At 39.4% G+C, this 106,097-nt stretch overlaps 3 protein-coding genes across 8 annotated transcripts; 1 reads left to right on the forward strand and 2 right to left on the reverse strand.

The window, feature by feature from the left end:
- Positions 1-218: 218 nt before the first annotated feature.
- Positions 219-49,043, reverse strand: XRCC5 (X-ray repair cross complementing 5). Its single transcript, XM_039701189.1, has 21 exons — positions 49,004-49,043; positions 47,074-47,187; positions 46,361-46,544; positions 44,682-44,730; positions 42,952-43,074; positions 40,110-40,298; positions 37,083-37,197; positions 35,339-35,477; positions 32,818-32,930; positions 29,381-29,443; positions 28,580-28,717; positions 27,857-27,947; positions 26,495-26,622; positions 22,294-22,490; positions 17,842-17,932; positions 16,349-16,418; positions 8,985-9,094; positions 8,398-8,494; positions 6,312-6,379; positions 1,522-1,593; positions 219-723 (listed from the first exon to the last, which is right to left on the reverse strand). The coding sequence occupies exons 1-21, from the start codon at positions 49,019-49,021 to the stop codon at positions 709-711; spliced, it is 2,184 nt and encodes a 727-aa protein (XP_039557123.1). The 5' UTR covers positions 49,022-49,043; the 3' UTR covers positions 219-708.
- Positions 49,044-60,318: 11,275 nt separating this feature from the next.
- On the reverse strand, positions 60,319-77,143 carry TMEM169 (transmembrane protein 169). Of its 6 annotated transcripts, XM_039715143.1 has the most exons (5): positions 77,082-77,143; positions 76,312-76,503; positions 65,691-66,129; positions 63,913-64,201; positions 60,319-63,796 (listed from the first exon to the last, which is right to left on the reverse strand). In XM_039715143.1, exons 3-5 carry the CDS (start codon positions 65,992-65,994, stop codon positions 63,649-63,651), a joined length of 741 nt encoding a protein of 246 aa, XP_039571077.1. In that variant the 5' UTR covers positions 65,995-66,129; positions 76,312-76,503; positions 77,082-77,143; the 3' UTR covers positions 60,319-63,648. The 6 variants fall into 6 exon arrangements, with proteins under 6 accessions (XP_039571077.1, XP_039570809.1, XP_039570646.1 ...); XM_039714875.1 differs by having other exon boundaries at positions 60,319-64,201; positions 76,402-76,503; XM_039714712.1 differs by having other exon boundaries at positions 60,319-64,201.
- Positions 77,144-77,145: 2 nt separating this feature from the next.
- Positions 77,146-95,089, forward strand: PECR (peroxisomal trans-2-enoyl-CoA reductase). The gene is made up of 8 exons (XM_039715283.1): positions 77,146-77,288; positions 80,359-80,492; positions 88,079-88,244; positions 88,908-88,989; positions 90,583-90,679; positions 92,877-92,987; positions 93,608-93,719; positions 93,846-95,089. Exons 1-8 carry the CDS (start codon positions 77,171-77,173, stop codon positions 93,932-93,934), a joined length of 909 nt encoding a protein of 302 aa, XP_039571217.1. The 5' UTR covers positions 77,146-77,170; the 3' UTR covers positions 93,935-95,089.
- The last annotated feature ends 11,008 nt before the right edge of the window (positions 95,090-106,097 follow it).

Raw genomic sequence — 106,097 nt, forward strand, 5'->3', positions numbered from 1 at the left:
AACCTGTAGTACAGAGATGACCATAATTACAGATCTGGGGTCAGTGTGGCAAAATCAGCACACCTGGCTCTGCTACGTGCTTTAGAATCTGTTGTATTAATAGTTTGTATTTCAAACTATTAACTTGTGAGTCCCTGGCCTAGAATTTTTTCCCACAAGCCTCTGTGGTGATTTTCATGATGCTTTGTTGGACTTTTTTTGCTCTATCTTGTTTTTTGTTTGAGTTGGTTGGTTGGTTTTTTTAAAGCATGAAAATAACAGACTTTTCCCCTTCTGTAACAATAAACCTATAGGGTTATCTCCACTAAATATTCAGTATTACCTGGTAACCTTGCTGTTACATTTCTGTCTTCCTTCCCAGGCAATATAACAAGAATTTCAGGCATCAGAACAGATTCTCATTAAATTTAGTAGTGTTCAGCTTAAAGCAATACAAAGGATAAGCTAAATTCAGTTCTAAAGGAAAAAAAAAAAAGATGCCTTAAAGGTATCATTACTTCCCAAATACTTCAGACAATTTCAATCTTCTGTTCTAGTTTTGAAAGTCAGGTGCCATTTATACCAGCTGGAAATGTTTCTGGGATTTCTGTTCTCATTTGAGAAAATAAAGATGGATGTACTGTCTTCTCATAGCATCTTTTTTTGGGCCCCATCTCCCAGAGACATCTCTTCCAAAACTTTGCTTTTATAGTCACCATGTATCACTGGTCACATCATGTCCAGCTGCAAACAGAAGAAACAGATTTGAAAGAAGCAGCATTGAAGTTATTTCTTACATGTGTTTAGTGCTGAGAAAACCAAGCAAATTTGGGAATCCTTATCATCTAACATAAATAGATTGCACAGAATTCAGTACTAATCTTCTATAAAGTCCAAAAACAAACCTAAAAATCTCATCTCCACATAATCATCTGTGAATTTATAGATTTTTTAAAAGTACAGTCCAAATGTAGAAATCTGTCTGTTATTAAAGCTTCTTTAAAACCATCTACACCATCAGCTTAAGCCTTGGAGACAGATTTGTAATGAGTCAGCCTGTAAAAGATGGCTAAAATATTTATTAAAAAGCCTGGTATCCTTGAATTTCAGCAAGCCTATATAGAGAAGTTTAATTCGAAAAATCAAAACATCTTTTAAAAAATGTTTTTGAGTTTTCAACCCACATAACTAGCTGTTCAAGAGCTATAAAGCTTTTAAAATGCTATTATAGTAAATTATACCAATCCACTGTTAAATGAATGGCTCACTGGCTCTTTTGAAGCATATTAGAGGACACATTTCACCCCTGTAAACACCTATGTTGCTACATCACACAGTATTTGCCATTATGAAATTACACACCTGGCTAAGTTTTACAATAGCAAGTAAGTAATTTCATGTGGCTCTTCTGATTGAATTCCTTGGGTGTTTGCTAAGTCATGAACCCTAATATCTACTGCTTTAAGAAGCATTTGGCTCTCTTGTTGCACCTTTCATTCAGAGCTTAATTCTAAAGCTACACCACATCTTTATGGTACTCACCAAATCATCAACATCACCACCTTCATCTGTAGGAGGCAGAGTTTCATTTTTCTGTTCTTTTGGAGCCAAGAACTAAAAAAAAAAAAAAAAAAAAAGGTATTTATGTGATACTGACAAAACTGAGAGCCTTCAATGTTAAATTGACAGAATGTCTCTTCTGTATATCAAAACAAAGCCACCTGAAATTAAACACCAGGAAGGAAGTGTTTTCTGGCTTCCACCCTCCAAAACCATATTAAACTACAAAAAACTTTGTAAGACTTGCTTTTAAAGTGTTTTATGGTGAAGTGTGTCAAAAACCAGACATAAGGATACAGTTCTTGAGACAACACATTGTTAGGCTGTAGAACACCCTGTGATAAGGATGCTACAAATATTATTCCCTAGACTCGGGGGGAGATAAAGATGCATAGAAGAGAAATCATTTGACGTCTACTAAGCCCACAGAAACAACCTCAGGCACTAGAAGTTTTTGAGGCATCAGTGGCTGCAGCCTGGGACTGTACATTTTTCTCTACCCATCCCTTTTTGTCCACTGTCAGATGGGATTCTGGATTAGATGGAAATTTTATCCATTTCAGTTTGACCACGTTTATGTTCTTCAGAAATATTGTGTGTAGCTACAAAATGCTCAGGGATAACAAAATGCCCCCAATTATACGAGTACATACATGAGGGTGACCAAGGGCTTCTTTGAGACATTTCCTACACCCAGCATTCTAGTCCTGTGTTGAATTTATAAGTTCCCCATTTAATTCAATTAACATTTACCACATGAACAAAGATATGAATTTAAAAAAAAAAACCCTATAACATGCAAGATGGTTGGAATGCCAGTCTTAAAAATGGAAAATTCATTATGTAAAATTACATTGCCGTAGCTGCTGATACAACTCACCATATGCCCTTCACTTAAAGCATGACATTCATAAACAGAAGAGAAAGGTAAGTTGCTCAGATACTATAAAAACTGAAATCAAACATACAGACAATATCTGGAGTACAACCACCTCCAAATTATTTCACAGATTTTCTCTTAGCCTAAAAAAACCCAAAACACTAAAATAGTAGGGAAAAAATGGCAATACTTAACTCCTACTTTAAAAAGCATCCAGTTGTCTACAAATCCTAGTTACTACCTTTTTATCAATGTCCTTAATATAAAATCTTTTTTTTTTTTTCTTATTATTAAAATGCACCAGAAGAAGTATACACAGCCAGAAACAACCCTGGAAACATAGGTATGAAGCTAAGGAGGAAAAGCCACATTCCCAGACTTTGAGTCCTGTCATCCTTAAGTCAGAAACAACTTCACTATTACTCCAGATGATGAAAGAGAACAGCTAAGTAGAAAATAGCCACATTAAACAGGCTATAAATACCTGCTTAGATAACTCTTTTGTGCTCCTAAAAGGGAGCTGCTGTTCAGCTGGGGACTTCAGCTGTATCAGCCAGAGAGGTTGTAAGAGGCCATGGGATTAACATCACCAATCTCTGAGACCATACATTTGTAGTGTGAAAAACTTCAGCATTATTTGAAATAAATAAAATATTCTGATCCTTCTCTAGAACCCCAGTGACAGCTTTAGACATGGGGTAGAACTCTAACTCTCCTGTTGCATCCTCTAGGATGCAAAGCCAATACATCATGTTTGGGTAACACCAAAGACAGAGGATGGGCAACCTCTGCCTCACTGTCCCAGTGACCAGTGGTCAGACCTTTCCTGCATCCTAAGCAGCAACATCCAAGAGAAATAGAGAAATCTCACTGCACAAACAACATTCATATTCTAACAAGCTGAGTTTAACTTATTGTAGAGATTCTGTAGCTGATGAAAAAGAAAAGGCAAGGAATGTGACAGAAGGAATTGAATTAGAATTTCAGGATGCTGTACGTCTGCTTATCTTTTTTGTTGGAAGAGTTCTTAATCTAGTAGTAATATAAAGCACATACTATGAAACTAAAAGCTCATGACATTTGTCAGCTCTGAAAGGCTTTTTGTGCCAAATCAAATTTCCTTTTTTCACGTTTAATTAAGAGTCAATTGGTATTTCTGGAAGCAGCATATTTTTCAAAATTTTTACAAGCAGCTTTCTCATACTAAATTATGCAAAGAAAGCTAAAAGCTAGAGAAATGTACAATGAAGATTTGCAGTAAATTGAAACCTGAAGTTTCTATCAAATGCTGAACATCTGAAGTTGGGGTTTTTTTCTGAAAACCTGTTTTACATTTATGCAAAAGCAAATTACATATAATAGCTATGCTGAAATCCATTATCTTCCCTAAAGCAACCAGAAAAAGCACTTGACATTCCTGCTCTTTTAACCTACCATTCTCAGGCTCTAAAAAGAGTATCTCCACTATTACAGGGAAAAAAATTCTCTGTGATAGGAAAATATGCATGTATAACCTACCTCAAGCAAAAAGAAAAAGGAAAGTTTGACCTGTCTAATAAGCAGCCTGGTAGGTTCTTCCTTTTTCCTGCAGACAGCAAGCCTATAAAACCTGTAATCCTACAGACAAAACAGTCTTGCAACTACTAGCAGCTAGTAAACAGCACATAAGAGAAAGGGCTTTTGTGTCACAAAGGACAACACTGACAGACAACCCCATGACCTACAGGCTTGCACACAACCTGTACAGAGGTGAAGAAAACTTGCATCTTACTCTACTGGGAGATATTTGAAAAAATCTAATATAACCCTTAAGCAAAGGGTATCACCTTCAGTACAGAAACTAAATTAACCACTTTTGCAATCTGCTGTAGACCTAGGAAAATGCTGGCTTTGTATCACACAGGAAAACTGTGGCAGGGTTTAATTGGACCAAAGAGGACGAGACTTTATAGCAGCCTCACAATACCAAGATAAAATATTCTATCCCTGCAGATTTCACTCCAAGAATACACAATCTTGCAGTTTCTTAATGAAAAAGTCATATGAGCCCTTAAGAGCCAATGGGAATTAGGGTTCTGGGATTGGATTTGGACAGTGTGTGGGGAGATGCTTATCTAGTCAATATCTGGAATTGCTAACTGCTTAGTTAGCAAAGAGATGCAATCCAATTACTCTGGAAGTTCAGGTAACTGCCAGATTAGAGAACTGAGGTGCTAAACTGATTTCATGTGATATCTCGTATTTCTCCAGTTTAATGGGAAGACATAGCTATTGTATGACCTTCAATCAATCACAAAATGATCCTCAGTCACAAAATAGTTTCCTGTATTGCAATATACGGTGATTGCAGGATGAAGGTAAACAAAAATGCAAATTGGCAGTCAGCCTATAAATGCCTTCTCCAGCTTAGCCTGACAGCTGTGAATCCAGTCCTCAGTACTCTATCATTTGTGATGCATTCCTGTACAGGCACAGTATTTTTTAGCCACCACAAGCTCACAGTGAAGACAATGGTATGCTGCAAGGTCTTTGTGGTTAGCAGAGATTTTCTTAAGGAACAGTGGCTATTTCACAGCATTAGCACATTTTTTGAACATTAGTGGTAGTTTCAGACTAGAAAGTATAGTTCTCAATAACAATATTGTCTTAGGAAGTTTCCACATAAATTCATAGCACTTAAAATAGATTAAAAGACTGATACTCTTTAAAACCACCACTGGGGGAAAAGTTGCTCTATACCTTTATGTGTAATGATAAATAGCCAGTAGGTCCTTCATGTCCAGAAAAATCACCATACTCTGTCATTTGTATCCTGCATGTGTGCTCAGCTTTCTGGACTCCTAGTTTGTTAGCTTTTCATTTTCATGACATTTCTGTGCCTCCTTCACCTTGAGGTAAATTGTTACAGATGAAAAAAGCAGTTTCTAAAATACAAGCTTTTTCTACTCATTTACTAAATCATAGAGAACCTACTTCTACTCACTCTTGGCTATTGCTTATGGAAGGCCTGGAAGCTGCAAAATCAATGTGGCATCTTTTATAAAAACTACTTCTCTGCAAAATGGTGATTTTAGACACAGTCTTAACTTCAGAGGGGGTATGTGATACAAGGACCTTTTTCCTAAACTAGCAGCCTGGTACAGAAACATCTGTCTTATCCTCTCCACACAAATATAATTTTTGACAGCAGCTCTGAATTCTGCTTCCTTCCAAAGAGAAGGCACCATTCTGCCTGTTACAATTCAGTCCTTTGTAACTGGGACATCCTTCATTGATCTCTGTAGTTATTAAAATGCTACATATCTATAGAAATTATGCCTGTAAATAGTCCAAAACTCCCATTTCCAGAAGGATCTAATATAGCCACCAATAATACCCCCAGCATCACCTATGATGTTCACCAATCCACAAGAGCTGCACAAAGTTAAAATATTGGTATCACTGCATGTATGGTGAAAACTAGCCTCAACAACTTGAATTGCTGGAGTTCACAAAACCTTTTAAAACAAGTGTCAGATTTTTGAACTTGTGCTACCAGTGAGAACATATTTCTTTCTGTGAAGAAATAGTATTCTGCTGTTATCTTACATATGTAAAGAGTTCTCTGCTGTTCCACTGCACTGAGTTGCTGAAGTTCCTATTCTTTGTAGAGGATATTTTCACACCATTTGAATACATGCTACTTTTAAAAGACCAATTACAGTAAAACTTGTAGTACATGCTAACGTGTTTTTGCTCTGAAATGCAGAAGTTTCAATTGCGTGGCAAATGAACATTCTTATTTCTTCATATGGATCTTATTTCACTCAGCTGAAGATTTATCCATGTGAGAAAGTCTTCAGTTCCACAGCAAGGGCTCTATACAAACAGATGCTCATTAAAAAAATGATACCTTCTCAGCCTCTTCACCTGTCACCAAACTTCCTTCCGCTTCATCTTTAGTGATCAAAGAAATTCTTTCTGAAAAAAAAATTACATAAAAATATCATTAGAAGGCTTCCTAAAAATTCACCTAATGTTAGAAGTGAAAAAAATGTTCCACATTCCAACTTCTGGATGTGTCATCATCACCAGTAAAAAAAAAGGAGTATCACTCAAAGGAAAATGTGACTCGCATAAATGAGTCAACTATGATATAAAATACGATACAAAAATAAATTAATGAGCATATTCATAAGCTTGTGGAAGTATCCATTTAGGAAACTGCTAATATTGTGACAATCAAACTAATGAGACACTGAAAGCATAGATCACAGATGAAATGCTGAAAATCTATTAGAAACTGCACTTTTAGTCATTCACAGCATGCTCTCAGGTCCTCAGAAAAAATTAACTCCTAGCATTCAGACACTTGTGCTGTGATTACCTAGTCTGACTACCAAAGTGCTGGTCCTGCCCCACTTTGTTCCTTGGTTGTGCCAACAGCAGCACCCTGTGTAGTGATGTCCCACCTCCCTAACAAAACTTCAAAATAAAATCTCCATTTATTTTGACCCCAATATTTTTTCCAGTCTAGTTCATCACTGGCCATACAAATACTTGTGCCTGAACAAGCAGCTGTGGGTGTGAGAGCAAAGAATAGGAGATTCATAAAAATTTCAGCAGCAGTGTAAGTGTAGCATCACCTTCACAGAACTACATGGCAGAGTTTGATAAAACAAAGGAATTCGTCAAACAGATCTGCCTTTCTTCTGAACCACCAACTCATTAACTTATATCCATCTTCTTTTGGGGATGGCAGCCACTCATGACAAGACCCAATGCACATCACATTTGGTAGAAAAGAGGGGATGGGTCATGTGGCAAGAATGAGAGAAAACAGAACTTTTGTTCTTGCTAGCAGCAAGTAAAAAGGCAATTTCAACTGCCTACTGAGAGCAGCCAGATTACATTTTAACCATCAAGATTTCATTTCACCATGTTCTCAAAGGAAGATAACCTATGCTGTCTGAAATTATAATTTCTCTCTGTATTTGTTTGTTTGGTTGATTATTTCCTAAAAAACATAATGCAGTTTGTCAAAAACTCTGATTTACACTAACTAAAACTTATTCATGGCTTTGAAAGAGCCAAGTTCATGTCTTTCAAAGTTTATTGGTTTCTTTTTCCAAATTTATACAGAGAAGGTCCCCTACAGCACTACTCAATATAATGTTCATGTCAGTGCTGCCCTGTGCTGTTTTTTTCACATTGCTAAGCAAATTCCCATCCTGTTATTCAAAGTTAGACAAAGTAGACATTACAGCATGTCTGGAGTTTATCACTTTGAATGATACTACACAAAAATCACATCACTGCATTTTATAGCATGCACCCTTAAGAGATACAGCTGGGCATTTAACAGATTTTCTTAGCATTGGTTCCAATTAAAAACTAGAGTATGAGGTAAAAGATTTTTTTTTTTTAGTCCACTACATTTTCTATTTGTGAAAATGTTCCTTTATTTATCACTTGTGTAGTCTCTAAATGTCTTTTAGAATGGCACTGCCTTGTATCTCCCAGTTTAATCATAGGTAGGTGTCATATTACCACATATTCTGTCCTTCAGGTTACTTAAATACAACATGATCAGTGACACATTTCAACGCTATCTATGACTTTTTGGAAGCTTAAACTGCAAGAATCTTTTTATAGCTCTACTGCATGAGTTTTTCCATTTATTCTGAAATTCAGCTGAAATTGTGTCTTCTTCTCCTTACCCTATAACATTTAATTTGTCTCTTCCACAATTAATTTACCATTTCAACAAGACTTGGCAATGCTTTATGAATAATGCTGATATGAAACTATTAGTGCAGAAAAAGAAAGGAAGCTGCAACATGAAAGGTTTTTTTTTTTAAACAGCTGCAGGAATGAAGCATATCAAAATGATGCAGTGGGGTTAATCTAAGTGTCCCACTGCTAATGCAGTTTTCTTACTTAATGGATAAATGCAATACAGCTAGAAATTGTCTAGTTTTTTTAAAATGCCATCCTACCTTGTACCATAATCTCCCAGAAATCAGATAAGGCTTTATCTTCCAACTTTGATTTCAGTTCCTGCAGAAAGTCATTAAAGCACTGCACCTTGGACAGCTGAAAAAAATGTAACAGCAATTGTAAGCAAGAAATATTGAAACTACTAAAGAGCACTGCAAGCTTATTTCTTCAGGAAGTTATTTAACATGGTGAACACAAAAGTCTCTACAGAATGTGGGTTTTATTTCTATTAAAACTGAGTTCTAAGGAAAGGTGAGCCACAAAAAGTGCCTCTCAGAATGCTAGAAAGACTTTCTTGTAACTAGCTTTGCTGAAGAAGAAAATTGTAGGATTGTACTTTTAGCTAGCACAAGCATCAGGTCATGGGCTTTCTGTTTCATGTTTAAACAAAAACAAACAACAGCAAGTAATACCAGAGAGGCCAGTCCCCATTTCAGTAACAATAAAAACCCCCATAAAATGCAACTCTATTTCTAAAATTTGAAACATATTTAAATTCTTTTTGCAGCAGCAATAAATTATCAAGCAAATAGGCCCATCATGCTTTTAATTTAAAGAGGTATGAGTATTCACACATTAACATTACCTTCATGGCCTCCTCTCTAAAAACTCTGATACAGTCAATCCCTTTCATGTAGTACTGGGAACCTTTATTTTCCAAGAACTGATCAATGCGGTTTATCAACTGCTGACTCACTGGAAGACAAGGAGAAATAAACTGATAAATAAATAAAAGAATACACACTTTCAAGGAAAAACCCCCAACTTTTCTTTTATATCTCTCTTTTTCTACTCCACAGGCGTCTAAGTAGTTAATCATACCCACACTGCCTGAAGCTATGCAAGTTGATAATTGTTATATAAGCTAGCGACAATAATTTCAGCATGTCTGGAAAAGCCAGATACACTAGGAAGAACCTCAAGCATGTCCAAGGCATACTTTTCCCTGAAAGCCCAGAAAAAAAAGCAGTGGCCCGACTTGCTTGATAAAAATTTGGATTCCTAAAGCTTAAGGAGGTTAATGTTCTACAACACAAGTGTATCCCCTAAACATCCTTTGCAATTGATGCATATTTCAATAAAAGCATTGAATTTATGAGAAAGGTGTAATCATGTCAAACCAACATGTGTGGGGTTAAAAGACCTTGCTGTTATTGACATCAGAGTATGTCTTGTCTCTCGTACAGGTAGTTTAATAATTTTTCATCAGAGCAAGGAGGTTTATAATTATAGATATTATAAACTGTGTGTGCCTGACAGAAAGAAGCAGAGGTAAACAGTGAGACCTGTACCAACAAGAAGGGGAACACCAGTTTTACCCTTACTGTTGAGCTCCTAAAAGGTAGGTAGCTGTAAACCACTGCAAACAGACAAGAGAAAACATCACCCAAGTGCTCTGCAAATCCCAACTAATTTCTGCTAGATTTTAGTAATTTACTTTCTTTTCATGTTTACTTACAGTCAAGGAACTGTCCAATTTTACCCTCTGGCAAACACATCAGCCAGGGAAAAAACAAGTGTGAAGAGGATACAACAGTATCTATAAACTCAGAAGCATTGTGAAAAGAATGAATAGGGAGCTGATAGTGCCCTGCCTCTCTCAAAATAAGAGCCAAGACTTGGGTTAAGAACAAACAATAAAACAGGATCTTTTGGAACATATATCAGCAATTAACCCCTTCACCAAAGGCTGATTTAAGTTTAAACAACTTAAAAAAATGTTTGAAGAAATTTTTAGAATTCTTAAAAGAGGATGTCTGTCAAGGGAGTGTTGTTACCATTGAGGAAGAAGATTCAGGAACACTTTCTGACCAAGTCACAGCATCTGCCTGCCCTGTTCTTGCACTGTTAAAGACCAGTCAGTGGATTAGCAGAACCCTTCCCCTGATCTATAGCCCTTCTCAGCTCCAGATGTTATGGGCATAGACATCACTTCAAGAATCTCAGCTATGGAAGCATCAACAAAGAAAAGTACCTGCCAGAGTGGTGGAAGAAACAAGCAGTAAACACACGAAGAAGGAAACATTGTTTAAGTATGGTGTTCCTCTCTGCTCTTGTGAGTATGCACAGCACCAGCTGTTACATAATTTTCTATAAAATGCCTAATTGAACTGAATCTGAAGGACAATATCTCTGCATAGTGTGAAACAAGACATGTTTGATATTCTCCCACTAGGTTTTGACAGTTTCTAGAAAAGGAGGCAGATAATGGTTCAGCCCAACAGCAGCTACAGCACAAGAAAGTGTGCTGAAGTGCCTACTGTGCCAGAGGTAATCAGCTCACTCTCTATTTATTTCACCAGTAGCTGACAAACTAAATTGAAGTCTAACTACTTAAGCTTCCCAAGTTAAGTCAGTCCATTTTTTTCATGGTTAATGATTTTCTCATTAAATGTTCTAATTTCTTATGAATTGCACTAATAAAAGCAAGTCCTGCTGGTGTTTTCAGTGGTGGTGGTGTTTTTTTTAAACACTGCCTTCTCATTGATGTGTTAAATTAAAGCCCCAGGCACTATAAGGGTGCAATAAAAGTCTTTATTGTCAGAAAGATTCCAGCATACTGTTTGAAATTATCAGACACTCTAGTACTTCTTTTGCATTTATTTTTTTAAAAATCCCTTTCCATTTGATTGCCCTGGCAGCCGTCAGAAGGAAAGACATTCTTGTTACTGACTGTGAGATACCTCCATTTGAAATCTGTTGTAAGGAACCAAAGGAAACCTGCAATGTTTTACCAGGCACTGAGAGTCCATAATACAGGCAGCAAACAGGTTACATGCCAACAGCATTTAAAGTCTCATTCTAACATCCTGAAGTAGCCACGCTAAAAAGTTGGTTCTGTCTATTGGGTTTCCCTCAAATGATAGGGCAATGATGGGTGAATCTTAAATAGACAAAAACTCCTATGTTCTGATTAGACTACCAAATTACTTCAGGGAACCAAAAGTAATATTAAAGACAGTAGATAAGGATTATAGCAGGAAATTCTTGAAGTGGTTGCTGTTCCTTTACATTTCTAATCTGAGAAATTCGTTGATTTCCTGCTGCCTTTTCATTAGTCTGAATCTTTGGTCTGGATGCTGCAAAAAATAGACGTCCCTGTTTTTGCAGCAAGGCATGTTCTGCATAAAGATGTTTTTTTAACTAAGCTGTGATAAGCATTAACTCTGATGTGTCCCAGACAAATCTCAGGCATTGAGGTTTTGAGGAGTAGGCCCTTGAGTTACAAACTGATAGCCTATACAGGCCACTCCTGTGTAATTGTAACTTTTTTCTTCTTTCCCAGCTTCCCCCATTCCACACACATTTAAGGAAGAGAACTAACAACAGACTTCTACATTTTACATTAACTGCAATTTCCAGTAGTCCTAATAACCACAACATTCTGTAGAACATCCCAAGAAATTTTAATCTCCTCTTTACTCTTTTTACTGTACCTGACTGGTTAGATAACAAATATAGTTATTAAGGGTTGGAGAACTGCAGGGGAAAAAAAATCCCAGAATAGAAGATCTTTAGTTCTAGCAGAATTTAATCCCTTCCCCTCTGGCATTCAGATACGTTTGCTACTCCAAAATACATTCACTAGTGCTGTCATTTTTTGTGAAATATGCCATGAACAATTATATTCACTTGTTATCTCTGAACAGCTACGCTACAGAAGTGCAGTTATACTTTCATGTTTCTTCAGTTCAGTTCTTGGTCTTGATTACTATATCAATCAGATTACACATTAATAAGAGCCAAAGCTGTCTATTATTACAGTCCAAGCTCGACTCCTTGGGGATTTTCCCCCTCTAAAAAAATTAATCATGCTAAAAAAAAAATTTCTTCTTTTAGACAAAAGACTCTCATTGTTAATCTTCTGATTTTCATGCTGCTGGTGGTAATGACTTGTATTCATGGGCAGTGCTTAAAGTGTGATTCACTGACAAATCAGTTAAATCACCTGATAATTCATTTTAAAATACTGCTCTGTATCATTTTTCTAGAATTGAAAAGAAGAAAGAAATTCTGAACTGAAAACTGTACTAATTTTTAAGGACCTCCTTCACCTTTAAGCCAAGAAATAAGAATTTTAAAACCAAGAGCTGTTGGCTGTTGAATTGATCCAGTACCCTCTGAGGGTCTGTTCAGTTTTGAAATGGTGTCCCTAAAGCTCTGTGAGTACGGATCGGAATGACTGAGGCTGGATGTCTGAAGGACACACGACCAAAATCCCTGCTAAAAACAGGTTTCACTGTGGAACGGGTGCCTCAGTGCTCCACAGATTTGAGTTCCATGTAGCTCCAAAGATGGAGAGTCTCCAAGTTCTTGTGGGTCCCTTTTTCTGTGTGAGCTCCATCATTGTGATCTTTATTATATTTTTCCCCATAACATCTAATTCAAATTCTGTTTGCTGAAACTCAGAGCTTTGAGTCTCACCCAATCACTGTGCCCTTCAAAGACAAACCTGGCTTCATCTTCTCTGTGAAGCAGATATACAGAAAACTTCAAAGTGATTCTATATACTCAAGTATTTGGTTTGCAAAAACCCTTCTAATGAGTGAATCATTTTCATCAAACCAGTCATTGCATTTGGCCTGTGTAGCAGTAGAGCATGAATAGTCTCTGAAATATACAAAAACATCCAGCAAGATAAAAATGCAGACAAACTGCAGAAACATGCCAACAAAGAATGAAATTAAGTATTAGCATTAAAAAAAATTATATTAGCTCCAGAAAGGTAATTAACTATACTTATTTCTACAGAAACTCTTGCAATAAAATCTCATCCTTGTTCAAATGCAGTCACTGATTCTTTCAGCTATATTTTTCTAGAAATGCCTAGGGAAAAAATAAATTAACTAATTTACTATAAATATAGAAATGAGAGCTTAGTGCTATTTGTCTCTGGACATGAAGATTTCTCTCCCAACTGAAAATCAGTAAATAAAAAAAGCTTTTTCAACATCATGTTTCAGACAGGAGTACTGTAAGATGCAATGAAATGTGGCCTATAAACTCACACAGAACATTTACAAATCAAAGAAAATATTATGCATGCGTCAATACCTTTTTCTATACTTTTTGTCAATACCTTTCCCCTGATTCTTATACAGAAGCCTATGAAAACACAACACACCAGAGATGATGTACTCTCCAGAGATGCAGATCATGGATGGGAACCTTCAAATAGGAGGATTAACTGGAATTATGTGGCTACTCCCTTGGCATTACAAAGATGGCAAGCACTGACTGCATTTTCTGAAGCCTGCTCTGAAGCCACAGCAATGAAGAAACTCACTGCACACCCTTGGGAGCAACAATTAATTCTACTCAGGTAAACTAATCTATTTTATGTGCAGTCATTGACAAAAACGTCAGAAGCTGTTATCAGGAGACATCTCTTTGTGATGACTCTACACTTGTGACTTGCTCAAAATAAGACCTGCATAACATGACATTTCTCTGGCCATGAATGCAAATAAGAAAGGATGTCTAGAGGGGAACACAATTCTAGTTACATGAGCATCAGCGTTAACCAGTAAGCTGAAACCATCAAACACATCTCACCATGTACCCTTTAAGCAGCTCCCTACTGTAATAAAGGACACAGTTTTCAGGTAAAACCAAAGTCGATTATTGTTTCAGGAATTGAGCTGCCAGTCCAGAAAACCTATCTCTAAGATCCTTACCAATCTGAAAATCTTTGATTTTCTGCAGATATGTATTTAGGCATTAGTGGCAAAGTTGTCACACAACATCACACACAGACTAGCTTTCACTTAAGACTTCTGCTATGAAAGGAATAACCCTGATTAACACATCCCAGTGAGGGCACTGCAGGAAATATACTGGTTCCTATTTTCAGTGATAAATACACCATCAGGACTTCCTACAAGCTGTTTCAGAAGAAAAAGAAAAATAAGCACCTTGCCATCCTCTGGTACTGCTAACTTTATAATTTTGGTGTGGGTGTGCCATTAACCTGCAGCTGAATTAAGAAGCAACTGTAGTGTCAGTATTTAAAGTACAACTCTTCCAACTGCTACAACTTCTCTAACTACTAAAAAACAACCCACCTTCAATCAAATAGTTGAAAGGTCTTTCTCTTCCCAATGAAAGGACTGCTGTTATTTTAAAAGGTGAATGTAAGCTCTATTCAGTTACGAAGACTGTAGTAGATTTTTTTTTTAAATACAAGAAAGAAAAACAGAATGCAACTTAGCAGTTCTCCTGTCTGCATCCTGACACATAAAATGCTACCTTTTTTACAAATAAGTACTTGAATGCCACAGATTATCCTTTTCTGCAATGAAATTTTATATTTCTTATGTTCTAGCAGAGGGAAAAAAAAATTCATCATTAAATGACAAAATTATACCAAAAACCCCTTAGAACCACTAAATAATTTTAAGGCAGAATTTACTATTTACATAACCAAAGTGCAATACAGCAAGCCATTAAAAACATGCCTGCAATGTTCAATATATTAAGCTACCTAAAAGGCTCTAAAGCACAAAAAGGATTATCCAGAAGAAAAAGATAATATGCAAAGTATGTTTTTATTTATAGTGGCTTCTACCTCTCCTTTAAATGGGTGACTGCACTACATTCTGTTTAACTACAGAGCAGATCACAAAGAATAAAAGCAAATTGCTCAAAATTTCAGGACCTTCCAACCATGTACTGCAGTTATCTCCAGCACAGCTACCAAGTGGACATATTTAAGCACTCTTTCTATTTAAACCATCTTCAAGGGTAATCACTATACTTATTTTTGCCTTAAAGCTTTCCTACATGGTAAAATTTAACACCATAACAAAGCAGTCAAATGTTTCACAGTTTCTGTATTATAATGTATTGTACAATTGTACAATTTTTTTACTGCATCTTAATACATCTTAATAGCTGAGATTTACCCTGCCAACTCAAAATATTTTTTCAATAAATAATTTCTTATGGGTCTAATGAATAATCCATGTAAAAAAGCTAGCTAGCTTAGAGGTCTGGAAATTCTGGAGAAAAACAGCTAAGCAGGCTTTAACAGGCCATATCACAATTCAGTATACTGCTAAACACACTCCTGAAATTACATCCAAAAGGACCAAAGGTCTTATGAATACCCAGTACCTCACTTAAGCACCTCTGCAAATCTTTCTTTGAAAAGGAATGTGACATTAGTGGCTATTTGGCAGATCAAGTTTACCCTGCCACAACCTTCAAATCATCCTTTAGGAGATAAAGGGCCCCGTCCATCTTGTGCTTTGTTTTTAAGACACCTTTGGATTACATATATCCCTGCATAGCTGTTCCAGGAGGGAAATACCATACAAACCAATGATAATTTCATTGCATTTTCAGACTTAGGCCATGCAAGACAGTGCTTGACCTGTGCCTGGAGTTCTTTTTCATCTCTGAGGAAAGTCAGTGCACACAGCCTTCTCTCAGCTTTCAGATTACAAATACTACCTGCTTATTCCACCCTGAATTCACCTGTACTTTCTTTCACAAGCAGTAAGAAATGACCTTTGGTCCACTTCAGTCTGAATTCACCTGTACTTTCTTTCACAAACAAGCAGTAAGAAATGACCTTTGGTCCACTTCAGGCCACAAAGATCCTGAGAGTGAGAAGCTGAGGTTCACTCTGAATGAGGCAGTCAGTGATTACCAAGGGGTCTTCTGTTAAAAACACCTGAGGAGTTGCTCAGGTCCTCAGTGTAGCTGTCTAGCACCTTCTCACCCAAACACAGCTACCTGAGACTTTTAATTGGGGAAGGCAAGTATTAACAGGGGAATTACAAATGACAGCTTCCTTGACTGAGTGGCACTACAAGCTAATGCGCAAATTCCAGAGCAACTAACATTGCACTAGAAATTTATTGCATTGCATTTACACAAATGGATTGCATTTACTGAACTCTGAAGGTGCTACTGATATAATTAAGATAGACAAAAGTCATTTACCATCTTTGAAGTCAGCATTTTTCTTCCTCACCAGAATTCGGAAATCTTCTGCTGGGTTAACACTGCCTACCTACAAAAAGCACAAAACCAATTCAATTGTCTTCCAATATCCACCTCTTTCTTCTTGTCAGGCAACAAGAATCTTTAAATTTTTTTTTATTTTAATGTGAAAACAAACTGTGTACTTCTCCACATTCAGACTCAAAAATGCAAGTCTTATAAAGTGTACTAATGCACAGTACTCCTGGCAAAGGCTGGCTATGACATGAGCAAGATGAACTCATTCTGCTGCACTGTTACAAGTTGGCCACTTCTCTGGTGCTGAGAGGACAGAAGCACAATAATTCAGGTTATCTGCTAGTTCAGCTTTGAGATCTTCTGTAGCACAGAACTCTTAGACCTCCCTAATCTCAGCAGATGCTCAGTAAGGAGTGTGAGCTCCCAGGCACATGGGTACAGAACCAGCACTTTGCCACTCCAATAGGACCTAAAAATTAAAAGCTTGCACTTAAATCATCTAGGCTTTCTGGCAGACTCTGACATCTTAAAGCCAAAGCTCTAAATGGGCATGCAAATGCAGAAACCTTTCAAAGGAACTAAAACCAGGTCAAATATAAATAAACACTGAAAAACGGATGCATTAACTTGAGGGGAAAAAAACCAACAACCTACATTGCTTAAAATTTCCCATCAGCAATCATAATTCTCCTACTTTTTTATGCTTTGTTGTTAAAATAATTCATGGACTTTACAATAAGTTTGCTTGGTCTCACTGTATTTCTCTAAGATCTCACAATGCCACATTTCAGGAAATACCAAAATTATATTAGAAGTGCAGAACACTGAAATATTTTTAGATTTGAAATATTTTTATAAGTATCAATAATACTTTTTTTCAAAATTAACCTCAACGAACAGCACATCTGAAAATAAGAGAAGTTAGTTAAATATTAATTATTTTTTATAATAGGAAAACATCAAATAAAGGAAGGTGCACAGTTACGATACAAGTTTCATCTAGCCACAAAATTGTAAGTTAGATCTAGTAGCAAGATGAAGGCAAATTTCTCATTTAGACCCCCAATTAATGCAGAGAACAATGTCTAAAATCACAGCACTACTTTTGATTAAATACAAAGAGGCAACTTCTATGTTGCCGAAGATATGAAAGACAGCAAGAACAAATTCAACCACTGAGCTCCAATTCTGTTTTCTTCAAATCCTCAGGCTTTTCTTTTAGTGTTCTAAACACCAGGAGAGAATTTTGTCCTAAAATATCCACGACTGATGGAAACTTGTGTTAACACATGCCTAAGGGCAGAGAAAGTTGTCTTCACAATCTCTAGCAGAGTCTCAAATGTACAAGTAGACAGTATTTCAGTCATGTTTCAGCTAGAAACTCTCCTTTTATGAGGAATTCTGTATATTCACTACAATACACTTATAGAATTAATCTTCCCCTTTGATAATCAGATTTGTAAAAACATGCTTACAGAGGTGATATTGCCTTCAGCAAGTTTCATAAGGCTAAAGCTCTCTTCCTCATCTTCAATTTTTGGTTTCTTAAGGCTGGGTTCATCTTCACTGCAAATGAGAAGGGTAAAAATGAATATAAACACTTGAAGACAATTGTCCTGCCTATTAACTAGGGAGTCAAATTAATGAAATCTACACTGAACTAAACTTGATTACATAACTGTTCCAAAATCAACACTTAACCATGCCTTATTTTCCCCTTAGGCTGCACAAACCAGACAGTATAAACAGATCAAACTTCATCTTCACATACAGCAAAGGCATCACTTGTTGAAGGTATGAGATTATTACTGCTTATTTCAGGTGTGAATTTCCTTATATAGACCTTCTTCATCTTTCTAAATACAGAATATCTCCAAGCACTTTCTTTGGAACCTCTGTGTTGAGTTAGCCTTGATAATTTACAGTATATAACATGACATTTGGTATTTTCACTAGAGTTTTTTTCTAAACATGAAATGTCAGTGAAAATGTACCATTTTAGTAAGACATTAATTTACTGTTCAATCACTACCTGCTAGAGCCTGTCTTGGAGTTTATAGCTAATACAAACATATTTACACAGTGGCTTTTGAGTCTAATGACCACTATTCTCCATCAGCACATGAGAGCTCTGTAAACTTCCACCTTGTATTTGTTAAAACCTGCTAGACAAACGCCAGTTAAGCAGATCAGAACTCTCTTAGGATGTTTTAAGCTACATCTCAAAATGTTTTCAAAAGACTAATTTTACTTTTTAAAAGCTAATTGTGATTTTGGGCTACTTTCTTGCTTTGTCCTTACAGGTAAGATAGAGCAAGGTGTACATTCAAACTAGGAACTTAATTCTAACATGTAACATGCTACACTTTAGAGCACATCTCAGCAACAGAGTAAAATCCAGACAATCACAAAAGGGGAGGAAAATCAGACGCTGTCAGGCTACTGACACAGACAAATTGATTTTCATTTAAGAATGACTGAAAGCTACTCAGCAACCCAAAGGACAGGATTTGTGTTCAAGGAATCCCAAAACAAAGTACCAAGTTTTTCTGAAAAATTCTATTACTGTGAAAAGAAGAAACTGCTTGATGATATAGGGACAATGTTAGAGATCCTGGACTAGGAGCCACTTTTCATTCTGCAAGATTAGAACTGATTGCAAAAACTGCATTGCACTTTACAGAAGCAATCAACTATTAGAAAGAACTTGTGGAGTCTTCCTTTTTGCTTTCTGTAGCACACTCCCTTCCCTACTTTACAACCATTGTCTATCTCACTTTGTTTCAGCAATCTTCTCTTTCCTTTACTTAATTTTGTCACTACCAAAATGAAATCCCTTCTCCTCAGCAACTCCTGTCATTCAGCATAACCTTACTTATCACTCCAGGAGAAATGATGACTTTAGCTATGCCTAAGGACAAGGATAGGATACCTCTGCTTCATTCTCAACTCTGATGACTTTCTGACTAACCTTGAACAAGTTGCTTGATTGTTTTGAACAACCAGTGTGTCTCACTGTAAAGGGAGAAACTGATACTTAGCAAAACCAGAGAGTTTAGAAGCTCCACTAGAACAAAAAAATCTTGTATATTAACATGGTTTGATGAAAGGTGTAAAGAACAACAAAAATTCTCTTTTAGAATATTTTCCTCCAGAAGTATATGGCAATCAATTTTCTTCTTTTTCTTCCTGCATTATTTTTACTGATTCAAAATTCTTTGGGATTGGAGGAAAGAGAAAATAAATGATGATGCTGCATTTAACAGCCTAGGACCAAATCTACACTTGTCATTAATCAGTGCAGCACAGCAGAAACTAATGAATCCATAGCCATTTATACCAGCCAAGGAGCTGACATTTAGAATATGCACTGATTAGCAGTATTTTTAAACTGCAAAACGTGCAATTACTATTTGAGAAAAATTAATAAAATACAAGATTAATTTAAAACACCCACTTCTACATTAATATAGAAGCCTTTCACATCCTACAAAGCTGGATGAGATAACAGCCTCTCCACAGCCAACTTAAGAAGGAAAAAGTAAAATGTTTTCTATATTACTGGATTTAAAAAAAAAAAAACTACACAGATCTTAAGCAAAAGTGATACAAGTGAATACTGAAATCTGTATTAAGATATCATGCCTACAATTATGCTGCTTTAGTCCCATTAGACCATAAAAAGTAACAGAGAAGAATGTGGTCAATATGATGACAGGAGATACAAATCAATTTTAGAAAACAAAAATAATGGTTAAGACCTCTTTTAAACAACTTTTTCCAAACACTGAAGTGCAAACTATATCTTAGTATCAATAAGTTGAATCTCATAGAACCATAGCATTTAGAATCACAGAGTGGTTTGTGTTAAAGATCACCCACTTCCTACACCCCTGCCATGGGCAGGGACACCTCCCACTGAACCAGGCTGCCCAAAGCCCCATCCAGCCTGGCCTTGGACACTGCCAGGAAGGAACACCCACAACCTCTCTGGGAAGCCTGTGCAAGTGCCTCTGTTATTTAATATTTTCCTTCATCATTGTTGCAGAGTGATGCACTTTTCTTTATCTAGTGACTAAATGATATCGTCTCAGCTTTTACCCAAACACAGAACAAAAACATACAGTTAAGACTGCTGTTGTAGCAATGATAAAATACTACCAGTCCCATTCATTATTACAGCAACACCATTTTTCTGCAATTTAAAAAAAATTTCAACTATCATTCATTCTTCTTTGCATAGTTGAGTCTGTATCCTTTCGCTTCCTTTACAGCTTTTTAAAAAAAATCATTTTAATGCCCAACATCAATTTCTATCTAAATTTCTTTTATAGCTTCTTTTATCACCCCTCTAAAGGAAACCAGTTTTTCAACAAAACAGATTTCCTTCTTGCTTGTCAGATGCTTTTGGGAAGATAGATTTTAAAGCAACTAACAGTAATGGGTCCCTGCTTTTTGTTTAAATTCTCTCTCTAGCTTGTTTGAGCCCAATTTTTTGTCTTTTATTTCTAAAATGGCTCTACCACTTTTTAAGATATACATATAAATATACATATGTACAAAAACCCAGAGAAACTGGGGCATGGAGTAAGGAAAGGAGAATTTCATCAGTATGAATTCACAGACACACCAAGGCAACAGGAACACACTGAAATCAGCAACAACAACAAAAAAGCCAGGTATTTTCCAGTCTGTAGAGAGGAATGCAGTCATTAGCCTCAAGCAGCAAAGTGAGGAGTCCTGTGCCATGTCTTCCCAAAGAGAAGATGCTGAGGAGGCTCTACCCAACCAAGAGTAAAGGACTGAGCTAAGCAAGAGCTCAAAACACATCAAAGACATCATTCCTAGTGCTGAAAGGTCTGAACCAAAAATGACAAAATGAAGGGAGAAGGAGCCAACTGAGAACACTCCAACATCTCAGGGACCCACTAGTTATATTGTAGATTTCAAGAAATTAATTTCTCAGAAGCAGATTTTGTTTATGCAAATTGATTTGGCTGGGGTGACAGTACAACTGCAGTATCAATTTAGCATTTATTCTTCCTATCTGCATCACAAATAAACTAAACACAGTATATTCTTTAACAACAAAAATACCCTGTCTTAAAACTGTTCAAACAATAGCTGTTCCAGGAATAGTCTATACCAGCTTGATTTTTTTGGAGACAACCACATTAATTGCACAGCAGATAATAATGAAACTGCTTTTCTTTTGATATTCAAAATGAAAGCTACACAATTACCTAAAGCAAGCATGCTGAGAAGGAAGGCTCAACTTTATGGCTAATTTAAAGCACCAAGGCATTTATTCTAAACTAAATTAGACCCCCTTTAGTGTTATTTGAGTTCCTTCATAACCACCTCTAGGACAAACTGTCTGACCAGGAGACAAGAAGCAATGCAACAGGTTGCCCAGAAAGGATGCACAAACCCTGAAGGTTTTCAAGGTCAGACTGTATGAATCCCTCCTGAGATCTCACAGGTGGTCTTTGAGCAACAGGTTAACCAAGAAGCCCCCAGTGGTCCATTCCAATCTGATGGATTTTGTGATTCTGTGACAGCAAATACAGATATGAGGAGCTTGCATGAGTAGGTACAGGCTCCCCAGACATGAGGAACTCACTGGTTCCTAGTGTATCTTACACTGCAACAGTATGACGGAACTGTCTCACTTGCAGTGTAAGATACACTAGGAACTCACTGGTTCCTAGTGTATCTTACACTGCAACAGTATGACCACCACTATTCACAAAACACTCCAGACATTCTGTGGCACCACAATATTCTTTATCCATCAGCATATTTTCCAGTGTGTAACTCATTGATTTTCTGTTCAAAAGATTCTGAGCCTGATTCATCCAGCAAAAACAACCTGAAGTGTAAAAAAAAAAAGTTTCAGAAAAATCCATAATACATCTCTAACGTACTTGTCTTTGAAGATGTCTTGTGCAGTCTTCTCTTCTTTTTTCTTGCCAACTTCCTTTAGGGGAAAAAGTGCTTTTACTCTTTCCAGAGGAGCCTGACACCTTTCTCTTACCACACAAGGCATATCCAGCATTTCTAAAAGGTGCTGCTCTATTGGTGGCAGTGGCTTATCAGAGTGAAAAGCCTTGTGCTGCAAACACTGCAAGAAACAAAACACTCTGAGCAAAGTAGAACTTTCAATTATATTAAAAACTTTTAATGTAATGCCTGTACACCATATGGTAACTGCAAAATATCTTCCATATTAAACATACTACCTTTGTGTTGCTGAAAAATATTCTGTCTCATAATGGACTGAAAGTTTATGATCAACTGTTTAAGGAGATTATTAATGATATTAAACAAGAATACTGGTGCAGATGAGTGTTCCCACACTCACTGGAATGAGTGCTATGAAAATTATTAGAAAAATCCCAGGAATGAAACACTCATCTGCAACTGTTCATATTTTTAGCTTCACTCTACCTTTAAAAAGCAGTTCTCTTATAAAACAGTCCCACAGGCAAGATTTCTATACACTTCAAAATTAAGTAAACGAGATCTATCCCAACCACACATTCCAGTTATTGTAACAGTTTAATGTCCCTCAAAGAAAATATTTCTTCTTGGTCAATTAAACTCAGTATAGATACAGGAGGAATGTTCACAAGCTTAAGAGAGAATGCAAATAGAAAGAGAGACTATTAAATGTGCACAGGTGAGGCACAGAATATATGTATGTTTGGAACCTAGCTTTGAAAGGAGAAGGCAATGAAGGGGCCTGACAGATGCACAAAGCTGGAACAGATGGTGAGAGCTACAGAGAAGGATTTCTCACCCAAGTGTAGAGTCAGTGCACACAGCCACAGAGTCAAGCAGACGGGGAGAGATGAGGTTAATGAGGCAGGCTACAGAAATTCCATGGAGGGTTTTGAAAACAAAGTAAGTATCTCTACAATTTTGTGAAGTGTGAGATAGCAATAAAGAGGTATGTGCATTTACAAATACACACACAGATACCAGTGCATGCACACAAACACATCAAAACATGTGATATACAAAGGAGACAATTTTTTTTCCATGCCCATTGTACTGAGTGCATTAGACACCCATGTGAAGGTACCTACTCTGTAAACTAGGAATACAGCAGAGATTTGCTCCCCTCTTGGCTGTCAGACATGACATTAATTTAAAATACAAAATCAAAGCAAATAAAAGCTCCTATTTGTACTGGAAATATGCCAAAACAGAAAATCTAGACAATATGTGACACATCAATACTGATATGTTTTCAGGCTGCCATTAAGATTCCAGTCCGTATTAGAACATATTGCCAAAGGAGGCAGTTGCACAAGGCTACTGATTTGGAAACACTTGTAATGATTTAAGGCACAATTATTTTGAAAGGGAGTAAAAATGTTGCTGGAAGCTGCAGCAATAGCTCTTGTGATACAAAAAAAAAAAAGAAAAAAGAAAAAAGAAAAGATAATTGAATTAAATTCACAAATCAAAAAAACCTAAGTCCCCTGTTATGCCTGTGTGTTTCAGGCTTTTGTAACTGACATCTTAATGTGTGCAGCTGCAGGAGCTGAGCAGACTGAGTGGCCACAGCATCCACTTGTACCTGTTTTTAAAGTAGATGACTACATCTGAAACTGAGATGGCAGATACTGTCAAAACTCACATGCTAAATGGACACTAAGTTAAACAGACAACCTGGAGTTTCTAAACCAACACCATCCCTCTTAACCTTGCTTCCCCCCTTCCTTCTGTGTCCAGCAAGAGTCACTCCTACCCTCACAGCTAGAAGAAACTCACACTGCCACTGCCTTGCAGTCACTGTTGTATTCATGCATGCTGTCACCAAGCTCCTCATTGCTCTTCCTAATTTCTTACATTTCCACTTCTAGAGACACAGCCAGCTTTCAGGAACAGGGGCCATACCAAGATAAGTCAATGGATACTGGTGGAACTGGGCTTCACACCACTAATTCTGTGATAAGCAGTGACATATATGCACCAACAGACCAACAGGTCCATCTCTCTAGAGAGCCACCATTGTTGAACAATTTGTTTATTTGGCTAACAAATAAAATGCACTGCATTCCCTGAATGTCTTAGGTGCTACAAATCCCTGAATTTAAGATGGACAACTTAAACAATAATATTGGAAGTCTACCACTACAAAAGCTACAGAAGTTCACCTAGTTTTTTTCTGGAAGCAAGGAATAAAAGTTGAAAGTCTGGATATAGGATATTCCTCATCTTCCACTCCAGCAAGCATTAACGACTACTTCTCACCCACTCTGTCATTTCCTGATGCCTACCACTACTTCCAGAGATATAATTTAGCTTGATGTTTTTGTTTAAATTCTGGCTCTTGTCACTTATCATTCTTCATGAAGCAACAAAGCAAGGAAATGAAGTAGGAGTTCATCCTTTTCTTCAGAGTTATTTTTCAAAACCATTTATAGGTTCTATTCAGCCTAATCCACTTACTGGGTACAGTCAAAAGATGATGCAGAATTTTTCTTCACAGTTCTTAAGGAACCAGCAGTGCCATTTTGCCTAAGAGCAAAATACTAAGAACCTGGAACATCTTTGCAGCAACAGTGGCCAAAAGAAAGTACTAAGGGGACTGACAGTTTAGGGCTTTCTGAACAGCAAGGACAGAAATTGTATCCTACTCCATACATTCACTCAAATGCTTTTTCTACCAGTAACACTCAACCTTACAAAATCCTATTATCCTCTATGGAAACTGGCAAGTTAGTCTCTTCCAGCAACAACTGACTCAAGTGCTGGAACCCTAGCATCACACTGTTTCAGAAGACAAATAGCACACCTGAAAAAAAAAAATAATCTTTCACCAGTAGGTGACATGCACTAAACTAAAAGAATGCAAAACTCTATCTAGCAATATAACAGAGGAAATTCTATCCCCCAAGTAATTCATTTACAAGTAATGCCCAAGTTTTGTACTATCCAAGCTTAACAGCCCTTCCTAAAATAAGAGTTGTGCAGAGGTCAGTTCATTTTAAGTTCCTGCCCTGCAATAACCTCCAACTGATCAAATCTTGCACTCAGTTACACACTGTCTTGTCAATATGACTGGCAGAACTTGATGAGACCTCTGAGTTCTTCAGGTGTCAATCAGAGTAGGGTTGAATACAGTGGGCTTACATGTGTTTCTGAAACACACACTGACCTTCAGATCCTTTGGTTATTTTAGCAACACTGAGGTAGCAAGGTTTGGGAAGCTAGGGTAAATTTTCTTAATTTAAAAAAACATCTTCTTCCTACTTGTAAACCGAAATAAATCATGTGGAATTGCTGAGATATGAACATGATTGCTACAATACCATTTTTGGTCAATTTTCAGAGCAGAGCCACACATTCAATGTATCTCCATGGATCTGTATACAGTACAATTCTGCAGTTGCTTAAATTGCAACATAATTTTCTTTATTTTTGAATTTGCTGCGTCGTTTTTTAAACACTTGAATTCCAATGTATAATTAAGTCTCTCATCCTCACAGTTGCAATGAAAGTCTTCGTGATATGAAAGGAATGCAAATCAAAATGGAGACAGCTTGATATAATAACTGCAGGAAGTGTGAACTGTTCTGCTGGCTCGTGAAGTGCATCAGCTTAGACACCCCAACAGAATATTTTAAATGTCAACAATGTTAATAACCATTTATTAGTGATCCAGTTCACCTCAGACTGACCTGGTTTGGAACACTGCTAGATGCAACACTGCACAGAAAAGTGATGGGACACAGAATGAGAAGCTGAAGATATCCCAATTTTCAGCCAATTTTTCTCTGTCCAAAAGCGGAAGACTGAATCTATGTCCACAATAGAGTGTTGAGAGGCAAGTTTTAACTTGCCTAGTATATGTGCCTGTGAATATCACTGATGCTGTTGTAGACACCTGAGCACAGGTGTAATTTCCCTTGCTTCCTGGAAACTCGAAATTTTTGAGATAAATCTATGTCAGGGACAACACAGAAATCATTGGTTACCACATACTTTAATGCCAGAGATTTATATCTGCATTTTCACAATGTAGATCTTTCCAATGTGAATCAAAGAAAGACAGAAAGGTGAAAAGTCTTAAGAAAAAAAACTTTTTAAAAAATACCATATAGTTCATCTCACCTGATATAATCTTTGAAAATGAGGGTTTGGAATTTTGCTGGGCTTAAATAGGTCCTCAAAAGTTTCTCCATCTTCTTGAACCAAATTCATCGAATCAATCAGTGAGTCAACAGCAGATAACTGATCCACTAAGGCAGCAATTACATACAAAGGAAGATTAAATACACTTGCAGACGGATGGATTTCTTGAAACCATTTATAAATGAAGATTGGCTTCACAATGCAAGATTTTCACTAAGTCATTACATGGCACAGAACACACTGCAGCTATGGATGTGCCAATAAAGAATAAGGATAATGGACACAATAATAAACCCCTGCTTTATTTAAGGACTACAGTGTAAAGTCATAAAGCCTTCTTCTTTTCCCCCAAGACCTCAATTATTGCTGCCTTTCTGCTTTAGCTTTTCTCCTTTTTCAAAATGTTTTCATTTGCAACAGAAGGTTTATAGGCCACTTAGAAAATAAGGAGAACAGTTGGTTTGCAAAACTAAATGGCATAATATAAATTTTTAAAGTTATGATTGCAAATTAACACAGTTCACAATAGCCAGCTACTGCTTTGGTAAGACAGGTTTTAGATTTGTTATCAAACTGCTGGTTACAGGCAAGAAAACAGAAACTGCTATAGAAACAAACCAGCATGCTAAATATACCCTGATGTGCAGGTGCCCATTCAATGCATCTCATAACAAATGAAAGAAGCGGGAGTGGATTTTTAAACTACAGCCACTTAAGACTCATTGCTGTGCAAAACTCTCAGAACAGCAAGTCAAGTTTTGTGTAGCTGCATGTTCTCCAAAGATGCCATCCATCTCAGCCTGGACACCAATAAGCACAAGCTTTAATAACACTCCACAGAAAATACTGTCTTTGCCTTTGTACATTATATTAACAGGCCATACTGCAAATGGCTACAGGACCAGCTTTGCACCAACAGAGCAGCTGCCTCTGTTCTAATTCTAGCTAGCTAATCACACACTGTAGATCCCACAAGGTTTGGCCATTTACGCCCACAAATGAGTTCAAAGATCAAAGGATGCAGAGGTCTAATCGTAGCTCTCCATCACAGGATCCTGTGAGACTCTCAGTGCTGTAACCTGAGCCAGAAGTCATTTAACAGACAGCTGAAACACTGCCTGCAAACTTAGTTCTGCTCAGCCTGCACCTGAAGTGCCAAAGCTTTAATACACATTTACACTTCAAGATGACATCACCATAATGGATGCCCAAATACCTGGGTGTTTTCCTAAGCCAAGATAACAACAGGACTTATGCTTTCATTGGTGAGCCAAATATTCTAACTATTTTAGAGCATCTTAGAAGACAACAAGCAGGTTACTTGACCAGCAAATGTCTTACCTGTAGGAAGGCATTTTTTACTGTTTTTCAAGGATGAAAATACATATTGTCTTAGGTCTTCCATATAGGGTAGCTGCACATAGATGAGACACTGTGCAAGAGGAAAGAAAAAACAACTGAGCCTGAAGAAAAAAAAAATCTGTATTCCCAGAGTGCCATATCAGAGCAATATGAAACCTAAGAAAAATATGAAGATGTAATGTTTGTGCACATCAACACACTTAAGAGATGTACAGAGCAACACAATTTAAATCAGAACAAAACACAGCATTATATCCTATAGTGATGGCTACACTCAATTTTTCTGCTCGTGGAATAAAGACCTCCCCACCCATTTTCTCATGCAGAGTTCCAATTATCCATGCTTTAAATATCCAATATATTGGCGCTTTTGGAGATTTTATCACAGCTTACTGTACTCCAAAGTCAAAAGATGGAATTGGTTTTTTTAACATTTCTCTGCCTCATTTTTTTTATTCCATTACCTCCTCCAGTTCATACCACCCTAAATAATTCCTCTCCATCTTTTGTGTTTATTCCCTTCAAAAGTCTGAAGATTGTTGTGTCCGCCCCCACCTCCGTCACTGCTCAGCCATGCTATACATATTTAGCTCTTTCAATAGTCTCTCGTAAGAAAGATCAGAGGAAACATACGCTGCTAAAGTTCTGACATACTGTGTTGCTTCTGGGTCTCTCTGCAGAAGGGTAGGAGAGAAGAATTACCTCATATGCATCCTTAATACACGGAAAAGCTACTCCAATTTGTGGATAGCATCTTCTATCATAAGCATAGCGCACTACAGCCACCACTTTCAACTCATCCAGGGCACGAACAAGTGCAGAAAAAGCAACTGCTGCATTCTGGAGGGAAAAAAGAAGTCTAAAAAATCATGCAAGTTCTTAATCATGAAATACATCTTTCACAGGGAATTCAACAGCATTGATTTAGTCAAGACTAGTCTCCATTTCAGCTATAACTTTAACACAAGCATTTTTTCATGTTCATAAATCAAAGAAGCAGAAAGGTCAAATCTCATCATGATGGTGGATCCACTCAAAGCTGAGCCAACTTTAGATTCAGCACATTCCACCTTTTTCACCAGGTGTGAAGAACTCTCAGAGATTTTGCATGAGATAGTGAAAGGGAGCAAAGCCCCTTAAAGGAACACATTAGAGCTCCACAGTGAGCTTTTTACCTCCAGTGCTTTGAAGGTCTGTTCTAAATAACACAGTGACAGGGCACACTGCTGCTCTGCATGAGAATCAATTTCAGCACCAATTTCGGGTTCCTCATAACCTTGCTCAAACACAGTATCTACCCGTTTTTCATTATTCATGAGATACTGTATTCATTTGGGTTTTAACGCAACCTCTTTTTAACCTACTGGGAAATAAGACATTTCTGTAAGCTGCATTAGAAATATTTATTAACACAGAAAGACAGGACAAACTCAAGCATCACTACTATTCTTTTTTTTGTTCTGCAGCAAAATATGTTCAGCATTAAACTGCAGTTTACCTTACCTCATCACCTTTTGCTGCAAAGACCTTCAGAGCTTGGTTGCCCATGTAGTAATGCCTCTGGATCTGCAGATTCAAATGGTCAAGAGTTAGCCTGACCTAAAGAAAAGGTCACTAATACAACTAGACCAATTAAATTACAAAACAACTAGCATTACTCAAGTCAGAAGTCACCAAATTTAATTACAGTGCATAGAGGTTAAAGCCCTGTATTTGTCTTATATCTCCATTTATCACCTAATGAATATGCAGTCATATTGGGTAGGATATTCTCATAGCTTCCTAATGATGGGCAGGAACAAAAGACAGTGCTACTGCCAGCTGTTACCAGTCTGAATTATACTTCAGTAATTCAAAAGTCATTGTGGAAAACTACAGTAGTTAATACAAGACCTAAACCTAACAGTTATTATATCTACATTATTAAATTTTCCTAGCAAAGATACATCAAAAAAGGAGCTGCAAAAAGTTGCATCCTTAATTAATAAAGCTACTGCAACATCAACCCAGCAAAGAAGCATTTCTGTTAGCAGAGTTTATTCTATTCATGAACATGGCTGATACCAAAACAAAAGGAAAAAATAGTTTCATCAAGGAGCATCACTGGAATAGTTGGAGCTACAGCAGCTCACACACACAGAAAGCTTCCAATCACAGACCTGTCACAAAGATCACACACTACTATGGACACTGATTGAAATAACCTCTCTTTGATAAAGAAAAAACTCTTTGAATTACAGTCTCAGAACTAAATTCATTATATCTTTGATTTTTCTTTCATTCATTTAATCTTTTTATTTTATCTGCTTTATTTAGCAAATTACCATAAGGCTGTTGAAGTCAGTGACATCCTGCACCAGAACAGATTTGTTTAGTGTATTCCAGAACAATTCTTCAGCTCAGATTATTCTACCTGCAATCTTTCTTTCCTGTTCCGTCTCTAAATGCTCAGGAAATTTTATGTTCAGTATAATATAAATAACTAGATGTGTGTATCACTACACATTTTTTTGTTTGCAAAAGGAATTGTTCCTTTGTAATATTTGCAGGTATTATTTCTTGATTTACATGGCATGGCTTATAAATTAAAAATCAAAGTTTAAGCGGCCTCTGATCTTCTTTCCTGAGGGATGCGAACAACTCAGGAAAAGAATATAAGATGCTTCTATTCCTTATTTAATTATGTATTTGGAGCTGTTCCAGATTTTTTAGTCAATAATGAATCATCTTTCCATCAAAGTTTTTTAAAGAAATAATTTAATATAAAACATTTAAATAGTGTCAGTTTTATCATTCCAAACAATAAAATTACGAGGCAAAAACTAAAATAACACACAGGTCTTGAAAATTCCAGCTGTTGTTAAAAATTCCTGATATCATTATCTAGTCACTGTAATTTTAATCCTGCAAGCACGCCTCAATAATTTTATTCCACTGAGGGGATGTGCAGCTACTACTGGGCATAACTACTCACACTCCCAGCTACAGGACCAGAGCACACTTTAAGATATAATTTCTGTTTGTTATGAAATCCAGAGACAAGAGAAGTACATAATAAAAACTAATTAAAAGCAATCAATATTTGGTACATTGAAAAATTTTAAAAACAACTTGTTAATTATTTAATGCATATTTTTGTGATTCAAAAAATATTCCTAAAATTAACTGTAACCCTACAATTATTAACTATGTATTTGAAGTATTACCACACTATCTGACCAATGACAGGAAAATAAAAATTCATCTGAAATAACAGTTTGCTCACAGGAACACTATATTCCTCATCTGCTTTCCTCTTAGACTGACTTTATTTGAAAATGGAAACTAAGTTGAAATAGGAAGCTAACCTCCAGCATAAGAAAACTCTGCACACAGTGAAATACATCTTGCAGAACTAAATGACAATAGTAAGACTCAGCTGGAAGCTAATAATGTATGGGGAGATCCAAGAAATTGTTCATTGGAACACAGGATTCAGACACATTTCACTTATTAGATCATTTCTGGCACAGGAGGTAGCACTCCCTAACACCTCTCTGGCCCTGGCCAATTTAGGGCACATAAGCTCAAGCACAAGATATTTCCTTGATCAATCACTTGCAGTGCACAAGCTCCCATATCACTCAACAACAAGTCTGAAAGTCCTCAGGGAGCAACCAGGTTACAGTTTCCAGTTGGGCTGGCTTCTCCTTTCAGTAAATGACATAACTTCCTTGCTCCTCAGAGCTTATGTTTTGGAACACTGCACTGTGGTAGTCTAATGACACATCTAACAATGTGCACAAGGTCTCTGTGACACCTGTATTGTAAAGTAAGAAGATGTTTAGTTACATCCATTTGGGAGTAAGCTCCCACAGATGCTTCCTATTTCAGTAGCATATTTCCTTCATTCTAAAGGTGATGATGTCTTAGCCTTTATCAAGAGTTCTTTGTTCAGACAGTGAGATATTTCTAATAGCAGGAGGGCTGGGAGCTGTCAGAAGTGAACGTGTAGAACTGCCCTATGATTTCATTTCAGTTTTGACTGGTGAAGAGGAATGGGTGTGGGTAACTCCAAGATGAGTAAAGTTTCAGTCAGAAACATTTTCAGAGAAAAAAGATGGGGAGCAGCTTAACGTTCAGAGCAATTATTTGGCACTCACATCTCTGTACTCTCTCCTCATGCGTCCTTCTTCAAGAACAGTTTTGTTAAGCCTGTGCCTAAGGCCTTACTAATGCTTAAGTCCTAGATTTTCTGAAGGAAATTGCCTTGTGCTGGGTAACTTTTTATTAAAGTACTTGCTCAAACTAAGTTTCTTACAACTGTCAGGGACAAAAAACACCAAATCAAATACTACAAGAGATAAGTGCATTACAAACACTGGGCATCTCATGGAAATACAGAGTGTTTTTTAATTATACTGCCTTTGTCCAAGAAATCTTCCCTACATTTAAGTTTTGTCACAATAGAAAGAAGAGACCAATCATGGTTCACAAACTAATCCTTATGGAATTGAGAATGAATGGAGTCAGTTCAGGTTTGCTTTAACATCACTTTAATGTTGAGGGAGAAGCTTCTTTTAAGAAGCAGCCATACTTTTGGCTGGACAAAGCCCAGAAAGGCTGCTGTCTGAGCTAAACAGAAGACAGACTATTAAAGTCTGTGAGATGAAATGAGACTACAATACCTCTGTCTCCTCTTAGCAGAGATCTGAGTTCACTGGCTCTGGCTTCACTTGAGGGACCAGTGGGCACATTTATGAGCTTCTCTCCTTCAAAAGACCATATATTGCTTACATGTCCTAGAATCAGCAAGTAAGTCACCCCTGCATACCTGAGTAGGGATGTCCCATTGCAAATACTGAAACCCAATACAACACCAGGACTTTACTGAATTCAAACCAAGATCAGTTGTCTTGAATAACCCAGGAAGCTGACTAGGAAGATATTTAGTATCGCACCTGAGAGGATCTAGTGAATCCCAAAACAGAAAAACACTTTCCTTCTGTTTTGTATTTCATTTGCTCTTCATCTTCCTTGGAAAAAGGAACTATATCACTCCCATACCGAAAACCTGGAGAACAAGAGAAGAGCATCTGGTAAGCATATGGGCCTACAATTTTAACACTGAAATTAGCTCTCTGAATATTTTAACAATGCATTCATGCCCCACAGCTACATTCCACACATGCTCATCAAATTACTTTCCCTGTTAGCAAAAAAAACCCAAGCACCCATAGACACATTTTGTACTTCATGAACAGCAGTTGCCCTCCTTGTACATCATTTTATGTAACACAAGTACTCTCAGAGAGCAGGAAAGAAAATAAGGGAACATCTTGCCTAACAAAGTTACGCTCACAGAATAGATTTAAGCAAATCAGAATAGATTTCAGCAAACAGATTGCAACACTCTCTGCAAACATAATACAGGCAACCTCAAACATACCACAAATCATACCACTCGAAATGACACCAGAAGAGATTCAGAAAATAAAATGTACTAACAGTAGAAGCAAGGTTTACAATGGAAAACCAAAACACTCTTGTAGGCATAACTGGTCTTTTTATATATTTCTGTATTTTACTTCCAATCCCATACATTACAGTATATATCCACAAAATAGGGAGCTGTAACTTCTTAGAGGTATTATCTGCTCCAACTGCTTATTCTCTTATCTCAGCTTCCAATATCTTCCCTGTAATGTCATCACTTTATTATGTTGCCACAGACTAAGGATGATATGCTCAGGTGTGAAGAAAGCAGAAGGTAACAGAGATAAATTCCTGTATATGAAAAACCTATAAGCAGATATATTTTTCTACAAACTGAAAAGCAAACACACAGAATGAAAGAAATTTCAGTGCGGGTGCTGCAAATACAAAATATTGTCTAATTATGACATTTCTCAAAAGATTCGCAAAAGTCCAGGAGGCATCAGTAGCTCTTTTAGCATTAGAAATACCACAGCATTGTCAGGGAAATCTTTTATCTCTTTTGTTCACATTGAACTGCTCACCACTTCTTTTTACTAGTATCCCAAAACTACTTACTAACTTAAGCAGTCAGAAGATTAGCTGACAATAGTCGCAAATCCTTCAAAATGCATTCTCTGTAAGAAGTGAATTTTTTTACACAGTTTTGAAGTTGTAAAACATAACTAGACCATCTTTTAACCACTTTTTTTCTTAAAGAAGGTTACATTGTCATTGGAACTTGATCTGATACTGCTATGAAACACCTATGAATGCTAAAATTGAAATAGATTAAATTAAAAAATACAGCTTATTCTAATTTTCAATTTCTGTTATTCATCTTACAGCACTCTTTATACTGTTATCTGAATAGTTCTGCTCTTTACAGTTAATACACTTGCCCTACTTGTGCGGGATTGAAACAGCAAAGGAAAGGAAAAAAACTAGTAACAAAATATATCTATACAATCACAAAAAAAATGAAACAGATTTGCTTAACTCAATTTTTAAAAATAAGTAGGCTATTTCCTGCTGTTTCTGGGGCCTGTAGTCTTCTAAGGAAATTAATCTCCTCAGAAAGAAGCTGCAGGTCATAAAAAGTATGTTGCGTACCACTACTTCAGATTGATCCTGTTATAGTACAGCAAAGCTAGTACTCCTGAACACTAAACCCTCCTTTGATGGCTTCATCTTTCCAAGTGCAGAATAACTAGAGCAGTTGCTCATCTACAAGAAAGCAGCACTAAAAGCATTGACGTTATCAGTACAACTGAAGATCTAAAAATGGAATAGTGGTAGCAGAACTACTCACTACAGAACTGAGGTATGGCCTTCCACAGCGTGCAGTTCAGAGAGCTGTAGTGCCTTCTAAGCTCCATCTGTTCTGCTTATTGTTGTTGTTAGTTCTATTATTATTATCATTCTCATTGTCATTATCATTCCTATTATTATTATTGCTACTACTGGCGAAGTAAGATTTTTCAAAATATGTGAAAACAAAGAGTCTCATGTAACAGTCTCCGTGTTCCACCAGCCTACAGGGCTCACATTCTAAGACCACAGTCAGGCTTCAAGGTATAAAACTAAGGGGCCCTTATGTGACCTAAGAGACCAAGCCATTATCTTCCCTTTGTCATCAGGGTGCACATAAAGATGTCGTACCTTGAATAGTATCATCTTTCTGAACCTCTGTCTCATCATCATCATTCAAGCAGTAAACAGTTTCTTTTTGCACATCCTCTTTTCTGAGGGTTTTAGCATCCACAATTGCCCAAAGTTTTTTCACCCTCTCTTCTGTGACCTTGGTATCAGAATTCAAAGAAAAGGAATGTTTAACATTTCAGTGGGATCCAGAGTACTTACCAGAACACACAAAAAATCCACAGGGCTCACATTCTAAGACCACAGCCAGGCTTCAAGGTATAAAACTAAGGGGCCCTTATGTGACCTAAGAGACCAAGCCATTATCTTCCCTTTGTCATCAGGGTGCACATAAAGATGTCGTACCTTGAATAGTATCATCTTTCTGAACCTCTGTCTCATCATCATCATTCAAGCAGTAAACAGTTTCTTTTTGCACATCCTCTTTTCTGAGGGTTTTAGCATCCACAATTGCCCAAAGTTTTTTCACCCTCTCTTCTGTGACCTTGGTATCAGAATTCAAAGAAAAGGAATGTTTAACATTTCAGTGGGATCCAGAGTACTTACCAGAACACACAAAAAATCCTTAGCCTGAGTGCAGCATTTTTTTGCCAATAAGGAACTAATAAAGACCACCAAATAATGCATCTTTGGCTGCCACCACAGTGCTTTCAGCACTGCTTCATCTGTATGAGACCTAACACATGGAATGTAGCATATTGACAGCATACCTGTACTTCTTATTCATTAAACCTGTAGGTTAAGCCATTTGTGGAAGTCTTTGAATCACAGGATACCATGTAACTTGCTTGCTATGCAATTTACTACCTCCAACTGTATAAATACTTTTGACAAAGCATTAAGGAATATGTTAAAGATACAGTAAGACTCAACGTTCACTCAGTTTGCTTGGCCAAGTTTTCCATCAGGCTTACTACACTGCAGGATAAAAATACTTTATATCACTGCAACTTCCCCAAAAGGCAAAAAGATCCCAGATGCATTATGGGACTTGGAAGGGAAAGAAGGAATAAGTATTTACATTGAGTGAGTATTTCCCAACTACAGAGAAATGAAACTGCTTTCTTTTCTCTCTGCTTAAGTGAAATTGATGGTATAGCTAATACATGAGAAGAAAAATGTAGAGCTGAGCAGAAAACAGTAAAGACAGAATAGTTTGTCAGTATGACTGCTGTATGACCTCAGGCCAGTCACTCAGTTCATGTCGCTTATTCTCCCAAACTTAGTTTATTTTGTGTGTAAACATCTTTGGGAAGGGACATTTTCTTTCTGGCTATTTGCACAATAGCCTAATAACAAAATTATTAATAACTATAAATAGAAAGTGGATGTCTTTCAAGGCTAGTATACCCAGCTCTCAGACTTCAGATATATTTCATCTTCATCATACCAGGCTCAGTCTCATGTTGAAATAACAAACCAATTAAACTCCATCTCACCAGATCCATCAACACTGCCACACTACACAGTTACCCATTAACTATTTTATAACTAGAAATTTGCACTTTTTCTGCCTTTAAACACACTTACTTGTTCCTAGCACTGATTAAAGGAACTATATAAATTGTAAGAAACAGACTGGGTCCAAGCTTTGTCAAACAGTACAAACAAGCTGAAAATCAGACCTTTTATTCCAAGTCTGAAATAACAACAGATGTGATTTGAAACAATGGCTGGTAAAACATTTACACCCACCATTTTACACACACATGTCCAAAATTCTTCTCATGCCTAGGGCTTAAAAATATATATAAGTCTCACATATCACTGATGCTGAATGTAAATCTTCAATCACAGCATTCTTAATCAGTGTCATCAACTTCAATACCACCAAGTGCCAGCACAGACAGCAATTACTCCTATTTCTGTACCTTAAGAATGTTAGTTATTTAACATGTATGGTGAAGTTAAAGTTGCTGTGGGAACCAGAATTTTAGATGTACTGGCTTCTAACCAAACAAAAATCTCTATTATAATTATCTCAATGTCGTTTTATCTTTATTTTCTTAGCTTTAAGGGAAAAAATAACATGTAGTTGCACCTAACTTGCTGCCAAATTACACGAGAACATATGACCTTACACACTTACTGATTTGTAGGCCACAATCCTTATAGACAAATTAGGACCAATAGTGAGCTGGCAGGGCCAAGGCATAGGCTTCCTTTCCATTTTCTTAAACATTGAAAGACGTTCCAGGCTCTCTCTAAATGAAGGAATCAGGAAAACAGCAATGAACTCTGGTGAACTGTAATAAAGTATTATAGACAATACACTCTCCTTAAGGAAATGCAGGAGTCCAAACTGTTCCAGCTAAGATCACATAAAGCAAATAAACTGTATCAATAATCTTACCATTACCCACTGTCAGAAAAGAGAATGACAAAAAGAGGTGGTACAGAAGATTATCCCTATCTTGAGCCTTTATGATGGTGTGACTTAAAGGCACTGTGTTAGGTCTAGTGATAAAGCCACACAATTGCTTCTTAAGCATTTTCCATTTTTCTGTGTTCATCCAATTAGGGCATGTAGCAAACTGAACAACATAAATTAGAAAAAGCTCTCTAAGTGGTAAAATGCTTTCTATAGTGAAGCTGAAGAAATAAAGAATCCAGTTTCAATTAACGGGATTTTGTTTATGTAGAAATTAACTTTTGACACTTTTTTTATACAGTACTAGTGAACTCATTAATTTAAGGGCATTCTGTCATAGTGAAAGAAGTTACTTCAACTATTTCTAGCCTAAACAGCACATATATCACATATACAAGTTCAAAAAAAAAGGAACTGTAATGAATTTATACTGAAAAGTGTTAACTTAATTGCACAACTTTTAGCAATGGAGTCCAAAATTAACAACTCACAGTAATTTATAATATGTAATTGTGAATTCAAATAGTCTTGCCCCCCAAAACAGCTTTCAGCTAATATAAACTGTATTGGCAATTTGGCTGTAAAATTGCAACACAGAGAAAGCTCATTTTTTTTTCTTTTATTGCATGATAAAGCAAAGAAAACAAAGTTGAACTACTCTTTTTTGCATTATGATAAAACCTGGAATTCACCATTCTCTTGATTAAAGAACTTGTCTGGCAGAAATCAAGATCAATTCCTAAAATGATCAGTAGAGAATTCCACTTGGCATTCTACTTTTCAGGTTTCCTAGTACAAACAGGGTTGGGTTGTTTTTAAATTCTAAAAGCACAATGAAAGGCAAAAAACCACTGGGATTTTAATATGAGATAAACAGTGGATTTCTCTTTTAGTTTTGTTGTGGGTTTTTTTCCTTAGGGAAAGGAAGATTTTTTTTTGCTAGCAATAAAGACATCAATACAGTATTCTAAAAAAGAACATGGTACTACCTCATTAGGAGTACTGCAACACATACATTCAGGGAGGAGTACAAAAATCAAATACAAGTGCCAAATGCCAAAAAATGTAATTTAAGCTCAATTTATTATCTCGGTCCTTTATATTTACAGAAGAAAAATGCTGCCTGTAATTAAAGATGACCCAGTCAATTAAACCTTGCAAACGTACATTTCAGCTTGTATTTTATGAACACAACCTTTCTCCTCTGCTCTGCAACCCCTTCCTCCAAAACCCAGAGGCAGCAGAAGTACCTCCTGTCTAATAGGCCAAGTATCATAACAAAAAAGAAAATCACAACAAAACCTCCTCAGTCACTCCTGGCATGGCTAATTTATTTTTACAAGAGTTGAAATATTTTTACCAGCAGGAATAATTAATCTAGGAAAATGGAGAGTGTATCTGCGTTGGCCAATTATCATGACAGATTTGCAAAGCTGACTTCTTAAAGCTTGATAAGCAACTTAATTGCATCTCAAACCTCACATACTCTTAAACAACTTTTCCAACTAAAGCTTTAATCTACTAGCCAAATGCCTATTTATCCTGAGATTTTGGATTTCCCCTGAAAGTATGGCACAAAGACAGCTTGTAAAGTAGCAAGAGTCTGTGATAAAAAAAGTATAAAGAGGCCAAGCCGCATGGTAGGTTCATGCATATGGATTATCCTAAAGGATAAATGGGCCAGGAAAGATTCTGCTTTTCTGTGCAGTCTTTGAAGCAGGGACAAAGCCTGCTTTTTTCTAGAGACTCAGACTGCTCTGTTGACTAGTACAGAACACAGACACAGTGACACATCTCTTTTCACTAATGCACAGTAATGCTCAAGGAGCAGCTCCTCTGGCTGCTGAGGTGCAAAGCTGACCAGCTGAGCTGGGGGGATGGAAGGAAGGAAATCCCACAAATAAACTGATGAATTACAGCATACAAACCTACAGGGACAACCCTCATCTAAAAATTACCTTTGATAATGACATTACAGCTGTAGTCTGCTAAGCTTCCTGAAAATCATATTGTCTAAAAGATCACTTTTTGTAATTGTAGAACAGAACTACTGAGACAGTAACTTCAGTCTATGATAAGGCACGCAGGTGCATTTTGCCTGTTTCCCAACTAAGACAACACCTATGTAGAAAAGTCTTGGACATATCATTAGGTACAGTTTTCAAGAGATACACAAACTTTTATTCTTTCATAGGGAAAACAAGAAGTGAAAAATCATCTTTAAATTCTTGCATTCCTAATGCAAGAAAAATAAAAAATAAAAAAATATATTGTTTGTCACAGTGGCACTGTAGACTGTGATTAAGGAGAAGGATTCAACAAACAACATTTACTCAAAGAATTCGTGGGAGTTTATCAAACTAGAGAGCTAAAAGTAGTCAGCAACCAAGGAGCAAAGGCTACCATTAAATGCAGATATTCAAGCTGAACTATGTCACAAATTACATCTCTTTGTAAAACGTTTTTGAAATTACATTTACAGAAATGTTCCCTCCAAAATCCTCCAACCCTAAAGATGGAAGAAAACTGTTTTTTTATTTAAATACAGATAATTAACTTTCCCCTCAAATCTCTACACTCTTTTACTTATTCTAAAGCCACTGAAGAAGCTGTATGAAGGGGATTGAGGGTACAGTAAGTCATAAAATTCACTGACTTCTGATTCCTGATTACTTAACTTCATCTTTTGCAGAAGAAATCAGTGAGTGCATCTATAGTACAATAACCAGGACTAGCCAAATTTACCTGAAAGTATAAATTTCTTCCAGCCCTCCTTCTTCATCCAAAGTATACATGAGCTTCCTCACCACGTCAACACCTTGCTTTTGTTGTTCAGTTAAACCCTTTATTGGAGAAGAGTTTCTGTGCATATGAGCATGTACACTGGCACTTGTATCTCCACTTCCATCATCAACACTCACTGGGAATGGCAGACTAAGAACAAAAGACGAAGCAGTTAGTTTGACTTTCTTCCTTATTAAAAGAACCAAGCAAAACAAAACAAAAATGTTCTCAGGATCAACGATTTCTATCTAGCTGCAGACAGATGTATAAAGAGCCAAAGGACTTGCAAAACAAATTAAGCAGTATTTCAAGTCTACTTGGCCCTGGTAACATCTTGACCAGAGCAATGCACCAGTTCTGGGTATTGTGCATCAATAAAGACATCCACATACAGGAATAGATTAGACAGTAAAGTCAATGCTGATTAAAAAGCAAGATCCATTAAAAGATTGAACAAAATAAAGCTCGTAGAGAAGGGAATTAGAGGGCAAGGCAGCCTTAAACAAAAAAAGCTGTTGCAGAGAAGTAGGAAACAATCAGTTCTTTGTATTCTACCTGCACTCCAACCACATCATGGAGTCAGGTCAGATAGTCAAAAACCTGATAAAGGCATTTCAAACTATAATCTCAAAAACCAACTGCCTGAGGAGAGAGAAGAGTCTCCATCACTGCAAATCTTTATCAGAAGGTTAGACAAACACTGCTCAGCAATGACAGACATCACCTGACCCAGTCTGAAGCAGAGGATTGCTCCAGATGACTTGTTAAAGGCTGTTCCAGGCCTGTGACTCTGTATCAGCTCCAAATGCCAGCAAGCAGGACATTCTCTGCATGGAGCTATTAGGTATTTCTGGAACAAATGTTATTCTTTGAGATTCTAATAGCTTACAATGCTGGGTGAATGTCTGACTGAAGATAACACATTTTTTCTGCACTTCATGATTCAGATTTTAAAATCTAGCCAGGGGTTATAGATAAAATGATTTTGCTGCTCTTCAAAATACAAGAGTGTTAACTAAGTATAACACAGTAGAGAAAGATGTGCAAGATCCTCACCTCTGTGCCTCAGAAAACACCTGCAGATTTTTCATCTGATCCAGTTCTGAATGAACCACATGATACCTTTTACCACATGTCTACAAAGTGAAATAATTTTAGCATTGTATTATGTTTCCTAAAAAGCAGCCTACATGTCTCTACCATACTTCCACCTCATTAGTCCTCACTAAACTTATCCATGAAGCAACAGACAATAAGCAGAGTTTACATTATGCACAACAGTGTCACATACAGTAAAATTAAAGATCAAGCTTCAACAAAGTGATACCTTTTTAGGAAGCAGATTCCACTGACAAAATATAGAAATTGTATTTTTAAGCTGATATGGCAACACCAAAAAGCTTCAAACCTCTGATAGGTAAAGTTAGGCTACATTCACTATACAATACCCAGAGACTACTGTGATGAGAAGTACGTAATACCCAGCACTACACAGTGCTCAGCATGTGCTTGGCACCTGGAAACAGGGAGGAAAACCAACTCTCTGCTGCAAGTTACAACCTAGTCTATGATCAGGGCATAAGAGATAGAAGCATAAGTTATAACAAAAGGTTTAGCAAGAAATTTTTTTAAACAAGTGTTTTACATTTGTGCAAGTAAAAATCAAATAATCTTTTGCTCCTGTGGCTGGGAGACAGGATGCAAACCTGAAACCAATGCTGAAACAGCAACATTTCTTTTCTGCTTCACAGACAAGGGAGCAGCGGCTGAATAGCAGGGCTCCAAAAGATGTACTCTGACTGGCAGAGGTACTCAGATTCATGGTGATGCACCTCTACTGCCTCCAGTGCCAGCAACAGCTCAGATAAGCCAGGAGGGGCACGTCACATTGGAAGGGTAACTGTTTTTCCTGTGTAGACAGAACCCGATAGTTCTGCATCCAGCCTCCCCTAAGCAAAAGCAAAGATGTTTTGTGAAGGATCAGACCATGATTTTCAGTGACATTTTCCTTCCTAACCCCTCTTTTATCTTCCAGATGGGTTGGCTAATGGCTCAAATGAATTCATTATTAAGTTCACAACATTGTTACATTACAGAATGCTGCATCTAGGTAAAAGCACATGGTCAGAAGTAAAACCAGAGCTTTAACTTTCTCCTGTGAAAGTATTTATTATAATCAGCCACAACATTTTTAAATAAATGGCTTTTAAATAAACTCCTCTAGAAGGCCAACAGCTTCCATTGGATCAGTGCTTATATCTACAGCATGACAATCAAGGGATTCCTGTTTGAACACTGAAGACATTGCTTCACTCTTCCAAGCCCATCACTGTGAATACAACCGTCCTCTTTAAACCTGCTCCTCTACTGACACCAGAATCAAGCTATTAACATCTGCAACACTACATCATTATTTCTTCCCAGTGATGTCCTTACCTAAAATGATCTAGGCTGACAAAATCACTGTTTCTGAGGCTATTTTTAGCTTATTGCTTCCTAATTCTCTGCTTATATTTTTCTTTTGTCTCCCATTTTACACTTTGGCTCTAAGCTATAAGCTCAAGTGGAGAAGAAGCCATCATCTTAATTTATTTGCACATTATTTAACCAAGGGAACTTGGCTCATCAGTGGAACTCAAAGTACATATAACTGACAGAAATACTTACAATAATCATATTACTTTGTACACCTCTGAAGAGACCATACTCCAGCAGATCACCAGCTATTTCAAGATAATTATTAAGAAAGAATAATTTTCCTTTAAAAGATGGCACAATACATAACAGCCATTTTCATACTTACAAAAACTGAAGAGAAGTTCCTGTTTTCTTCAAGTTAGCAATGATAATTCCCAGCTGATCCTCACTGACAGGACTATTAAGGTCTGTAAACAGTTCAATGTGTCTCTTCTCACATTTCTTTCCTCTTAAAATAGAGAAAAACATTTATACATATTAAAAATACTATAAGGTTATTTTAAAATTATTTCCTTACAAAATAATAACAAAAGTAATATATTTGTAATTACATTTACCAAAGAAATATACTTGTAAAATGAAATAAAGCAAATAAACCTATTTGGTAGAAGTTGTTATATCATAGGTTATACTATTCATCCTAAGTGTTTATCTTTATGATTCCCCTTTCTCCCTCCTACCCTAAAATTGAGGATTCTAGCCCTGTGAGTGTATAAATCACTAACTACACCTAAATGAATGGAAGTCTGCCAATTTTCATCAACGTGGATAAAATGCTAATAAAATATGTTAGGCTGTTTATGGATTACACTGGTTATTTCCTTTGCAACTGTAAGTCTGTTCTTGTGAAAATGCATTTTAAATTACTGTTGCTGGTGGGGGTTCCATTTTAGTAATCTAATTCAGTAGATTCATTGGAGAAGATGGACTTTCAAGACTACTTAATATACTAAGAAGTAGTAACAATACAGATCAGGAAGACTAGCCAATGACAGAATAAAATTCAGTTGAACTGGCACAGTTTTGATCTGGATAATCAAACATAAGAGGGATTTTCTTGAGATTTTACCCTCTAGTATTTTCTCAAAGGAAGGAAAACTCCATATCAAAGGGGTTGGTGTATTGGTGTATACAGGCTACAACAAAATCCAGTGTTCCACAACTATTCAGGACTATCATGCCATAAATACAGTAATTTTCATTCACAACACAGTTTTAACCAATAAAGGGATACAGCTTTCCACATTGATTAGACTTTATTCATAAAAATATAAATTGCATCACCAAGTCCAGTCTTCTGCACTCACAGTTAGATCATATAACCTTTTTAGAAACATGATCAAACTCTGGTTTGAAAGGAAATGCAATTACCTTCCTTTTCCTGCACCACTAGTTGAGTGTTAGAAACACCTTGCCAGCCTAACTACATTCACTGATAACTTTGTAACACTGATGTCAACATTTTTTCTCAGCTTAAAGAGTGTTTATTCCTATTGCACCTTTATTTCCCACAGCCTGCAGATTTACCAACAGCTACTTCATCTCCAACAGCCTTTAAATTTCTAGGCTTAACAAATTCACCTTTCTAGTTCTGTTTTCTTTTTTCTTTCTAAAATGTGCCATCATGTTTAAATTCAGTAGCCCTTTCCTAAGCATTTTAGCATCCAGATTAACAGTTTTTGAAAGCAGAACACAAAGCATGTGACAGCAAGGGAAGGCTTTTTGCCTTCTATAATGGCACTAACACTCTCATGGCTTCACTACAGAGATTCCAGTTGCCTCAGAAAGCTCTCCAGTTGTCTGGGCAAGTCAAATGTCTCATCAGGATTCTTTGGCTGTAGTGTCCTGTTTATCTTTAATGTTTGCTTGGGTTTTTTTCATAAAGCACTTCCCACTTTACATACAAGACTGACAAGAAAACATCAGTGCAAAATCAGACTTTTGTATAAGCCCTCATAAAGCACTTCCTACTTTACATACAGTAAATACAAGACTGACAAGAAAACATCAGTGCAAAATCAGACTTTTGTATAAGCCCTCAGGTTACATACTCACATTGTCTGCTTCTGAAGCAAGTCCATACACACAATAATAGCATCCAAAACTAAGCAAAATTAAGAAAAATCTCAGAATATAGTGTTTCTCATATAAAACAATTTTACATTTTCACTCCCTCTCAAAGACTGACAAACATGCATTTTAGTTAAGAAATACTCTTTTGAGATAAAGACTTTTCAAATAACTGATGTGCAAGAGGTTCCTATACAACTTGTGTGTATTGTGATCTTGTCCCTGTCCCACTTACCCAATGGAACACTAAAAAGACTACTTCACATCCCAGCCTCTCAATTGTCAATGAGAGGCTGAAGTCCATGAAGAAGCAATCAAACTTTTAGAATGTTAATCTGAATCCACCAACAAAAATTCAATACATATAATTTTTTCATGCAAGTTTTTCTTTGAACCACCTGCATCTGACAAGCTTTTAATTTCTTCCTCATCACAATGTCCATTGGGATGTGTGAGCCAGCTGAGTTTCCATCTGAAACATCTCTGACTGTCTGGACACAGCTCACAGGAATCGTTTTAGGGCCAGAGAGAGAACACAGGAAACTGAACTGAATGTAAATGAAACACATGAAGGAACACTATGTAGATCACCCTTTTAAACTCTTCACCTTACATGTAACTAAGAGCAGAACACATTCAAACATGAATGTCATTCAGACCAGGGAGTAATATTTGGCAATGTTAGAAATACTTTATAAATAAATCAATCTGGTAAACTTCTATTCTGCTTTCTCTGGAGTAGAGACAGTTTTCTTCACAGGAGCTCACACGGGGCTGTGTCTTGAAATTGTGCTGGAAACAGTGATATTAATATAGGGATGTTGTAGTTGTTGGTGAGCAGTGCTTGCAAGAGCCAAGGCCTTTTCTGGTTCTTGGACCACCCTGCCAGTGAGGAGGCTGGGAGGAGACACAGCAGGGACAGCTGGTCCCGACTGACCAATGGGATATCCCACAGCCTGGCATCACACTCAACACGTAACACTGGCAGGAAGAAGCAGCAAGGGGGTATATTCAGAGCTCCTGTGTTGGTCTTCCCAGGTAACTGTTCAGTCTGATGGAGCCCTGCTCTCCTGGAGATGACTGAACACCTTCCTGCCCTGGGGGAGCAGTGAATAATTCTTTGTTTTGCCCTGCTTGTGTGCACAGCTTGTAACTTCCCTATTAACTTGTCTTTATCTCACAAGTTTTCTCCCTTTTACCCTTCCAGTTCTCTCCCCATCCAACTGGTGGGGGAATGAGCAAGTAGCTGTGTGAGGCTGAGTTGCCAGCTGGGCTGAAATCACGACAGCCTGGTTTCTGGAACTTCTGCTGACTTACTTCATAAACAACATTTTTATTAAAAAGCATAAACCAAGTTCTGTAATGCTATTTTAAAAATACATGCCTTATTTGAAGCCTAAAATTATATTACTATCTTTGTTCTCTCTAATTAACAGAACACTTCATAACAGCAATGATTCTTTTTAAGGCCAAGGCTACATCTGTTAGCCTAAAAGAACGTCAAAAAGCAGCTAAGCCTGCTTTTGGACAAACTTACAACCACAAATTAGCTCAACTCGGATAGTAGTTAAAACTTGGGAAGCTGAGCCCAAATTTGCAACACTGACTTCCTGTCTCCTACGTAGCTGAATCAGCTCAAGAAGTGCTCTTCAGTAAAAGGATACAGTCTGCTTGTTTAGAGCCTGCTTTAATCACACTTTGAATGTCTTCCAGCAGATCAAAATCTGGCAGCATTAGTGATCTATGTACAGTAATGTTTTGGTATTGATCCTCACTGGCAAGGCCATTTCTAGTGCCATTAGTGCCAAACAGAACTACAGCGACTTCATCTTTACTCTCAGCAAAAACCTGCAGATACAGAGAACACAAAAAAGGTATAAAAACACAGGTAGATTCATACACAACTATGTTAGGCAGATTAGAGCAAGCTGAACTTATTCTGAAGCATCAATTACAATGGATTTACTGATTTTTACTTATTCGGTGCTATCCTCTCAAAATGTAAACTTACAGTGAGACCACAAAGTTAGACATGATTAAACTAACAAATTTACAAGAGGCTATCTGGGATAAAACAAGTCAAGTTGGTTGATTCAGTCCTCAAAATGAGTCTTCTGCGTGGCAATTAGTAAGTGTTGAAATATTTTAGAGAAAGAGAAAAGCAATTCTTTTCCCTAAAGTTTCTGCTGCCCTGAAGAAAAAGGGTGACCAACCCAACTGACACATCTCATGCACAAAAAATACAGCTGAAACAGAGAGCCCTGGCACTCCTGCATAAACAGAGACTAATTCTCACTCATTCCTCATTTATTTCAATTATCAGAAAATGAGGAAAATGTTTCACAGATGTTTTTAACACTTATGAAGTCACACACACCTGTCGCTGCACAAACTTTGTCATAATCTTCTTGGCTTGCTCAAGTGAAGACTCTTCACCAGGGGAAGAGCTGCTCATTGTAAGGCCTACATCCAGGCACAGCACTGTTGCCACCTGGAAAGAATGAATGAGAATAAAAAATAAAATACAAGCACAATTACTTAAAAGGGTACATACAGAACCTAAAAATCAAACTCCATTACAAGTGTTTTGTTTTACACTAACTGTTAATAAGAGACAATGGTAGAAGACAGAACTGGTATAACTGTCCTGAAAGCAAAACAATTTCATCCTGTACCATGTTCCAGACATTTCAGTGAAATATACAAAAAATCCTTTTACACAATAACCTGTAAAGGGCATGTAATTTCTACACAATCCCATGAATGTATTAGGGATCTAAGGGCTCTTCTGCACCAGAAAATTAAACAGATATTTTAGTTGACAATTGGAAGGATGAATTCCAATTTCAATTTAGGGGCTTAAATCCCTCATATTAAATCTATACATTTGCATTTCTGATCACCTCTTTAGCTGATTATACAAAACACTGCCCAAGTCTGCCCGTGAATTGATTTATACACTAGAATTACATAAAATTGTTTTTTGTAATTTCTCATTTCACTCTAAGTTCCTCTAAAGTTGTTTCACAAACTTCCCTTATCTTGATTAATCATCCAGATGAAGGTAGTTGCAAGAGGCATTCAGCAAAATGAGGCCCTGCATGTCCAAGGCCAGCTCAAATTCATTCTCATGGATTAAACCAAAGTTCCCTAAATATACATCAAAACCTTGCTTGATGGGCTACCATTAGACTAAATTACACTGACTGAAAAAAACCTGTTTGCCAGAACACAGGAAAGTCAGGTATTATCTAGGCTAGAGCCAGATGACTTGTTTTAAAATACAAAATATATCCAATTCCAGAAGAAATTAAGCTGACAAAAGGATGTGAGCAATGATCCTAAGTCTGTCAAGTGACAGAAGATGTAGATTCTACAGAGTAAAGTGGATGAACAGCGAGAAAAGTTGTTGCTCTAAGACCTGAATATGGCCTTGCAAGCAACTCCAAGTACCTGCTGAGCAGCAGAGCTCCACAAGCAGGTTACACTCAGTCTCAGCACTCTACTCCTCACCCTGCCTGCACCAGGCTTGCCTGGGAGCTGGGAATAAGTGCCTGAGTCAGCCAGGTCTGCAGAAGCTCAGAGAGGAGCAGAGGCACTTCCAGAGGCTGCACTGTGCTCTCACAAGAGCCCAGTCAGTGCCCACTCCAGCCTGAGGAATTGCTGTATCTACCACAGCAGCAGCTGCAGACCCTCGGCTTGGTGCTGTGCTCCCTGAAAACACACAGCGGCTGGCAGCCAAATCCATCCTGTGTCCAGAAGGGTAAAATTCTCTTCACAGACGGCAGAGAAGCGGGTGCAGGGTCCTGGGCGACACTGGCCCGAAGCTGTGGCCTGTGACCAGGACAGCACCGTCACACCTGAGCCACAGCAGCCTGCTGCTCAAGGGCTGGTAAGGGCGATACGGAACGCGCCTGCCTTCATCTCCGGCCCCTGGGCGCTGAAGCCGCTACAACAAAGCAAAGGCAGAGAGGGCTACAGCAGCGCAGATAAAGCTGCGCTTAAAGCCTTTACTCAACTCCCCTGTATCACAGGAGACCTGAACACAGCTTTCACCAATAAGTTCCCTTAAACGCACCACACACAGACTGCACTTTCAACAGAGCAAAACCAGTTCTACCATTACTCTAGCAACAGCAATGCCAGTAGCTGCTGCTGCTGCGGGAGATGCACAGTGCTCTAGAGCAGGAACACCGATTCCCTCTCAGCTATTCGGCTTTGCACCGGCGGCGGCTGGGCGGCCAGCCCGGGTGCGTGAGGGTAGACCCGGGACACGCCGCCCGGGGAGCCCCGGCCCCCGCCCTCACCTTGCCGCCCGCCGCCATCGCGCTCAGCGCTCCGCCCGCGCCCGCCCCGCGTCCCGCCGGGAACACGGCGGCGGCGCCTCGCGTTCCGCGGCGGGGGCAGCGCCGCCTAGCGGCGGAGGGGGGGCTCGGGCGGGGCCGCTCCCGGTGCCGGCTCGGGACGGGCTGAGGGGAAGCTGAGGTGGGCACGGCCGGGCTATGGAGAGGGAAGGGAGATGTCGGGTGCCCCCGCATCTTCCTCCTCAGGGCTCGCCGCAGCCCTCCCTCCAAGTGCCGCATCTCGCAGGCGTGGCTGTCATTTTGGCCGCGGCTGGAGCGGAGCGCAGCCCGGGACGAGCCCGACGTAGCTGGATGGGGTCCCTGAGGAGAGGCAGGTGCCAGGGGCTCTTCTGCCCTGCCCTGGAGCACCTCCCGGTTCCCCCATCCCGATGTAACCCCGGCTGTCAGCCCAGCCCCACAGGCACCCACTTGTTCCCCACAGCAGCACTGGAGAGACAGTCACAAGGGTTAAAGCTGGAAAACTCGTGGGTTGAGGTAACAACAGTGTAGCAAGAAAAGCAAGAGCCATGCACACCAGCAAAGCAAACCAAGGCATGAATTCACTGCTTCCCCAGGGCAGGCAAGTGCTCAGCCACCTCCAGGAGAGCAGCACCCCAGCACATCTAATGGTGGCTTGGGAAGGCTCCAAATATCCACACTCCATCCCTCCCAACAGCCCCTCTTCCTCCCCTTTATATACTATCATGTTATACGGTCTGGAGTACCCCTTTGGTCAGCTGCGGTCACCTGTCCCAGCTGTGTCACCCCCACTCTCTTGCCAACGTGGCCATACAAAAAGCAGAAAAGGCCTTAGCTCTGTAAGCTCTGCTCGGAAATACCAAAAACATCTCTGTATTACCAACCCCATTCAGCACAAACCCAAAACACATCCCCATACCAACTGGTGCGGAGAAAATGAGCTCTATCCCAGCCAAAGCCAGCACATCACCCCAGAGGGGGTGGCTCCAGGGCTCCCCAGCCTCCTCTTCATGGCACCTCAGAGTCCCACAGGACACAGCCTGCTGGAGAGCAGTCATTCCCCTTCACCACTGGGACAGGGATTGCAGCTGTCTGAGCATCCCAAAAGTTGCATTCTGTCAGGACTGTTCCATTAAACACTGGCACAACACTAGCTTTCTCCCACCATTAACAACAGAGAGAACTTCTGAACCACACTACATCCAGGCTGTTTTTTCAAACTGGAACCCAATGATTTTAAGAAGCTCTAATAAAACAGATGCTATATCAGGTATATCTTGGTGCCACTGGTTATTAAATCATTAGAGATGTATGAGAAGGCAAGTATTGCATCACATGTATTTAATACTTCTTGTTCTGCAATACCTTCCCTGTATCCTTTGAGGATGTCATTACCAGTGTCTTTCACTTCTAGGCATATCTCAAAACCCACATATTATCTGTAACTATTCTCAAAACAGAGCTCGATGTGGGGATACTAGTATAGCTACAAAAGAGTAAATCTTACACGAACACTTCAAAAATCTTGTACTTGAAGACGACCCTACAAACACAAGTGTTTCTTTTTTATACTGACTGATGTCTGAAGACAAAAATCCCCTTTCCCTCCTTACTACATTGTCATGCTTTGGGAATAGAGGTAATTGAGGGATTCTCTCTTCAAAGCACTTTGCATATCAAAGGAACAGAGCTGCTTGGCAATGTGACAAACATTTTAGGGGAAACTGGTAGACAAAAAACCCCAGTCAGCTACTGCCAGAGAAAATCTTACATTGTCTTCCTGAATGTCTCTAAGGAGATTTCAGATTAATCAGCCAAGGAAATCCGGCTGCTTGCTATCGTTATTATTATTCCTGATGTTATCTTAGTCCAAAAGCCCTCCCTTGGCTCACAACTAGGCAAACCCCACTCCAGCTGATTTCCAACATAGCTTGAATTCTAGGCACAAGACAGAAGATGTGCACACACACGAGGAAAGAATAGAGAAACAAGAACTCATCAATTTCATCAGCAATAGCTTTTCACACGCCAGCAGAAAAGCATTTTGCAAGGTATCATGATCAATTAACATTTTATTTTTATGCTGGGGTTGGAAAGTAAAAACTCAGCCCTGACTGCTGGAACAGAATATTGACATAAAGCCCTTCTCTCTGAATCCTAGATTTGACATGAAAGCTGAATCCCAGGCTTTGGTCCAAGTTCTTGCAGCTACAGCTGTAATTGCAAACATTACTTAGGGAAACCCAATTTGATCCAGAACTGGGAACCTCTGATTGCAGGAGGTTTGTGTGCCCAGCCCAGGTACCAGCATCCTATTTCCTTACAAAGTCTGAGTAAAACTAAAGACACCTTTAATAATGAAACTCCATCTGTGATATTTCTGTCCTTTAGCTCTCAGTCTGACATAATTGGGGGCTTTTAGCTCTCTGGCAAAATACACAAACAACAAACCCAAACATTTCCACGCCACGCCTTCATGCTGCCAGATTTCTTCAGGGCTGTTTCCACCATTCAAAGGAAAACTGACTAATCATTCCTGAAACAAACCTGAATCCACATTTCCCTTTTCCTTTGCAAGTCTGAACAGGGCTCCCTTATTGGTAATCATCAAATCTGACTAATCAGCTCCATCTGGGACACTGGGGCTTTGTTAGCCTGGATGAAGATTTGAGGATCTTTGCTTGTAAAAGCATGGAAAGAAAAGGCCTGTGATTAATGGTCTGTTTCTATTATATAGAATGCCAGTCTCTGGGTATAAATAATAAATATGTGACATCTCAGAGGACTCGGGATCCAGGGTGATCAGCTGTAATCTCACTCACACCAAAGTGTGTCCCACCTCAGTGTCTGTGAGGGTCTCACTCATTGCTCTGCTCATTCCTTCTTTGGTTAATTCCCGTTCCCCCTCCCCAGACCAATCCTGGATTAAGTAAACACACTCTTGGGAAGCAGCAATGAATGGTCTGCTTTGTGCTTAACTTCACTCAGTGCATTTACAAGGCAGCAAGGAAAATGGCTTCCCAGTTTTTTTACAAGAAGGAATGTATTACCCAGAGAGTTATAGCTGAGACCCAGCTGCTTATGGCATCTCTGAGCAAATGTAAATTACTTAAATGTAAAAGTAGCAAGATGACTTGGCCTTTCTCCCTCTTTACTCAGAGGGTAAAACTTTGGATAAATGCCTGGTGGAAAGATGAATACCACAACCATCTGGGATCTAGCCCAATAGCTTCATTGAAATGGATACATGAAGCAGAATTTTCTACAGAAAAATAGAATTAACTTTGCAATCATTACCTATTCTTTGCCTGGGATGATACATAAAAGTGGGTGCTGACTGCAAACTGAGGAATTATGAACTGAATTTTCTACAAATAAACAAAGCAGGGCAAACACACCGTGTCACCAATCAGCTTTGTATTTCCATGAGTGCAAGCTTGGCAGCAGACTGGAAGACAAAGTAGATGGGAAATTGGCACCCAAAACAAAGCAGAGCTTGGAAGCACATGTGTTAGCATCCTCCCGTGCTGGGCTTTGTGAGGTGTGTAGTTGTCTTCTCCCAAGAGGTCTTTCCAAACACCTGCTTGAAAGCACATGCCAAAACTGTGGTGCAGACTAATACAAGTATTTATTATGTGATTAGTGATTTCTTATGGCCTTTCCCATGGGATGCAAGCCTAACTCACAGTGTTTGCTTAGTTGCTTCTGTGGACTACACCTGCAGGGAAAAGTTTTCAAAAGATCCACTCTCTAAAGCAAATCTGGTCTTTGACTTTGAGGTTCAGCTCTAAGTCCACAGGGCTTGTTCTCTGTCCATGACTCAACAACATTTGGCACATTAAAACCTGTGCCTTTAATAAAAGAAAATAACTGGAAAATAACTTCTGGAAATCCTTTGGGGGGTTTGACAGTTTTCATCTGTTGGTCTACCTACTTTGTCCATTTTCAGTTTAGTTCATGCAATGCAAAGAAATGAGCCTCCTAGGAAACAAAGACATCATTACTGCAGTAGGAAAATCAGCAAAATAGCCAAGATGGTACCACACCATCCAACCTTGCCTGAAAACACCAAAGAAAAACATAGGAAAGTGATGTAATGACTCGGGGTGTGTCCTGCCAGGCACATTCCCGTAATGAGTAAGGAGGGTATATCAACTCGGGGTGTGTCCTGCCAGGCACATTCCAGTTCAGGGGCTCCTGAATAGTGTCAAATGGATGGATCACAGCTGATAAACTATTTCAAAGCAGCACACCCAAAATACCTAATCCCATAGAACTGCAGAGGGGAAGCAGCTCTTCAAATTCTTCAGCATGAAGCTGAGAGACACAGGCTCCATGTTTGCAGTTTGTCTCCCACAGGGATGTCACTGTCACTTTTTCTTGTCACTGCCCCCACCCCAGCTGCTGAATTTACAGCCTCCTCTTTCCCTTCTCCAGATTATGCAGTGATTACACATTTCTCAAGCAGAAAAACACCCCTTCCCCTGGCTGTTGTACACCAGCAGAGGCCTTATCAAGAGATGCCACAGAGAGAAAGCATGAAATCACAGGCCAACAGTATTTACAGCCCATTTCCCCCCCCATGTTGTTTTTTACCTTTTCCACACTGTCATGGAGTCACACTTGAGAATCACACTCTTCTGTAGCCTGCATGTTCTGTCCTGCAGAATTGCTGCCCATCCAGTAGTTCTTTCACATGCTGGTTTTTATTTCCAATGAACTAAACTGCACATATGTCTAACAAGTTGAATCCCGGTTTCTTTCCTCTTTCAATCCATTTATGAAATTGCAACAATAATTTTTTTTTTAGCTCTTATCTTCTCAGCCATGGTGCTCACCATCCCCCTTATTCTGGTGACATTTCCAGATGTCATACAAACTATTTTGTCTTCATCCAGGTCACAAAAGGACACTGCACAGCCCAAGGTGGCCAGTCCTGGGAATAACCACTAGGCACAGCTTCAGATACATCACTCCACCTGCTTTTGCAGCTATTTTGTCATGCACTAAAATGCACAACGCTTCCCAGCCTGCTCAGGAGAATTTCATTTCAAACAGCATCCAAGCCTCACTAAAGAAAATAAGGAAGGTGGGAGGACAATTTAACAACAGTTGTCCTTAAATCCCCCTGGTTTTCCTTTTACTTATTATGTTCTGAGTACCTACTAAAAGTTTAATTATTTGCTACACTACTTTCCACTCTCTAGAACCCAGAGAGCCCCTAACTCCCTGACACCTTTGCCCTGTCTCATCCCTTTTCAAAGTAGATGCTATATTTGTAATCTCACACATGACTTTCAAGGGAAATCATTAAAGCTTGCTTTGGCCAGTTTTATATTTGCCTTGGATGGGATTCACCTGGCTCAGCTGATTTGAAAAGATCTCCACTGCAAAGCTCTGACATTTCCTGTTTTATCTCTAATCACTCTTTGCTGCAGATGTTAATTGTGTTGCTGCCTGATTGCAGATGACCTTTGTAAATGGACAGTTTTCCACAGCTGTCAATTATTTAATTAGCTCAAAAGGCAGAAGCATATGCTGTGGGTCCAAAGGTTTCATCCCAGCTGAATCTCATGTAACTGTCAGGAGGAGACTATTTAATGTAATTTTATTTTCTCTATTTATTTGTTTCTCTGTAAGTAAAGAGAACATTAAAGTTGCAAAAGTCCAGCTCCAAAATAACAGGAATTTCTGACATTAAAGTTTCTTTTCCAACCTTAACCAAGTATTTCTCTACACTGTGATACAGATTCAATGACAGGACCAGCTACTTTTTGTCTGACAATGTCATAGTCTATTTCAATACATATTGGGATAAAGTTAGGGCTGTGCACTCAAGGAGTCATGAGACTCTTGCCTCATTTGTTACAAAAATCGGGAGACAGAAAGAGGAAATTCTTATGATTATGGTAACTAAATGGCACTTCAAGAATTAAACTCTGGTTTTGTTCAGCAGATTGCCTATAATTTGATTTAGGTATCACTTGAACCAAGTCTCTCACCAGTAAGCACTGGTTGTGTGAATCACATTTTCTTAGTGCTCAGTTTGAGATATGTCAGATCTGAATAAATGTTGAACACTCACAGGCATTTGTGAACAAAATTCAAAAGTATTTTTGAGGAGATCCTGTATGTTACAGTGGCACGTATTATTGAGAGATTCCTTTGCACAATCTGTGAAAATGGAGTTTGATCACACTCTCAAATATGAGGACAAACTAAAATGCTGTATTTGCTTCTCATTAAACATTCTCCCATGGCTCACTATATAAGCCTAGCAAACCAGAGAAAGAGCAGCATGAAGAGGATGAAGATTGTTCCAGATTGCACACCTACAAGGAACAGGAAGGGAGGAAAGGTTTAATTTTATATTCATATATTAAAAATTAGCATGACATAAATTCTTATTGTTTCCATTGCAATGTCATGGCATGTAAACCTCTCTGGATGCATTTCTAAAGCAGAGAGAAGTACTGCAGTGGTCTTTTATCCCCATTTTTCAGTTCAGCCACTGGAGGGCAACGTGATCCCAGACACCGGCAGAGGCAGCTCTGCAGCCCGCAGGAGTAGGGAGCTTCACCCAGCAAGCACTGCCGAACTGCAGAGGAATTTCTGCACGAGTCTGGCAGAAAATAGGCAATAACAGCAGCAAAAAACCCATATGCTCTTACATTTCACCTTTTGGGGAGGTAGATTTAAAAATTTCTTCCTGCATCTAAAATCTGTGTTTCTGTTTAGGATTGCTTCACGAGTTCTAAATCCGTGGATTAGCCAAAGGATTTCTGCAGGCAGTGATGCCTGCTATCACGAGAGGAGAAATATTTCCCTCTGCTAAGTAACTGAAAAGCCCCAGACATGTGTCTGCAATGGAAACAACTCTGGCAGATTTTTCTGGATTATTTGTTAAATCTGTTACAACAAATTATTTGTTTATTACATTTTATAGGATTATCTGCCTATGTAGGGTCTGGTTTTCTTAAAAATAAATAGAAATAGTTGGGCTCAACTGAGCTCCACAGCACCTGGGTTCCTGGAGAAGACCAGAAAGATCATGTCAGGTTATTTGCTTTGGGGAAAGCAACAGCCCAGCAAAAGAGTATCAAATAGTGTTTGGAAAAAAGTTAAAGCCAGTGTTTTATTAAGAGGTAGTAAGTACCAAGTGGTTGCTGCTGTTTCAGATGGGGTTGTGGCAGAAGCAGGATCTCATCCATCTTGCTCTCCACGTGCTCTTTGTTTGGCAGGCTGTACCACACCGCTGCCTGTGCAGTGCCTTTGTTGGCAGCCATGAGCAATGCAGCTGTGTTTGCAGGGGCTCTGCAAAGCGCTTTCATGCAGCACATTGTTCAGGACAAGCTAGCTGGGATAACTCACTGCATGAAGGATTTGCTTAGCAGATGCACAAGGATAAGCCTTTAGTATCCTCCCCTTTGGTTTCATTCTGCCCTCACCAGCATCGTGCGTGTTTGCATGCACACACGCACACGCGCTGGCTAATAATCTAATTTAATCCTCACAGCACAGGATTTTCTTCCTTATCCATTCAACTGTGGGAAGGGATGAGGATCTTCAGCTGCCAAATAAGGCTCTTTCTGAGCTGAGACGATCCCATTTTAAATTTCTATCTGTTTGCCTGCACCTGGAAGCAGATTAAATCAGACTGAAAGGATGAAATTTCAGATCTTTTGAAAAATATTTGCTTTAATTGCACTTTCGAAATGGAACATTGCAGCATTGAGGAGGGGACGTCATGTTTTAATTCTTGTGAGTTTCCTGTTAATACAGCTTTGAGGGATGAAGCAGCAATGTGAAGGAGGGAGCTTATATTTGAGAGGAAAGAAGGGATTAGGTTTGGCTTCTATTTGTGTAAATTGATGCTAACCCATTATACTAGCAGATATGTGAGTGTAGAGGAAGGGGAAGAATAAATTCAAGTTTTCCCTGTCAGTTATTTTATTGTTTCACAGAAATTCCTTGGAAGGAAGTCATCAAGATGACAATGATTTCTGCAGGTTTTTTTGTACTACACATTCAAGACAGACATTTAATTTTTTTATAACTTTCTATTGAAATAAATGGCAAATTTAGCCATCAAAACAGACTTGGTTTTAGGGTAGAACTGGAGCCTCAGAGCAATCCTGCTGTAATCATGGGGCTGGCTGAAGTCACCACCATGCCATGAAACTTTTGCCTTGGAGCCTGTTTCGATACTGGAGTCCATCGCTCCAGCGGTGTTTAATCGCATTAGAGACAAGCCAGTGCTGTAATCACTGTGACTCACTGAAGGCAGCTCCACCAACACATATTTAGGGAGAACTGAGACACCATTTAGCAATGGCACTATGTGTGCCTTGTATACTGCTCGTTACATTAAATATTTCACTTTTTTCTTTACTACATGCAGACACTACAAATTATTTCTGCCCCTTTCTTAGGTCACAGAGGAGCTCATTTGAATAAATTAATGGAGGTTAAAATTGCTTGTGTTTATTAATTCTGCATGCCATTTTTCCATGGATTTAAGGAAAATCTCCATTATCATGGAAGGATATTCTAGTAATTGCCTGTAATTATAAGGGCATCTCACTACAAATACATTTAAGTACATCATTAGAAACTGACACTTCCATACTTCAGGACAAGAATGTATTTTAGAAAGAAAGACTGAATAAAATACATGCTCTCCTTAGGCTGACTACCCCAGGAGCTGTTGGATTCATGCCCAGCACTGACACTATAAAAGCCTTTCAGTTTATTTATGATATTTGGGGTGTTCGGATCACAACTGCAGGTTATTCAGATAATCAGGCTAGAATAAATTAAGCTATATTTGTGTTATATCCTAATGAGCCATTTTGCTGGTATTTTGTAGTAGAAATAATTGATTCTCTTATTCTCTTACCTTAACACTGTAGGAGCAGAAAGAATTTGGCATATATATGAAGATAGTCTAAGGCACCTTCAAATATATTTGTCTTAATATACATTACTGCTGGAGGAACTTGTAATAAACCATACTCTGGGGAACATGTTGCCTGAGAGGTGGGGGGTTTATCCTATTTGCAGGCAGAACATACTATCAAAATCAGTAGTTATCCTTTTGTATCTTGTGTTTGCACCTGGAAGAAATGGCTGGGAAAAGGAACCCTAAGACAAGGAGATCACATCCAAGATTTGTATCGTAAGGGACTCCAGGTCATGGCATATCTAATCTCAATGGATACAAACCACAATGGATTTTAGCTGCTGTACTCTGGGAATAAGGTTTTATGTTTTAGCACACTAAAAGCAAGGGCATTTTTTTAACACAGGGAAAAATGCATTGTTGGCCTGACTCAGGCATTCTCTGTATTTTAATGCATTCTGACAGACTTCAGCTACCGTGTAATGACATGAGATTAGGAGAACTGGAAGTTAATGGAACTGGGAGACCAGGGGGTGATACATGACAGACCCTCAAGTCTCGTTTCCCTGGACTGCTTGTTTGCATGCAATCACACTTCACCTGTTATGTGGAAGGATGCTTTGAGGATTTTGGAACCCCCTGGTAATTTACTTGGACCTAACACACAACCACAAGCCCTCCCTCATCATGAAGTGTCTGCCTGTTGGAAGAGAAATCATGCTTTAGCAGTTAAGACAAGCAAACACAATGTCTATTCTAATTCACCAAATTAATTGAAAAGTTGTGTTTTCAAGTGGATTAGCCCCTTCTGAATTTGATTCAACCTCTCTTTTTTCTTTTGAGTTCCCTTTTCCATTCAGGGAATAAATGTGCATGGACTAGTCTAGGGATGAAACACATTAATACAACTGCTTCCACATTGCCAAATGCTTGGAAAGAAGCAGGGAGGGCACTGATCCCATAGATAATTCACTGCCTGGGACAAAAAGGGATTGCATAAATGTTGAGCCAAATTGTGTCCATCACAGTGCAGAGCTGTGGTCTGTGCATCCTTATTTTCTCTCTGTAATGCTAGTGTCATTGCATGTTCAAGAACACATTGGAGTGGCTTTTCTTAGCTACTGGTTGCAGCTTCTAAAATGTACCTGTGCGGGGTTGTTATGAGGATCCATTGTGCAACCTCTGCTGATAATCTCAGCAAGGAATTGCAGGATCCTGGTTTTAGGATTCAAAGCACACACTGGAGGGACTAGAAGGGTGAATTCGAGGGACTTACTGTGGATAAAAGCACATTCATGTTATTATTGTTTCAGTCCTCAAAGAAACTGAAAGGGGTGGGTAAGTCAGCAGGCAGAATTAGCACCTCCTCTCCCTGGTGAGATGCATGGTGCAGTCACACAGGTGTGCTTTGCCTGATGCAAAGATCTTCAATAGGAGTCTCTCACTGATAACCATTATCTTATAAAATCATTACCTTGCACCTCAGAAGTGAGAACTGCAAAGGCTAATGAGCTAATTCTCTGGGCCCACCACCTCAATCTCACAGGAAGCTGAGTGTCCTTCATTATGTTCTTCACGGGGTGAAGTGGTTGGAAGTCCCCAGCATACATCTGCCACATAAGGAATTCTGTTCCCTTGGCTGTGTTTGCAGCAGGCATCAAAGCAAAAACACCTTCCTGCTATTTCCAGCTGTTGCACTTCCAGTTTAAGGGAATTTCCTACAAGTAGCTTTTTGGCTCAAAGAGCTGTTTTACTGAAGCTGTGCTAGCCCTCAGCTAGGAATTTTGTTTGGGTTCTCTGAATATCCATCTCTCCTTCTTAGAAGAAAGATTTTTTTGCAGTGTTTTCCCTGCACCAGCAGGAGGGTAGGGCTGTAATAAGACCATGTGGGAGAGATGCAAAGGTGTCATTTAATATTTAGACACCTTGAAGAACTGTACTGGTGGATTCTCCTTTGACTTATCACAGTCATTCCTGAAGTACCCAGGGTTGTAAGAAATCTTTGGAGCAGAGCTGTAAATAGCAGCTCCAAGTCACAGACACACAAACCATGTCTGAAGAGTTGAAAGTACTCCTTGTTTTAGTATGGAAGTGTGTCCCCCACTATAAATCCTTGTGGCTAAAGCTAAACAGACACCCAATGAGTAAAATTAAATCAAAAGTTTTCATTTGTGAGTTATGAAGTAAAAATAAATAGCCCAGGCCCCAGAGACATATGACAATTCTGGATAGGCATTGTTGAACAAGGGGTAGAACTTCAACCCATTTCAGACACACTTTAAAGCGGATCTTCAGAAACAAGGAATTCTAATCAATTATCAGCATATAATGACTGTGTCCATCCCACAGCACTGATTTTAACACAAAGTAAAACAGAAGCATGAGAGCAACACTCCTGTAAAGCCACATACATCTTTATTCTCCACCCAGGCCAGCAAGGATGGGAAAAGGGAATGCAATTGAAAACAATAATCAGCAAACAGTATCTTTAATTAAAAAACATCCAGACTAGAGCAGCCAGAAACACACTCAACAATCAGAAAAACGAATTCCCTGCAGTCTGAGAGTGGCACATAAGCAGAAATTACTTGTTTCTGAAAGCAGGGTAGAACAAGACAAAAACTTGTGCTTTTTTCTATTACAACAATTTATTATTATATATTTTGCAACAGGCAAACTACTACAGAGGATAGTGGGCAAGAGAGAAAGTTATCCAGTTTTTTAGAGAAAAGTCTGAATTAAACTTTTACAAATAGCACCAAAACTAACCCCAAGCACCAGAACTAACCCCAAGCTTAAAATAGCCCCCACCAAAATCAATGACGGAATGCCTTGAATTTAGCAGGAGCCAATGAAAGCTTAGGTAAGTGTAAAGAAGTAGAAAACACATGATGGATTGTCCCAGCAAATCCCCCAAAATGTGACCTCCAAACCCAGAAGCACAGCTGCCACTGCAGAGGGAGGGTACTATGATTTCTCTGATGCTCCTTTGTGTCTACGTAGCAGTAAGAGGCACAGATTTGGTTTTGTCTCCACTCCAGAGGACTGTTAGCAATCCTGAAAGCAAATCCTGCAGCTCAGCAGACATTTCACATGGATGTATTCTGTAATGAGCTGGTATTTATCATTCAAGCCCTCTGTAAGCTGAAGGCTCTTTGTGCTACTGACCCCAGCCTTTCGTCTAGCCTTGAACAGCTGCTGTTTGGCAGTGACAGCTGAATTGGGTTTCTCCTCTGCAGCAATGCACACTTGCCAGCCATCCTTTCCCCAAACCTGTCTGCTGCATGTTGAGGCCAAGATACACAATCCACCCCTTTCATGCCAGCAGTGTCCCTTTAGGCAAAGCGTGAGAACACTTGCCACTGGACCTTCTTTTTCCTTAATGCTTGTTAAGCATCACTTATTCCCATTCTCCAGCCATGTGGGAGCCTGCAGTTTCCATGTGGAGCAGTATTAAGCAGAGTGGCTGCACTGGGTTACTACAGATTGCCAGCACTGGCATGGCTTATCCTCAGCATCTCCATTAATTCAGAGGCATATCAGCTTGCCTGATTGGAACAGGCCTGTGAAAGGCATTCCACTGCTTGACCTCTTTGAATCTCACTAAACCACCTGACATCTCACAGATTGGGGTCTACTTTTTTTTTTTTTTTTGGAAGTTGGTAATTGCTTTGAAAGTCTTCACCAGTAAAAAATGACAGTAGGAAGCAACAAACACAGCCTGGCTCTACCTGTGCCCAGGGAGCACCACTGCTTTCCCAGTTAAGTTTGGGGCCAAGATGCTGCTGATATTTGGCTTGTGCATTATTTACTGTTGAGCCTTCACCAAATGCTAAGAGGCTCCTTTGATCTCCTAGGGACAAGGATGCAGCAGGAACTGCTTATTTCTCAGTGTCAGGACTAGAGGATCAGATGGACTTGTTTATACATCACCAGTTCCCAGATGCTCTAACCAGGACAGTCAATGTAGTCTTGAGCTCAACCTTCAAATGCAACACAAAGCATTAGTTTCTGTGAAATCCAGCTTCTGAATGCTTCTTTTTACCATCCTAAAACTAGAGCAGTTCCCCCTGACAGGGAGACTGGGGAAGTGAGACACTACAGAGACAGGAGTGACTGTGCAGCTGACAGACTGCACGCCACACTTACCTACCTACACACAAGGAAATGGTGGGCTCCTCTGGCTTGGGCCTCACAGACTTTCCAGCAGCACCAGCTGAACTGGAGCACTGAGAAGATTAACTATGTTTCAGATGTGTTACTCAGTCCCCATTAGAATCTGCTATACCTCTCTTTTATTTTGTTCATCTCCTTCTTAGGCCAAAACCCCAACAGGTGATCAAGAATAAAGAAATTTTCTGCTAGTCATTTTTTAGAGACAATTAAAATTTCTCCAGCCTATGGTGGCCACCTCAGCCTGGTCAGGGAGCCCACTGTGATGCCATGAAAAATCCAAAAAGGAGGGAAACCCATTACGAAAATGAGACATGAGGGGAGAAGAATGTATGATCCATTGCTCTTCCATATAAATAAATAGGAAGAGGGATAAGGTGGGGAAGGTGAAACAGATTTCTAGAGCTCAGGCACAGATATGAACTTCTGGACTCCCCCATTCTGAAACAGGAGGTCCAACAGCTCTTCCATAAGAGCAACTTGAAAACCAGAATAACTTGTTTCAGAGCCCTTTGCATCCCAAGTGCCTTCAACTCCACCTCCCTAAATCCAGGTGCTGCAAGTCCACACCTGCATTGCAGTGAGATGTAAATGGATTGCCCCTCCTTAGGGGCAGGCACCTTCTTAGAGCAGGTGTTTCCTCCCTATAATACAGCTGTTTGCACTGCACACTGTGTATGACTCCTGTAGATCATTCCTCCCTATCGGTGCACATATCAAGAGATCCACTGCAGATGTGTTCCAAGCAGCTATCTGAGCACCTGCAGCCACTTGAGGGCTCTTGGTGACAGCCCCATCAGGTTACACACGTTACAAAGCAAGCCCTGCTCTTCCATTGTGCAATGGGGCTGTTTCAGGTCAGTGCAGAACTCACTCACCTTTGTTGGCAGCTATGGTGTCCTCTCCCACTATTCCAGTGGTCTGTGACACTGGACTCTGACACTGTCTAAGCAGTCAGCCTGCCTAAGTTAGCTGCTCTTGTTGGAAGGACTGGGAAAGGATCCTTTCTAAGAAAATTGCAGGAACATCATACATTTTGCAATTTAGCCTTCACCTCTGAATGGGTTCCTATCTCTTCAAGTTCATCCCCTGAGCAGAGACTTCTTTTCACTGTGTCATAGGTCACTACTATGTCCTATCGCTGAAAAGTAAAGTCTACCTTGACAGAAGTGGACTTTTCATAATATGTCTCTGCTACTCCACAAACAGCCAGAGCCCTGCAGACCTGGATTTCCTTATGATTCCCAGAAGCTGTAATTAGCTACAACACATGACAAATCCTTGGAAAGCCATGCACCTCCCCACCCAGAGCATGTGAAGCTAGCATTCTTGCATTCTGTGACATTTAAAGAGGACTCTCAGCCCAACATTTTATTCATTAAGTCTGTGTTTAAATATATATGTATATTTTTAAAAAGAATCAGCGTGTTATTTTCTAGGTGAGAACACTGGTGTATGACCAAAATAGTCATCCAGGACAAAGGCTCAGACTGCTGAGGTCTCAACCCCCTGCGCAGAGCTCTTGCCAGAGAGACTACCTGAGATATTGTCAGAATCAAGCAGCTCGACAATGCTGTATGGAGAACAATCTTCCAAGCCCAGCTTGCTGCAGAGCCAGCCACAGAATCCTTTCTCCATATCCCTGACAGCGTGCCACCAGTACCCAAAAGACCATGCTACCTGGGCTAGAGCTGAATACAGGCCTAGGGAGAAAGAAACAACCATAATTATAATTGGGTAGGAGATAATCAAAAAGGGACAAAAGGTGATTTTGTGCCAGAAGGTCCTCTCTTCATTGTACACCAAGAAGATGTTGTACCATGTAATGGTTCCATAGTAGAATGAAACCACGAAGGACACTACAAAAATGATGGGGAGGCAGATGATGGTCCAGAGGACGATGTGAGGTCCTCTGTCTAACCCAACATCACATTTCTTCTTTTTCTCAGTCACATCTTCTTTAGGAGGTTCCTTTGACTTAGCCAGTTCCTGCAGCTCTTTATCCGTTAGGGTGACGTGGATGTCCACCATCTGACCCTTCTTCTTTCCTCTGGTGATTGTTCCAGTCAAGGTGACATAGCGGCTGTCTAAAGGCATGTTCCAGACACCTACAACACAGATAAGCTCATCTATATCAGATTTATTTTCTGTACAAAGTATTTTGTGTAAATCTTCAAAGACCCCAAAGACAATTAGGTAGTCCACAAGGAGTTACATGTAAAATCAAATTTAAAAAGATGGAAAACAAGAAGCAATGCAGTATGAAGAAAATTACCACAGAAGAAAATGGAAGAAGAGCTAAAGAGGAAAAAGACAGGAATTCCAGATGATAGAAATCACAAGGAAGAAAACTCCAGTGTCTCCACTAGGGACAACAGGTGAAGGCAAAGTGCTGCAAGAGTATAGAAGAGTGAGAGAGAATGAGACAGAGTAACTCAATTGAAAATGGTATGTCTATTTTCTGTTTACTTCATGGATTTATTGCTGAGCAGCATGGACGTTTGGGATTGATTAGATAAGTATCACTGAGACTTTTGTTTTGGAATGAGCATATCCACACATGGAATTATAGGTGAATAGCTAATATTTCACTTTATATTTGCATTGTATCTCAATCCAAATTAATTTTTGAAGTTTAGAAAAACTTAACAAACTGTCATAAAATTATATTGGCATTTTAAGAGATCAGTAGAGGCACCAAACTGGACAGCGCTGGTGTATGTGTTAAAGTTACAAAGGGACTGTTTTAGCTTTCAAGTGACATTGGCATAGGATGGGCCATGCAGTGGCACTGGACATAAACTCTTCTTTGGAACTACAGTATATTTCCTCCTGGTCTTAATTCTGACTAGCTTGGAAGAAAGTCTTCAGAAACTCTTAAAAAGTGGCTGAGCAGCTTGAAGTGCTCCACAAAAGTAGGAAGGCAGCAGGCAAGTAGTGATAGGGTCTGGGATCATGGGGGCACCTGGTGGACCAGGAACATTTAAGTCCCTCTCAGCCTGCTCTGCTGACTCACAAGAGTATTTAGCCACAGGATCTCCCTTCCACACTTCTTCCCTGCAAGGGTACCCAGGACAGATAGCAGAAGTGAAAGTGACTTGAAGATGCCCCATGATGACCTTGCCAAATAATCATCCTTCAAGAGGAAGCCGTGCTAAGTGCATGCAAACAGAAGGCAACAGCAAATCCTAGATAATGAGTTAAATTCCCTACCAAAGGTAGAGCCACTAACTCCATCTGCTTCCATCCTTTTACTTAACAGGCAGTTGTTCAGGCATGGTCAGTGGCTTCATCATGGCTTAGAATGACATCATTGGCTTAATGCATGCATAGCACTGCAAGCAGCACATCAACCCCAACCAGCACAGACACTTAAAACTAAAACTGTAGCAAAACCCAAAGTTTGCAAAGAACTGCAGGTGACATCCCAAATCAGCCTGAAATGCTTTCTGTTTCAGAGCATTTTCATGTATGAACTCAAGCTCTCCTTGCCTGCAGTCTTGGAGAGGGTTGCTCCCACAGTCACTTCCATTTGACCTTAGAGAATGATGGCATCAAAAAAGCTTATGTGAAGTGAGTATTCTCAGGACTACATACCATCTGTCATAGACTGACCCAGGAACTTGGAGCCTTCCTCAGAGCTCTTCTCCCCTCCTTCTTCATCCGCCTGTTCTTCTTCCACCTTATTGTCATTCTCGGACCGATACACTATTATTGACTCAGGCCTGGACTCTTTCTTCTTCTTTTTCCTGCGGTCCATAGTGGCTTCCCCATCAAAGGTGACAGTGGTTGCCACAGCCCTTCTCATTGTGCCACAGCGAGGGCTCTGGCCTCCAGACTTGCTGTCTTTTTGCACAGTCTCCTCCATCCCGCTGCTGCTCTCAGTCACCTCACCCGGCATCTTGTAGCACCTGTTTCCAATCCAACTGCACCGATCCTGCACTTAGAAGTCATTGATTAACAATGGTCCCATGGATGCTTTGTTCTGGTAAGACGTCCCACTGCTGGTATCCAAACTATGCACTCCATTCTCAGCCTAAAATGAGAGAGAAAGCTGAAAATGTGTCTTTGTCTTACCAAGCAGAAAAAATTGTCAGAATTTTCCTCAAAACATTTACTTCCAACTGGTTTAAATGTCATCTGAAGATCTCTATTACTGTCCTGAAGATCAGTTCTCTTACATGGCTACATATTTTGTGGTATCTAATCTATCTTGATTCTTAGGGTCCAGTTTTCACTATAACAAACCAAAACTACTGGAAAGAGTATTAAAATTTATAAGAAGGGATTAAACAGCCAGCTAACTGGATGAATTTAACATTCCTCTGTAATGCTGGAAACAAACAGAAAACAATAGTTTTGGCCCAATGCATCAGAATAAAGAATTGAAACAATAGAAGTAAAAGAAGTTGACCAATTTAAGGGACTGGCCTAGAAACAACTGCAACAGGAACACTGTGCTTGTCCAGCATTACAACAGCTATATTGGTGCCAGCCTTTCTCATTTTGAGCTTCTAATGATTTACTCCCCTCTGCAAGGATATTACAAAAATTAATCAAATTATGTCAAAATGAGTGCTGTTTCAAACTTTAACAATTTAGCAATATGTAGTTGCCATACTTTGAAAACACAGAATATACAGTGGATTTAAAGCAAAATTATTTTTAAGATGACTCTGCTGGAGAGGGAATTGGGAACCACAGCAAGTTCTTCTGATTGCACAGAGAACACAAGTGTTCACAAATCTTTTTAGCAAAAATAAATTTTTGCTCCTCATTCAAGCAAAGTTAACAGCGATATCAAGTGAAACTGTCATCCATGAGAAGGCTACCTAAGTAAAAACCACATAATTAAACATGCATTGAGGCAGAAAAATCCTGCTCCATGAATATGGAAAAAGGATTAATGGTTCTCAGATTTCATAACATTTAAGGAAACTGACTGTGCCAAGTATTCATGAAGCATTTAGGTACAAATCTGAATACAATGAATAGCATTTTAACAACCCTGAAGAGCTCTGTGGCACATTTACATGAACATTATATTTAAAAGAATGCAACTGACCAATAATTAAGCTTCTACCTAGTAACTGAGTCTTTCCTTTAACAGGAAACTAAGAAACACAAGTATCATAGTTTATAGCCTACATAATGCTGGGGAAATAGTTTAACTTGAATGGATGACAGAAAAAAGTTAAACATTTTTAAATTTGGCAGTATGGTCCTGGTCTTCCCACAGATCTAAGATTTTGCTGGTTTGTTTTGAAATTTTGTGCAGAACTTTAGATCAACTATTTATGTCTGGTACACTCACACTTAAACACACCACACCCACACAAAACTTCTAATTGCAGCACTTAAACACCTAAGACTCTGCCCATTTGGCTCTATGGAGATTTGAAGAATTCAACAATTCAGATTTTTTTATGCATTAGAGAAAATAAATCTTCCCTGGTGATCAGAAGACACATAAAATGGACTTAAAAACCCCTCAAGATTCAGTATACTGCAGAAGCCAGGCTACTTCTAAATTACTGGGCAGACAATATTTTTAGTTCTGCAGCATGGCTGGAAAGAATCTGTTTAGATTGCCATCACACCTGCCATAATATATGTATGTCTAAATTAACAGATACGCTGGAAAACAGAAATTCATGTAAGCTTTCGTTTGTTGGGTTTTTTTTTTTCTTTTAATGCCTTTAGGGGTAAATGGTATTAATTTATGCAATGGAATAAACTCACCCTTTGTAGTAAATTAATTCAGGAAGTACAATAGACTCTAACAGTTTTCTCTGAAAATCAGCTGTAAAACTTCATGTTTTGCATTTATAAGACTTTGAAATTACCTGATTGAGCCTAATGAGACAACAGTGAGATTCTGCTTCCAAAAGTGAGGAAAACAGGCCAATGGGCCTGGAAACAGAAACCAAAAGCATCACTTTTGGAATAATCTACTAAAAGTCTGGAGACACAGAAGTTGATTAGATTCCCAAAGTTCCTGGCTGTAGTTCCATGTTCAGTCCCTACTGACTTGAGAAGGGGATGACTTACAAGTAACATTTAAAAGTAACACAAATCTACAGGCAAATATTTGTAGTTGGGCACTTTTTTTTCTTAAAGTTGATCCAGCTGTGGCCTTGCTTAAACTCACAGTGGATGACAAGCTAATGTCAGTTCTCAGTGTGATGCCAAAGCCCAAAGGACTAGTTGTGCCTTGTCTGTGAAGGCAGCAAGGTGACATCCTTTCTGAATCTCTCATAGACAGGCACTGGCAATCTGTGCTCTGTTCTTGTGCTCATCACGCAGGTAGAGCACTGATTAATGACCAGAAGATGCCCATGATCCCCCAGTTATTTTGCTATGTCTGATGTTCCCAGCCCACTACAGCAGCCACCGCCTCTGTGAGCTACCAGCAGGACTAGAAACACCTCCACAGCAGGGAATCTGAGAGTGGCAGCTCAATTTGTCCTCCTGCTGATAAAAGGAGAGGGAATGGGCAATGGGGGACAAGCCCCTAAGAAGCAGTGTTGCTGTGGCTGAGGCAAAGCCCTTGGGAAAAGGAAGTGAAGGAGCCCAGATTATTGTGTTTAACGGCACGAGAAGGTAAAATCTGATGTCAGTCTGTCTACATCAAAACCAAAAGCATGTAGGAGATCCTTATGACCCAGCAGAGGAGGATGCAGCAAGATAAAAAGCTGAAAGATGATAAAAAGCTGAAAGATGTAAATACAGGGCAGATGTTAGGTAGGTGTTTTAACAAAGTGGGTAGGTGTCCCTTGGTATATCACTGGGTGATAAACTGTCATGGGAAACTTCCAAATCTGGACTGGCTGTCTTGGCAGAATTTTTGGTCACCTTGACCTGAAGACAGAAAGTCCTCTGGTTTGCATTAAGGAGCAGTCAGATTGAAGATCACAAAGAACCCTCCTGATCTTATGCCTGTTCTCACAGTACATGTTTCTTTTTCTCTCATTGGTTTTCCACTGAAGCAGCTAGAATATCCCCTGCCAGCTGGTCCAGAACTTCTGAACACAGCACTTCAAAATATCACCATCAGCCCTACATCCCACAGGAGTGCTGCTGAGTTAAACAGGTTCAAACCTCAGTCCCATTTTTCCTGGAAATATTTTCTCTGTAGCTGCAAACAAGAAATGGGCTCTTGCAGAATCACAGTAGTGTACAAAGAGCTTCATTTTCCTCTCTTCCTTTTCTTTACCACTTCTAAGAATAAGGCTGGCCCTCAGCACTACACAGCTGTCCACAGCACCAGTTTCTTCAGCCACACACCAAAACCTTCACCCTTTAAAAGCCTTGCTATGGAGCTGAAACATTAACAGTTGCTGTGTATCCCATACTAGTGATGGCCCAGCGTGGGTGCACAGGGGCAGACAGGAATCTAATAACTGTCCATGGGAGGGAAGGAAAAGAAATGGTCATATTTCAGAGATAGCAAGGAGCCGTTTATTAGCCAAACAATTTGTTATTAATCTCCATATGAAAACAGATGGAGAACCCTGGGGAGGCTGCTCTCTAAAAACACTTTGTAGAGTAATTTTTAGAAGCACAGTCTTCTGTTACTATGCAGGAAAGCTACGGCTGCTTATGTTTCCTGTGACAGTAATAGTCTTTGACACACAAAACAGGAGCCTAAAAGCTTGGCCTTGCACCATTTAGGTCAAAGGAAGCTTCTTCCATTGGTTTTCAGGGTTTGATCCTGCTGCTAACAGAAGAGAAATTATCTGGTTTGAATGCAGATGGGGAGGAAGAGCCTTCCTGCAAGCTAATAAAATCCTTGATCTTAAATCCCAGCTACAGCACAAGTAACCTTTTTATGACTGCTCAGAGTAGACATGAGAGGAAAAAATGTAGACGGTAAGCAGCAAGGAGCATAAATTTTTATTTTTATAGTCACATAAAATGTACAACACATAAGAAGAACTGGCACGGCGTCTTCACTCACATCATGCAGGAGTTGTCTGCAGAAACGAAAAAACAACCTGTGCTTTAGAAGCACTGTGATTTATGCAGGATGGGGAAGAGATGAAGGGAAATGTACTCCAGAGACACACCTTGAGAAAGCTTCCCAGCCACAGATCTTCCTTTGCTTGCTGCTTTTATTCCATAACCTCTGCATCCCCCATCCCATCTCCACTCAACCCCTGCCTCTGATTTTGTGCACGTGCATGTGTGTGGTTTTGACCATGCATGTTACCCAAAGGATCTTTTCCAATCCCTAGTATTTTTAAAGGGGTTATCTGCTATAATTGCAGGGGCAAACTGTACACATGAAAAATAGGTGGTATTAGATGCATCCAGCTGCTCAGGACAGATCTGTCTGCCATCAGCCAATTGTGTTACGATGAAATGCATTGGTCTAATGCAGAACGTGCAGCCCCCAGGCCCTAGAAAAACATGTGACAAGACGTATATAAGAAAGCAAATCTAATTCACTCATGATGTAGGAAAAGGGCCAAATGGTAGGCCTCTCTCCACAGCTTTGGATCTGTTTTAAATACCTAAATGACTCCACATTATCTTTCACATATGCATCCTCACCTGCTAAAACAGAGAATGTCTGTTTCCTCTTTATTTCATGGTGAAATAGATCAAACTATATTGCACAATTGAAACTAGCAAATACTCAAGGCTGTGATGAATGACATATCAGACACTGAGACAAGAACAGCTCCTCCCTATCAGTACCAGGTCTGTGCAGCTTGTGGTGAGCTTGACAGGGGGATTTATCTCACTGAAAAGAATAAAATGTTATTTTTAGCCATACAGATTCTTCACCAAGCAGCTCCTTCTACAGGAAGGAATGTCTAAGGAAGGAGGGAAAAACTTCCCCTCCTGGCAGTGGCTGATTTCAGACTGCATTAAGTGTCTGTATAACAACAGCAAGAAACACAAAGGAAAACATCTACCTCTGCCACCCCAGCATGGTAAAAGAAAGCAAACACCAAATTTCAATGTTCACACCCTCTTTCCCTCCCTGCTTAATCCACAGGCTTCCAAGAGAAACAAGTAAAATGACCATGCTCTGGGATGCTTCCAAGCAGGAGCAGACTTTAAGCTGGACCGCCACAAGCAGAGGACAGCACTGAGCTCCTGAGCAGAAGGGATAACACAGTAAGATGACCCAAGTCACCAAAAATTTACAGGTGTTTGCTAGTGGACCCCCGTGCTCCATGCTTTCCCCTCAGGAGCAGAGCGTGCTGAAAACTCAAGCTAAAAGCAAAGGGAGGTGTGGGCAAGCAACATGATTTCTGTGGGCAAGCACTGAGAGACCCAAGTTTGCCCAGTCCCTCCAGTTTATCACAGGCACACAGCTCTTGCCTGTTGGCAGGTGCCATTAGGGCCAGCCCTGCACCACACCGCGAGCCAAACCTGCTGTGGCCAGCTCAGCTGCTGACTATCACTGGAGCTGCAGCAAGACTGGACTTGCTTGGGTGTGGATTAAGGGCTTCCTGGCTCCCAGGGCCATGCTGGGTCCCTCAGGACTTTTGCTCTCCCTTCCATTCTTCCACAATACACCAAACACTCAGTGACAGCATTCTACAGATACAGACAAAACACCCCAAAAAAAAGTAGTGGAGAAATACATTCCATGGTATCACTATTGTTTCTGAATGACATTTTCCAAGGATATTTTTAAAAGTCAAGGACATTTTGCAGAGTATCTGTTTTATGAATCAGTTCTTTTTATTTTCCTTTGCTGTTCCATAACTTTTCCAAATGTCACAGAACAGTAACTGCTGTGCAGATCACTTATTACTGAAGGCTGGAAGACAGCATACAAAATAGCTAAGCATTTTTATTTTATATTAAATAGAATGCCTAGTCAATTTTCTTGCATACCAACTTTTAAAAACTCCCCCAACTATACTAGTTTACCTTTTTTGGAGCAAAAACCTGAAATGCTGTCTTGCCCTCGTCTTCCCACTTATTTGAACAGACTGCTAGAAGAAAGAAAAATTTAGATAAAAGACACAAAGCTTCCCACTGCCTCCACATGGATGATAACTGTTTCTTTATGTTTATTATACTATGTTAAAAATGTCAAGGAATGGCATGGGCACATTAGACTTTAAAGAGAACCAAGGTTTTAAAAGGAGCCTGATTTGGAAATGGAAGGTTTGAAATCTTCAAAGCAAACCAAGCATTTAGATATGAGTCTTGAATAAAGTCAACCCAAGTCTCTAAATTTTGTAAGAAATTTCAACTGTAGAGGCATGCTTTCTGTTGTTCTGCTCTACCCCTCACTTCTGGATTTGCCAAAACAAGCCATCCTGCATCTTGAAAGAGAAGGTGCTCATTGCAATCCCTACCCCATGTGCCAAGGTCACTAATGGATTACACTGTACCACAGGAATATCTGAACAAAGTCAATCCCACCAACTTTAGTCAAACACCCTGCCTCCACAGCAGTGCCTTTAGGCTGGGATCAAGTGTAGCATGTATTTTTATTGGTATAAGACCCAACTTGTCCTTCAATGGGTTTGGAAGATGCTCTAGGAACTGTTGCTGCATACACAAACCAGAGTGCAGAGAAAACACCTACACAGCACATACACATGCACACGTGGAAGTAAGAATCACTGGGAGTGGCTCCAAAGCCATGAAACACCAGTGGTGAAGCACCTGTGCTAACACAGGACTTTTGCTACAGACCTGACTGCAGGGGATGCCAGTGAAGGGCTCCAAGTCCTCCATCACACAGTGGTCTCAAGAGAAGGTTTCAATGCATGCTGGACTCTTCTGACCTTTACAATAACTAGAAGCAGGGACCCTGGTTAACACCTCAGGCTTTTTTTCCTTCCTTCCTACTCAGAAGATCCCTGATCATCTCAGTCTCAGTCCCCTTTCCTGCCCTGCTCTGTGCTGGCAAGATCAAGCACCCCAGTCAGTGCTTTTCTCTGACAAAATGAGGAGAAACCACACATTGAAATACCTGCAATTAGAGAGGAAGCAGTTGCAGCCATACAGCCTAATGGAAAATACAGTCAATTCTAAATCCAGTCTGGAAAGCATTATCTGAAAATACCAACAACAAGCTACACACATCCTGTGGTTCTTCTTTAGACAAGATATTTGGGGGCTTCAAATCAGAGCTTTCTCTGAGTAACACCTGGCTGCAGCCCAGGAGTTGCTGGAAAGCACAACTACACAGAGTGAACTAGAATATTCCCTTGGGAGTGATTCAGGACTGTTTAATGCATTGCACAATAAACACAATCTAGGATATTTAGACAGTATCTCCAGGAGCAGGAATTACTTGGCTCAGGGGAGTTGTGATTGGATACAAGTGGAGATAGAGACCTGTGATGCCAGGATATTAAAAATGTAGCACTTTGAATTGCAAACAAGTGAATGCTTCAGTATCATTAGTATGGTATTAGCAGGGTATGTAATTGTTTAGAAAATCTTCCTATGAACCTGTTTCAACTGTTTGATGCTGATATTCTATATCTCACACAACTGCAAACTCTGCTTTGAGTGGGATGTCTGTCTTGGTATCTCCTTTTTTTTTCTTTTTCTTTTTTTTTTTTTTTTAAATCACTGGAGTGAAATTGCTAGGGATAATGATAAAAGATTGTAAAATCCTGATTATCTTCTAATTAGACTGAAATCCCCCCAGACATAGCTGAGAGTAAAGTGCCTTTCCAGAGAGGAAGTCCCTAAAAAGATGAATTGACCAGAGAGCCTGAACGTCAGCTGGGTCTGACCAGGAGGCTGTTCTGATATGGAAACCAGAAGCCACAAAACAGAAAGGCTCTCACTTGCTGTTGAGAGCTGATGAAAGGAAAAGCAGCCTCAGGAGAGAATGTACAGACAGGAGGAGAAAGTAGCAGGGATTTCCAAAGAGGCCTATTGCATAATCCCATGGAAAGGTCTAGAGAGAGGTAAGGACACAACTCATGCCAGCTTTCATTTGCTTGTGGCTCAATCCAAGTATTTCTTGTAATGGAAGAGAAGAAATTATTGTTGTTACACTTTGCGTGGTTTTTGCTGTCCCAGGAGAAGAAAAATATGAGCCTGGAACACCAATAAGAGTGGGGTCTGGGAAAGCAGAGGCTACTGGAGTACAACCCTGCATTTTTCTGAAGGCTAACTAGCAGAAATCCTCTATGAAAAGCTGTCTCTAACCCTAAAATTTTATTTCTTGCACTAAGGTGCTTTTCATTAAATCTCCTCTGCCCTCACCTCCTTGTGAGACTGCTGACCCCAAGCATACCTCTCACAGGGTTTGAATCCTGCAGAGGTTTCTCTCCTGTTTGGAGCCACCTCTTCTCTCTCATCAGGTTGGTACTTAACTACTCTTGAGACCTTTCCTCATGCCAACACCGATTTTGAGCTATAGGAGGGCACAGACACCCTGAAGGACAGCATGCCAGAAGGAATTCTCAAGGCAGTACATATCAGTGCCAGGATTTTTAAAGCATGGCAGCATACTGGACTGGCAGGTGCAATCTGAGCCATAGGCTGGCAAAGCACAGCTTTGGACAAAAGCAGCCTTTTCTGAAAATGCAGAGTTTCCTATTCATCTCAATAAATTGAACTACTTCATTCAAAGCCAAGACACAATCTGGGAGCTAGGAAATCTAAAAAAACAGGAAATCTAGTTTTTTCTCTTCAATATGTAAATAAAAAAGAGGATGTTCAAGAATGACATATGCTAATCCTACAACTCCAAATGAGCTGACAACTGGAAAAAAATACTGAATTCTTTTTTTTTGTCATTTTGACTTTTGAATGGTTGATGTTTTAAGTGATAGTTATACCAAGGCAAAAAAAAAGTCAGATGGTTAACTTCAGAAAACAAAAATTAAGACTCAAAAGCTTTAAATGCAGATTTATTTTCTTCCAAATTCAAGCTGACATATACTGAAAAAAAATAAGCTGTCTAATCAGACACTATTTTCTAACACATAAAAATTCAGAATCTTAACATTAAGTTTATAGAGTAACATCAATATGCAAAAGCCTTATCCTTACTGAATTTACCATTGTCTGTGTGGAGTGACAGACAGACATGTTTTAATACTTTCAATAAAAGAAAAGTAACATTCCTTTGTGATTTAAAAAGTACAAGCATATGAGAAGATTAAAATTTATTTTAGTTAATAAGATTTTCTTCCTTTCAGATTAAATAATTTTGAATTTGAACTACTGGGGACAAATAAATTCACACAAAGGTACAGTTTGAGTCCTTGGTTCAAAAGGCAACACACACAACAGTGAACAGAAGCCACTGCTTTGCTGAAAATGTCTGTGAGCATTGGTTATCCCAGCTCTATTTTTTGTGAATACATTTTGTACCAGAAGGGGCTACCCTCCACTGAATGCCAAGGAATGGATGTCTCCTTTTCCCTCCTCCTTCCTCTCCAGTCTTGATGCCTTTTTCCTCCCACCCATCACTCACAGAACCCTAACTCATGTGTAATAAGCCCCTTATTTATGGCGTTTCCGTGGCTCCTGGGAAATTGCAGGAACCAAGCAATATATCCTGATAGGGAAGAAAAATTCTTTGATAGTGCTCTCTAGGAAGAACACTGAAGTCAAGGAGGTCACATGAGTAGAAAGGCCCACTGGATTTTTCTTGGAGCCATGCAGCTCAGTTGGGATGGCAGGCAGGCTGGAATATGAAGATCTAATTCACTAGCACAGATGAGTGCTTCTCCCTGGGATTAATTAATGATTGCTCTGATATGGCCTGCCTAAGATATGTAGGGCAGCCAGAGACAGTTAATGGGAATCTGTGAAGTCTCAGATTGTGAAAGATAATTAAAAGGAGGGGGGAAAAAATTTTTGCAGTGTCACTCACAGTGCTTCACATTTTGCTCCCAGAAAGTGGAATGCTTTCAACACTGATGGGTTCTGCAAACACTGACCCACCTGAAAATGGCATTTTTGTCTAACAGTTCCTTATTGGCCTAAGCCACCATGCAGAAATGCACCCCTGTCTTGTCAACCTTTCATTTCAGGTGAATGAATCTGGATACCCAGTTCACTCCTCCATGCCCCCCCTCCCACACTCTTAAAAGGAGGGTAAGCAGCTTCCATCGAAACACACTGAACTACAGGATATACACATTATACTAAAATTGTCCCTGATTTAAAGTATTAAACCTTAAAATGTGCTTTTGGAAAACTAAATAAATTCATTTCACAAATGAGAATCCCAAAAGAGACTCAATGATTCTCCCACTTTACTTACATGTCTTTAAAAAAACCCCCAAACTTCACTCTTTTCTCACATTAGCCAACTCTCCAAAGGCAAAAATAACACGACAAAATTGAGACATACTTTCAAACATCTCTTCTATTGCAGAGGACAGAGGAGATGCCTGGAAAGACACTGAACATGCACACACATGCTGCTGGGCACATCGGCGCCGGTTAAAATCACCTGCAACGGACAAGGATGCTCTGTCACTTCGCTGTGGGATAGAAAAGAAAATCATGCTGCCTGTCCTCTGAATCAGCAGAGCACTTAATACTGAGCTTAGTTAGGGCCATTTTAAGGGGGCCGGGAGAGGGGGGACGGACATCACGACCACAAAGGCATTTGAGCCCAAAATGACTCTACTGGGGACATGGTACACGCTGTCACCTGTCTTCACGGCCTCTTCCCTACAAAGTCCAAGCCCGGAGAGAGGACTGTCCGCGGCAGGAGCACGCCAGCACCTTCTTCTGTCCGCGACAGCCGCCGGCTGCTCCCGGTGCGGCTCGGCTCCCGCTGCTCCTCGGGGCGCCTGCCCGCCTCCGCGGGGAAGGTGACCCGAAGCGGAACAGAAAACCAAGGAGACCCGTCCTGGCAAGCGGGCGAGCCCGCGGCTGCGGGCGGGTGGGCGCTCACTGCGGGGCTGCAGCGGCGACCTCGCGGCGCCACGCCAGGCTCCGACCCCTCCCGGCGCTGAGCGGTGCCTGCCCCGCGGGGCGGGAACCGAGCCATACCGACAGCGGACAGCCGCCCCCCCGCCTTACCTGCCGCCGCGGTGCCGCGCCGTGCCGCGCCACTGGACCCGGGCACCGCCGCCGCCGCCGGCGGCAGCAGCGAGGGGAGCAGGGGGAAGATGGCGGCGGCGGGGCGCGGGCTGCTGGCGGCGGGGCTGCTCCGCGGGCGGGTCGCCATTGTCACCGGCGGCGGCACCGGCATCGGCAAAGCCATCGCCGCCGACCTGCTGGCGCTAGGTGGGCGCGGGGCGGGCTCCGCAGGAAGCCCCGGTGGGGCAGCGGGGCCAGGCGGGGGTTGGGAGGGCGGATGGAGCTCGAGGGGCCGTCGGGAAGCCCCCGCGGGCGGTGCTGCCTTTCGGGGGCTGACGGTGCTTTGAGACGGGGCGAGGAGCCCGTGGGTGGGACGTTGTGACAAGATCAGCAAGGGGTACGAGGTGAGGTTCATGTGGGGCTGTGCCTTTTGGCCCGCAAAACACTCGCCAGTTTAAACACAGAGGTCAGTGAGGTTATGTTAAACCAGGACCCTTTCTCTCAGACTCTCTCTTCAGTGAGTTCTCGTCTTGCTTTAACTGGAGGATTTACGAGGTTGTTGAACCTTGATCCTTACAGAGCAGTGTCCTTAAACTGCTGCCCGCACAGTTACATCTTAGAGACGTGATGCTTCTCCCAGTGTGTCCTGAAATTGAAGAACATCGTCATGATGCACGGCGTAGCTTTTCTTTCCACTCTGAATACAGAGAAGTGGTAAAACCTACAGTGAAAGGCAGTCCAAGACCAGGAGCGATAGGAATGACTCCTACACTCACCTTGCAACACCTTTCCTGCAGATTTCAGCTCTGCTAGGGATCATCGGCACAGGCTGGGTTTGGATAGTTTGTTGCCATGATTAGATTCAGCGCTTTGGGGATACCAGCGCTGGCGTTACAGCCCTCGGTGTCACACTCCCGTGGTTTGCATTGTTGGAATGCGCACCGCTGCACTGCATAGTAAAGAGCTTTCTTTGTTACGCTGTGCTGGGAGACAGCTCTGTCTTTCCTTGCCTTTGTACCGCAGCTTTCCACTAGAGCTGAATGGAGGATTAGTTCTGTTACCTTTGTATTATTGAGGAACTGAGTATTTTTTTTTTAGCTGTCCTTACATGCCGCTTTAAAGAGGTGCTTTTTAAGTGTCATCACACACTGTTGCTTGGTGATGTTACCCAGTTACCTTAAAATTATGCTTAATTTGATCTTTGCTATTTTTCTCAAACAAAATACAATAGCAAAAGTGTGTCCGTAACAGCCTGAATAGAACACAATAGAAAACAAATCTATTAAAGCACATGAGAAAAAATGAAGAAAGAGCTATACAGGGCTCGAGACTGACTGAGTAACCTTCCTTACCTGTAGACTTGCTGGTTACTCCTGACAAGATGATGATTAGGAACTATTTCCAGGTATACTCTGCACTTCAGGTAAGGGGGGCTGGTTCTTACAGGCATAGGAGCAGTGACCCATAATGCTAGTCATGATATACATTGTTTATATAACCAGTCTCCTTTGAGGCCTTCTGGGCAAATTTAAACCTTTTATCTGGAAACTTGTGCTATTTTCCCTGATGCTATCAGGAAATGGTCTGGTCATTCTTTGTGAAGAAAATTAAGTGACGTTGTCAGCTTGCACACTATGTACCAAATGCTCTTCAGTGATTACAATCTCTCCCTCTCCCAGTCAGTACATTTAGCGAAAATATAGTCTCTTACTGGACCTTATTCTATATCAATGTGTGTATTAATAAGCACTTAAGTTGGTAAATACAACTGGGCTACTGTGATTCAGTATCTTGTGTTAACTGGTAATTATGTGTGGCATTTTATGAACTTTGCTTTAGTTAGGTTGTGCAAGTGAATGGAGTTCTTAATTTAGAAAAAATCAGAGACTACTGTCTTTATATGTGTTGTTTTAAGATAGCCACTAATTAGGGGTGAAGCTCCTATTCCTAAGGATATATAGTTATAAAGCTTCCCCCTAGAAGAATTAAACTCCTCTATTTTTAATATTTTTAATACATATTTTCACAAGACAGCCTGAGTCAAATGAACAGCCTGCTGCTCTTTCCTCCCTCTAGTTATTTTGAGTTGATTCTTGTGTTTGCTTGATCACATGAGAGGCCAAATTCCACTCTGCAGCAGAGGAGGGAAAAAGGCCCCATACCTGGCAAGATGTTAACTTTTTCCCTTTTATTTTTTTTGGCTGGCTGAGGATTGTTTATATTAAAGCAGATGAGCAGCAGACCTGATATGAAGAAGAGATTACTTCTGCTGAAATGCTAAGATAATGGAAGGAGCAAACTGGGAACAAGACCTCCTTGCCTGCTTGGCTAGTAATTTGCTTATCCATTGCATGATATTGCATGCCTGCTGGATTTGCATTAGGAATTAATTCGGTGTCGTTTGGCTTTGTGTAGTAGCAATTGCTGAAGCCTTAAAGCTGTCCTGAGTCCACTGATCTAGGAATTAATTCGGTGTCCTTTGGCTTAGTCTGTGTAGTAGCAATTGCTGAAGCCTTAAAGCTGTCCTGAGTCCACTGATGTGGAAAGAAGATGAAGAAATTAGACTGGTTGTAGTGTGAGTGCTTAACTTAAATTTGGCACCTGCATTGTTTTTTCTCCATAGAATGAATCCTTCTTCCTCCAAATGCTGAAAAAAGGGAGTACTTGAGTTCCTGCCTTTTTTTTTCTCTCCTTTCTGCAGCTAGGATTCTGCAGTGCCACAGGGAGGGCTCTGTTCCTGCTGTCTGTAGACTGCAGATAGGGATTGATCTTGTGAGGCTATTATCCTTTCCTTCAGTCTCTGTAGAGTTAAAAAACAGACCATTACATTTGCTCACTGCTAGTCAAAATTACAGCCAGTTGTACAAGGAGATGGTTTTATGGTTCTAAGAGCAAGCATTTTTTTGTAATCAAGACCTGCTGAAACATCTTTAAATCATTTAATTGATAAACAAGGCAGCTGTGAGCAGAAGCAGCAGAAGTGATGTCTGAAGGCTGCTTTGCTGACTCTGCAACTCACAGGCTATCTTCTCTTCTGCAGGAAGGAGAGGAAATCTTGTGGACATTTTTTTTTAATTGCTCTTTTCCTGGCACAGAGGGATCTTGTTGCTAAGAAGCATCTGACATCAGTCATTTCTCTCTTGCAAGAACTTCAACACTGTATTTTCTAGTCAGTGACTAATAAATGCACATCCTACAAGACATCTCTGCGATGTTACTAAAAAGCATAGCATAATTGTGTTAGCTGAATGATGTTTCATTTTGTCTCCACACACAGGTTGCAGTGTTGTTATTGCCTCTCGTAAATTTGACCGATTAAAAGCTGCTGCAGAAGAGCTGAATAACAGATTTGCCTCCATGAGTCCTGCCCAAGTGACCCCCATAGCGTGCAATATCCGCAAAGAAGAAGAGGTAAAGATTAGTGACCTAGTTCTGGGGCTTAACATATCAGAAGCATATTGTGTATATAAATTCTCAGATCTCTAAAGATTTCTGGCCTTCTCAAAAGTAGCTTAGATCAGGGGAAAGGTGGAGCAAAGATCAGTAAATTCATCTGCATAGGTGTGCTTCTCAAGGAAAGACATTTGTTAGCCATCTAAGCAAAAAAGCACTTGTAAATATTGGCAAATATTTTTCTGGCCACGCTTACATATTTCAGATATTTCTGGGAGATGCAGGCCTTGTAACTGGCATGTTCTACAGTGAGGCAGAGCCCACTTAGCATGATTCTTTGTCACATTGCTGTGACAGCAGTGAGGGGGTGTAAACTTGTGAAGATGGAGACCTCAGAATAGTTCCTTCAAACAGGAAGGCATAGCATGGAATCTGAATGCTTGTGACTTGACACAAGTGCCCTGCATTGTCAGTTTGGCTTGTAGTAAAGCCAAAAAAACCCACAGATACATAATATTTTAGCCATGTCAGAAATTTTGGTTACAGTTTGAGGTGTTCCTCATTGCAAACTCTGTTACTGTTCAAGTTGATTTTAAATTTTTTTCTTCATATTACAAAAAAGGGAAGATCAAGAGTAAAAGTACATAATCCAGGTTCTTCAAGTCTGCATGCACCTCCGAGTTCTTTTATCTCTATAATTAAATATTTAGAAGCCCAACTTCAGGTTGGATTTTTAACTTTTTGAAGAAAGCTAGAAAATCTTCCAGTAACCACTGATTGCAGCATTTTTCTAAACCTCTCAAAGTCTCTCTTAACCTAAATATTAATGACCTTCAGTAGCTATAAGAATGCTGGAAATATTCTAAGATATAGCCATAAAACAAATAAAAATTAAAATTCTTCCCTTGTGGAACAGTTCGTGCCATAAAATATTTATAGTGATCTACTCAGACTTTCTCTCCTGAAGGATATGCACCCTGGGGCTGTGCACTGTCACTTCACCTACCAGTGAATTTTAGGTGTGTATTTACTGGCATCAGCAGTGCAACATAATATGTTATGGCAGATGTCAGAGGGCAACTTGCATGATTAAAGCTACAGGAAAGAAAGAGGTAAAGAGGAAAAAAGGTTTAAGCTTTTTTTCAGATGTGTTTCTTGCAGAAACTACTCTGGCATGCTTAATAACCTTCTGCAGGTGAACCTTACTTCTGTATCAGTGTGGAATTGATCAGTGAGAACTACAGCAGTCTGTGAGATAGTTTGGGGCTTGCTTGGATGGTGAAATAAGGTAATCTCCACCAAACTGACATTCCTTCTTTATTTTCGTCTTTAGTGTGGCTAAATGCCTATTTGACAAAACAGGCTTAAGTGGCTTTGGAAATTTTTGAAGGTGCTTTTCAAGCCTTCTTTATAATGCTGTGTAAAGAGTTTAGGCATTATTCTGTGTTATGGGTAGCCATACTGATACTTGAAGAAACTTCTGTCTTTGCTATTACCTTGCAGTTTTATCATAGAATTGTCCTGTTTCAAATTTGAGCTCTGCCCGTTTACAGACACACCAGAACTTTCCTAGAACTTTTCATATGATATTAGTGAAGCTTTTATTGGGTGTCTCCCATCAGTGGAAGTTCTCTTCACCCATTGTCCTTTCATGTCTGTTTCTATCAAAGACAGGCTTCAGAGGAAAAAGGCAGATTAAACTCTAGTCTTGAACTTTTCAGTCATTGATTTAGTCTTATAGCTTGACTCACTTCAGTTCTGCAGTTGCTCTTACTTATTTCTGTTCAAGTCCTATTTAGAAAAAATTACTATGAAATTTTCATAAGCCTTTTGCTGACGATCTGAATAATGAATGTAGTTTCTGTTGCATGTTAACATAAGAACTTGTGTACCTGGTAAATATTTCTCCATTCCAGATGCCCATCTCCAAGACCAGATATTTTATTGGTTAGAGACATCCTGTGATTTTTGTTCTTCAGCTTGTGCCTCTCTGGCTCTGTTCTCTTCTGTTAATGCTGAGATTCTCAAAGATTGCTAAATCCTGACTGTGTGTTACTAAATTTACTGTTGGACCAGAAATTTATGTTTTCAGCTCTCAAATTTGTAGTGAGGATAGTGCTTAGGTACCTTACACTTAGGTACTTTGTAGGTTGAAACTAGATAAATTCAAATTAATAATTGTTAACTTACACTGCTAAAAACTGTCAGAACGGAGATGTTTGGCAGGTTTTCCACATCCCACTGCTCTCTATTGCTTATTTAGTATGTCTTCTAGAGCAGCAATGGTGAAAATTACTTTTTTCCTAATTTTCACTTGCTTGCCTTGTGGAAACTAGAGGAAAAGTACCTTTGGGCTTTTACTTAGATTCATAAAGTATGTACATCCACTTTTAAAACTTACTCCATTCTTAACTTAAAATTTAGTGCCTGGGACTTGGAGTCATAGGCATAAGAATCAGTAAAAGATGTTGTTAAGGATTTTTCTAGCCAAGGAGGCAAATACTGAGTAAAGGTAACGCATTAATATAACTCACTTCAGAATTTTCACAAATGCAGGAAGAGCTTCCTGTTACAGTGGAAGAGGGGATGGGAGGGCATGTCAACTTTTGGTTTCCTTCATGAAAGAAGTGAGACTAGTTACAACTGTGTTGGCCCTGTGTGCTACTCATTAGTAACATTACAACTCATTGTTTGCTTTCAGCTTAGTGTGAGTGAAGAGTATGTACCTCAGAAATCACGGGAGCACATTGTTGGGTAGAGAGGAACAGCCTCTGCAAGAATTCTGTGTGAGTCGCAACATCCTCCTCCTTAGCTCTTACACCAGGTACCAAAGAACATGTGCAGGAGAAAAACATTATAAATGTTTCAACAGGAAAAAAAAACCTTTGGAGTTCAAGCTCCCTTAGATGTCAGAAGTGATCTATCACAAGCTTCAAAGCCCAGGAAGTTTCCTGAAGAAGTACATAATTCATTTAATACATCATTCTCTCTGACATCTCATTGAAGTCTTTCTAGGAGTAAATCTTTGTTTTAAAGGAAGCCACCCTGATCACCTGTAGGATCAAGCCATTTCTTCTTATCACAGAATTCCATTTTTTAATCCCTCCTGCTCTATCAGTTGTTCTGCATTTCTCTAAAGGCCTCTATAAATTTTGTCCTGGTTTGAATTTTGTAAACTGGAGGGAGGGACTTTGAGTAGGGAAAATTTAAGAAAGATGAAGTTGCTTTCAAATTGCCAGAAGATTATTTCTTGCCTCCTATTGCAAATCTTAAAGTAACTGACCTGCTTTGAAGATGACACGGTTCATGCCTCTAGTTTGGATCTGTGAAATTCAAGCATTAGAAGGTTCATCCCTCACCATGTAGTCCAGGATGTTTGTTAGAGCTCTTTCTGGCCTAGGAAGAGGCAAAGAAGGTGCAGTGAATTAATTACTGCAGAAGCTTGATGGCAAATATCATGGGAATAGTTTAATGAATTCACATTTTTAAGTCTCTAAATCTTCATCTTCAGAAGCCCTTTTGCTTTCTAGCAAAGCTTACTTTTTGTTTAATGTGCAAGAAATAATCCTGCTTGATGGAAGGGTTTGAACCACTGCATAACCTGTCAGGCTTATTTTTGTCAGGAGTTTGCTGCTGGTTTTGAGTTTTCCATTGAGTGTTCTGTAAAGAATAAAAAACCTGTTTTATTTTTTAAAATGGCAGAGTAGAGGGTTCTGGGATAAGAGGCCCTGAGGTTTCTCTATTCTGTCATCAGAATATATTTCTATATTCTGTCATGGGGCCTTATCCTGGAGCAGTGATTGTGCAGGTGCACAATCTGTTCCCTTTTCCTGTGGTATGGAGTGTATATAGTGATAGATGTTGCTTCTTAGTGATTATGAAACTGAAGTGGTTTTCACTGTTTGCATATTTCCTGGCCTCATAATGTGTTGAGAGCAGATCAGTTTGCTCTTGCCGAGATGCAAACCAGACAGTTCTGTGTGCATGTGTATCTTTATTTATTTATTTTTGTGTCTTGAATTTTGAGCTACAGCAAAATCTGTTGACAGGGACAAGACATGAGGAACGAATGTCTGAATTAAGGGGAGGAAGGCAGGGAGAGAGCCTGAGAGAGACAGAGACCAAGCAGATAATGGTCACGAGCCATGGACGCAGCAGTGTCCTGTCAGTCTTCTGGGGATACCACCTTCACACTGGCCAAGTTTCAAGTACCCATGGGGTGGTCACAGGTGCTATTCCCATAACTTGGGTTGATGTATGAGCAGTTGCTTCCTTTCCCACAGTTTGCCACAGTGGGCACTTTTGTCTGGATGCATTAACCAAGATGTTCTAACCCGATCTTGCCCTTCCCATAACTTGGGTTGATGTGTATGAGCAGTTGCTTCCTTTCCCACAGTTTGCCACAGTGGGCACTTTTGTCTGGATGCATTAACCAAGATGTTCTAACCCAATCTTACCTCTGCTAGGCCTGGAATTAATGCTTTCCTGTTGCAAATTCCTCCCTTCTGTGCTTCTCTCAAGAAGCTCCTGCTTTGGTGGCTTATCATCTTTTGGTAAGTTCCTTCTGTGGCCTCGACAGTGTTCTGAGACAGGCAGCAGCACTCTTTAAATCCTTATACTTGTAAAGCCTTTTTGCAATACTCTGTGGACAAACATTTCTTTTGGCACCTAGATTAGTAGAAGCTTACATGTCTAGGTAAATGGAAAAGAAATCCTTGTACTTCTGGAAGGTCACAGCTGTTCTTGAAATCAACAATTCAGAATTCTGTTCATGGTGTCTCCTTTCCATACTTGAACTCCAGCAAGAGAACCTGCTGCTGGACCAGACCCTGAGGGTAAAATCTGTCAATTGGACATCAACAAGACAACTTCAGACAGAGTCAGGGCAGTGCTACTTAGCACATACCTTGTGTCTGAGCTCACTAGCTGCTTTTCTTTTCCAATAAACTTTATAGCTTAGCATAGATTCAGTTGGTTTATAAATACTTAATGCCTGTCTGTGTGAAGCCTGTAGTGAAAGACCTTAGCTTGGTGGGGAGTTGTGGATAAGAGATTCTTCTTGTTGTACTTTTAAATAACACAGCAGTAACACAGTAAAAATACCTGTTACCACTGTGCCAGAATGCCTATTAGTTCTAGCCACCATATCACAAATCTCTAAAACTCTGTACTGGGTTGTTTTCCTGTGTATTTTACTCAGGGTGACCTGTGAATGCATGTGGACATTTGTCCCTTTTCCCTGAGTCAGTGACTGGTGGGTTGTTTTCCTGTGTATTTTACTCACTCAGGGTGACCTGTGAATGCATGTAGACATTTGTCCCTTTTCCCTGAGTCAGTGACTGCTGTCATCTCAGTTATTTGTGAGTATGTGCTACTGCCTAATACATCTCAGCTGAAATAACACACAAAAGTTCCTTATTGCAGATAAGTTCCTTATTATATGTTCCAGTCTTCTGGTTATGTCTGAAGTGCCTGATTCTGTTCTTTTCTGTCTTTTTCAGAAGAATGTCTTAAACTGGTAGCTCTGCCTCATGCAGCTTTGCTTTGCTTCCAGAGAGAGTCTTTAATAGCTTTTCTAAGAAGTTCTTTCCAAGTGGATATTTTAATTATAGCAATAGAAAAGAATCTTCTTTAGTAGTCACTGTGATTTAAATGTGTTCTACCAGACCCTCCTTCTCCCTGTGCTGCTGGCTGCTGCCACCATGTTTGCTGTAACTGGGAGAAGCACTTCAGTGATACTTTCCTACAGCACAGAAGACTTTGTGAAGATTGCTACAGCTGGAGCCGTCTGAGCTGTCACTGGAGAGCCTTCTGGCCTTCCCTGGCTTTCAGAAAGCAGAACTGATACACGTTTGTTGTTGGTTTCTAATTTTTTTTCCTATGAGTATGGTGCAACACATAGGAGCAACAGCAGTTCCTTGAGTGCAACAGATGAACCATTTTGAATTGATATGCTATAGCATATAGCATACATTTTTTCCAGCTGTTGAAAAGTTGCTTTAATGTCTCTTCTCAGTGGATTTTTCTTGTTAATTTGTTTTCAGTCTTTTCTTTTTATCATTCTTAGCATTTTGCATTCTTTCTCGTATTTCCACAGTGTGAATAGCCTTAGTCTGTTCAAATCTTTTTGTACTGAAACCATTTCTGTTCCATAAATGAGCCCATATTTCAGTGACTGACCGAGAGTAATATTCAAAGCAAGATTCTCAGACTGACAGGGAGAAGAGTTTGATATTGCTGAGCAAAGCATAACTTTTGCTGCCTAGCCAGACATAACTTTCCTTTGCTCACAAGAGAAAAGTAAAAGCCAGAATGTCCTTGTGGCATGGCTGTTCTTGTAAGCTATGAGTTTGGGACTGCTGTCACAGATGATTTGGTTTTCTGCATTTTTTCTCACATCCCACAAACTGACTAATAAGTGAGGAATAAGATGACATTCAGAATTTGAGGATTGGGTTTAGGTATTGAAGGCATTTTTTCCCAGCAGGCACTAGTTTTTCACTCATTATATGTTTGTTTAGGGTTTTGTTCTTTCAAGAGGTGCATCCTTACAGGATCCATACTGTCCTGTTAAACCATTCTGCGCTGTTAGAAATAAAAGATTAGTAAGTAGATGGTAAGGCAGCTATTTGTGAGACTGGGTTGGTAACACTCCTTGTGAGATACAGATAATGCATTGCTTGCACTTTTTTCTCTTTCTGATGTTGTATTGCTGATTGATATCCTTCCCCTAGCCCAATCTGTTTGAGTGGCAGCATTGCTCCACCTGTTTTTTGGGGATTTTTTTCTGTGTTTTTCTCTTTTTTTTAACCTTTTTTTTTAAAAAGGTTATCTTTTTGTATATGCTTGAGTAGGAATAACCGATGCATGGTATCTAGTTATGATTGATGATGTAAGCAGGAAACAATCATTTTGTCCCGTTTCCTGTTTCTTGAGATAAATATTAAATTATTAAGTTGTTGCTATGAAGTTCTTATTACTATCTTGCAATAATAGTTTTGCTAAAGAAGATAATTTGCCTTTCCAGCATTTTTTAGACTTCATGTTTTGTAGGATAATTAACCTTCTTCTCTGTGTAAGAAGACTGGCTATTGCCAACTCATATGTCAGAGCTGTAGTGAATATACTAAACTTCTATATAAGGGTGATAAAACTCCACAGGATGAATTATGTTTTCTATTTAAAATGGTCAGGTATATGGTCAGATAAAAATAACAGTAGCTACCTTATATGGAACTCTTTGCAGATCTCATGTGAACGCCCCCACTCTTCTGAAAAACATCAGGAGATTCTTAGTAGGCCACATGTAGTGGGCTTTTGTGTCTGTTTGATTTTACAAAACTTCAGCAGCTTAAATCCCCTTCTTCTTTGGGTGCTGGTATTTTATGCAGCACCTGCATTATTCCAGCAAAATTTCCTAAGTAAACATGGATACAGCCCAGTCCTTCTTGGTTGGCTAAACCTGTCCTGCCAATCTTACAGCCTGTCTGAAGGCTAGACCTCCTCTTTTGCTGTGAAAAGGGCATGCAGGAGAATATACTGTCTGAGAACAAAATTGGGTGCAGACCTTGATCAGCATACCACACTAACAAATACTGTTTCAGGTAGAAGCTTTGGTGAAGTCTACGCTGAGTCTGCATGGGAAGATTGACTTCCTGGTGAATAATGGAGGGGGCCAGTTTGCAAGTCCTTCTGAAGCCATCCGTGCAAAAGGCTGGAATGCCGTGATAGACACAAATCTGACAGGGACCTTCTATTGTTGCAAAGCAGGTAAGGTCTGAACATTAAGCTTTTTATGTTTACTTGGTTTTGTTTTTTACAGAAATACCAGAAGATAAGGAATGTCAAGTTTCCCTAGATTCTTCTTTTCGTGCACTTATCTGACAGTGGATATTTGTTTTCCTGAGTCTCATCCAAGGCTTTGCATTAAATGGTATATTACATTTGTTCATAAATACAAACATACATTTAGGCAAGCATGATATTCTGGTTAAGGCCAGGTTTGGGAAGTTAGTTGACTTGGATACTCATTTAAAGGACTGTAGGAAAACCTTTTAACTTTTGTGACCTGTATTCACTGTATATAACATAGGAAAATATTTTCTTCAGGGATATAAATTTAGCCTTAAATTTAACTGCGGTATGTCATTCTCAGATAGCATTTGGGATGTGGAAATGAAAGTAATTTACATGGAAACATGAAATCTTGATTTCCATCAAGTGCTTCTTTACAATCCTTGAGCCTTACCTGGACTGTGCCTGTTGCCTCATGGCCTCACCTCTGGATTGGCAAACAGCAGATTGTTTTTCTAAACCAGTATGACAAAAGTGTAGTGTGATTGCAGTTAAGACTCCAAATCTGGTTTCCAGTTGGCAAGTTCATTTGTATGCATTTCTTCTGGTATTTATAGGTTATCTTCCTCCTTCATACAGTGTACAATGCCTGGATGCAGGAACATGGAGGAGCCATTGTCAACATTACTGCTGCCGTGAGAAATGGCTTTCCTGGAATGTCGTAATATATATTTTCTTTTTATACTTTCCTATATTTTTTCCCCAGAAATACTAACTGTTCCTAAACCCTTCAGAAAGGTGTGTACTGGGCAGCTGCAGAGTATAGAAATACAGTAGTTAGGTCAAGAGAGAGAAAGGGTATCACTTGGCTGTGTGTGTGGGGATCTCTTAATAATCCAGTAGATGGCATCTCTGGTCTCTCTCCACTTGTTTGTAAGAAACTATGAAGCAAGACTTGCCAGTGAAGCTTTAATTGGAAATGGCTCCCTTTTCTGGTTTTTCTTTTTTGTTTTGTTTTTGTGGGGTTTTTTTTGTTGTTGTTTTTTGGGGTTTTTTTCTTGTTTTGTTTTTGGTTTTTATTTTAACTTGGAAATTGAGTTTCTGTTGAAGAAATATAAAAATATATTTTGAGCAAAAATTGCATTAGGTCTCTTTGTCCTCATTCAGGGTTGAATGCTTTCAAAACCAACATATTTTAAGGAGCAGCAGCATATTTTTTCACTAGCTCGTTCTTCACAATACAGAATAAACATAGAGATCCACACGGTGGTGCTGAAGCTACAGTGGTTTGAGTATCTCCACTGTGGTATCTGGTTCAGCTGTCATGGCAAATAGGCTGAAGATGTTTCAATTTGAGTTGAACTAAGAGGAAAAACAAGCTCATTCTGAATAACGGTGAAAAAATTTTCCTAATTAACCGTTGTATGCAGATGGATAGACAAAACTACTTCCAAATTAAATTGAGTTGGAACTTCTTGCAGAAATGTACTGTTGAAAAAGATATGCCTTTACAAGTCCAGCCACCACTCATGCCTAAAGTTACTCGATAGGAGTTTTTTATAAATACTAATTTTGAACAGAGAAGTTGTCATGTTTCCTCAGAGTGTGCCTGGAGGTTATCAATTTCTGGCCTAAACACATGAATAGGTTATCTTAGGTTTATTCTTTTCTTATTCTTTCCCTGTGTTGGAGAATGTATTGTATCTGTCTCCTTTTAGTCTCTTTTGCTAGCTAAAGCAGCTAAATTTATTCATTTTCCTCTGACTACAGCTGTCTACAATTCATTACTGCAGTAATTTTGTTTGCACTTGTTCAAACTTGTAATAATTTCAGACTGGTTACCTACAGCAGCAAGGCGTAGGAGTTCACTCTGATTCTCTCTATCTCCATCCACCTAAAGTAATTTTTGAACAGTGATTTACTTTAATCATGTTTGTCAGAAGATTTAAACAATCTTCCAGACCACTGTTCTGGGTGTTGCTTTACCTGTGCAAGCTGCAGGTAGTTTTACACAGTTTGAACTTCAGTTCTTTCTCTTTTTATAAGCCTCCTCCTGCAGTAGAGTGCAGTTGGCCCCATGTGTCATTGGGAAAGAGATTTTAAGTATTTCTAGCAATGACAGAAAATCACAGCATGGCTTATTTAAACAGTGAAGCTATGGTCAAACTTGGAAGCTAAAGAGTCTCTCTCTTCCAGATGCTTGGTCCAGCCACAGAAAACCACTCTGAATACCCTAATGAGGCTGCAGTAGCATTAACACTGGACACTACTAGCTAAGGGAACAGATGCTTCCTTTGCTTTCTTTTCTCCATAGGCACTCAGGAGCTGCAAGAGCTGCAGTGGATAACCTAACCAAAACTTTAGCTTTAGAATGGGCTCACAGTGGAGTAAGAATTAACAGCGTTGCTCCTGTAAGTAATAGCAAATGGTCTGATTAAAATTAGCTATTACATATGTTCATAGTTAAAGCTTTTGGACCAAAACAGATTTTTAAATATTTTTTTTATTTATTACCAGTAACTGTTGGTGGATTATTTATATATTTGTTTATTTATAATTCCCTTACTGTGTTCTTTGGACCATTTGACAGTGTTTTGTACTTTTGGATGATGAGTCAGAGGATGTGGGATAAAATTGCTTCTGCTTTCTGCTTTGACTTGGCACGCTTGGTTTTCAGTTTTTTTTATAGCTAAATGAAATAATACTGGTAGGAGTTGGTGACCTGTCTTACAAAGCCTTGACATAAAATTACTGAATGCTCTGTGTTGCAGTAATAGATACATTACTTCTGAGTTCAGGAAACCTTTCTGTTTGAGGTTCAGGTATGCTGATGGTTTCCACCTATGTTTACAAACTTAGTTTGAAAATCTCTGAGTGTCTCACATAATGCCTTTTACTTTGTCTCCTACATGTTAAGTTAGTTTAGCTTTAGGCATATAAAGAGACTGTAATTGGAATGTACCTTCTCTCAGAGAAATCATATGTAAAAGTGTGTGTTTTGATTTTTTTCATAACAACTTGATGCAGACAGGAAACCACTATACAGGTCAGCTAAAATATGCCTGCCACATTTCTGAGGAAGTAGACAGCAGGTAGAGTTGTTTTAAATAACTGTATAGAAAGAGCAGCTACGCTTTGTAGTGCTGCAAATACAGAAGTTATATAGAAGCTCTAGCCTTGACATTTGAGAATGTGTAATCTGTTGTAGTTTTCTCTTATCCACAACTTATTTTGCACATTTACTCCCTTGAAATTAAAAGAGGAAACATATACTTTGTCCAGCTACTTTTACAGTCAGAATTTAGCTTATCTCACAGTGTCTTAAGTGAGGTGTCATGTTTATTTAAGTGATCCCTAGGAAGATCTTGCTACGGTTTTTGTAGAATGTCTGTGTATTCTGTCGTGTCTCTTGTCCTAAAATATCTGGCTTGCTTTGTTTGGCATAACATAGAATGCTTAATGGCAGATGTGTGTTAATCATTCAGGTAAAGGCTTTTATGTAACCTTTGTGAGACCCGATTCATCTGGAGACATGTTAAATGTTAAGATGTACTGACTTGTATTTCCTGTTTATCTGCTTTTTCTGATTTATCAAGTCTTGGGGAAGTAAGTAATTAAGACAGCATTATTATGTGAATATACTTTTCAGGCATGCTAATTATCTAATGAATCATGCTGATTAGATATTATAGCACATGTCAGAAGACGCTTTTGACAAGCAAACACTTCAGGGCTTTGGCTCTTTTAGAAGTATTTGCTAGCTTTGTTACTATGCTGGTAACAAAAATCCATGTTGTACAATGATACTTCTGTCACCTTTATGGACCCATCAAGTCTGTGGTAACAATATAAAATTATTACTGCTGTATGGGAGGAGAGTAACCTGTAGGGAATGGATACACAGAGGGAAGTGTGCATTCTGAAAAAAAGAGTTTCTCATACATTATACAGGTATCTTCAGCATTTTAGTATATGCTTCACAGGTGAATTCAAATGTTGCTATTTTACTTTAACTTGACTCCCAGAAGTTCTGTCGTAACTGGTGAATGTAACTCTGTGTTCACATTGCCATCTTCCTTCTCAAAACTTCCTTCTCACCAGTCACTCTGGTGACTGTGTGGTCACCAGAGCAAACACAGTCATCTTTTTCTGCTTCTAGAGCAGCTAAGTAGGGAGAGTCAGAATTCTGACTGAAATCTGTCTGCTTCTGTAATTCACAATAAATCGGTCTAGTGCTCCTACAGATGACAAGAAACTTTTGAGAACTTGTTCTTGTGGCTTTGTAGTTTCCTGCTGTAATTTAACATGAAATGCTTGTAATTTCAAAGCAGCATCTGAGTTTTTTTATACTCCACTTTTTTGTTATTGAAGTGACAGCAGAGAATTGGAATAATCAGAATTATTGTGCTTGAACAGAGATGTGGCTAGCAGCCAAATTACCTTCTTGTATAAATTATACTATGTTATTACATTCAAAAACTTGTATTCAAGTGCTCTTTAGATAGTTCAGTCCCACAGAAAATCAGTAATGACAACTCCACAATTTTAGAATGATCAGCTTAAATGTATGCAAGAGAACTTAAGTTTCATGGTGCTGTTTTTAAATAGGGACTGGTATTTTCGGAAACTGCTGTTGCAAACTATGGAGAACAAGGTGTAATGATGTGGTTGAAGAGCATACCAAAGGTTCCTGCCAAGAGGTCAGCTGTTCCTGAGGAGGTAATGTATTTCAGAATGCTTCTGGTGCACCTACTTCTGTGTCTCTATTTTGAAGCCACTTGATTTTATGGAGAACAAAAAAGATTTAATTTTGTGCTGTGATGGAATATTTAAAAAGAAGAAAGCTTGTACCAATGTGTGGTTGTGCCAAGTGAGAGACTTAACCACTAGTCACTGTTACACAGAAAATGTAATTCAGCTGCCTCTGCCAGCTGAAGTGTTTGATAGTAGACATTATTTATTGGAAAAGCTGACTTCAGCAAGAAGGACTGAAAGAATGAATATTAAGGGGAAAAAAGAGTATCTTAAAAGCACTTAACTCTCTTCCACCAAGAATATGCATCTTTGATAAACTGATCAACCTTTTTTCGTTGTTTTTTGGTATCTGATGCTGCTCTCTGACAGCTTACTGGTTTTCCTCTGTTAAATACTTGATGTTTGTGGCTGGAAGGATGGCTTTAAGGCTGTTAGAGTTTTCATTACTAAGTGGAAAATGTTACTGGATCTTGCCTGTAAAAGTTTTCACAAGCTTCTTTGACACAAACAATTCTCTGCAGTTTAAGAAAGATTAACATTTGAGATTTTAAAATTAAGATTTTAAAATGTCATTCTTTTGCTAGATCTCTCCTGCAGTATGTTTCCTGCTGTCTCCAGCTGCATCATTCATAACTGGGATAACCATGGTCGTGGATGGTGGCCAGAGTTTGTATGGCCATGGCCTAGAAATACCTGGTAAGAAAGACATGGGCTACATAATAATGCCCTTCAAGTGACTGAAGTTGTGCAGTGGGAGGACACAAAAGTAAAATGTCTAGTTTCTCAATCACCTAAGTAAATTCTTTTATTTGTTTTCCTCAGATCATGACAGATGGCCCTCCCCACCAGAAGGAAAAAATTCTGAAATGCTGAAAAAGCTTGTTTCTGGCGAGTTCAAATCAAAGCTGTAAAAGAAAGTGATTTTACTCTTGCTGATAATCTCACTTTGTGATTTGACCTTCTAATTCTCAGTAATAATTTATTTTGCTCATATATAACTACATTAAGTGCCTTGATTGTTGTTGGTTTATATTTAAAACTTTTGAAAGGCTTTACATTGTGCATCCCTCCTCTGAAAACACTCACCCTGAAATCATTCATTCTTTTGGGAAGGGAAAAGATATAAAAGACAGATTATCCATTTACATGGGCATTGAGTAATGAAGAATCCCAGCCAGAAGTGAATAAAAAGAATACGTATTTTGCAGTGAAGATAGCCAAGAGGGAATGTTTAGGAATCCTTCTGTCCTTGATGAATTTACAGAGAAGGTAATTTACATCTTTTACTATTAGTTGCATCAGTAACCTTTGGGTCAGTGTTAGCTCTACACTATTTCTGTTCAGCCACATACTGAGTGTTCAACAATGGTTTTACCAACTAGAGTAAGTATTTCTCTGAAAATAAATAAAAATAAGATGGAATGCTGTTATTAGTGTTTTAAACTAATGTGGCATATCAACTTTGAATGTTTTGAATGATTTGCAGATATAATGACATAAAGGAGTTAAGCTGGCTGCAACTTAAATTTGATGACAGAATAAGCAGATAATAAATGGAGTGATAATAAATACATTATAGATTTAACATGAAAAATCCGTGGTGTATATTGCAGTGCTCTCTGCAGTATGCTACACTAGTAAAGGAGAAATTTGGAATTCTTCATTGCCAGCTAAAACACCCTTTATCCATACTTGTTGTCTTACAATATTAACAGAATTTTTTTCGTCGCTGTCTTTGGGTGTGGTTTTTGTGAACAATGCAGAGATGCCATTTCAAAAATGGAAGTTTTGTAATACATCACTTGAAGAGGTTATATTTGTAAACTTTTTATTCACTTTAAGGCAAATGTTCCTATGTCTGCTCACTTTAATGAAAATATAAAAATATGTAATGACTATGTTTGTTTGCTGTAAGAACTGAAATTCCTGGAATCAAGTTGCTGCTATAGAAGAGAACTTTTAATACTTCATTTTGGACTGAATGTAAGAGTTTGATGGTTGTGTGTTCTCTACAATGATGTTTGACTTTTGTGTCTTTCGGTAATATATGTGTTCTTATATAGGTACATGTAGATTGCTTTTTAATGAAAATGAAATGAATGCCAGTTTTGGGCGGGGGAGGAGGAGTTTGGGGCATCATGTGTGTTCTTTCTGCTTTATCCTCTTTCCTTAGTAACTGGACACTGAGAAATTGGTACAGAGATAAAGCCAATTTTTTTCCAACCTCTTGTGCAAGGTATATTTTGTTCATTCCAAATATTAGTTTAGGGTACTCAGCAAGAGGATTCCTGGAAGAAAATGCCCTTGTTAGATAACTAACTCTAGAAGTCTAGCCCATTGCATTCAAGTGAAGTTATTTAGTTTATTAACTGTTTGTTCCAACATCCTTAACATCTTTCTGGACAAGAAGGTTAAATATGAATAAGCTTGAGACTTGCGGAACTTACTTTCTCTTTATGTTTGACTGTGAGTTTCTGTGGTACATGTGCACTGTGGCTTTAAAGTGAAATGGAAGTGAGTTGATTACTTTTATTATATCCCAGAAAATGTTCACTGAATATTTGAGTACAAACTTGGAAATCATCAATTTTTAATCTTGCAAATTTCCTCTTTAACTATGCTATAGTGTGAATATTCATAAAGAGGGGAAGTTTATATGTAATGATGGTGAAATTAATCATTCACCTCAGGAAATCATGAGAACATTAGAAAGGTGAGCATGCTCCTGTGTGGGAGACAGGTTCAGTCTGCAGTTAATAAATTCCTTCACAAGTAAAATGATAACAAACCTTTCTGCTTGTGCTGAATAAAATTTGACCTTGCCTTCTTCAACTTTCAGCAAAGCAATGGATGTACTCAGAAGATGTAAGTTCGTACTTTAGAAGAGGCTGTGTGTGCTTTTCTTTTTAACTGGCAGGAAGTTGAAATAGGCAGCATTTGTGGAGCCCTAACGTGCTCAGCTTAGTGCAATAGGATAATTCACTCAGAATACTCTAAGGGTAAATCTGGTTTCAAAATATAGAAAATACATTCTCAGAAGGAGAAGGGGACACATCCTCTGCTTTTCTCTGCTTTTGCTTTTTTTTTTTCCCCAGTAATAATATCAAGGTTCCTTCATAAGCTGAGGCTTACTGTGCATAAGATTAACATTTTCATCACAATTGTTTAGCTATTAGGATTGTAACTCACTTGCTGTACTGGTTTTGGAGTAATCACAGCCTTTCTTTTATTTTGGGGTGGTTTTTTTTGTTTTTATTTGTATTTTTGGGGGGTTTACTTTGTTTCTGTGGTTTTCATCTTGCACCACGGATTACACGAAGTGTTTAATTCTCAGAACAGAGATTTTATTTTGCTCTTGCCTCTTTGGTCCATTTTTATGTAGATTAAAATGATTTAAAAAGTTTTGCAGCACCTTGCAGAAACCCAGTATTGTGTCAGCTGGCAGCAAGACTGTTTCAGGTTTCTGCTGTAATGCTGCAGATAATATCAACTGTAGCAACGCTCTTCCGATGCCAACAGCCCTTGATCAAAGGGCATTGAGAGGTTAAAAGAAATGGGTGTGGTAGCAAAAACATCCTTGACCTTAAGATTGGGGTATTTGGAGTTCAGAGAACAGGGCTTTATTTTATTTGATTTATTTTACAAGGGAGGTGAAAACAACTGTGAGAAAAGGGCTAAGGAACCTCAGGAAGAATCAAGATTTACTTTAGATTCAGCCATACACTGAAATCTAAACATTTGCTGCACTGTATAATTGTAATAAGCAAAGAGAAGAATGTTGGAATGACAGTTACATTTACCATTCTGTTAGAAATCTCTTTTTGGTTGCTTTAGTATTTACCTCTGGCTAAGCCTCTGCCTATTCTGCCTATCTCTTATCAGATATTAATTTGATGGATGAATAGGTGCTTACCAACTGCTACAATACACCACTAGCTGGTGTTATATCTGAATATGTGTCATAGAACTTTACATTTGTGACAGCAGTGTAATTCAGTGAAGGGGAACTTCTGTCAATTTCTGTCAACTGCACTTGCCTTACCTTTTACAGATACTCTTTGTATCTGTACTCTTAAGCAGAATATTGTTCATTCAGGGTATTTATTTAGCATGAAGTGAAGTCTGATTATTCTGTGGGTTTACTTAGTGTAAAATGAAGTCTGTGTTGTAAAATCTTCATTCTTTAAAGATTAACAGTTGTCATGTTTGCTAAAGGGAGAGTAGTCTGTGCAGTGTCATTTTGCAGTAAGGTCTCTTGTCTGCTTTAAGATGTAAATGAACAACTACGAGGCAATCATTGCTTGTTTCAAGCATTTATGGCTGTGTTTAGTCTTCTGAACAGTCACACAGAATATGCCCTAAATCTTTAAGAAAGTGTGCTCTTTGCAAGATGGTGTAATTTCATATACTTCTAATCAGTATCTCCCAGTTTCCCCTGGCCATCTCAAATAGCAGCCTTGTGTTAAATGGCTGAGTGCTGCAGATGTTAGGGGAATTGTCTTATTAGTAAAGTCCACAATAGTGTAATTTCATAGGGGAATTGTCTTATTAGTAAAGTCCACAGTGTCTGTATTTTGGGTTACTGAATATGGCTGAGTCCTAAAGGTAAATTAGTTGCTTCATAAACTTCAGTGATGGGGTTGGAGCAGATAAACCTATCAGTACTGCTGCCCAAGATCACTTAGTGTATATTACATTTTTATAAATCTTCCAGTAGTGGTTTAGGACTGTCCTCTCCAAGATATTTGCTCTTTGTTTCTTTTCTCATCAGCCTTACAGTGATGGTGCATTTGGATTGGGTGGAAGTACTGAGATGCAGGCAGTTGTTTCTTTCTGTCATGGGAAGGCAGAGGAGCATAGCAGACATGACTAGCAAAGGTTTCAAATAATACTGCTGTTTCCTCAATGCATGTGAGCTGAATTTAAGTTTATAAATAGACCTTTTGTCCTCCTGCTGGTGAGGAAAGACTGGATCATGTTATAACATCCTGGCATCTCAAGCTTTACCCTACTGCAGTTCCCAGAAGAAGCCATTTTGACTTCTCTTATCTGCTCTGTCTCCAGCAGCTTGCTCCTTTGTCAGTTGACCCCTGATTAATATTAATTAATCACTAACTTATCCTTTTCTGGATGTCATTCAAAATGTGGTAATACGGTGCCATCTATAGGAAGGAGTGGTGGGGAGGCAAAGAAACGTGGGAGAAAAGGGAGAATGATGGCATGGCTCTGAAAAGGGGCTGGTTTGTTCATTTTAAAGTGTTTAGAAGCTGTGGCTCCAGTGTCTGTAATACAGGCACTTGTTAGCCTCAAGCAATACATGTAGGAGGTGAGAACCTCGCATTGCAATGAGGTATTGATTCTGGAATTCAGGGAGAGCCATTCTGCCAGATTTCAATCAATTGCTTGAGTACACTATCCTGAGATGTGCTTACTCTATAATTTCCACTCCCACACCTCCTAGCTTCTGTCACCTGTACAGTGTTTGAACTGAATGGATAAATAACTGATATACTTTAGTTCAACTCCTGTCAGCTATTTTTTACTGTTATTTTCCATATCAGCAATTACACTGTTTCTGTAAGATTTATTTTGCTCTGGTAGCATGATACACGATCCCAGAACCATGCCCCCTGGGTTTGAGCTGAGCTCAGTGTGAGCCAGTGTCATAAGTGTTGGTCCTTGGTGATGATAGGTATTTTTTATCTCAAAGTCAATATTTAGTTGTTTATCCTGTTCCTGGTACTGAAGATGCTCAGATTTCAGGATTATGGCACGATTGCAGTGATGCCTGTCAGGATGTACATCACCTCTGCAAGGCACTCTGGGGATGCTGCTCTGGGCTGGGCAGGCTTTGTGCAGCAATCCAGAGCATCACATGGGCACAGGAATGTGGGATGATCTTCCACAGTCCTTGCTGGCTTCTTCTGTAGTGAAAGAACTTTGACTTCAAAACCTACCATTTGCTAAGCCCTCCTCCATCAGTTTAATGCAGTTACAAGATGCTAAAGCTGACAAATGGCAATGAAATGGAACATTAAGGCAAGGGAAACACTGGATGTGTTTTCAAAGCTGTGTAAGCAGCTGTGGCTCATTGATTTTGCTTGATGGTGCAGGAGCATCACACATCAGCATTTTCTTGGCTGTTTCCCTATCGTTTGGCAGAAAAGGTCACCTTTTTAACTTCCTAATTGAAGACTCTTGATCATGACCAGCATCTCGTGAACACCACTGACAGTTTTCCCAAGTATGGAGCAAAGTGTCTTAGCTTTGAGATGACTATATCTCCTGCATGATGGCTCCGGAATCAGTGAGTCAGTGCCTTGTGCCTTTCTTGGGTGTGCTTCATCAGATGCTCTTTAGCACCGTCTTCTTCAGTGCCTTTTGAAAAATATGATGGTGTTTTCTTTTATTATTCTTTGCAGCCTGTTTCGGTAGGAGATCTCAAAATAATCAGGTTATGGACCTTGATGTGCAATTACTTAGTTTCATATGTGGTTCCCACTGGAAATTGACACATAAATCTTAAACTTCTGTTCAAGTATTATTTCAGAGGTTTATTAAGGGTGACCAAAGTATCCCCCCAACCCTTGTTTGGTGTAGATTTTGAGGGCTTGTCCAGGATTTGCACACCTCTTGATGTCTTACACGTTTAAATACCTTTTAGCACCTGCCCAGCTAGCAGCATGTGGGCAGCAGCGCAGTCAGGTGTCCCAGCACGGGGCACTGCAGCTCTGTGTGACCACACCGGGCCTGGCCGTGTCTGAGGGGCCGCTGAACACGCACAGGTCATTTGTGCACCTCACACCATGGTTCATGCCTCTGAGGTTACTGTTAAGCCTGTACAAAACTAATTACTGTGTCATGCTATTATTTAACGTCATCGGTTACTTAAGACCGCAAGGGCAGCTGTAATAGCTGCCCTGCTACGTCTCAGGGATTGCTTCCTCGCTGATTAATCGAGGGTAGCATCCTTCTTCCTTGCCCGCACTGACTTCCTGCGGGAAGCAGGTGCCTCCAGGGGAGAGCGGTCAGTCTGTCCCGGGAGTCATGGGCGGCCTGAAGGCGGCAGAGCGCCGTCTAAACTGTCCTAAAAGCGCGCACAGCCCCCCACAGTAAGAGGCGGGCCAAGGCAGCGCGTCCTGCGCCGGCCTGAGGGGGCATTTGGGCAGCGAGCACGGCAATGGTGGTACCGCGCTGCACCTTCCCATCCTACCCGCGGACCGGCACTAGGCCGGGCTTCTCTTACGCTCGCCCGTCCGGCGGTGATGGAGCCGCACGGCCCCGGTGCCCCCGGCCCGCGGAGGGTCCCGGGCGGGACTCGAACCCCTGGCGCGGTGCCGGCGCTGCCCGGGCCGGGGGCAGCGCGATCCGGCCCGGCGCAGGTGGAGCTGCGCGGCCGTGTGGTTGTTTGCGGTGCCGGGAGACGCACGCCGGTGTCGCTTGCTTGCATTAGCGCTGCAGTGTCTGAAGTGTTTTACGTGCCTGACGAGTATTTCTGTGTCACCCTGAAGCTTCCCGTGATTGCTCGCTGGTGCTGTGGTTTCTCGTCTTTGAATTGCTCTGCAGTGGTAGTGCTGTGAATTGGGTATGTAGGTCAGATTCTGCGAGATGTTTTTGTCAGGGGAAAAAGTGGATGTTGGATTATTTATTCCCGTGTTGCTTTTGAAGTGCATTGCAGCACCCACGAGGTTGGGAGGTTTTCTTGCCTTTTTTTTTTTTTTTTCCAGTTGATTTCTTTTGCTTCATAAATCTCCTTTTAGTTTTTGGCTGTGGCATTACTGAAGATCAAAGCGCTAAATTAGCTGAGAGCTTCTAGGCTGTATTGTATCGTGCAGTGTCCTCTAAGAGGGTGGCAAAAGATAACAGAAGCCTGCCTTGAAATAAGGGGGATTTCTAGTCCGTGCAGAAAATGTCTCTCAACTACAGCGTTTCTTTTCTTTAAACAATGCAGCACGTTGCAGAGCGTTGGAGGCCCTCGGAATTGTATTGCTGTGTATATGGCAGAGACGTGTTAGCAGAGTGAATGGCTGCGGGCTTGTCGTGCACAGTATCTTGGGTTCTCTGGTGGCAAAGCACTTATTAACGAAATACCCTAGAAAGTATTTTTGCCTGTGAATTCCCGGTGGATGTTTTTAAGAGAAGGGACATTGATGAGCTTTTCGTTGCTATTTTTTCCTGCTTTCACCTATACCTTTCTTTAGAGTGACTTTGTAAATAACTGATTTCCTCAGGAATCTACTTAAAAATCAGAACTTGCTATAATTCCTGTTTGCTTTACACTGTGTGTTCTATCATGACTCCCACCAATACGTATTGAACCCAGATTTGATTAAGGTAGCAAAGCTGTATATAATTAATTTGACTTTTTTCCCCCAAAGTTTTAATGTATGTTGATAAAATAGAACAAGAAGATAACATTTGTCAGATTGACTCATTGCTTGAGAAGAAAAATCTGTGTAGAGTTTGCCCTGATGAGCTCTGTGTTGGTGTTTGAACAGGTGGTTTACCTGGCACTAATAGAAGAGTAAGGTGAAGAAAAGAGAAGTTTTTGCATTGCTTGCCTTGGCTTGCTGAGATTTCTAAACTGTCGGAGGAATCTTTTTTTTACAAGATAGCTTGATAATCTTAGGAGTTTTGCGTCAAGCTAATGTAAATATGTATATTGCCTCGTGATTCTAGGTTTATCTAATTAGGCAAACTATTAGATTTGCTGTCCTGAAAGTTTAATTTCTAAATGCGAGCTTTTAAAATTCTCGGTAGGACTGACACAGTACTAAACTAACCAAAAAAAAAAAAAATCAAAAAAAAATCTGTGATTTCTGCTAAACACACTGATTTTTCTGTGAGAAAAAAGTCTCTTTAGGAAGAAATGCTTCTTTTGCTATTTTAATATTTTGTAGTGCTAAGGTCAAAATAGATCATGCATGCTATAATTGCACACAGCTTGTGGAATAACACTGGAAACATGGGAACGTGTTTAGAATTCAGCATGTTATTTGTGATTCACTTCTCACTTCTGGATCTTGGCATGACATCTTGATTTAATAATATGACAAATTAAGTTTATGGCTCTATGTAAACCTGTTTTCTCACAGTAACCATGCTTATTTGCAGGGTTTTCTGGGATGTTTTAATATATTCATCTTAAATGTCATCTTTTAGAAGCAGCAGAAAGATTGGTGATAATGAGAAAAGCAAAGATGGAGTTCTGTATTGTGGGATTGCAGGGATTCCCCTGGGAAATGGGAACCCCTGCTCTAGAGATACTTGACCTACAAATACACATGTGGCACAGTTTAGGGCCCATCTTGATGAGCTGATTTGAAGTTGGACTTACTTGAGCAAGACCAAAGCAGAAGTGTCTGCATTTTCCTTTAAAAACTGGCAGTTGGGGATCAGTAATTCAGGGAGTCCTGTAGAGATGTGTCTTTGACCCATCTGTTTGTGAAGTCTTACTTATGTGTTCTTCTGTATCTCAAATTATTGCATATTTTTTAAGATATACCAGCAAACTTTAACTCAGGTTTTCATGTGAGAGGAAAATAGTTTTCTTTAGGCTGAAGTAGTTTTTCTTTGCTGTAACTTTGTTTTTAGCCTTTTTTTTCTTTGAATCCTTCACAATATCTTTCTCACTTGGTTCTCTTCCTGTATTTCAAATCAAGTACACTAACAATATGATAACAGCAATGTAATAAAATTCATATGCCTTCTGATGTTTGTATTAGGAAGACTGTACTTTTGAATCTCAGGTATAGTAACACTGATGAACGTCTCTCATTTGGATGGAGGAAGAAATGATGGATGTGTAAGAAGGGAAGGGATTTCATGAGGTCATCCCCCACTAGAGGCAGAAGGAAATATGCTGAAATCATGTGTGACAGACATTTGTCTGATCTTCTCTTAACTCAGAAGAGGGGAATACCACACCTCTGCACTGGTCTATTTATAGCTGGTACATACGACTATTACTGTTGTTAGGAGGCTTTTCTTAATATTTAACTCTGTCTTGGTGTTAGTTAAGCCATTTAATTCTCATCCAAGTCTTACTACTCATGCAGGATAATGGTTTCTGTGCTCTTTTCACCAAGTCTTCATACATGAAGACTCTTCCTCTGTCTCCTTTTATTTTAGACATCTCATTACTAAACTGTACCCAGACAGGGTTTTTGTTGTTCAGTCTCACTGTGCTCTGATTTGTCTGTATCTTTTTCAAAGTTCTACAGACAGTTTTTGAGCAACAGAGTAATTAAGTTACTCTGCAAGTAGCAGAAGTAACATGATGGCCTTATTAAAATGTCATTCTAGGGTGTGTGCATGCAGGTATGGCTGGGTTTTATTTTTGTTTTGTTGTTGGGGCTTTTTTCTTTTCTTGCCAACAGCATCAAGTTCCTGGCTCCTGCATTTGCTAACACAGGAGCTCATACTAGTGTTTGTTGTATCAGCTATCTCTTTCTTCATATATATGTATTGGAGTTATCTTTCCAAGGAATATAACCTTATACTGTATTGAATTCAGTCTTTATTTTGGGTTAGTTTTCTTCTGTTTAGCATTTTTGACTTAGCAGAGTGTGCACTTGCTGCTCTTCCATATCTGTTTTCCAGCACGTGCAATCCCTGTGGCTTTTGAACATAAGCCTGCACTACTACAGGAAATTTGGATTGAGGACAAGTTCTCCTAGGGTTAGATTCAGTTTCTCTTGGCACAAGTGTGTCCTTACTGGTCTGTTTTGTACATGTGCTGTCTTTTGAAGTAAATTATATTGCTGAGGTAACGTCTGTCAGTGTCACTGTACCTGAACGAGCCTTTTGCCATTTTGAGATGTCATATGGTCCAGTGACATAGCAGAAGAAATTTTAATCCTGTAGGCATGCTTTATTGGAAGAATTGCAGAGTCAGCTATGGAACAGATGTGTTCAGCATGTTCCCTGGTTTTACTCCATTTTATCAGACTTATGTAAATTATTTTGTCCATAATTTTTGAGGCTAGATCACAGATGGGACAAATTTTGCAATTCTTGCAACAGTGTGCTCTTCACAAAAATTTAAATGGACACCAATAATGATTACTAGTGAAGACCCTTTTTAGTTTCTTGCACGAAGAAGTATTCAAGCAGTCAGTGCTTATAGCATCTCACCTGGTCTTAAAATTGTTTGAAAATAATTTAGACAAGAGGTCTGTAAATCCTAACAGTTTAAATGCTTTGTTACCAGAAGTAACTATAGTCTCATTCTTGAACAAACATTTGAAAACTGGAAAAATCTGGATCAAGCTGTTTGAATTTATAATAATTTAAAAAAAGATAACAGAGGGCTAAAATACTGACACAAGCAGAAGTTAAATTTCTAAAGAAAGTCTAAAAGAAATAGAGCATTCTATTGAGGAGCATGAGATTTGTCACCCTAAATATTTTATTAATGCAGCGTCTGAAGTCTGGTAATGTTCAACCTGTATTTAATTGTTGTTTTGTCACACTGACTATGTGTGTTTTTAGCAGTGCCACAATTTTTATAACTCCAGCATAAGACTTTGTTTTAAAAATAAAAATCAATTTGAATAGCAAATCCCCATGGGGTTCTTTGTTCATAATGGCTTGATGATAACTGTCTTGGTGTAAAGTTGGGTTTAGAAAAGCGTTTTTTGTGCTGCTGGTAGCAGTAAGCACAGTAACTTCGGGCAGGGATGAGGTGGATAATGTAATGACTTCTTAATGACTGGCTTAATGAATGCCTTGCTGCAGCAAATTCCCTCATGGAATTTCTGTTATGTTTCTGTATTTGTGATACTAGCACTATCATGAATACTGAATGAAACTTTCAAAAGCAAGTTTATATGTTATTGGTGAACTGTCTGGCAAGTTTTAGGTAAAATCTTAATCCGTGATAGAATCAAACAAAAGAAAATTCAGTATTCATCCCTCAATGATGAGCATGAATGAATGCTTATGGAAGAGTCAGAAAAGTGTAAGTATTCTTAGCTTGAATATTCTTTCAATCCCTAATTATTTTTAGTAAAGGTTGATTCTAAATCTGGAATAGTTTTTGTGTAGCTAGTAATGTTTGAATTTTTTTCTCAGACTTTTTTTCATGCAGCTAAATAAATGTCAGGCATGAGAAATTCTGTAGGTATTTTAGTCGTTCTAGTAAAAACTACTCCTTTTTAAAACTTTTTAAACACTTTTACTGAATTCCTTTGTTGCCACCTTTCTTTTGGACATTCTCTGTGTGTTATAACAATACATCTCTCTGTTCCTTGTAGAATTTTGTAGCCCTTTATCACTTTCTCTCCACACCCAAATGTTATTGAAACCCGAATCCTAATTTGCCTATTTTGTTTCCCCTGTAGAACAAAAGCATTCTATGCTTTTGATTGTACCTTTTCCAACTTTGCTACATCCTCTTCTGGAGCTGAAGTTCCCAGGAGTTCAAAAAAAAAAAAAAAATATATATATAATGGTGTTCAAAATATAAAGTCAGTGATGTGTTTCACACTTCTGTTCACAATTCCTAACACTGGCTTTATTTCTGAGTGCTGGCAGTATTCAGTGCAAAGGCCATTGGTTTCTCTGCAAAGCTGGAACAATTGCTCTCCTTCCTCCCTTCCACTCAACGTGCACTTTCCTTCATTAATGCTGGCAATTACCTGCTTTATTGCTCACTCCTTTCTCTGTTAAAGACCACCGTCTCTACTGTTGTCAGTCCTCTCCTTGCTGTCCCAAATAACAGGAGTTTCAAAAAGCTCCTTTTTCTTGTGTAATCTAGAATATATTGAGCAACACACACAGTTGTGGAGGCCTGCTGGTATCCTCCTTCCTTGTGAAAACAACTATGTCTGTCCCATGTCTTCTATATTTTAACCAATTTATTCATGCAAGCATAGATCTTTCTTAAGCTGTGACTGCAAGAAGGCCTTTGGCAAAACTTCTCCAGCACCATAAATCCAAGTAGACCATGACACTGAGTGAGATCAGTTCTCTATACACATACAGAGTGCACCAAGATTTGAAAGTGCAGATCTCTGTTTGGAGAGCTGTATCTGCTCTTCCCTGCTCTGTCAAAATTATGCGTATGTCCAT

Source organism: Passer montanus, unplaced genomic scaffold (assembly GCF_014805655.1).
Source record: "Passer montanus isolate IOZ18808 unplaced genomic scaffold, ASM1480565v1 scaffold1, whole genome shotgun sequence".
In the NCBI taxonomy this organism is placed as follows: Eukaryota; Metazoa; Chordata; class Aves; order Passeriformes; family Passeridae; genus Passer; species Passer montanus.

Bases quoted from the DNA above. Each gene is read 5' to 3' on its own strand.
- XRCC5 (XM_039701189.1), bottom strand. The intron at 46,545-47,073 runs GTGTGTGTGACT...CTGTATCTGCAG, and splicing joins CAAAGTTTGTGCAGCGACAG to GTTTTTGCTGAGAGTAAAGA. The intron at 8,495-8,984 runs GTAATGTTAATG...CATTTTTTTCAG, and splicing joins TTAGAGAGGAGGCCATGAAG to CTGTCCAAGGTGCAGTGCTT.
- TMEM169 (XM_039714875.1), bottom strand. From the start codon at position 65,994: ATGCCGGGTGAGGTGACTGAGAGCAGCAGCGGGATGGAGGAGACTGTG. The intron at 64,202-65,690 runs GTATGTAGTCCT...TCTGTGTTGTAG, and splicing joins GGGTCAGTCTATGACAGATG to GTGTCTGGAACATGCCTTTA.
- PECR (XM_039715283.1), top strand. From the start codon at position 77,171: ATGGCGGCGGCGGGGCGCGGGCTGCTGGCGGCGGGGCTGCTCCGCGGG. The intron at 88,245-88,907 runs GTAAGGTCTGAA...TCCTTCATACAG, and splicing joins CTTCTATTGTTGCAAAGCAG to TGTACAATGCCTGGATGCAG. The intron at 88,990-90,582 runs GTAATATATATT...TTTTCTCCATAG, and splicing joins AATGGCTTTCCTGGAATGTC to GCACTCAGGAGCTGCAAGAG.